This window comes from Xyrauchen texanus, chromosome 8, assembly GCF_025860055.1.
Source record: "Xyrauchen texanus isolate HMW12.3.18 chromosome 8, RBS_HiC_50CHRs, whole genome shotgun sequence".
Lineage (NCBI taxonomy): Eukaryota > Metazoa > Chordata > Actinopteri > Cypriniformes > Catostomidae > Xyrauchen > Xyrauchen texanus.
The window spans coordinates 37,936,375-38,080,553 of NC_068283.1; the positions used below are offsets into that span (position 1 = coordinate 37,936,375).

At 38.1% G+C, this 144,179-nt stretch overlaps 5 protein-coding genes and 1 long non-coding RNA gene across 20 annotated transcripts in view; 1 reads left to right on the top strand and 5 right to left on the bottom strand.

The window, feature by feature from the left end:
* Window positions 1–4,269, bottom strand: part of LOC127647490 (beta-1,4-mannosyl-glycoprotein 4-beta-N-acetylglucosaminyltransferase-like) — a 25,091-nt gene extending 20,822 nt beyond the window's left edge. The window contains exon 1 of the mRNA XM_052131756.1: window positions 4,117–4,269. Within this exon, the coding sequence (XP_051987716.1) occupies window positions 4,117–4,142 (26 nt within the window). The 5' untranslated portion in view covers window positions 4,143–4,269. The remainder of the gene's footprint in view (window positions 1–4,116) is intronic.
* An 11,571-nt stretch (window positions 4,270–15,840) lies between these two features.
* On the bottom strand, window positions 15,841–22,995 carry LOC127647486 (probable ATP-dependent RNA helicase DDX5). 3 transcript variants are annotated; one of them, XM_052131750.1, is made up of 13 exons: window positions 22,830–22,995; window positions 21,860–22,034; window positions 20,350–20,446; window positions 20,131–20,264; window positions 19,628–19,693; window positions 19,400–19,541; window positions 19,144–19,304; window positions 18,841–19,013; window positions 18,625–18,735; window positions 18,470–18,531; window positions 18,300–18,359; window positions 16,825–17,046; window positions 15,841–16,538 (listed from the first exon to the last, which is right to left on the bottom strand). In XM_052131750.1, exons 1-13 carry the CDS (start codon window positions 22,868–22,870, stop codon window positions 16,141–16,143), a joined length of 1,842 nt encoding a protein of 613 aa, XP_051987710.1. In that variant the 5' UTR covers window positions 22,871–22,995; the 3' UTR covers window positions 15,841–16,140. The 3 variants fall into 3 exon arrangements, with proteins under 3 accessions (XP_051987710.1, XP_051987711.1, XP_051987712.1); XM_052131751.1 differs by having other exon boundaries at window positions 21,860–22,031; window positions 22,830–22,993; XM_052131752.1 differs by having other exon boundaries at window positions 16,368–16,538; window positions 16,812–17,046.
* A 4,933-nt stretch (window positions 22,996–27,928) lies between these two features.
* LOC127647485 (E3 ubiquitin-protein ligase SMURF2) lies at window positions 27,929–92,934 on the bottom strand. 2 transcript variants are annotated; one of them, XM_052131748.1, is made up of 20 exons: window positions 92,522–92,932; window positions 62,319–62,357; window positions 61,195–61,303; window positions 56,716–56,849; window positions 52,796–52,861; window positions 50,481–50,565; window positions 50,203–50,286; window positions 47,439–47,641; window positions 45,997–46,081; window positions 44,544–44,702; window positions 42,722–42,766; window positions 39,213–39,411; window positions 37,649–37,752; window positions 36,805–36,919; window positions 36,406–36,584; window positions 34,654–34,791; window positions 34,390–34,510; window positions 32,297–32,498; window positions 31,433–31,508; window positions 27,933–30,315 (listed from the first exon to the last, which is right to left on the bottom strand). In XM_052131748.1, exons 1-20 carry the CDS (start codon window positions 92,571–92,573, stop codon window positions 30,216–30,218), a joined length of 2,295 nt encoding a protein of 764 aa, XP_051987708.1. In that variant the 5' UTR covers window positions 92,574–92,932; the 3' UTR covers window positions 27,933–30,215. The 2 variants fall into 2 exon arrangements, with proteins under 2 accessions (XP_051987709.1, XP_051987708.1); XM_052131749.1 differs by lacking the exon at window positions 42,722–42,766 and having other exon boundaries at window positions 27,929–30,315; window positions 92,522–92,934.
* On the top strand, window positions 65,540–71,232 carry LOC127647501 (uncharacterized). Its single transcript, XR_007971069.1, has 3 exons — window positions 65,540–65,746; window positions 69,386–69,547; window positions 69,875–71,232. It is a non-coding gene; the product is annotated as an uncharacterized LOC127647501 (long non-coding RNA).
* A 1,741-nt stretch (window positions 92,935–94,675) lies between the features above and the next one.
* On the bottom strand, window positions 94,676–99,507 carry LOC127647707 (importin subunit alpha-1-like). Its single transcript, XM_052132128.1, has 11 exons — window positions 99,483–99,507; window positions 99,191–99,302; window positions 98,935–99,075; window positions 98,739–98,824; window positions 98,363–98,631; window positions 98,179–98,273; window positions 96,388–96,651; window positions 96,011–96,244; window positions 95,670–95,852; window positions 95,413–95,562; window positions 94,676–94,907 (listed from the first exon to the last, which is right to left on the bottom strand). The coding sequence occupies exons 2-11, from the start codon at window positions 99,254–99,256 to the stop codon at window positions 94,818–94,820; spliced, it is 1,578 nt and encodes a 525-aa protein (XP_051988088.1). The 5' UTR covers window positions 99,257–99,302; window positions 99,483–99,507; the 3' UTR covers window positions 94,676–94,817.
* Window positions 99,508–104,604: 5,097 nt separating this feature from the next.
* LOC127647538 (nucleosome-remodeling factor subunit BPTF-like) overlaps window positions 104,605–144,179 on the bottom strand; it is a 56,413-nt gene continuing 16,838 nt past the window's right edge. For 2 of the 12 annotated variants that reach the window (XM_052131828.1, XM_052131823.1), the window contains exons 6-33: window positions 143,948–144,133; window positions 143,678–143,826; window positions 142,071–142,408; window positions 141,830–141,961; window positions 139,341–139,470; window positions 137,798–137,933; window positions 137,353–137,703; window positions 134,182–136,000; window positions 129,736–129,860; window positions 129,510–129,638; window positions 129,234–129,384; window positions 128,219–128,258; window positions 125,758–125,998; window positions 124,687–124,857; window positions 123,266–123,402; window positions 122,981–123,095; window positions 122,257–122,432; window positions 121,709–121,997; window positions 121,140–121,540; window positions 120,645–120,929; window positions 118,873–118,955; window positions 118,293–118,518; window positions 113,843–114,135; window positions 112,022–112,195; window positions 111,714–111,906; window positions 111,308–111,392; window positions 107,662–107,848; window positions 104,605–105,222 (exon numbers count right to left, since the gene is read on the bottom strand). In XM_052131828.1, coding sequence (XP_051987788.1) covers window positions 105,186–105,222; window positions 107,662–107,848; window positions 111,308–111,392; window positions 111,714–111,906; window positions 112,022–112,195; window positions 113,843–114,135; window positions 118,293–118,518; window positions 118,873–118,955; window positions 120,645–120,929; window positions 121,140–121,540; window positions 121,709–121,997; window positions 122,257–122,432; window positions 122,981–123,095; window positions 123,266–123,402; window positions 124,687–124,857; window positions 125,758–125,998; window positions 128,219–128,258; window positions 129,234–129,384; window positions 129,510–129,638; window positions 129,736–129,860; window positions 134,182–136,000; window positions 137,353–137,703; window positions 137,798–137,933; window positions 139,341–139,470; window positions 141,830–141,961; window positions 142,071–142,408; window positions 143,678–143,826; window positions 143,948–144,133 — 6,779 coding nt within the window. In that variant the 3' untranslated portion in view covers window positions 104,605–105,185. Of the gene's footprint in view, window positions 106,100–107,661; window positions 107,849–111,307; window positions 111,393–111,713; window positions 111,907–112,021; window positions 112,196–113,842; window positions 114,136–118,292; window positions 118,519–118,872; window positions 118,956–120,644; window positions 120,930–121,139; window positions 121,541–121,708; window positions 121,998–122,256; window positions 122,433–122,980; window positions 123,096–123,265; window positions 123,403–124,686; window positions 124,858–125,757; window positions 125,999–128,137; window positions 128,259–129,233; window positions 129,385–129,509; window positions 129,639–129,735; window positions 129,861–134,181; window positions 136,001–137,352; window positions 137,704–137,797; window positions 137,934–139,340; window positions 139,471–141,829; window positions 141,962–142,070; window positions 142,409–143,677; window positions 143,827–143,947; window positions 144,134–144,179 lie in introns of all 12 variants that reach the window. The other 10 variants (XM_052131829.1, XM_052131821.1, XM_052131819.1 and 7 more) reach the window with 7 other exon arrangements.

A 144,179-nucleotide genomic window follows, 5' to 3' on the forward strand; every position in this document is an offset into this window, starting at 1 on the left:
TTGGCAGACTCTGGTCAAGGTACAATTCAATCTGGACCACGTCTAATTTTTGTGCTTGTTATCTAGCACCTGGCTAAGTGATTGTGTAATCATACGTGCATATGCTCACGGAGCGGGAAAAGCTTTATTCCTGCTTTCTGTGTGTTGTCTCTCTCCCCGCTATAGTCATGAGGCGCTGCATAATGCCTGAGTTACCGTAGGTTGGAGGCGTAGGCGCATTTATTTAACAATAGTTGTGGAGACACCACTACAGATACTGCCATTGATCACTTAAACACAGCAGAAAACAAAAATGAAGCAAAGTGAAACTATCTTCACCTGTCTGATGTGTGATTCAGACGATTCAGCAGGTTTGTGTTAACGTGCTGCCTTTAGACTATATCTACATTTAGCTTTATTTATTAGCATTTTAGGAGCCTTTCATAATAAACAAACAGATTCTTGTTCTAATTTTGTGAAAATTAGCATGGCATGGGTGGCAAGGAAACCCTATTGTACTTAGATTAAGCAAACAGTATTTGAATGCTTCAATGTTGTTATGTAAATGGTTTGTTTGTTAGTAGATTCTCACTTTAAGGAAAATATAAAAATGGTCCAACCAGACTTTTAAATTTTTATTAGGGCTGACAACTGATCAAATTACATGATATGCCATTTAATTAATCAAATTATATTAATCGCGTATATAAATATTTGCTAAGAAAGCCCCTCAAATAACAATAATTCAATATATAATGATTAAATACTTATAAATAGTAATTTATATATATATATATACACACACAAACACACTGATGGCCAAAAGTCTGGATTAATGTGCAGATTTTGCTCTTATGGAATGAAATTGGTACTTTTATTCACCAAAGTGGCATTCAACTGATCACAATGACAGCTTTGGAGATTCTTGGTATTCTAGCCGTCACTTTGCCCCGCCCCCCCTGTTTCAGAAGTGGCTTTTTATTTGCAATTCTTCCCATAAGGCTGCACCCCTGAGTCTTCTCTTTACTGTTGTACATGAAACTGGTTTTGAGCGGGTAGAATTCAATGAAGCTGTCAGCGGAGGACATGTGAGGTGTCTATTTCTCAAACTAGAGACTCTGATGTACTTATCCTCTTGTTTAGTTGTACATCTGAACTTCCACATCTCTTTCTGTCCTTGATAGAGCAGTTCTCCTTTCTCTTTGAAGACTGTAGTGTACATCTTTATATGACATCTTCAGTTTTTCAACCATTGTATAGCCTTCATTCCTCAAAACAATGATTGACTGATGTGTTTCTAAAGAAAGCTGTTTCTTTTTTGCCATTTTTGACCCAATATTGACATGTAAATTTGAACCTGTTGATACGCCCCCTTTTTGAGCACAAACCATGAAAAAGACAAACCTGAAAGGGTTGTATTTACTGACCCTTTGGAGTATGGACACAGTTGTAGTATCTTTTGAAAGAAGACACTTTGGGCTTTGGGCAAGTTTCAGAATTAATATATGTTGTTATTTTTTAAAGTTAGAGAAGCTGAAGTTTATAGTAATGGAAATATTTTGTGCTGAACATGTTTTTATAATCTAAAAAAACAATAATAAATGTGCCAAGACAACTCAGACATCAACGTTCTCAAAGCCACAAGTCTAAAGAAGTTATGCTTCAAATTTGAAGATGATCTAACAAAAAATGAGGTTCCTGCAAGCATTTTTCTCTGTTAAACTGCTGGAAGTGTACAGAGTAAAATGAAGGCTCCACCTTTCAAGATGGCACAATATCTGACTGAACTGCTTGGCTATTATGAATAAAACTACACCACATTTAAAAAAATAGACTTTGGAGATGGGCTCGTTTTGTTTACGAGACGCTAATATATAAGATAATATACAGTTTTACAACATGAATGCTGCTCAGATTGCATAGTTTGTTGAAGAACAATGACGAAGGGTAATTCTTTCAGGCGAGATCTCATGTAAACAATGGAGAATATATCAATATTTCTCATATTTATCACTTTTATGTACAAAAAGTGCTATTGGATGTTTTTCAATGAACGCTTGTCATAGACATTTGACCCAAGAGTGGCGAACTGGATTCATCTGGCGATCGCGTTTTCATAATAAAGGTATGAAGTCCCGTTTTGATATTGCATGTTTTCATTTGTACTCCTGGCATAAATAACTAAATTGCTGTTTCTGGAGCATTACTATCATGAAAGATCGTATATCAATGTTGAACCCTTAGACCTTTGACAAGATGTATAATTTGTTAACATTCATTACATTTATAGACAGTAAATTATATAATAAAACTAAGAAATGTGACGACACCACCGCATGTGGGGAAATGCGTATCAACAGGTTAAGACAAGCCAGTCTATTGCATACTGTGGCATCTCAAACACAAAGACAATATTAAGCTTCATTTATCAAACAAAATAGCTTTCGACTAGCTATTTTTCAACAAGCTTTCATTTTCTAGTACCAAATGATCAATTTAGCATGATTACTCAAGGATAAGGTGTTGGAGTGATGCTGCTGGAAATCTAGATTTGATCAAAAATGACTTTTTTCCAATAGTGATGGTGCCGTTTTTTACATCAGTAATGTCCTGACTATACTTTGCGATCAGTTTGAATGCGACTTTGGTGAAGAAAAGTACCAATTTCTTTTAATAAGAGCAAAATCTGTACATTATTCCAAACTTTTGGCCGCCAGTATATAAAAATATTTAAACACAAAAAGCTGGACTGCTGTGATTCAGCTTCTTTCACTTTTTACAAAAGTACAATTGCTGCCAATGTGTCAAGTTACAAAAAAATATTCAGAAATATATACATTATATATTATAATTTCATAGCCATATGGCACTATGTAAGCTACGTATTATTATCCGGACCTTTGCTGGGAAGGAAATGTATAGACCGGACCTCTTGAATCTTTAATCGAATACCCCCTGCTGTATATCTTTCCATTGAAGTCTCTTGGCACGATCATGATTTCAAGCTCGATTACACTTCCTAGTGCTTAACGCATGTGTAGATGTCAACATGTATAGGGGACAATTTCCATCTGTTCTCACCCAAAACCATTTGTATCACTTATGAAGATATGGATTAAACCAATAGAGTCACATGGATAACTTTCATGCTTCCTTTACATGCTTTTTGGGTTTCAAAGTTATGGTCACCATTCACTTGCATTGAATGGACCTACAAATCTGAAATGTTCTTCTAAAAATCTCTCTTTGTGTTTCAGCAGAAGAAAGAAAGTCAAACACATCTGGGATATCATGAGGGGGAGTAAATGAGGAGAAAAACCACAATGTCTGTCTTTCGGTTCCTTCACAAGTGTTTGAAACTTCCTGTGTACATGTCACTTATTTCAGTTCACATCTGTGAACAGATACCACACCCTCCACCCCTCCACCACCAAACGTCTTTGAATTCTGACATTTGTAGATCACTAGGTGGGTAATGTACTCAAGTCAGTCCGCAAGGTCTTTTAAGTTCATGGAAGCCGCCATTAGGGTTTATTTTCCTAATTTGTTTGCATTATATTTGCGTGATTTAAAAAAAAAAACTAACTGTGGTTTGATGAGTTTTTCTTGCTACTGAGGGACTGTTATACAAATGTGACTGGTTCATCTTCCATTTTAACTGCTTGAGATCCAATCAAATGATCATTAATCCTGACTCCCACGTAAAGTATGAAGAATATGAAACATGGAATAAGATAAAACATGATTACTTTACTAAACAGCATTTTAAAAATATTTTCTTTTCCTCACTTCTGGATTAAACACCTCACAGTGTTCATGGGTGGTACAAGGCATGTATTCATGTTACATTTTAATGACAGCAGTATTGAAAGAGAGAGTTTTTTTCACACTAAAATAAAATAAATTATGTGCCTTGTGGGTTATACTTTTGAAACAGTGCGTATTATAATGTTTATATACTGTACCCACACTTCTATTGTATGTGCCTCCATGCAAACTTGATTTTATTGCCAACATGCCACAAATGCCGCTGATTGAGCATAACTTGTACTGAACCCGGAGCATTCGTGTCAGATTTCCCCCCCTGGTCAACACAGAAACAAGCAGAAATTGCAACAGAAACTTCTGATCTCTTACCTGGCAGACATGCGCGACCTCCCCATGCTGCTTCTGCTGCATGTATCCGTTAGTTCGGATATCTCCTGTTGCGTTTCTCTGTCTGTTTATACACTTGACTTTCAATCGCGCAGGAAACTAGCTTCACACTAGACGCGCGCGCGAGACATGACAACAGGTCGCGTGACTTCTTTACAGGGATATGATTATTTTATACACACACACACAAACATACGCTCTCTCTCTCTCTCTCTCTCTCTCTCTCTCTCTCTCTCTCTCTCTCTCTCTCTCTCTCTCTTCTTTATTCTCTTTGTATTAGTGTATTAGACAGTTAACTTTACTAACTTTAACTAACAGTTAAACTAAAGAGCAAGAAGAAAGGGAAGTCAGTCAAGACAAACTTTTATGTTGACTGCTGTCCTTGTCAGATAGATACAGTACAGTTAGATAAGTTTACATACACTTAGGTTGAAGTCATTAAAACTAATTTTGTAACCACTCCATAGATTTTTATATTAGCAAACTGTAGTTTTGGCAAGTCAATTAGGACATCTAATTTGTGCATGACAGGAGTAATCTTTCCAACAATTGTTCACAGACTGATTGTTTCACTTTTAATTGACTATATCGCAATTCCAGTGGGTCAGAAGTTTACATACAATAAGTTAACTGTGTCTTAGTTTGTAAAATTCCAGAAAATTATAACAAGCCTTTTAGACAATTAGCCAGTTAGTGTCTGATAGGAGTTGTACTGAATTGGAGGTGTACCTGTGGATGTATTTTAAGGCCTACCTTCAAACTAGGTGCCTCTTTGCTTGACATCATGGGAAAATCAAGACCTCAGAAAAACAATTGTGGACCTCCACAAGTCTGGTTCATTCTTGGGAGCAATTTCCAAATGCCTGAAGGTACCACGTTCATCTGTACAAACAATAGTACACAAGTATAAACATCATGGGACCACACAGCCATCATACCGCTCAGGAAGGAGACACATTCTGTCTCATAGAGATGAACGTGGTTTGGTGCGAAAAGTGCAAATCAATCCCAGAACAACAGCAAAGGACCTTGTGAAGATGCTGGAGGACACAGGTAGACAAGTATCTATATCCACAGTAAAATGAGTCCTATATCAACATTAAGGCTGCCCCCTGATGATCAACCAAAGGTTAGTCGATGAGAAGAGTCTTGGTCGACCAACATTTGATTGGTCGGTTGGTCGCAGAAAAAAGTCCACATAAAAACAACGAACAAGATTACCGCTGGTTGGAAGGTGGTACTATGGGGTAATTTTTGTTAAGCAGGGTTAGGGTTAAGCCTACACAATAAAGCAAGACACCTTGATTTCAAACGTAGAACTTTATTTTTTATTGATTTTAACAAAAAATATCAAATGAAACTTGAAAAGTGCAAATAAAATGTGTGTTGTTACAACAGTTGTCAACATCTCTCTGGCAAAAAACATACTTCAGCTGTGCATTCTCTACTTTTTTCTCTATTTCGCTATCCGGGAAAATACATCATGCGTGTGAATAAATTTGTTTTGTTACCTCCTTCACAATATATTATATATATAATATTTATATATATATATATATATATATATATATATATATATATATATATAAAACACTAATTTATTCACACACATGATGTATTTTGTATGAATTGTATGGTTACATTTTACGTTACAGAAATATATACAAACACGTCATTATTTTGCATCAAATGTATGCTGTTAAATGTTGAACAAAACAGGGCAAGCGCATAAACACAGCGCGCAAGTGAATTACAACAGTGTGAGCACCATGACACAGCACGCACGTAAAATGTAAATCTGCAGAACTTGCAAATCACAAACCAAAAAAATATGATTGTAAACACAAATTAACAAGTCGCAAGCAGAAATAACAAAAAAGATCTGCACACGCGCGCAGCTGAAATCTTTACGCACACAAGTCGGTTTTGACACTCAGGGGCGGGGCCCAATCCTTTCTGTTAACAAATGCTATTGGCTGCTGACCAAATCCTGTATTGATTGGCTGCATCTCTTCAAATCTCTTGTGATTGGCTGTTGTTGGATGAGGACAGACAGAAAGCGGGACGATTGGGAAGCGGATGATGGCAGACAGTAAAGAGGCAAGGCCGGATTTACCACCGGGCCGATTGGGCCTGTGCCCGGGGGCCTCCGACCTGTAGGGGGCCTCCAAGACCCATCTAACTGTGTGGCCTCATCCTTTTTTATTTAAATTAAATTAAAATAAAATTAATGAGTGTGTGTGTGTTTGTGGGAGTCATTCTCTAGTTCAGGGTACTTTCACGTAATATTTCACATAATATTTTAAAAGTAGCCTATATCTTACGTCTTTTTCCGTCAGTTCACTGCAGAGAAGAATCGCTTTGTTGTTTTTAATATTTTAAGACCTTCCGCTGATTAACCCTCTGGGGTCGACGGACGCGCCGGCGCCTCCTACTGGATATTTCCGTCATTACAGCGGAAACAACATAAAATTATTTTTCATTTTGGGGCATACAGATAGGTGTAAGACATCATTAGAGACTATAAAGGGTCTACTTTTATTTGTGCGCCTCCAAGATTTTTTGCCCAGGGGCCTCTGTAGAATTTTGAGGAAAATAATGAATTTAATCCATTTTGGAATAAGGCTGTAACATAACAAAATGTGGAAAAAGTGAAGCGCTGTGAATAATTTCCAGATGCACAATATATATATATATATATGAGAGGCAAGATGACACTAGCTGTGTTTGAATAAAACGAGAGCGCGTCCATCCGAAGTGTGATAAGAGACATGAAAGAAGGGCCGGATGAGCGGTCATTATAAAGCCTTGCTACTGACGACAGTTATTATCGGTCATATAATGTTGCGACTGACAAATCAGAATCAAACATTTCAGAGAGCCGTGTAATAAGAATTTTAATGTACACTTGATTTCCTAACCTGGCCATATTCTGCTGCACCTGCTGTGCTTTCCCAGCCCCAAGGGTCCCAGGACCTGACTGGCTTCCTCTCTGAGCCGCATTTCATCTACATAATGAATTCATGTAGAGGCTGAAGAGTAATGGATGGCCCTTGCAGTACCACACTAACAAGCTGGGAACTATCTGACATCTAGCTATCTACACTTACCATTTTGTGAAACACTAACATTGCCTTCAACATTAACGTTAGATGGACCTGCGTTCAGGATACCTCTCAACAGGTTCACTAAACGCCTTGCTGTGTTCTGTATTTCCACCTATTTTCAGTTATTATCAAAGACAGAAAACACACACACACACACATATATATATATATATATATATATATATATATATATATATATATATATATATATATATATATATATATACACACACATGCTTACAGCTACAAGAAATTAAGAAGAAATTTAGAAAGAAACCATAACCTCTTTACTGTCTGCCATCATCCAATTCCCAATCTTCCTTGTTTCCTCTTTTGGAAAAATAAAACCCATTATATTAGGAAATCATGTTAATGATATGTTAGTGAAAGAGTATGATAAGGGTGGTATCAACGCCTTGGACTTTGAAGCAATGTTTGGGGCATTTAAGGTTAAATGGTTGAAATCATACTTATCACAACCTTACTCTGTGTGGTTTCACATACCTAGATCTCTATTTAATAAAATAGGTGGGCTTGAATTTCTTTTAAAATGTGATTTTGAGGTAACTAAAATTACTATTAACTTATCAAATGTCCACAAACAACTTCTCCAATCCTTTAAAATTATATTTACCCACAACTTTTCTCCCCATGGATTCACCCTATGGAATAACAGGGTCATTACAATTAATAGGAAATCATTGTTTAAAGTGATTGGTATGAGACGGGTATTGTGTTTGTGAAGGATATATTAGATGATAATGATAACTTCTTGGGACATATTGCCTTTTTGCTCAAGTATAATCTTAACCGCACTTATAGAGAATATAATAAAATGTGTAAATCAATACCATTATTACAGTTAATCCAAAACACATTGATGTATGTGAGAATAAGATTTTCACCACCCTTACCAAATCTAGTAATTAATGGATGTAATTTACATGACAGTAAATGTAATAACAAATGTATTAATTTTTTGGATTATTATAGAGGATTGTGTGTACAAGTCCCAAATATGAATGCCTTAAACCACATTTCTAATTCATCAAATGGCCTCTTTCCCCTAAAATCAAAGAGACTCACTTTAAAATAATTAATAAAATATATCCGGTTGCTGACTTTTTTAGAAAGAGGTTTAAATTGGAAGTAGATCCCTGTGTGTGTTTTGTGAGGCAGCTGATGAGACTCTGGAACACTTGTTCTTGTTATGTCCTAAGGGCAAAAGCTTCTGGTCTGATTTACATAATTGGCTGTCATTTAAGATTGATGACATCCTGGTGTTTGACTTATCACATCCGCTTCTTGAGTGTCAAAACCGGCTTGTGTGCGTAAAGATTTCATCTGCGCATGTGCAGAAAATATCTCGCGCGTGTGCAGATCTTTTTTTGTTATTTTTGCTTGCGACTTGTTAATTTGTGTGCACAATCATATTTTTTTGGTGCTCGAGTTTGGGATTTGCAAATTCTGCAGGTTTACCTTTTACGTGCGATCTGTGTCTTGGTGCTCACGCTGTTGTAATTCGCTGTGTTTATGCGCTTGTGCTGTTTTGTATGAGGTGCCCCTAGGGACATTATTCAGAATTACCATGCACATACATGTACTTTTCCTCTCACATACACAAACACAACTGAAACGCTCTCATACATACAACTGAAAATATTACGCTCACACACACAACTGAAATGCTCTCACACACACAACTGAAACGCGCTCTCACACACACAACTGAAATGCTCACACACACACAACTGAAACGCGCTCTCACACACACAAGTGAAATGCTCTCATACATACAACTAAAATGATTACACTCTCACACACACAACTGAAAAGCATTTCAGTATGTTGTATGAAAGCATTTCAGTATGTTGTATGAAAGCATTTCAGTTGTGTGTGTGAGAGCATTTCAGTTGTGTGTGTGTGTGAGTATTTCAGTTGTGTGTGTGTGTGAGCATTTCAGTTGTGTGTGTGTGAGAGCATTTCAGTTGTGTGTGTGTGTGAGCATTTCAGTTGTGTGTGTGAGAGCATTTCAGTTGTGTGTGTGAGAGCATTTCAGTTGTGTGTGTGTGTGTGAGCATTTCAGTTGTGTGTGTGTGTGAGCATTTCAGTTGTGTGTGTGTGTGAGCATTTCAGTTGTGTGTGTGTGTGAGCATTTCAGTTGTGTGTGTGAGAGCATTTCAGTTGTGTGTGTGAGAGCATTTCAGTTGTGTGTGTGTGTGTGAGCATTTCAGTTGTGTGTGTGTGTGAGCATTTCAGTTGTGTGTGTGAGAGCATTTCAGTTGAAACGGAAGGTGGTTAAAGTACCCACTCCACTCCAGTTGGTGGCAGTAGTGCACCTCAAGACGAATAACTAGAAGCTGTTGAAAGAAAGCATAGTAGAAAACCGCACCTTCCACAACATAAGCGACTGTTGACCGTTAGTTCGCCCGCCAATTGCGCTACACCAATGTCTTCCCAACAACAGCAAAGAACATTAGTCGATGCAGCGGGCTTAACAAGGTAAGTTAGCTAGAAACCAGCTTGCTTCAGCTTGTCATTTTTAAAACTAGGAAGACCACTAATCACAGCACCTAACTTAAGTTAGCTGTAGATAACGTGATGTATCCTCCAAACACCCATTTTCGTCATTAGGAAATAAAAATGACAAGCTGAAGCAAGCTGGTTTCTAGCTAACTTACCTTGTTCTCCTTTTGCCTGACGTCCATGGGCTGAAACATTGCTGTGCTTGATAACGTGGTGGCGCACGTTCTCTCCTGACTGGACCTGCAGTTGACAATGCAACGCTGCTACGCTGGCGGGAAGGGAAGAGCGACGCTAGGTGATCGTCCATCGACGTGTCCACACTTGGAGTTGCAACGGTCGGCTGCTGCCCGATTGTTGTGGCATTTGACAGTGTTCTGATGGTCTCCGCTGAAGCCAATATGGTGTTCAGCAAGCCCGCTGCATCGACTAATGTTCTTTGCTGTTGTTGGGAAGACATTGGTGTAGCGCAATTGGCGGGCGAACTAACGGTCAACAGTCGCTTATGTTGTGGAAGGCGCGGTTTTCTACTATTAGGCGATGGGCCGGACCTCGAAATTATGAATTTAATACTTACCTCACAGCTGTGTAAGTCTTTTTTTGCTGAGGTCATGTAATAAAATCGTATAAGTACTACAGACATTGTTTCCAACTTTGTTGTTTGGACATTTGACGCAAAATGTCCTTACAAACTCTTACTTTTTTAAACCTGCAAATAAGCAGGAGTACTAATCATAACGTTAGAAAACCTCCCGTTTCCTTGACAACCAATGTATATAATGAACACAGATGACCAGGAAGCTGCGTTCTTGAAATTACAATTTTGCTGTAAATCATTAAAAATGTAAATTTAGTTCTGTAGTTCAGTAATACTGAGGTAAAAATGAGGTGTTTTATCCATTTAGCCTCAAATGGATAAAACAAATTTATGGGTGAACCTGCAAACCACAGAGAGTACAGTATAGCTGAAAATCCGTATTGGCATTTAACTTAAATTCCGAAGACGTTCAAGACGTGCCGGCTAATGTTGGATTTCACAGAGAATGCTACATGCTCTTCACCAACAAAGAACACATAAGAAGAGCACGTAAGAAGATAGAAAATGCAGCTAACAACAGTGAAGGTTTGTATCAAATGTATAATTTTTATATAAAACGTTTCATTTATATACGTTTAACCCCTTACTAGTCAGCCCCAATTTTGGCAAGTGATGTATTCATGACATCCCCAAAATAAAAAGGTTGCTGCTCAGAAGTCATTCTGAATGTACACATAACCAACATATATTTAGAAAGCCAACCCTTGAGTTTACATTTCAAGACTCAAAATTAACCAGACTGTTATTAATATTGAGATATATAAGCTCAAACATAGAAACAAAAACAACAAATATTAAGAATATATTTATAAAATGTATAAAAATATTATGTGAATTTAGGATTGCAACTTATAACCACAACTAAAACATGGGGATTTTTTAAAAGACAATCATCCCGCACATCCTATTCAATATTCTATAATAAAATCAACTAATGGAATATTCGAAAATACGTGACTCATCCCTAATTAATATAGTATTTCAGTGCAAGTGGATGACATGACAAGTAGCAAGAGGCAGTGCAATATGTGTGTAAGTGGGGTCAAATGTTCATAGCAAATTTAAAAATAAAAAAAATAAACCAATGTAGCAGCATCATAGTGTAAACTACCAGTGTATTTGTGCAAGAGTCAATCAGCTGCCCTTAGGTTATTGGAGGGTGGGGGTGGAAGGAAGAGGTTCTCTATGATTCCCCTATAGAAAGTTAAGGGGATGGATTTGTGGGAGATGAGCCTTCCTCAACTGTGGGAGGAAGTGCAGAGGTTTTTGGACTTTCTTGGCCAGGTTCTGTTGGTGGTGTCGATAGATCAAGATGGGTCATCTGTGATGTGGATACTAAGCAACTCCGTGATCTTGACCTGCTCCATTCATGGTGCTGTTGATGTGATGATTGTCAACGATCACCTCTGTAGTCATTTGGGTGTGGAGAGATATGATGTTGTCCTGTCCGTGTCTGTGTGTTAGATAAACAAATTATTTCCTACTGTCTTCCCGTTTAAATATTTACCCGTAATTATCCCGTATTTGAATACTCGTTGCTTAGTTTTTGCTTAGGAGGGGGGGCGGTGGTGGGGGTGGGGTTAATGAATTTAAAAATCTGGTCAAAATTATTTATTGAGGAATTCTGAATGAAATGACTGTCTGTCATGTAAACACGGAAATACAAATAAAAAAACCGTTGAACTGCAAGTGTCATCATGAAACAAATAAAACAAACACTGCGCTTTAACATCAGCAATATCCAATCAAATCACTCCTTGTGACGTTTTTGAGCATGAAATTCCGCCTTGCCGCCTACGTAGTCTACGTAGCCTACTGCAGCTCTCTACGTTCTTTTACTGTCTATGGTTGCAATGAGCAGCCGACAGGAGCTGGCTGCAGGACGGCAATGAGCAATTTTTAATATTCTATCACACTATAACTACTCGAGAGTCTGCTCTTGAGACTTTGTTCTAATTTTCGGGACAACTGCTTGGATTTCGGGACTGTCCCGAATTTTTCGGGACGTGTAGACTCATTTGGCTTCAGACTGACGCGAGTCACGCGACGCCGGTTCAACGAATAACGTGATTGGCCAAATCAATTCAACAAGGTAACAACACAAGCGTTGATTGGATCTCACTCCGGCCAACGTTTGTGATCAGCTAGCGAAATTACATCTATTTTTATACTTTAATGTGCAACAATTGGCGTTGGAAACAATCGGTAATCTTTTTGTGAATTATTCATACAGACAAATAAAAAAAATGAGCCAGACAGCTGCTGGGTAACTATCAAATCAAAAACTAAACGAGATAGACGGACTCGGCCCACCGCCTATAAGCTTTCTTTCAACAGCTTCTAGTTATTCGTCTTGAGGTGCACTACTGCCACCAACTGGAGTGGAGTGGGTACTTTAACCACCTTCCGTTTCAACTGAAATGCTCACACACACACACAACTGAAATGCTCACACACACACACACACACACACAACTGAAATGCTTTTCAGTTGTGTGTGTGAGAGTGTAATCATTTTAGTTGTATGTATGAGAGCATTTCACTTGTGTGTGTGTGAGAGCGCGTTTCAGTTGTGTGTGTGTGTGTGTGTGAGCGTTTCAGTTGTGTTTGTAAAAGCATTTCACTTGTATGTGTGTGAGCATTTCACTATAGTATGTGAATGAATTTGGTTTCATATGTGTATGTGAGAGGAAAAGTACATGTATGTGCATGGTAATACTGAATAATGTCCCTAGGGGCACCTCATAGTTTTGTTCATCATTTAACGCCATACAAATGCGTCATGTACACTGGGGAATGTCTAAATAGGGCAACATTGTATGTGGCCTAAACGGCTGAGGCCTGTACCATGAAGCCGGTTTCGGTGGCTAGCAAGGTAAGTTATAGATTAGTTTGCCTCAACACCAGGTTTTAGGTACCATGAAATTTGGTCGGCTGCACGATTAACCTGCTCCATAGCAGTCCTGGATTACAGATCACTAACAGATGCTGAACCAATCAGCTGGGAGTAAAATGACATCTCTGAAACGTGTCTCTTAAAGCACACTTTACAACTACAATCTAAAAAAATCCACAAAATTGACTCTTCATGATAAATAATTTATTGGAGAATCTAAATGTAGATTTTCAGTAGATAGTGTTGTATTTTATCTTATTTACTTTAAAATGTAATTGCTTTTCATTTACCCTCTTTAGCAAAAACAAAAAAAAATATATATATATATATATATATATATATATATATATATATACATATAATATATTAGGCAATCTCTAAAATAGCCAGTAAGAAGGATTAATGTGATATCTGCCAAAAAATAATCGTTTTAAAAATATTAAGATCTCAAGATTGCTATGGAAAGGGGTGAATGCCACCCAAACCCCTTCTTTCTTTCATGCACTCGAGATGAACATACAGTATTTTACTTGAAGTTATAATAATATAAGCAGTACATAAAATACATCTTATTATTGCATACCAATGATCTGCATACAGTACCAAAGTGTTCACTTTAATTAATCAATAGTAGCATTTTTTATGCTTTTTATTTTTGCTTTTTTTTTTTTTACTAAAGACAATGTACAAATTGTACATCAAGAAAGTGAAATAAAAAGAAACATGTTATATTGTGAATAACCACATCAAATAAAATTCGCAACATAACATGTATTATTCATTAATTTACATATTATATTTCATAAAAAGTGGAAAGTTAAGGCATCACCTCCTTTAAAATATATATCTTTTTTTAAATCAGATAGCACATCATACCTATTTTAACTAATTATATTCAAGAATCTGAAGAAAACAACCTATCTAAATTAATTTATAATATTTGTAAGCAAATCCCATTTATGTTCACATTCCAGACTTTTATTATTCATTTTACATTTTACTTTCTCCATTTGGTATATTTCCGAAATCGTTTCTCTCCATCTTTGGCATTGTGGGGGTTCTGGTGGTTTAAGCCATATTTTGTAATCTGTTTCAAAGCTGCATTCTGATAATATTTTGTTCAGCTTTATTTCTTAAGGACAATGGCATTTTAACCAAAAATATGGTTTTCTGGATGTATTTCTATTGTTCAGTTAAGTATTAAATTAACCATCACTTCATTCCAATAAGTTGTCAGTTTAGAGCACTGTAATGAGCCTTTTCTCTAGTTTATCCAACAATCCCCTTTTACCAGCTATTGCATTTACTTTGAATAACATGTGATATATATTAAAAAAAATCTCATTTGTATCTTCCAATTATATTCCTATAAAGTATATCTTTTTCAAGTGCACTCTTTAAAATACCTTACATTTGTACTGGATTAGTTGTATTGTATCAATTATATAATTGATTGATGCATTTCCTTTATTTACCTGTTAATAAATATCTTTCCTGTAAGTAACTAGTGAATTTGGAAGCCCATGTTTTGCCAGGTTTGAAAAGGTATCAATTCCTTTATCAGTGAACAGTTGATATCTTTTCAGACCTCTATCTGCCCAAAATTTAAATGTATTATCTAATCTATTTGGCATGAAATCAGGATCTTTAGCAATTTCTTGTAAATTAACCATCTTTATTACTATTTTTCTAACCAAATTCTAAAAGTACTCAATACAATTAACTATAAAATGTGTTTTAACAGGGATATACTAATGGGTTCTCCCATTTGATAAATTTCCATCTTCCTCCATTTCACTTTAAATTCTTTGTTCATCAAAATCAATATAGGTGGAATTTTATCAGCTTTATAATTTAAATTTGGGAATTCTAGTCCTCAAAGCCTTTAACTGAATTTTAAGACTAATTCTGAGTTTCCCATTATCCCATATATACAGTTTATTCCATAGTCTAAAAACACTTACCCATAGATTTTGAATAAGGAAAATTAACTTGGGGGAGAATATTCATCTTTGAAGGCCGTTTAGAAATTAGTAGCAGCCTATTTATTTGGAATAGTTTTGAATATGGTGTATGGTTTAATAAAAATACATTTAAGCTTTTAAAATTAATAAGCATGTGTGTTCTTAAGGGCCTATATGAATTCACTTACATTGATAAACCAGCTTTATTTTTTTAAATCATTATTTGATGCAGCAATCCTCTTGAGCTCTTAGCAGCTGCTGTTTCTGGTGTAAATGGCTTTCATTTTTCAGTTATCCTCTGTAAGGAAACACCTAAGTTTGAGAAAGTTGATGTGCTGCATCTTGGTACCAATTAAGCCTGATTGGATGTCAACCTGAAACCGTTTGTTCAGTGACTTTCATTGTACAGGCCTCAGGGGTTCTCTCAGTAATGGCCCCACGTCCTGGTCATAATTTTCTTGAAGCTTGAAATTTGCATGCATGTTACAAAACATGTTGTCCTTTCAAATAAGACTTGTGATATGAGAGCAATAAAATGAATGCAGTAGCAATACATGTGTCATGTCTTAATCACATGAGTACATGTCATAAAACTTAGAACGAAGACACAGACAAGAGTCAATTTTAATATTTTTATTTGAGGAATCAGGACCATGCAATGGCCTTAACTGGCCCTTGACATTTAACAGGTGTAAATCCTTCTGGGTTACCTCTACATAGTACAAAATAACTTTTAACTTACTGAAAACAAAATACCACTAACAAAAGAATTAAAAAATAAAATAAAAAAAAAACCCTGCACAGCAGACTCCGGGACAGAGGAATGCATGTTCACTTTAAATCCTGTTAAATAGAAAGTTACATAAACTTTAATAAACAGAACAATCATAAAGATTAGGGAGGCAATTGAGATTGCATTTACTGTGGGAAGGCAGGAGGGGGCATGGGAAAGGATACAGACTGGGGCATCTGTTGGGGGTTAAAGGGGAACTGTGGGGGATGGCTCATGCCATTCTGAACACCCCCTTGGTTGGCACCAAATTGCTGGTTCGGATAACTTTGGTTTCCGTAGCCACCAGATTGGTTGCCACTGAAGTTAGACGGTCCATTATTGCTGTATCCGCTGTTATAGCTGTTACCGCCGCTATTGTAGCCGCTTGATCCATTTTGAGTCTTGTTTCCAAATACCTTCTTTTGTCCGTAAGAGTCCCCGTTGCGGTTGTCCTGACCGTAGCTATTGAAGTCCCGTCTGCCACCAGAATGGCGGTCCCGACGGTCATCCCTATACCCTCCACCGCGTCCACCCCTGAAACGACCTGCAAGTGGAAAACCGATTAAAATGGACCAAAGTCATATTTTAAAATCAGACAAGCGGGGGAAATATTCTACAACCTCAAAAGTATAGATACGAAAAATAAAAATGTAAATTTTTTTTGCTGTCCAGACTACAAACCACTAAACAACTTGGCCAATACAAAACTAGCATCTGTCTATTAATTAATTGGTCTAGAATAAGGTGTACCCCTTGCGGTTAAGAGATTATGAAAGACAAAACTGGCTGCAAATAAAGCTCAGTTCTTGTATCTCACCAATTGGATTTACCTCCTCTGTCTTCAGCCATCTGGATGAGTTTGGGGTTGATGGCTTGATTCGCCTCACGGAGGACTGAGACCAGGTCGTGTGCTTGTTTCATGTTGTTTGGTGTAAAGAAAGTGTATGCCGTTCCAGTTTTCTGACTGCGAGCCGTACGGCCAATACGGTGAATGTAGTCCTCAGAATTGTTGGGGTAGTCATAGTTAATGACAAATTTGACGTCTTCAACATCTGTTTAAAAAAAATGGACGTGCCATGGCAGGAATAGTGCGGGGATGCACGCCACACCATAGCAGCAAGGACATGAACAAAAGTTAGAAAGGGAAGCAATCAATTGTGGAAAATCTACTTACCAAGCTGAGGAAAAGATGGTTAAATCAAGATGTTTAGGATAATTAAATCAGCAGGAATGATCCAAACATTGTGGTCTATAAACCAATCAAAATGTGATGACCATCTATGGACTTCCTCAATTAACATTGGTCACAACAAACTGCTGCATCTTGCCAAGATAAAACAAGATCAACATGCTCTCAAAAAAATTGAGCATATCAAATGTCTTAAATTTGATGTACAGTGGTGGCAAGATTTCCAACCAACCAGTGCTCACTTGAGAAAAAAATATAAAAAAATTCTCTTTGGCAGGACTCGACATGACTGAAGCCAGCAAAGGAGGGAACACATCGACCAGCCGGGTAATCGCATTCAGTGCGGAGCCATGGAGATTAAAGCAACTGCTCTTGTCGAAAATCGCCAATTTTTAAAAAGCACTTCCCCATTACAGGGTTCCCATCATTTTTGTCTAATGTATATCCATGACTTCTCCTGGGGAGTTTTTCCTCTTCCTATTTCTATCATCAGTAAAGCTGCTTTGGAACAATATCTGCTGTTAAAGCGCTATACAAATTGAAATCACAACAGAGATTGCACTCACAAAATAAAAGCAATTTCTAGTTGACGAAATTATAGAGCAAAGCATTACTAAAAATAATAAAAATGACTTCAATATTTACACTTTCCTGACATTTTCACGTATTTCATGACAGTGGCAACCCCACATTAGGAAACCTCAGCCAACCAATGACAGCCTTATACCATCACCGTAGACGTCAAAAACTCTGGGCTGGGAAAAGCAAATTCAACCATTCGAGTTGTTGCGCGAGAGCAGAAGCGAGCAGGACGTAGTGCAACCACCCTGTAGTGCCACACCCCTCCTTGGTATGCAGTCACACTAGGTGCCTCTCAGACTCGGCCCAATCACCTCTGAATGCAATTTGATTGGCTGGCAGACAGGCAGAACTCCACAGAGGAGCTCCTTACCCCCTCCGGTGAAACCTGGACGTGTCATGCCAAGCTCCTGCCTCCAAGACTGCACCTTCAGGTGAGGAGGAGCTCAGAAAGCACAGCAGTTAAAACAACAATACTTTATAAAACACCACTATTTACAGTAATGATAAACCTCAGAATAAAAAGGAATAACAAACCTAGTCCTCTGGAGGCAACGTCTGTGGCAATGAGAATGGGGGCTTTGCCAAATTTAAATTCTGTTAGGAAAGCAAACAAAAGTCTTAAATCAGTGTGAAGGATACATCGAGGTATAAACTGTATTATGATGCCCAGCCCTAATCAAAACACCCTTATGATGAACACGTACCGTTTAGGACCCAGTCTCTCTCTTGCTGGCTCTTGTCTCCATGGATACCCATAGCAGGCCAACTGTAAGGCAAGGAAATTCTAATTAAGTTCTCTGCATTTGCTATCCACACATTGAGCAATCATGACTTTGGACAGAGCAAAAGGTCATCTTACCCATCCCTGCGCAACCGCCTGGTCAGATCATCACACCTTCTTTTGGTCTCTACAAAGATGATGGTCTTGTTCTCCTTCTCGCTCATTATTTCCTCCAACAGGCGCAACAGTCTGGAAAGGTTAAACCGGTTTTATTACACAAGCATCTCACCAGAAGTCAATTCAATATTGTGAAATGGCACATTTAGTAAGACATGAATTAAAGACTCCAAGTACTTGTCCTCTTTCTCTCCATCATTGCAGACATCCACAATCTGCAGGATATTGTGGTTGGCGCTGAGCTGCAGAGCTCCAACGTTGATCTGTACGTACTCTTTCAGAAAGTCCTCGGCGAGCTGCCGGACCTCTTTAGGCCAGGTAGCACTCCACATCAGAGTCTGCCGGTCAGGCTACGGAGGAGCAAATAAGACAATTTTAGACAAAAGCCAGCTAGAGCTACAGGATTATACATAATACATGACCAAAGCAAACATATTCAAGAACTTATATGCTTTCATTCATATGACAAGGAGCACATACTCTAATTTGGTCCAGAATTTTTCGAATCTGGGGTTCAAACCCCATATCCAGCATCCGGTCAGCCTCATCTAGCACTAGGTATGTGCATCTGCACAAATTGGTCTTTCCAACCTCCAGGAAATCAATAAGTCTACCAGGGGTGGCGATGCAGATCTCGACTCCTAAGAACAGTTATAGGAAAGTAAGGTTAGATGTCCCAATATGGTTACACAGAAGAGATGCAAAAGTATTCTGAAGTTTTATATTTCCTACATACCCCTTTCCAGGTCTCGGATCTGTGGTCCCTTGGGAGCTCCTCCATAGATACAAGTGGTCTTGAGACGAGACGCTTTCCCGTACTCTGCCGCCACCTGCTGGACCTGCTGTGCAAGTTCACGGGTGGGAGCCAGCACTAAACACTAAAGAGAGAGAAACGCCCAATTACCACACCGATTTAATACAAACTATTGCCTTGCTACTCATAATTTATAATGTTTGGACTTACAATGGGGCCGTCGCCATGTTCCAGGAATGGTTGGTGGTTTATGTGAACGATAGCGGGTAGCAAATACTGTAGACAAAGAAAATGCCAATTAAAACCAGTTCAAAATCAGCAACAACAAAAAAAAAAAAAACTTCATACATTACTTGAACAAAAATGTACTTTATATAGGGCACTATTTGCCCCCAATTTGATTTTTAGGGGCATTTTGTTAATACCTTTAAAAAGGTAAAATGTAATAAAATCTTATATACATTTTGTACATCAAATAAAAAAAAAAAAGATCCAAGGAAATTAAAGTTAGGTTGAGACCAATCAATTTAAAGCAGCATTAAAAAAAAAAAAAAAAAAAAAAAAACATGATAATGTATCTGTGTAGAATAAAATAAACATTAATAATTAGTCAACCTCTACATCTTGCATTTTTGGGAATACAGTCACTTTAAGGTGCAATTTTCCCCCGAATTCACATTAATTTCAGAACCTGGTTCATACGCATAGCATACCGCAAGGGTTTTCCCAGATCCCGTCTGTGCAATGCCGACCATATCCTTGCCACTTAGTGCCACTGGCCACCCCTGAGACTGAATGGGAGTTGGATCAGTCCAGTTCTGTTTACTGATCACATCCATCACGTAGTCTGTAAAAAAGATCAAATGGCTACTTTATAAAACTCACTCATTTTCAAACACTGTCCATTATTTGAACGATTTGTATGAACTTACTTGGGAAGTTTGCTTCATGAAACTTCATAATTGGTTTGGGACAGTCTCTTCCCTTCACTGTAATCTCTTTATTTCTTCTGTAGTGCTCAACGTCTTGCTGAAATACAGAAAAACATGTTATAAATTCTTGATAGGCAAAATTCTTATCCTTTCCACCACTACTGTATTTTTTAGAATTAGTTGCACGGTCAAATTTGCACTGTTAAGAGAAGAAAAAAAAACACATCTGTGTACAAGGCATACTGCCAGGGGCTGAATGTGCATTAGCACCCATGGAAGCAGCAGCACAACTTCCATTCAGCAACTCATGGAATGTCAACATTCCCTCAGTGAAGATTCTTTAGATCTGTGCATTGCGTCATGGTGTTTCTGGCTTATTTTAATTGTGAGCATCTGCTTTCAGGAAGTCTAAAACCGTTCTTCATGTGTCTGAGTAAATCAATATGTCTGTTGTATTCTATTAATTTATTAAAGTTAGCGATTGTCGGTGGACATTTCTGATATTTGTAACTTCGATATACACAAAGTATTTCAATGACCGAATATTTTTACTACAAGTGTGATGAAACGTAATTTTGAGGGCATGCAAGGTGCGTTTGACAGCGGTTTGTTAGAATAGTAATGTTATGATGGGACAGAATATTTAAAGCAAAAGCTGCCAATTGACTAAAATGTATTATCAAATTTACACATTATGATGATCGATCAAATAAAAAAAAATTACACATACATGCGTTGAGAAAGCTCTTCAAATAATAATTCAATAAATCTAATAATTTAAAGCACTAAGACAAATTGGCTTTAGATTTTTATTCTTTTAATGTATTATTGATTTCCATATTTTGAATAGAAGCCTATCATTGGTCAACGGTCAGACTGTCAGATAGATAGATAGATATATATATATTTTTTAAGGGCTTTTCTAAAAGGACACATCCATGTTTTAAGTTAAACGTAGTTTGAAAAGTAGAAAAACACGTGTCGAGATCCATGCATGCGGAATTGCGCTCCGTCCAGCTGCGTTTGAACGCAAGAACACGGTTGCTGCTGTTAAGCAAGCCCAAGTGTTTTTTGTTGTCTGTACAGCTGCGTGTAGTCAATACAGCTGGAGTTTCACTTACTGCCCCCTGTGGAAAACTGGTGGCACTTAAAGCTTGAACTACCCAGGTGGTAGGAATACTCCGTTACAGTACGGAGACGATTAAATCGCAATAATTTATGAATGATGTTATTTTTTATATTAATTAAAAATCACATTGAATTAAGTTAAATCTGCTACCCCAATTCACAATTCAAAATACCTTCTCTATAAAGGATGTTTTCGTCGGTTTACGTGCAAGCATACAAGGTATGCCGTTCAATAGTTTCACTGGCCAAATCAATTATGTTTAAATGATGCATCTAAGCCGCTTCAGACAACAAGTCGCAGGACCTTTCAGATGATGAAAAAAAACTAAATGCAACTTGTATTCTGGAAAATATTACAACAAACCCTTGCACATTTACTTACAGTTGACCTCCGAGAAACCTCAGGGTGCTCTTGATAAAAGTTCTTCTCAAATTTGGGCAGCTCGTCCATGTTCCAGTGTTTTTTCCGCAGCCGGTCACCAGGATTCCCAAACTTCTTTCCTTGGGGAGGTCCATTTCGGTTCCCTCCAAAACGTGGGGGGCCACTGCTGTAACTGCTAGGATATTCAAAAAAAAAAAAAAATCATACTTTAATGAATGCATTAGAATAAAAGTACTCTGTATATGTTGGGAGTAACAACATCATAAAAGTATTAGCACGGTAGCTCTGCTGATATTATTCAGAAACACCACTGTAAAAACACAGGAACTTGATTACCACAATGTCATTCGTACTTTTGGTTTCATTTCTAGTACTTCAGCACAATACTACGATACACGTCCGAAGTAAATATATTAATTGTAATGCCATGGTACTTTCGTAGAAGTATTTCATCAACAGACAAATGTAGGCAATGAAAAGGCCTTGAATAAAGATCGGGGAAGCTCAGATTTCAGCTCGCGTCGTGTTGAGTTTACTGCGCCACGTTTTAAACCCGCTGCCATTTTATTTCTTACCGACAGGAGACAAAGAGGAAAAAACGTCCGGCATTTTACAACACCAGAGCCACATGTTCAGCTGGGGCCTTTATGCGTCAAAAATACACTAAATCCATATACAAATAGTGACACTGCGACTTTTCAACGTTAAGAAGATTTTTTAAAACGCTAACAAAACAAGAGACGTCATTAGTTTCTATTTCGATCGGTGAAAAACAGATGACATTTCCCGTATCCAAGCGACTAACCAGAAAAACGCGAATAAACACGACCCAATTCGACGCTACAACGAAGTACGTCATCTACTGTGATCAATACTCCACGAATGCGTTAAAAGTAAACGCGATATTTTTAATAAAATCTGCGTATGGGATTAAGCGTTTAATTACTCGACGATAAACAAAGCTGCTTACCCTCTGTCGCGACCGCGGTCTCTGTCTGTGTATCCTGGCATCTTGTGTTCGACGATTATGACTTAAAAAATAAATTAATCGGACGTTACTCGTTGACGTGGTGTGATGGTGCTCAAGAACGCCGGTCACAACAAGTTCTCACCGGGTTTTATAGCAGGAGGAAGCGGTTTCCGGAAAAACCATTGACGTCATCCAGATGGCTGCTGTACTCGGGGGGAGGGGGGGGGGGGGTAACGCCCCGGCAGCCAAAGTCTCGCGAGAGTCCTATTCGCTAAAACTAAGATTATGTTTAGGGTTAGATTTAGAGGTAGGGTTATGATAAGGTTTAGCGATCGCAGTTAGGTGGTGGGTTTCTGTGGGACTCCAAATAAACACAATAATCAGAGTGCGTGGACGTCAAATGCGGTTCTCGCGAGACTTCCGGTTACCGGGATGTTTTCCATCTAGACACGAGATGTTCAGAGGGCACTTCATTCCCACCGAGCATGCGCGCACGCTTGAAAGCTACACTTCAATACATCATAAGGGAACATTTAGCTTTGCCATGTAGTTTAAAAGGAAAGGGTAGTTTTAAAGGAAAAGTTTGCAGTTATCTTTCAATATAGGCATGAAGTACCAAATCTATAGCCTGACGTATATAACATAACATCTTACATTAAATATATATAGCAGTAAGATACACTTCAGTTATTGTTGGATACCATGTAAATACCAGTGTCAGAAATTAATGTTTCCATAACTGGGCAAATGGGCTTTTTTACTAAACAAATTCGTTAGATTACTCAAGGTCATTAACATATTCTAAATACTTTGGATTACTTCTTTAGCACTGGTAGATTTTTTTTTTCATTTGTTTTGACTATAAAAACTCTGTCAGTACAGTAAGACAAAATACATATGTTATAAATACATTCTCTGAAAAACCTAAATATCTTAATGCAGAGTTGTTTCTAAAACAAGATAAATCAAACTGATCTTGTTTGAAGGATTTTTAGATATTTTACAGGAAAACCATACAAACATTATTATAAAGAATATTATTTTTGCTCTAATATCAAAGATCATACTAGAAAACCAGAAATGATGATCTAACGTGAATTTTCTTGATAAATAATATGACCGTGGCTGGTAACATGTGCATGTAAAATGGCTAGAAATAGCATTTTAACTTAGCATAAAGCTGACAATTTACACAAGGTTTATTTCTATTTCTTCTGCACCAAACTTACTTCAAACGTACTTTTCTGTCTGCTCGTATGAATGTAACACATCACGAGAAAGTGTTTCACTGCTCATTTATATGTATAAATGTTTTCCATCTGAAACTAAATATTAAATGAAACAAATGACAATAAAATGCAAAGTAATCTCATCAGTAATCAAAATACTTTTTGAATGTAACTGTATTCTAATTACCAATTAATTGTAACTGTAGTGGAATACAGTTACTTATATTTTGTATTTTAAATATGTAATCCTGTTACATGTATTCCGTTACTCCCCAACCCTGTGTGTATATATATATACATATATGTAGGGAACAATGGGGCTAAAGGCTCCTTTGATTTGATTTTCTCCCAAAACACTAAATAGCATCACAAACTTCCACAGGACTTTCCTAAACACCTGTTTGAATTGAGGCAATCTGATATAATATTTAATACATTTTTAATTGTTGTACATTTATGTAGCAAATTAATATCCTGGAAATTATCACATTTATTTTGAAACAAATTCATTATTTGTCATTTTCAATTTTGTTCAACAATCATGCCACTGTCCAAATCACTGAGATCACACTTGTTCCTCATTCTGATGGTTGATGTGAACATTAACTGAAGCTCCTGACCCGTGTCTGCATGATTTTATGGATTTTATTAGATAATGGCATGGATGATTGTTGGTGCCAGATGGGCTGGTTTGAGTGTTTCTGTAACTGCTGATCTCCTGGGATTTTCATACACAACAGTCTCTAGAGTTGACTCAGAATGGTGCCCAAAAAACAAAAACACAGTGAGCGGCAGTTCAGTGTACGGAAACGCCTTGTTGATGAGAGAGGTCAACAGAGAATGGCCAGACTGGTTCAAACTGACAAAGTCTACAGTAACTCAAATAACCACTCTGTACAATTGTGGTGAGATGGATAGTATATAAATGCTATTCTGAGATGCGGGTTGGCGTAGTTTTGGCGGCATGAGGGGTACCTACATAGGCAGGTGGTTTTAATGTTGTAGCTGATCTCTGTATATATATATATATATATATATATGTGTGTGTGTGTGTGTGTGTGTGTGTGTGTGTGTGTGTGTGTGTGTAAATAATGAAAAAATCATAACGGGGGAACTTTTGCCCAACATTTTGAATTTCAGGGGCATTTTTGTAACTTTTACTGGCATTTTTGTCCTGAGTCCCCCTTAATTTCTGATCCTTATGTGAATAAAAGTATAAAAAAAAGTTATAAAAAATAAAAAGACTGATATTACCATCTGATGCTAACGTTGTATGATATACTGCCACAGTACTTTTCTTACTTATTATATAACTGCAAAACTCCCATTTCCTAACCTCTAAAAACCTTTAGATTTTAAAGGATTATTCCATGCAAAACAAGTTAAGCTCAATCGACAGCATTTGTGGCATAATGTTGATTACAAAAAATTATTTCCTCCCTAATTTTGTTTAAAAAAGCAAAACTCTGGGTGACAGTGAGGCACTTACAGTGGATTTGAATCGGGCCGATTTTTTAATGTTAAAATACTCACTGTTTCAAAAGTATAGCCACAAAACATAAAGGATATGCGTATAAAAACGATTGTAGTGGGATAAAATCACTCACTAAACTTTTCTGTGTAAAGTTATAGACAATTTTATAACTTCGTTGCCATCATTACCGAGACCCTAAAATGATTGTAAAACTCCAATAATACACAAGTTTTAATAGAAGAATGTAAGTGCTTTTATAAAAATAATAACCTTTAAACCCTCCAAAAATTGGCCCCATTCACTTCCATTGTAAGTGCCTCACTGTAACCTCCATTTATGCTTTCTTTAAAGTAAAGGAGGGGCATGTCAAAATGTATTTTTGTGGTGATCAACATTAGGCCACAAATGCTGTTGATTGAGCTTAACTTGTATTGAACCCAGAATATTGATTTAAGGCTATATGCCTAAATGCTTGAAATTTGATTTGAAGACAAATATGAACAGTGCAAAAGTATTAATATATTTACAAAATTAAAACAGAAATGCCAAAAAAATCTTCAATACTGTCTAACTATTTTACTGTTGAATACTTGAGTTTTATAAAATAAAAATCCTTCCTTTTGTGTCATTTCATTGTTTTAATCACTATTATTGTGATGTGAGGATAATAGTTATAACAAAGTTAAAAGTTATAACAAAGAATGAGTGTATCCAAACCTTTAATTGGTAGCGGGCCAGTGGTGGCTCAGCGGTTAAGGCTCTGGGTTACTGACCGAAAGGTCGCCCCCAGCACTGCCATGTTACCACTGTTGGGCCCTTGAGCAAGGCCCTTGACCCTATCTGCTACAGGGGTGCTGTTTCATGGCTGACCCTGTGCTTTGACCCCAGCTTAGTTTGGATATGCAAAAACAACTGCATTTCATTGGCTCTGTACCTGTACTCTGCACAATGACAATAAAGTTGAATCTTAATCTTAATTTAATAGAGTTCAACATATGTGCAGTAAACAGTCTATTGATAACACTAACTTTATTCATATCAGTTTTGAGACCTAGTCAAACCAAGTCTGACACCTAGAACACTTGCTAAAATGGGAATATTTACACCTCCCTCCACCGTTCAATATGGCTTACAGTTTCTTTCTTATTCCAGTAGGGATATCTTTCCGCTTTCTTCCAAAAGGATGCTCAACTGCCCACCTTGTCATCACAATAAGACTGTAAAGTACTGTGTTACTCATTGAGCCTCTACTTTGAGACATGCAGCTGACAAGAAATGCCTTAGGAAACTCTTAAAGGGGCAGTTCACCCAAAAATAAAAGATCTCTCATCATTTACTCACTCATGCCATAACAAATGTGTTTTAATTTCTTCTGCATACAAATGAAGATTTTTAGAAGAACATTGAATAAGGCAGAATAAAAGTAATCCATAAGACTCCAGTGGTTAAGTTCTGTAGGTCCATACAATGTAAGTGAAAGGTGACCAGATCTTTGAAACTCCAAAAATCACATAAATGCAGCATACATAAAACTTCAGTGGTTTAATCCATATGATAGGTGTGGGTGGAGAATCAGATCAATATTTAAGTTATTTTATACAAGAAACCTCCATCTTTTGACAAGTAGGGGGTGATGTGCATGAAGAATGTGAATTGCCAAAAAAGCAATAGAGGTGGAAGTTAAAGTGATATTTAGAGTAAAAATGGCTTAAATATTGATCTGATTCTCCACCCACACCTATCATATGGCTTCAGAAGACATGGATTAAACCACTGAAGTTTTATGGATTACTTTTATGCTGCATTTATGTGATTTTTGGAGTTTCAAAGATCTGGTCACCATTCACTTGCATTGTATGGACCTACAGAACTGAGATATTCTTCTAAAAATCTTCATTAGTGTTCTGCAGAAGAAGGTGGGGTGAGCATGAGGGTGAGTAAACGATGATAGATTTTAAATTTGTGGGTGAAATAGCCCTTTAAATGCACTTAATCACAATGAAAGGCCAAAACATAGCGTATCAAGGATGTTCTCCCACCTTTTATCACCTGCAAAGCATTTCAAGGCCTACGTACTGTACAGCGATTATATATGTCGCAATATGGCCTGCCATAAATATCTCATACCCCAGGAATTTTCTTTTTCTATATCAACTGCAATGAAAAGATACTAAAATGAATGACAAATTAAAACAATTTATTACACGGCTCTCTGGAATACTGGATTGTAAATTGGTCATGTTTTTGTTCAACTATAATTGACAATCATTGTCCCAGGCAACCAATTTCCTAAAGAGCTGTGCTGGTTTCATTTCTCTTCTCACATAATAAAACCATTTCAACTCAAATCAATATTTCATGTCCATTAGTTTATTTGGTAAGTAGCCGTGTAATAAGTAGGGTCATGTACAGTCCTCTTGGGATGATGTAAAAACCCATAAGACTCCGGATCACCTTGTTGTGGTTTGTGTTGCATGAAGTACATTATCCCTTGCGTATTCTATGCAATCGTTTAAACAAAGTCATACAGAGCCAGACGGCCACTGTTATCTCATCATGAAGGCAAGTTTAATCAGATCTAAATACACACAAAAATAAAACACTCTTACAAAAATGATAATGCGTCTTACATTTAGCAAATTGCACCGGTCAGCTATGAAAGTTAAAAGTGTTGCTAGTAAATCATGCTGAAAAGGAATAACCCTTTAAAATCCTAAAACTCATTAAGGCATCCGGTCCATCTGGAAGCCTTTTTAACAACACAATAAAACAAGTTAAAAAGAAGAGAAGACAAAGAGATCTTTATGTGTGCACCAGAATTCAAATGAAATGTATAATCATTCAGAACATAATCCAGAAAGTGTGTGGTAAATAGATTTTGTTGTCTATTATATACAGCCATTATAGTGTATTTTTTCCTCTTTCAAATCGAATTAAATTACAGAAAAGTGACAGTCAGTGATCCACATAGATGAACTATATTTTATAACCATACAAACACCATCTCAGAATACTTAATTGATCCATCCAGTGGCTTTTTTTATTTATTTGTATTTTTTTTTTCACCTTCTTCACACTCAATTTGTAAAAAAAAAGTAACAAAAAGATGTGAGATATATAAATATATGTGTGTATTTATATAAACTGCATTAGTTTCTTTATGCAGCTTATTTTAATAACCCTGAAGGAAATGGTTAATCAATGTTTCAAGCTGTGCATTGGAGACAACAAAGAGCACATTCAACATGCTTTTTGTTCTGTTCTAAGAGTTTTACACTTTAAAAACAATTTCTGAATGATAAAATATAGACTTTTCTTCTTCTTTCTTCAGTACAGCCATCCTCCTGCAGTTCATTTGTAATGCTCACTGGAGGCCAGTGAAAATGCAGCATGGTAAAATGTGTCCATGGTATATTGGTACTACAATGAGTTAATAATAAATTACAAAAATAGCAAGTGAACACTACTCTCCCTTAATTTCCATGAGGGGTAAACAATTGCATTTCTTGTTTTATGACTCTGAAAATGAATGATATGGAAGACACTTCACGTCTCATTAACATGCTCATACATATGCACCATATTTAATTCTTAAAGGGTTCAATTGACATCAGAGACAGATCAGAATCCCATTATAAGAAAAAAGGAGACACTGATTGAACAACATATTCAAATGTTTTTCTTCACAATATTTCTTTATTCCTAAAAAAACTAAACAAAACAAAAAATTCAAAAGCTAAATGTAAATCCAACTGAATCTCAGATACTGTATCATCTCGACGCGTCCATCCTTTTTTAAACTTCATTTTTTGGAATCATCGGCAACGGTTTCCATCACGTTGCCAATATATTATATCTTCTGTATATCTTTTTTTCTTTTTAACCCCATCCTCTTACACCATATAAAAATAAAGCTAGACCTACCTACCTAACAGTTTGTTTATTCAATCATTCACTTTTAACAAGTTTATGAGTCCGACAGTCTTGGGGAATGGTGCACAGGTAGTTAGATAATATCTAGTGTAGGACAGCCCAGAAGAGCCCAGCAGGGCCTTTAATCGTGTTCCCTGACTGCAAGGAAATTCAAATGCGCGGCTCGTGGATGTCCAAGCTTGCTGCACTAATGTAGCAAGAATCAACACCCTGCACAACAAGACAAGATTTGCAGGTGTCCCAAAGGCATACGCAAATGGTTTGCAGTACTTTGTTGACATTGGCATCTTCCTCTCTTGTCTTCGGTAAGGACAGTAGTGCGTCTATGTTAGCTTATGCCGGAGCGTGCTTTCTTTGTTCCCCGCAAAAGTTCAGCTTCTGCTAGAGTCTAGTTGGTAAAAATGCTACATGAAATACGGTTAATATCGTTGGTCTTAATGCAAACAATAAATCAACATACGGACAACAAAAAAGAAGAAGAGGAGGATCCAAAAAATATTAAGTAAATAGTCAGAGAGTTACTAGCAGCTGAAAAGACAAAAGTTGTTTTCTTCTTTTCAAATAATGCAGAAAATTCCATATAGCAGCATTCGGCTTCGAGTGCTGTGGCTTGATCCAAGCGTCATCAGCCGCTCCGTCTGAGTCTCATCTTCCGTGAGGGGAAAAGGTGAGGCCCGCGGTTCGGTCGGCTGTGTGACAGGACAGATCCGCCTGGAGAAAGGTTCCTCTGCGGCCGCTAGTGACACACTATCATTCCACAGCAAAGCCGCAGGTCTCCTCGATGGCCGTCAGCAGTTTGTCGTAGAGTTTATCGTAGCTCTCGTATGGAGGAATGTCGATGCGATTGAAGCTGAGATGAAATTGAACACAGTGGTGAATTAAAATTGTGCTGGAGTAAAATTGGCAAAGAAATTGGTAGTCTGGCTATCGATAGGCCGATATATTGGCCAATATTTGGAATTTTGGTATATACATTATAATCATACAGTGAAGACCAGTAATTTAAGTATGGGTAGTATTTTGGGGGGGATTTTCTCCCCAATTTGGAATGCCCAATTCCCAATGCGCTCTAAGTCCTCGTGGTGGCGTAGTGACACGGAGGCGAAGGACGAATCTCAGTTGCCTCCACGTCTGAGAACGTCAATCCGCGCATCTCATCACGTGGCTTGTTGAGCACGTTACCGCGGAGGCATAGTGCGTGTGAAGGTTTCACGCTATACTCCGCGGCATCCACGCACACACCACGCGCCCCACCGAGAACGAGAAACACATTATAGTGACCACGAGGAGGTTACCGCATGTGAATCTACCCTCCCTAGCAACCGGGCCAATTTGGTTGCTTAGGAGACCTGGCTGGAGTCACTCAGCACACCCTGGATTCGAGCGTGCGACTCACGGTGTGGTAGTCAGCGTCTTGACAAGCCGAGTTACCCAGGCACCCAAACATTTTTTTAAACATTTTAAAACAAAGTTATGATGTAAAATTATAAAGAAATATTTAATATTTCACACAGAAGTTGACCAAATGAAGGTAAAAAGATGTAAAATAACTATTCTGACAGTATATTTTGAATGACAAAAATTGAATTCAGTTCAGGGATGCAAACTCGTTGAAAAAGGTGAGAAAATCATAGAAAGTGTTCCAGATGTACAGTTCACTTGATTTGTTTGTTGTACATTAAGCCTTTTTGTTGCATTTAAATCTTTAAGTGTTAAGCTAAAAGTAAGCTTAAAGTTTCAAGAGATTTAAACAGGGAAAATGTAGAACTGTTTCTAAAAAATGTGGCCAAATTAGCTTCAGAAAAGATGACTTTGAAGATGAAGCCGAGTATTTTGCATCCATGTAAATTTGAAAAACGCAAAACAGAAGCATTTTCACTTGTGAGCTTCGATTTTTCTCTATCAGCATTAGCCAATAAAAAAAAAACAATATTGGTTGAGTCTAATCTTCATACAATAGTGCTTACCAAGTGTGCGCTTTGGGCAGGTTGTTGGCACTGGCGTCGATCATGTGGATGGTGAAAAGACGTGGTCCGGCAGCACCTGGATCCCACATACAGAGTTTCATACACACACACTTTAACATAACTACATGTCAACTATCAAATACATGTGAATAGTTCGCTTTTCAAATTATTCACATGTATTTTTCAAAGTCTAGTTTGAAACTATTGGGATTTAAACAATTTTTATGATACAAATCCCTGAAAAGCAAAGTATATAAACAAATAAAAGGGATAGTTCACCCAAAAATGAACATTCTCTCATGCTATCCCAGTTGTGTATGACTTACTTTCTTCTGCAGAACAAAAATTAAGATTTTAAGAAGAATATTTCAGCTCTGTTGGTTCATACAATGCAAGTGGATGGTGACCAGTACTTTGAAGCTCCAAAAAGCATATAAAGGCAGCATAAAAGTAATAAAAGTAATCAAATAAATATTGCAACGTTTCTCAACCACACCTATAACATTGGTTCTGAAGTCATGGATTAAACCACTGGAGTCCTATGGATTACTTTTATGCTGCCTTCATGTGCTTTTTGGAGCTTCAAAATTTTGGTCACCATTCACTTGCATTGTGCAGACAAACAGAGCTGAAATATTCTTCTATATTTCTTGGTTTGTGTTCAGCAGAAGAATGAAAGTCATACACATCTGTGATGGCATGAGTAAAGATTTTGGGTGAACTATTTTTTGCACATAATTAAGTACATCTTAACATGGCCTACGTTTTTCTGTATCAGAGGGACTGTGTGCAGCGTATAGCCTGAGATTTCTTTCCAAATCCTGAAAGAAAACTCTGAAGACTTAAGGAAATGACATCACGTACCTTGCAGGGCTTTAAATCCTTGCAGGGGAACTCTTGAGGAGCCGGTGACAAACTGCAGCAGCCTGGCTCTCCGCTCCTCATCGTACGACTCAATGGCCCGCCAGAACCACTTGACTACGTTACTGTCAGCCGTGCAGTGCTTCAGACGAGTGTTTGACTTCCAGTCGTTGATGTCGATCTTACCGAGGCCACACACAATAAGCTGAAAACAACAGAACACTTGAATCATTTACATGTAGTCATTTGGCAGATGCTTTTATTCAAAGCAATACATCGTGCATTCAAGCTAAACAGTTTTTAAAACTGCAAGGGATCTGTTTTCTGGAGTGTGCAAAGTGCAGCGCTATGCGCAATGACCGTGCGCTACGTCTTATCCAATTTTCATAAGTGTGCTAATTCTAAGCACAATTTTCATGCCACCCAAGTGGGCATGGGTAGGAGTGTTGGCGCTATCTGTGGATGTAAGCACACAAACTGTGGGTGTATTGTATTTTAATTAATTGGTGCAAAGTGCAATTTGATATTTTCCTTAGAAATAGGTCACTGCATTAAGAAGTTTCAAAGTCTAAATTCACTTCCTGCATTTGCAGTTTGGAGATTGCACCAGCAGGTGGTGATAAAGTTCATGTCCAAACTCTGAAAATGAAGTGGAAGGACAAATAAAGTCCCTGACAATAGCCGTTTTATGAAACCAAAATGTTTTAGATATGAAGCAATGATTTGTAAGTAGATGAAAATGATTAATAATTCGAACATTTAAGGGAGCGTACATCCAAATCCTGACGAGAATAACTTTAATATTTTAAAGCTTATAAAAGGAGCGTGTCCATATTTCTATTCTTTAATTCATTGGATACATTCCATTTACACTTCCATCTTCTTATGAATGTGCGGTCTTTGTTTATATAGTTGTGCTTGAAGGAATAAACAATATAATAGCATGAAAAATAACCGGAAGAACCTCCGAATTCAAATGGCACTTGACCCAGCCCATTAGTGCGTTGCGCACGTGATTTCGCCAAACTTAGTTGCACGAAAATACCAAAACTTCATGGCCAAGTTCACTGACTTTGTGCTTATGACTAATGGCATAGCACTGTGCTTAGCACTCTTAATCTAGTCTCTCAATTAATATGAGGTCATAACACTGCATGCATAATAATTGCAAGTAGACCGAAATAACCCGACACCGATGGTTGCTTTTTGAAACTATCGGAAATCGACAGCAATGGTTGCCGATAGATTTTGCATGCCTGTCGACAAGAGGAGGCGGCTAACATTGGCTGTTCCAATGGTTTGAACAATGGCACAAAGTGATGGAGGGAAACTGTTCACCTTTAGTCTTAATTGGTAGTTTTGAGGAAAAAAAAGAAATCATGTTTGATGTGTGCAGATCTAATGAATGGGGGGGGGGTCCAATTTACTACCATTTGGTTATAAAAATGAGCCCTCCTGAAGAGGTTTTGTTGTTAAATAGATATACGTTGAATTCATTCATGTCAATGTTCATGTTGATTTTGACTGACGATTTTGTATATAATACTGGATTCCCAGAATGCAAGACAACTATGAAAGCGATCGCTAATTATCTACTATTGATGAATGATGATCTAGTGATGGTGAATAACTGCTCTTACAGTATTTATTAGCCTATATGACAAAGTTCATAGCGTTTATATTGTAACATTATATTGTATAAAATCTATAAATTGTACGTCTTTGGTTATTATTGGGATTTTGTTTGCACAATAAAATGCATCTGGGATTTGATTCATATTGGACAAATTAGTTTGGCCTCTATTTCCGTGCACGTCACAGTAAGGAAAGACTAAGATATTCTTTTAACATTGGATTTAAACCTATCAGATAACGGCCTTATCCACCAGCTTAGTTATCGTATTGGCAGAATCCACTATCGTTCAACCTCTAATAGTAATTCTAAAATGATTTTCAAGGCAGTTTTAGATTGAGTTCAGCACGTCACACTGCACTTCATGTCAACAAGTTTTGTGTAGCAAGCACATGCGATGGACAACGTTGCAAGTTAGCAGGATTCCTTTCTTAGACCTCTAAACGGCTTGATGTTTTCATACCTCCAACTCTTTCTCATCAAATGACTTGAGAAGATGTTGTGGGATGACCTCGTTGAATCCTTTCTGCAGGGCCAGAAACTGAGCCTCGATACCCCTCAAGAAACGCCAGTTCACATACAGCCTGCACAAGTACAGGAAGAGAGACAACATGCCTAATAAGAGCAGGTCAGATGCACTCAAAACACAGTGTAGATTAAGCAGTTCAAATGCAGAACAGATTAAGACCCAAAGGCAACAAATGTTTGCGGTTAATAGCATGCTCACCTGACATATTCTTTCTTGGTATCCTGGGTGACGGGCATGCTCTTGCCATTGGGTTTTAATTCGTGTTGAATGATCTCTCCGTATGCATTGTGTTCTACACAAAACGTGTGGTCCAACACCCCAGTGATGTCATTATCGCTAAACACATACAGAAAATAAATGTAAAACATTTTGCATTTGAATCATACAAACCATTGCATTTTTCAAAAACCATTCTTGTATAATTAATCATACACTTGCTTTTTAAGATCTCATATTAATTGACAAATGACTTGTAATAAAAAAATGAAATAATGTTTAATGTATTTGTCATGCCACACGCAGGGCAAATTTAAGAGAACTAGTCAAGACAGAAAGGTGCTTAAAATGCTTATAAGAAATTGTTAAATCTAAAAACATACATTTCGCCTATAAAACTTTTGACACAAAATGTAGGAACTTATGCTACTTATCAACTGCATAGGCAACTTATCATACAGTCTCCATTAAAAGATGGATTTAAAAGTCTGTGAATATTTCTGAACATTAAATAACTGTATTTTTAAGCATTAAATCAAAAAGCATAGACATCTCATTATTAGCATCCATCATTCAAGACCATTTTTATACACTCACTGAGCATTTTATTAGGAACACCTGTACACCTTATTCATGTGGTTATCTAATCAGCAGTGCAATGCATAAAATCATGCAGATACAGGTCAGGTGCTTCAGTTAAGGCTCACATCAACAATCAGAATGGGGATAAAATGTGATCTCAGTGATTTGGACTGTGACATGCTCACTGCAATACAATTGTAGTGAGCAGAACAGCATCTCAGAATGCACAACATGTCAAACCTGGAGGCGGATGGGCTATGACAGCAGAAGACCATGTTGGTTCCACTTCTGTCAGCCAAGAACAGGAAGCTGAGGCTGCAGTGGGCCAACCATTTGTGTACCTCAGCAGAAATGTAGGCCCTGTTTTTCCAGTCTTTAACTGTCCAGCTTTGGTGAGCCTGTTCCCACTGCAGCCTCAACTTCTGTTCTTGGCTGACAGAAGTGGAACCAACATGGTATTCTGCGGTCATAGCCCATCCGCCTCCAGGTTTGACATGTTGTGCATTCGGAGATGCTGTTCTGCTCACTACAATTGTACAGAGGGGTCCCTTCTGTCGTAGCCCTTCTGTCAGCTCAAACCAGTCTGGCCATTCTCCGTTGACCTCTCTCATTAACAAGGTGTTTCCGTCCGCAGAACTGCCGCTTACTGGACGTTTTTTGTTTTTGCCACCATTCAGAATAAATTCTAGAGACTATTGTGTGTGAAACTCCCAGGAGATCAGCAGTTACAGAAATAATCAAACCAGCCCATCTGACACCAACAATCATGCCACGGTTGAAATCACAGAGAACAAAATATTTCCCCATTCTGATGGTTGATGTGAACATTAACTGAATGTGAAGTTCCTGACCTGTATCTGCATGATTTTATGCATTGCACTGCTGCCACATGATTGGCTGATTAGATAATTGCATGAATAAGTAGGTGTTCAGGTGTTCCTAATAACACTCACTTTATTAGGAACACTTGTACACCTACTTATTCATGCAATAATCTAATCAGCCAAGTTTACATTGTTAAAATAATTGCAGTGTATTTTACTACAGTACAATGAAAACTATGTATAAAGTACTCTCTTCTATAACATGCAGTGCATTACAGTATTTAATCGGAGTTTGATATTAAATTATAATTATATAAAGTACACTGACAGGATCCAGACGAGGCTGTTATGGAGATCCGGGTCTACTGACTCCATGTCATCGAGAGTGATGGGTTTCCCTAGCAACTGCTTATAGAAGGGTAGAGTAAAGCCACCATCTATATAGTGGCCATGGAAAACTGCCATTCCCATGATCCTCCCCACAAAGTGGAAATAGGATAAGTGCTCCTAAAAAAAACAAAGCAAATGGATGAAATGTTTTTGAGTTGTTACACCAACAGGTTAACCAATTAGCAATAAGCTAAAGGGGTGATTAATTTAGGGATAAGTAGTACATTTCTAAACTATTTAAATTTGAATCAGATAAACATTATTGAAGGATCATACTGCATGTCTCGTTTATGTCTCAGACAGCTTGTGAGTCAGCTTGGTAACTAGGTTGAATTACCGGATTAACAGCAGAGTCAGGGTTGATCTGTAGCGTATAGATGTCATCTCGTGAATACTGGAAGAGCCCGTAGTACGGATTCAACATCTCATGTGAAAGCAAGTATAACCACTCCCTAAAAACACACAAACAAGCAAGAATTACAGACGTTGTATTGTTCCTCATGCCCTTCTCATTTTAACACAGCAAAACATTTTAAGTGTTGCACTTTAATTCTACCACTAGATGGACACACAGGCTTTAAGCTTGACCCACATTGGAACAGATTATTCAATTGACTGTCTTCAGATCTGTGAAATGCATTGTGGAATGAAGACATTATTTCTTCATCATGCAAAAGTGGCAGTAATTCACTGATGCCTTATGTTTGGAATGTAGTTATCTCAGAATGCGTGTTTCGGTTAAATTAACATACTTTCATTATTTACTCTCATTCAAGCGTTCCAAATAATTTTTGTTTTTAAAGAATGTGACATGCGGGGAGGGTAGCGTCTTATGAGGAGGTGTCACTGGGAAGACGGGGTGATTTAGATTTGTTTGTCCAGAAATGGGGCAGGTAATTTGGTAATTTTTGTGGGAGCTCTCAGGTGGGGTGTGGAGAGAGTACTGTAGTATAGTTTTAAGGGAGTATGATTATTATTATTATTGTGTGTGTGTGTATATATATATATATATATATATATATAATTAAATTTGTGAGCTCCAGTGGAGGGGAAGGTATCATAGAAAAAAGTTGCATTTCAGTCGGTTCCTCACACAAAGCTGTTGCATGGCTTCAGGAGACTTGGAATATACTGTAAGGGCTTTTGTTATAGTGTATATTTGTTAAGCGTTCACAACATACCTAGCAACTCCTCCATAGTCGAGACCCTCCTCGCCTCTAAACTTCACCATCAACCTCTTCCACAGGTCCTTCGGCCTCATTTTCATCACCTGCCGGTATGATTCCTGAGAGACAAGGAGGTGAAATCAGTGTTATTATTGTTCACAAAAAAACAAAACACTAACATAAACATTAGTGTTAACACAATTGAAAAAACTGTAACGAAAACTACACATAAATAAAAAACGAATAAAATTAAAGTAACAAAAAAAACACAGAAATACAAATAAAAATGAACTAAATAAAAAAAAAAAAAAAAAAAAAACTGAAAATGAACTTAAAATAGAAATACATTTTCATGACTCCAAAACTGGTTGCAATTTTCAAATTACGACTTGTTAATTTGAAAAATTTTTGCTACACCCATTTTTGTTTGTTTTGCAATTTAGTGTGCGGTTAGCAACGTTTGATTTATGACTCAAACTGAAATGAAAGAAAAATTACCACAAATGCATTTTAATTTTTTATATTTAGATTTTAGTGACAAAATGCCACTAGATAGCGATACATTAACATACTCATAACACTCATAACATACTACAACTAAACATTTGGAAAACACAAAACAAACTAAGAGTCATAAAGTGAAAAAACTATGAAACTAAATTGAAAAGGACAGATAAGAAAAAGCACAAAATATAAAAAACTCTACACTATAATGACCCTGGTTAAAATGTAAGAAGCGCCACAGAAAGGTGTCCAATACATTATAAAGATATAATGTTAATGCTCAGGTGAGTAATGACAATGCTGCGCCGAGAAGACTACTGGTATATCAGTAACAGGAAAACTGTTCCAATGTGATGACCTATTACAATCTTTCATTTTACAAGCTGGCCAATAATCTCAAAGAACGAAACAAACTCAAGAATCCACGCAAAGGTCTCATGCAATCCAAATGTTTAAGGCCAGACTCGTCCATGGGGAGAGAGCACAGTCTCCATGAATGCTTCATCCAGAAATGCCTGTGTGCATTCAGCGCAACACCCATAAACACCCCGAAACAGATGACCAAACAGGCGCCCAAGCCAAAAATCCCTTCAGGCTGAGCGAAGAGAGAATGGGGGGGGGGCACTGATTAAACTCAGAAACATGTGTGCAGTGAGAGTCATTCGCATTCTCTCCATAGCCGAGGTGATCGCAGCACGCTATTACAGTTTAACAGGGTGTCTGATGCATTATGGCTTTTTCCATTCATAAATAGATTTGTGAGTAACATCAAGCAGAACTCAAAGGCTGTTATGGTAAATGTTAACCAGGCCTTTAGGCTTTCCAAGTGCTATTAAAGGTCTGATCCTTGGTGGTCATGTTCATAGTAGTGCAACTAACTATCTGAGCACATCAGTGAAATGTAATCATATTATCAGTAAAGCAGTTTGAAAAGTTGCTGTATACAATTTAATATTATACAAATATTTTACTAAATTCATTATTAGAAGCTTTACTGTTTGAGTTTAAAGTAGCAAATTAATGGTTCCCTCTGAACTGCTTGTTTTTATGTTTTAATATGAGTTGAGGGTCTCACCTCAAAGATCTCCTCGCGGGAGACCTCGATACGGCAGTGTCCCGCCTGAGGCTGCTGTTGGGACAGCTCCTGTCTCAAGATCTTCAGCTTCTGCACCAGATCTCGCTTGTACTTGGGCACCGTGAGACATTCTGGGTCTTCTGGGAGATTTCCGGGAGACACGACAGTCTGGGCCTGCTCCTTCAGCTGCCCGGGACGACTGCAGAGAGGTGAACAAAATGAGACAAGGCATCTCTTGCAAATCATCTGCATTCTGTCATGCACACATCAGATCATAGGCGGAAATTGCAGGGGTTGGGGGTCAGGACTCCCCATCTGAGGGTTGCCCCCTCCTAAAATATCATTAAAATATGTGTATTGTAAATAATATAAATGATATATTCTTAAAATAACTGTTTAAGAAATAAAAATAATACAAAATGCAAACGGGGCAACAACAAAAAAAACCTTGGTGTCCCCTTCAAAAATTGCTCTTGAGAATTGTTATGTTTATTGTCCCCCCCAACATTTTGATGAAATTTTCACCCCTGCATCAGATTGACCCTATCTTCACCCGTGCAGGCTTCAACAAAGGCCAAATTTACAGATATGTGACATGCCAGTGCCAGACGTGACCAAAGTCTACCAGAGATAAAATAAACAACTTTCCAAAAATAGATGGTTCCCACAATCTTCAATGTGGACAGGTGGACAAAGTGACTGATATGGATATGGCTGAGACCTAGAGAGCAGGATGGCTAACAGTCGATATAATGCCCATATTATCATCTAATATATTTCTATTGTGCTTTCTCTATGATGTCCAGCAGCTATACGTTGTCGCGTGTGTGTGTGTGTGTGTGTGTGTGTGTGTGTGTGTGTGTGTGTGTGTGTGTGTGTGTGTGTGTGTGTGTGTGTGTGTGTGTGTGTGTTCGTGCACTGTGGTCTGCATTCCTGAAGGTCTGTGGCCTCTACAGAGCCACACCGAGCTGAAATGTCACATCCTGCTGTTCGGCAAATCTCCTGTATGCATGTGTTGCAAGTGTGCAAGACATTACAGCTTAATAATACATATACACAATTAATTTCACATAAGATTAAATGTGTTTGAGATTAAGGAAAATGGACAGTAATGGTTTGCAATGACGTAGCATGCAAAAGGAATCTGTGAGTACAGAACTCTGCCGAAAGCTATGAAGATTTTTTTGCAGAATTGCATCATCTATCATTAACAAAAGTAATACAAATTTCCCCCCATTAAATGTATGTTCATTATAGTTCGGCTGATAAAAAAGGTGGAATAAAAAGGCAGAGTAAGACAGGTAAAGAGATGGATGAATGAGTCCAAGGAAGAAATGTGCATTCATTCATACATGAACGATACATTCCTCAACCTGAAAATACATGCTCCGAGCAAACAACTAAACTAACATTTGTCTTACTTCACAACCACTCTCACATTCTCATTTATCCATGTGACACGGACCCTGACACTCATTCACTCACTCTACGTGACCCCACATTCCTCACATATTCCCTCCCCCTCTTTCCTATTCCGACATGAATGGACCCTATAATGGACACAGATGTTAAATAAAGAGTTTCACTAATTATTAATAATTATCAGACTTTATATATTTATAGTCATTTTGCAACAGCTTCAATTCAGAAATTTGAGTCACAACTATCTATTTTATAATTCTGAATTTACAGTATGTTGTACCACACTGGACTGATTTAAGATCTGGTTTGCATTTAAATCAATGATCTGAATACGCCCTAAATCAGTTCTTACACTAAAACAGCCTGTTGTGAATGACGATATGCAAACATAAATGTCTCTTGTTGCACATGCTCTTAGAAAGAAGATTTTTGGATCACTTGTCTGACTTTAAAATCAACGAACCATGAAATCCTGGATATGCAACAACAGGGAGGATTCATCAAAACAGTAACTCATGCATGCACACACGCACAACCATACGAATACATACACGTGTGTGCCAACCATACATACAACGTTCCCATCATGCACTTAAAATGGTTAATGATTATGAGATCATAAACCAATTAGGAGAACATAAACTGATCAATGCTGAAATAAACATGCAAAGCAAAGTGGATTTTTGCTGGATGACGGGGAGGCGCAGCACGAGAGGTGAGATTTTCTACTCTGATATATGGCAGATGTCCTGACAGATACTCTATCCACATAATCTATCTGATGTCTTTTCCAAAGTATAACTGAATCACCAGGGACATTTAGTTTAGAGCAGTCTGTCTGCTTGATGAATAAGGAGCAGTTTACACAAAACGTGCTTTTTGCAATTGGACGCTCTGGACTATTGCGCAACATCTCGAACAGGATGTTGCGCAATTTTTTAAATGCCGGTGAGTTAAAGTTTAAGGTCAAGTTATAAAGTACGCAGACTTTTAAAAATGCGTCTCAAGCTATGTTAGGTGTCATCTGATTACAAAGTCATTTGTTACTCTAATCGAATTATTTTCAGTCAGTAAATTCTCGTAATCAGATTACAGTTACTGACATTCAATGAAGTTACTTAAAAGTACTCGAGTCCCATACATTTCTAAAATTATTTACATAGAATACATTAAAACATGAATTCATTTGTAAGCCTGTTTGGGTTTCAGCGATAGCTGAAGGGCGTGCGTCCTTAAACGAATCATTTTGTTGAACGTATGACCTGCGTGCCACAATGAACGAGGAGGAAATAGACATTATGTGAAAAGTATCTTAGAAAGTAACTTAAAAGTAAGGTAATTAGTAATGTGATTACATTTTTACAAAGTAATCAGTAAAATAATCTTATTACAATTTTAGATAAGTAATTAGAAATTTGTAGCGAGTTACTTGTAGGTTATCTAACATTGGTCTTGGGACACTTGTGTTCAGTTTTACTGTTTTTTTTTGTTTTTTTTAGCAAAAACATGTTTGTTTTGAACAGGCCATTAATCAAAACGATCAGTTCATAACTAGAGATAGACCTATGTATCAGTAAGGCTGAGGATTTAGACATACTTGGCACTTCAATGGGCACATAGAATTCATATACTTAAAACGAATTTGAAAACAGAGTAAATGCTTTGTAAAATAAATCTGCGTTGCTCATTGAAAATCTTGGGTCGACCTATAAATAACACTCAGTCAACACATCCAAGTGGACATTTTACATCGCTTTGGCTGGGTTCCTCTTATTTTTGTCCGAGTTGTGGTGCATGTATGTGAAGAAAAGATGCTAGGCGAGATTTATTTACGGAATATTATGAGGATTTGTAATATATGTCCTGATAATATGCCGTACCCCTCTGCATTTTCTTGTTACTGCAAAAAAAAAAAGTGGGAAGACGGAATGTGGGACACGTCCTTTGATCTGTCAGAACAGGAAAAGGGAAACTAAATCGCTTCCCATTAATGCATTCCACTGGCTCACACAACACGCAAGCATGCACGGTCACACACATTCACGCATACAGATGAAAAATTGAGGAAATGGTCAATCTAGTCTCACCTGCTCTGAGCCTCAACGGCACTTCGGGAACCATTTGGACTGGGACTGTGAGAACAAATATGAGAAACCAGGAAAGATTTGCAAGAGTTTTGAATATATATACAGTGAGGAAAATAAGTATTTGAACACCCTGCTATTTTGCAAGTTCTCCCACTTAGAAATCATGGAGGGGTCTGAAATTGTCATCGTAGGTGCATGTCCACTGTGAGAGACATAATCTAAAAAAAAAAATCCAGAAATCACAATGTATGATTTTTTTAACTATTTATTTGTATGATACAGCTTCAAATAAGTATTTGAACACCTGAGAAAATCAATGTTAATATTTGGTACAGTAGCCTTTGTTTGCAATTACAGAGGTCAAACGTTTCCTGTAGTTTTTCACCAGGTTTGCGCACACTGCAGGAGGGATTTTGGCCCACTCCTCCACACAGATCTTCTCTAGATCAGTCAGGTTTCTGGGCTGTCGCTGAGAAACACAGAGTTTGAGCTCCCTCCAAAGATTCTCTATTGGGTATAGGTCTGGAGACTGGCTAGGCCACGCCAGAACCTTGATATGCTTCTTACAGAGCCACTCCTTGGTTATCCTGGCTGTGTGCTTCGGGTCATTGTCATGTTGGAAGACCCAGCCTCGACCCATCTTCAATGCTCTAACTGAGGGAAGGAGGTTGTTCCCCAAAATCTCGCAATACATGGCCCCGGTCATCCTCTCCTTAATACAGTGCAGTCAGCCCTGTCCCATGTGCAGAAAAACACCCCCAAAGCATGATGCTACCACCCCCATGCTTCACAGTAGGGATGGTGTTCTTGGGATGGTACTCATCATTCTTCTTCCTCCAAACACGGTTAGTGGAATTATGACCAAAAAGTTATATTTTGGTCTCATCTGACCACATGACTTTCTCCCATGACTCCTCTGGATCATCCAAATGGTCATTGGCAAACTTAAGACGGGCCTTGACATGTGCTGGTTTAAGCAGGGGAACCTTCCGTGCCATGCATGATTTCAAACCATGACGTCTTAGTGTATTACCAACAGTAACCTTGGAAACAGTGGTCCCAGCTCTTTTCAGGTCATTGACCAGCTCCTCCCGTGTAGTTCTGGGCTGATTTCTCACCTTTCTTAGGATCATTGAGACCCCACGAGGTGAGATCTTGCATGGAGCCCCAGTCCGAGGGAGATTGACAGTCATGTTTAGCTTCTTCCATTTTCTAATGATTGCTCCAACAGTGGACCTTTTTTCACCAAGCTGCTTGGCAATTTCCCCGTAGCCCTTTCCAGCCTTGTGGAGGTGTACAATTTTGTCTCTAGTGTCTTTGGACAGCTCTTTGGTCTTGGTCATGTTAGTAGTTGGATTCTTACTGATTGTATGGGGTGGACAGGTGTCTTTATGCACCTAATGACCTCAAATAGGTGCATCTAATTTAGGATAATAAATGGAGTGGAGGTGGACATTTTAAAGGCAGACTAACAGGTCTTTGAGGGTCAGAATTCTAGCTGATAGACAGGTGTTCAAATACTTATTTGCAGCTGTATCATACAAATAAATAGTTAAAAAATCATACATTGTGATTTCTGGATTTTTTTTTTAGATTATGTCTCTCACAGTGGACATGCACCTACGATGACAATTTCAGACCCCTCCATGATTTCTAAGTGGGAGAACTTGCAAAATAGCAGGGTGTTCAAATACTTATTTTCCTCACTGTATATATATATATATATATCAGAGCTGGCCTTAATCTTGGCTAAATAGCAACTTAATTTTTCTTTTCTTGTTTTGAATGATGTTGAGTTGAAAACACAAGGGAGAAAACTAACTTTAGGACAAGGTGCAGGTTAGCAGAGAGACGTGGGTCTGTGAACTGAGTGGTTCGGTTGTTGTGGTCTACAAAGTAAACCCGCCCAGTGGCCGTGTTCCTAATCTCCCAGCCTGGAGGCAACGGACCCAACTCCTCACAATTCACGTTACTAAGATCCCTGTAGGGTGAGAGAGATATAGAGAGACATTTTTATTAGTTCAATTTAAGACATTAATGGGCTCTGCTGCACAAACTATGGAGGACAAAACCTGCTAAAATAATAAATAAATACATAAATAAATGTAATTATTGATGGTTTAGGAGAGCTGTAGGCCGGTATGAATGTCGAAGCACATCCTGGATTGTTAAACTCTCTGTAAAATTCTAAATCTGTGCGAGTCAGAGGGTGCTGAGGTGGGACGTCCATCTTATTTGCTTCCGATATAAATACTATTGAGCTCTCAACCAATGATGCACTGGAGCTACGCAAGGACCGCCTCCCTCATTTCCATGTTGCACAAAGTACAAATAAATACATGTATAAATACATAAATATATATGGGAATATATAAATATATGTGGGAATAAATAAAATTTAAAAATAAATGAACACATAAATAAAAAAATAAAATCAATGCAAAATAAATGAATAAAAATAAAGTTACAAATAAATATAGAAAATAATAAAAGGAATAAAGTCATACAATAATAAATATAATTAAAAACGAATGATATTTGTTTTATAAAAGACATTTATTCCTTTATTATTATTACATTTATTTATTTATTATTTTTGCAGGTTTGGGCCTCTATAAAGAACAGTCGTTTTCTTCTCTATGTCGAGCTGCAAAACAAATGAAATATGACTGCATTACGATTTTGAAACTTTATTCTGCACCAAGGATTTTGGCTTGTACATAAGCGCACACAGAACAAGCTAATGTCCTACTTCTTTAGTTAGAGGATCCTTCAACATCAAATAAATACTTTACTCTTACTAATTAACCCATAAGTGCTTCAAAAGCACTTTGGGTTATAATTTAATTCTGATAACAAGCCTAACAATGCTTTTGAAGCTACCTAGTCTAACATCCATGTCACATTATAAAGCAAAAAGAGAATGTAGAGGAGTACAAAATAGGAAAGATCAAAGCAAGATACCTAAAGAGAGACAAAACAGAGAGAGCGAGAGGACAAACGTGAGAAAGTGAAAAAACGATTGGGACAAAACAAACTTTAGTGTTGATTCTTTGAGCCTAATGCCAAACATCATCAAAGTAACAGACCATGGGTTTTCAAAGTCTCAGACATTAAACAATGCATGCATCACTCATAGTTAGAAAGAGGTGTATTGCTTACACGCACAACACTAGTAGTACTATGGTCACTAGTACAAGGCGCCACAGCTAGACTAACAGCACATAAACAGAGTTGTATTAAATGCATTAAATATTTGAAAGTAAAGGAAGTACCTGGGCACTCTGGGGTCATGCCACGTGCTGACGCCAGTCTGTGTGTGGAGAAAGTAGACCTGGCCCTGCTGTGTGGTCCGTTGCTCTGTGGATAAACACCAGGGGGCGCCATAATTCATTAGCAAGATGATAAAAAGATGAGTGGCAGAATATAATAATTTTTTGTAAGTATATATGTGTGTGTGTGTGTGTGTGTGTGTGTGTGTGTGTGTGTGTGTGTCTGCGCAGTGGTACAGTGGCATGATAGTTTCAGATTTAGATTCACCACATGCGTACCTGATCCATCTCTGGAAACCATGACCATCACATTATCACAAACAAATCTTAGAGCAAGTAAAACCGAGTACAGATATTTCAACTCAGATATTTTTACTCAAAAATCAAGACACACATATAAGAAATTATATTGTGCATATAGAAAAAGAAGCCTATTTTTAGGCCATCATGAGTTTTTTTTACATTGTTCTCATTACTGAAATGTAAAAATAATTATACAGAATATAATTTCAATATTAACATATTTAAACATCGTAGTAGTGCTCCTTTGGTACCGCATTTAATTTCCACTTATAATGAAAGAATCATTGTACAACGGCATTGTTTTTGTTACTATAATACAGAACAAAATCTGATGTAGTAATATGATTCATCAATGAAAACAATAGGAATAAATAATTCAAAAATCACATAAATCAATAAATTACGGACACATATTTGTGTGCAGGATCAAAGTGACCACATCACTAATTAAATTCAGCGGGAGGTGGGCAGTGTTGGTTCTCCAAGGGTTTTTGGCCATACCCTAGGTTTTTGTAAATCGCCGCTACTGGATGAATGGATATAATTTAATGCACAACTAAATAAATACTGCCAAAGTCTTTAAATTAAATGCAAAACAATTAAATATCCATGCCATTATTGCTGCTTGATCCCCTCTGGCCCTAGCACATTTCTGACACTGAGTCTACAGGACTCAGTGTCAGAAATGTGCTACTTCAACAGAGAAAAGCACACAGAGCTCCATTTAACTTGTGTCTATAACCTCTGGCCTCTGAATCTCTCCACACACACACACACACACACACACACACACACACACACACACACACACACACACACACACACACACACACACACACACACACACACACACACACACACACACACACTTACTTCCAGGTCACTCGTCTGACCCTGCAGCTGGTGCTGACGACACAGAGGTATTTCAGACAAGTTCCTTTTTCTACAGAGCTCAAGAGACATTTTAATTACTTCTGCTGCAGTGCAAACTTCACTTTTCCAGAGCACGACTGTGTGTGTGTGTGTGTGTGCGTGCGTTCGTGAAACTCAGTGTCACATGTATGTTGCAGAGTGTATTTTTGACCTTTGCAAGATGCACATTTTTTGTGGAAGAACTGGTGTGTGTGTGTCTTTGAACGAACCATATCCTTCGGGCAGGTCGGGTGGTGTGTGTAGGTGAGTTCTGCTCATGTAATTTCTGTGTCTCTGAGAGCGAACCCTGCGCTCTTGCATGCGTGGGTCATCTGCAGGTACACCCGCCGCCCCGTTGGGCGTCATGATGGGTGTGTTCTCATCCACCAGGCAGCTGAGGGGCCGGCCGGGGCTCGAGTACTCTGACGCAGGCCTGTGTGAGTGAAAGAGAGAAGGAGAGTGTTAGGAATATTTAGGTGCTTATTCCCTTATCCCCCTTTAATATTTTAGGGGATAAAATGGACAACATTTAAAACTCAGAATAGCATCTGGTTCAGAGAGCATTCGCTACAGTTATATTGTAAAAATGTATGCAAAACCTCATAAGTCTTAAACATGTTATATCTTTAATAGGAGGAGAATGAGGAACAGTTTGGGAAACTATTTCCCGTAGCGCTAATGACCATGCAATGCACATCAAGATATTTGCTGAAAAATTACTTACATTCCGGGTTATCACCAAAAACGAAAATCGCATGCTTTCAGAAGATATGGAATATAACGCACGAATCGCATGGACTACTTTTATGATACTTTTGGATCCTTTTTATGCTTAAAGCAAAACCCAAAGCCATTGTATTGACAAGACAGGATGCAAGACTGTAAAACAAAGAGGTGTGTAGAGATAGACCGATAGTGGATTTTGCTGATAATTGATTAATCGGCCCATAGTTTTTTAAAATATAAAAATGTATAGAATGTAGAAATATAAATCTTTCCTTACTATGAAGGGCACAAACGTTAAGGCTTCAAGAGTCCAACATGAATAAAAACATTGATTTTTTTGATTGATTGATGGCGGCTGTGGTTCAGGTTGGTAAAGCGAGTTGGCCGCTAATCGCAGGACAGTTCGATTCCCTGCCCACATGACTCCACATGCCGAAGTGTCCTTGGGCAAGACACTGAACCCCAAGTTGCTCCCAATGGCAGGTTAGCACCTTGCATGGCAGCTCTGCCACCATTGGTGTATGAGTGTGAATGTGACACAGTGTAAAGTGCTTTGGTAACCTCTAAGGTTAAAAAAGGTACTATATAAAAGTGCAGACCATTTACCATGTTGTTTATTGTTCAACCATAATCCTAATAGCAATCAGAAAAAAATTCAGATTTGGTGTATAACATGGGACTTTAAAACTATAAACAAGCACGAAACTCACCAGAAACTATTATTTTGAATGTATTAGTGAAAATAGCATCTCTCTTTGCATGCCTTCGCGTCAATGTAAATCACTTGATTATATGAAACAAAATATGCACTGACGCAAGGATAAAAATATGGATGACTATTGTTAATGAGGAACGATTTAGTTGCAGCAAACCCCTACACCATTATATCAGTCTACATCCACAAAGCTCGACTTGGTGGTTAGAAATCTGGGCTGGAAACCCAGTGGTTTTAAGTTCAACCACCCTCCACTAAGCAAAGCACTTAACACCAGGTAGCTCCACTGGGATTGTCTCTGCAGTTAAAACATCCTGTAAGTTGTTAAATGAATAATGTAATGATGTCAAAGCTATGCATTGGAGCACACTGAGCAGCTAAGCAACTTGACATAGTGTGGCAAATCATATAGTGAAAACTCTCCAACAAGGCAGCAAAATATGTGTCCTTTTCCAGCTGCCCCGTTCGACTTCAAGTGCTGTTATTGTGATGTGGAACCATCTAAGAACAACAGAGGCTCAGAAAACGAGAACAGCGGGCTAAATCATTTTGAGAAAAAACATTGTCTGCCCTCGGTTTCAACATTCCCTACGTTCCAGTCCAAGAGTGATATTTAAAGACCATGAAATAAGTCAGAATGTGTAACTTACATTGTGTATATGATGTTTCCGTAAAAACGAGCTACACAAAATGCAAAATCTGGATAAAGAAAATCTAAAAAATTAGCTACACTTCAGCATATTCCTTATATGCTATTATTTCAATAACTTAGGCTATCAGGACAGTTTTTTTCCCACATTTAATTTTACATCTTAAACATACAATATGTATTCAAATAATACGTTAAATAATCAAAATAATAGGTTTATAAATTTGTCCAAATTTAGGAATATTTGGTTTGCATGTAGCCCTAAGAGGACAGGGTGGGAATATTTTTTCTGAAATAGTTTTGCGCTCCCTCGCGATAAGTGTGGCGCGGTAGCAACAGCTTTGCGTTCCCTCGCAATAAGTCATGCGGAGGTAGACGAATATGCATGTGACCACTTTGCATTTGCAGTGTAACTGCAATAAGAAATACATTTTTTATCCAGGCAAATCAGGGCAGATTAGCAAACCATTTGTATTGAAATGACTAACGATCAAAACAAGACATATTTTATGTTGAGTTTTTGGTATAATTTCTGTTTTACCAAAAAGTGGCATACTTGGCTATCGATGTAAAAATGCGATATTCGAAGTCGGTCAAGATTTATTCTGTAAATGCAAGGGTCCAATTACAGGATTTAGTAAGATAAAGCGAGTAATATGTGCCTGGTCACATGACCTCTATATGGCAGCGCTCATGAATGTGCGCCCAGCACCATATGTAGAACAAAGCAGCTTTTTCTTTAAGACTCTCATGTGAGTGTACATCATTTTAAAAATACTATTTTCAGCATTACCATTTCTTTCAGTTTAAAAGTCTAGCAATAAGCAAAAAAATTAATAATGAAGTATTAGAGTACACGTCTGAAATACATTAAATGTAGCGTACAAGTGAAACCTGATCCCACCTTGTAGGCCTCTCCCATTGGGTGCTGCGTGTGATATGATTCAGATATTGGATCCGGCCAGAAGCAGTTCTTCTCTCCTCCCAGCTGCAGACGAAAAACAAGAGAGACGTTCATACAGTCAGACAGCTGGGCATGGGCACATTTGCGCAGGGACACACAAAAAAGGGCCCGATAAGAACTGTGGTTGTTATTAATGAGCATCTGCTAAAATTTAAACATTGTTTTATATGGAAATACTGATTTCATTATTTAGAAACGTAAAGAGCTATTTCACTTACCCGTCAGGCAAATCATTGTCGAATAGACGACTGCAGTCTACGACTGGCCCTCCACTGCCTATTCTGTCCCTGGACTGAAGACTTACTGTTGACATGAACACACAAACAGAAAGAAATGACAACCACAAAAACGAGTTATTAGATGTTCTGTGTCACAAACTGGCTGAAACCATGTGACAGCAATGCCAAGAATAAAGCAGCACGCAGCAATTAGTACAACCCAGAGTATAGGAAGATGATAAAAAACATGAGTAGATAAAATGGACCTCTGTGCTCATGATTGTAAATTTGACTCTTTTGATAGGGCTTGGGTATGTTTAGTTGTTTACTTCAGTCTAAACTTCTGCAGCTCAATATTGATGCCTGTCAGTTTATTTTCCTTGCCGATTACTCATGTACCAGGGTTGGGCAAAACTTGTTCAATTCATGCATTGGAATTTTAATTTAATTGTCCATGCCCTGCAGAATGCTTAATTGTAATTTAAATGGGAACAATAGAAAATGGAATTTCACGAACTGTAATTAAAAAATATATAACAGTCATCTATTCTATTTATTCACTGACAGATAGAATTACATTTGTTCACTTATAAGAGATAATATTTCTCTAATATTAATATTATTTTTAAATGATCTAACATTTCTCTAATATCGAATGTCTTCAAACAGATTTTTTCATTTTCCAGAAATGGTCCAATACATTGTTTTTAAATAACTTTATACATCAGGGTAGGGTTGTAAAAAAAAAGGGATTAAAATTTTGTATCTATTACTTGTGTAATATCCTGAGTAAATTAAGAGCATTTGGGGAAATTAGGTGTTTTTCCCACCATGGTCCATAAAATTAAAATACAGTATATTAAATACAGCAAAATAAGTGTATTAAAAATGTCTATAAATGGCATCTTAATTATTTATTATACTGTATTATGTACATAATATTAATTTTAAGTGAATGAACTGAAAACTTAGAAATGTTAACTTAAATTAAAAACCATAACTTGAAATCTGCCATCATTGCAACAATTACCTATTTAGATTAAATATTCAAGTATTCCTATATTATGCCAATTTAAAGAGTCCTATGACAATGACACCCGTTCAATTCAAAATCAAGTCAAATTAAATTGAAATATGATTTCTTTCAAATTCATCTTACATCCTTGTTGTTACTTCAATTCAAATTCAAGCATTGAATTGGACTGAAATTGGCATTGTTAATTCGGTTCTGAAAGGTGCACAACCCTGATGTGAACAAAAGAATGATAAACCACAACACTTTTACCACTGCTATGAAAAATCAGATCTTTAAATGGATCTTTAATGTGTCCAGGATTGCACAAAAACTGCAAAGATTTCTCTCTTTTGCAAACTGCCAAGAATACTAAATGACAAAGCATACTTCAGTTTTCCGCGTGCCACTGTGTCTCAAGCGCAGTACACATGACGCAAATTTGGAATGGCACGCAAACAAAAGGAGTATACCCCAGTCTTATATTTGCAAGCACTCTTCTTTCATATTGGCAACAGCAACACATAATGAAACATGTATGCGTCACAAAAGTAAAGTCATTTATGTTAAACGTGGTATTGTTTAATGTTAGGGATATGTTAGAGGTATTTTGAAAACACACAACCATGTGAGTACATTCATGATCAGATTGCGTGGCCATAGATTGTGTGCAATCTAGCGCACAAATACATCAGCACCCCACTCAACTCCACATTGATGAAGGAACAATGCAGCTTTTCGAGAGCTCTGGGGCCGGTTGCACCAGCTGTGTGCAAGTTAAAACGTAGCCTATTTGTGGCGTTGTACCATTAAACTTAGGTAGGACGTAACCCAACGTATAAACTAAATATTTACGGAAGCCTCCGTCCAGACTTAACGGATGGAATAAATAAGCAGACTGAAATTTATGACATCAATGAGCTCGTGTTTTGCGTGACATCAATCATTTCAACATACATTATGATGTTGACATTTACACCAAGTTACTAAGGCCTTAGTGACTTTACGTCCTAACTTACGTGAGAACTTACGCACAGCTGGTGCAACCCGACCCTGATGTATAAAGAAGAAAATCGCTGTGGACTATCAAAGTAGAATTTATAAATCATACAAGAATGAGAGTATTTTTCCTCCTTTGCTCCCAACTGAGGGACAATTTGAAGGCGTTGATGTGTGGGTTTAACCATAATTTAAAAAAATGAAAAGCTTTAAAGCTCTCCAGTGCTGGTGTGACTCACTGGATAAAATGACAGATGTGGAAAAGAGAGGAAATGTAGAGGCCGAACAAAGACTTGTGACTCACCTACTATCTGTCCCCTCACTGTGTCACTGTCATTGGGTCCCAACTTGTTGAGGTCCAAACGCTGATCTGTGAACAAACCAGAGAAACAAATATAGGAAGAGAAAAAGAGTTAATTTATAAGAAACCAAAGAACGTTGGGGAAGCTACCTTGAAACTGTAGTCCCCAAGCTGGTTAAATGAATGCACATGCAAGTAAACAAGACTAAACAAACAATGAAAAAGGCAAATGGCTCTTTTAACTGAAAAGCAAGGCCTTGCATTTCTCCAGCTGCCATACTGAGAGTTCGGATTTCTTCCATTATTTTGCATACGATTGGTCATACCCTCTCCCTTATAATGTCTCTGGTTAAACTACAAGATACTGACCAAAAGTAGCTAACTGCAATGAAGCTATTTAAAAGGAGCAATATATCAAGTTTATGTAACAAAAAACAATCCGATTTCCCAATAAGTCTCAAGATGTCTTCTTTTTAAAAGTTGAACTATTTTAACTAGAAATGCATCGCTCATGGCAGGATGCTCAAACAGCACAAGATGCGATACAACGACCAACAATGGCCATCAACGTGTGAATGGCTGAAGTGGCGGTTCTTTATATGGGATGAATTTCAAGATGCATCATTTCCAAGAGGATTTTACCATACAAACTCACAGTACAATTATTAAAGCACCACCACTAGAAACATCCAACAAAGAAGAAGATTCCAGACAAACTAGACTAGTGTAGTGGACCATTGTGACCCTTCCTTACGGAAATGTAAATACTATACTGCTTCAAAACCAGTTGCGCTACTGAAAAATGTAGCCAAGTTAGTAACGTCACTACTATTTAGTTAGTTGAATCCAAATAGCCGGTGTAATGTCTGCATCATAAGCTTCTTCACTCTGTGGGCCATCTCAGACTTAAAAACAGCCTAAAAAAACTCGACATTTCACGCATAAGTTCACCCACACTGCAGCGCTCTGTGAGTGAGTGTGTGTGTACACAGAGGCAGCATTATTCCTCTCAGACTGTAGATGTGCTGATAGGAGTGAGACGCTTCCAGAATCATGCTGAGGCTCTCTGTCATTGCCGGAAAGAGAGACAGGAATAACAAGTAGCCTGCAGACATTAGAGAGGCCACTATCTGTTCTCACTAACTCTCCCACGCATGCGCGCACACGCACACGCACACACACACACACACAAGGATGCTAGACTAAACAGAGCTGGAGGTGCATTCGCCAACCCAAATAAATTCAACAAACATTTAAACCTTTTAAACGTGGTCAAACTCCGGCAACCAATTATGATGACAACAAAAAGGGCAAAATAAAACCATTTGGGTTTAATGTGAATTATTTTAAATTTTAATGACTAACCTACACTGATATATTGGGCGATACTGATTGCTAGTGTTATGTCATGGCTAACAATCTATATGGTGGACAGTTTTTAAACTCTTTACTATTTTCCCATAAAAAAATACAAAATTGCAACTTAAATTATCACAATTTCCATTGATCATATAATTTGTGTAAACAAATTTCACAAATGTTGTGGAATACGAATATCGCTTCAGCAATATTTAATACACTTTTCGTTCGTAATTGCTTACACGCAGTAATATCTGTAAAATCTCGATCTGTGCTCATCGATCCATCATAAATGTTTTATTCGTCAGCCCCCCACCCCCTACGGAATCTACGCCCCTGGATATAGGCCTAGAAATAGAGAGACAGAATAAGTAAAGAGAGTAAAAGAGTGAGATAATTGCAGCGAGACAGAGGGGTGCAACAGGAAATGATGAAGTGAATCACTTCCAGCTGTGGGAGCAGCTGTGGGTTTCCTGTGCTTCTCCAGGACAGTGGTCACACTGGAGGCTTTCTAGGAAAGCCTGCGTTTAAAATCGTCTTAACACAACCGTGGGGCTGGAATGCAGCCCAATCGACAATGACAGGGACCCTGGTACCCTAAACAAGCTCACTTAGTGAAAAACATGGACTCTTATGTGGCTGATGGCAGTCATACCAGAGACATTATAAGGAAGAGATGAATCACCTGTACTGTGTATGAATGGGAGAAATCATACGGTTATATATGATAGCGGTGATCCTGCTTCACAGTTTAAAGAGCCAAATGCCCGTTTGTTGCTTTGAGCTACAGAAATACAATTTAAGATTACATTTTTTCTGCGTTGATGTATTTTCTATAATACAGATGAAGTCAGATGTTTACATACACCTTAACAAAATACATTTAAACTCAGTTGTTCACAATTCCTGACATTTATTCATAGAAAACATTCCCTGTTTTAGGTCAATTAGGATCACTACTTTATTTTAAGGATGTGAAATGTCAGAATAATAGTAGAGAGAATTATTTATTTCAGCTTTTATTACTTTCATCACATTCCCAGTGGGTCAGAAGTTTACATACACTTTGTTAGTATTTGGTAGCATTGCCTTTAAATTGTTTAACTAGCATCAAATGTTTTGGGTAGCCTTCCACAAGCTTCTCACAATAAGTTGCTGGAATTTTGTCCTATTCCTCCAGACAGAACTGGTGTAACTGAGTCAGGTTTGTGGGCCTCCTTGTTGGCACAAGCTTTTTCAGTTCTGCCCGGATTGATGTCTTTGTGATGGCCACTCCAATACCTTGACTTTGTTATCTTTAAGCCATTTTGCCACAACTTTAGAGGTATGCTTGGGGTCATTGTCCATTTGGAAGACCCATTTGCGACAGAGCTTTAACTTCCTGGCTGATGTCTTGAGATGTTGCTTCAATATATCCACATAATTTTCCTTTCTCATGATGTCATCTATTTTGTGAAGTGTACCAGTCCCTCCTGCAACAAAGCACCCCCCACAACATCCTCCAACATAACGATGGTCATTATGGCCAAAATGTTACATTTTTGTTTCAACAGACCAGAGGACATTTCGATATAGGACTCGTTTTACTGTGGATATAGATACTTGTCAACCGGTTTACTCCAGCATCTTCACAAGGTCCTTTGCTGTTGTTCCAGGATTGATTTGCACTTTTCTTACCAAACCACGTTCATCTCTATGAGACAGAATACATCTCATTCCTGAGCAGTATGATGGCTGCGTGGTCAAATGTTATTTATACTTGTGTACTATTGTTTGTACAGATTAATGTGGTACCTTCAGGCATTTGGAAATTGTTCCCAAGTATGAACCAGACTTGGCTGATTTCTTTTGATTTTTCCATGATGTTAAAGAGGCACAGAGTTTGAAAGGTAGGCCTTAAAATACATCCACAGGTACACCTCAAATTTAACTCTAATTAGACTATCAGAATCTAATTGGCAAATTGTCTAAAGGCTTGACATCATTTTCTGGAATTGTCTAAGCCGCTTATTGGCACAGTTATCTTATTGTATGTAAACTTTTGACTGACTGGAATTGTGATACAGTCAATTAAAAGTGAATCAATCTGTCTGTGAACAATTGTTGGAAAAATTACTCATGTCTTGCAAAGTCCTAAACAACTTGCCAAAACTATAGTTTGCCAATATGAAATCTGTGGAGTGGTTAAAAATTAGTTTTAATGACTTCAACCAAAGTGTATGCAAACTTCTGACTTCAAGTGCATGCCTTTATTTGCTAAGATTTTGTCATCATTTAGGAGTACACTTGCATACAGATCATCACAAAGCTAACACATATGAAATAAAAGCAAAGACAATCCAAAATTCGATTTCATGCCAAAGGTTGCGCACTTAACTCTCAAAGCCCTTCTAATACACTTTTACAACCTCTCTGAGCCAATTACACAGATAAACACACTTGTGCCGGTTACACACACTTTGACCTGTGCTTTCTGAGCTAATTATACACACCCTAACAGGCTGTGTTTTAAGCCAATCACTACACAAATATACACACACACAATCATAAAAAAAAACACTTACAGCCCGTGTCTTTAAGTCGGATAATCGAGTTGGAGAGGAGTCGTACACAGCCCAGAAATCCTGCCCCCTGTTTTTTATGGATCTTCTTATGGTTCCACACGCTGATGGTGATGGAGTCAGACTTCCCAATATACCTGGAAAAAGAAAGAAAGTTGCATCAGCACACTTTAAACTAGGACTGTACCAATACATATCAATATATTGCTACTCTTTTTAGTTCTTGGTCTTGCAGTTATACATTTTTATTTTTATTTCTTTCCTTGTTACGAGAACTTTCAACAAATTGCACGCTATTTTCTTGTTCTCGCATCACCGTCTGCATTTCATCAGGTCGTACTAAAACGCTTTGCTGGTTCATCTGAATGTTTTGGCATGGCGTTAGACAAAGCAAATGATTCACTTAAAATCAGGGAACAGAAACATCTCCAAAAGTGGACATCAAAAGGAGCGAGTCTGACAAGAAACGTATAAGCAAAGTCTGAAATTTCTACTAGCCAATGGGATGGAATCCCAGGGCAATGTATCATGTTTGGACTGAAAACGAATGGAAGAGCGAGAGGAAGGAAGAAAGAGAGAAGCCTGCAGAAGGGGTCAGATAAAAAAAAAAAAGAATGAGAACACAAAACTCCAGAACATCACTGGATGTTTGACCAGAGGGGGCCCAACCAAACCCAAACAATAAAAGTCCTTCTCTCTGATCTAAAGAGCGTTTATCAAACGTCTAGAGAAACCAGAGACAAGCTGAAGTCTGAGCTCATAAAGGTCCTTATCCAAAACATATTGGAGAGTCTTCATGCCAAATGTTACTTTAACAGGACCAGACATGAACTTGTAGATGACTAGCAACAAGAAGTTACCCAACCAGACCAGAGTGAAAGAGAACAAGCAGCAAGACAATAAAGCTGAAACCCGGTCTTCTCAAGATTACATTGCGTGCACAGTTATTAAGCAAGTGAGTATTCTGATCTCATCATTATTTCCATGCAAATTTTCCAACTCCAAACCATATAAACTTGAATGCTTATTGGATTCATCATTTTCAGGTGGTATATATTTGTGTAATGAGGGAGGGTGTGGCAAAAGTGACTTAACATTTTATATCAAAGTGTGCATTATTATTAGGCAGCTTCATTACCTCAGGTAAAATGGGCCAAAAAAAGAGATTTAACTGGCACTGAAAGGTAAAAATTTTTAAAATGCCTTTCAGATGGATGGAACACACGAAAGACTTGAGATGAATTAAATGTGAAGCTACCAGGAACCCATTATCCTCAAATGCCACCATATTCTAGAACTGCAACCTACCTGGAGTGTCATGAAGACAGATTGTTCAAAGGTTTTATGGACCGATGAAATGAGTGACTCTTGATGGACCAGATGGATGGGCCCGTGACTGGATCATTAAATGGACACAGGGCGCCACTTCGAGTCAGGGGCCAGCAAGGTGGAGGAGGGGTACTGGTGTGGGCTGCTATCATTGAGGAGGAGGTAGTTTGAATGGATGAAGCTTTTCAAGTTTAAGATGGACTGAAACTCCCAAACCTACTTCCAGTTTATGGAAAGTACTTTCTTCAAGCAGTGGTACAGGAAGAAGTCCTCAGATTTCAAGAAGGCCATGATCTTTATGTGGGACAATGCTCCATCACATGCATGCAAGTACTCCACTGCTTGGCTAGCCAGTAAGGGGCTTAAAGATGCCCAAATAATGGCTTGGCCCCCTTCCTCACCTGACTTAAATCCTATTGAGAACTTGTGGACCCTTCTCAAATGTGAGATTTACAGTGAGGGAAGACAACACACCTCTTTGAACAGCATTTGGGAGGCTGTGGTTGCTGCTTCAGTGAAAGCTGATTGTGAACAGACCCAGAAACTGACGGACTCCATGGATGGACGGCTCATGGCAGTTTTTGAAAAGGGTGGCTACATGTAGGTCACTGAATATTTTTGAAAGGCCAAAAAGTATATTTAATTGTCATTTTGTGTTAATTATTTGTTGCACTTAATCTAAAAATTGAGAATAAACAACTGAGTTGGGATAAATACTTTTTGTAATTTAGTTGCCTAATTGTGCACACAGCCTAAAAAAGTTCTAAGTTTTGGACAAATTTGAAAAAAATGTTTCAGTCTTTTTGATCCCACTACATGTTGAGTTTCAAAGTGATGAAGAAAAATCCCAGTACACTTATTAAGGATTTAAGTGGCTTTCCTTTCCCCACCCATTATTCCAGGTTGTGGGGATGCTATTTTCAGCTTGAAGACGTGACATGTTTGACTCGACAGCCATCCTGGGGGGTGTGATGGTTAGCGTTACAGTTGCATGGCAACCAAATAAAACGGAGACGTGTACTTCCTCTCATTGCTGGCTGTCGGGACGACACGAGAATGGGACAAGTGTTGGGAAATAGCTGGCTCCTTTTGCATTGACCTTCCTCACATCTCGCTTTCATTTCTTTTCAGACTGTGGGAAAAGTGACAGGCCTGCATCGAGGGAAAGTCTCTATTTTTACTCCACTCTGTGAAACAGTCAATACTCGTAGTTCTAGATAAAGCCTCTGTAAAATATTTTAGTAGAACTAGAAGCATACAGCATGATTAGATTTGTGAGTTTTCAACCATGCCAAACTCCATGAAAATCCTTTCTGTGATCTCCACAGATAAAGCGAGGAGACTTCAGAGGAGGTGACCTAATTCCTCAAAGCCTAAAGGATGCTGGGAGCTTTACTGATGGGCTCCACTGATCAAGAGATTGGAAGAAATCGTACTCCACTGGTTCAAGAAAATCCCCTGGGCTTTCTTGAAAATGCTTTAAAATCACATGTTAACGGAACAGTTCACCCACCAAAAAAAAAAAAAAGACATTTTGAATAATGTTCACATTTTACATACAATGACAGCGGTGATGTTCATTGCAAAGCTTTAAAATAATATAAATACACCATAAAGTAGCATGCAACTCCTGAAGCCATAAAATAGCCCTTTTATTAAATATACATTTTTTCCAATAACTTTTAGTAGGGGTGTTTACATTAGGGCAGGGGTTTTCAAACTTTCTGATGCCAAGAACCCCAAACATAATGGTTGCCTTATGAGGGTTCCCCTTCCTAAAATATAGGAAGTATAAAAGACATATCATAATTTTTTATTTATGAACACTTTTTTTATTCTCCATGGGCCCCCTTGCTCCCCCTTGTAATCATCAGTGGGTGAACCCCAGTTTGAAAAACCCTTCATTAGGGGAAGTATTTTAAGATTCCTATAAATTCATAAAAAAAAAATGCTGAATAAACCATGTTAAATGAATTAAAGGTGCACTCAGTATTTATTTTCCCCAGTACAAATGTTTTACACCTAAAGAAATGAATTGTAATTTTGAAAGATGAGTAACATTATAAAAGATGTTTTATACTACATGGGGCAGGGGCATCCTCATGGGGGCTGCCATTTTAGAATCACATGACCAACTGAATACTACTCGCTTAAATCTCAGTAACAGACTTGTTATTGGACACTGTCACTCTTGGATTAAATTAATCATGGCTGATTGTGAAGAGTGAATTCTACAATGACGTCTGTAACTGAAAACTATTGATTTTGAATGACGCATCATCCACACCACTAGGTGTCACTGTAAGTCCAAAATGACACCAACAAAAATGTACAGCGTGCACCTTTAAATGGGGTTTAGAATCAAATTGAATTCCTCTTAATTAGCATAAATCGCTTTTTAATTGAAAACCAGGGAATTGTCAATTGAATCAATTTGCTGTGATCCTTTAAAGATTCAAACCCCTAGTTTTAAGATTTAAAATTTCAGTCTCTCACACAAAGTTACTGCATGACTTCAGAAGACTTGGAATACATCTCACAAGTTGTATGGACTTTTATGGTGCGTTTGGTCATTTTTGTTTTCTTCACTACAGAATCAAGTCAGTCGTATGGGTTTGGAACAAGTTATGCCGCATTAACCAAAACGCATATGTTCACCTTTGCGTTTTGTTTTTTAATCCATCGGAAATGTTTACTTCAACCAATTTTCAAAGCGACCCATCCTTATAATGACTTAATAAACTTACCTCCACCATAAAGTGATCCATACACACAGGAAAGTAACAACAGGCGTCATGGACGATATGTGATATCAAAAACAGACTTGATTTCTCAACGGCGGCTCAGACAGAACAACGACTAAAATTAAACCACACAAGGCATCTAATGACACTGTCTGACACTCTTAAGCTCTAACAGGAAAGAACCAAAGCCCTGAAGGCTGAATCTATGACTCAAGTCAAAACAACTGGACGTATGATCACGTGGTTCAAAATGAGATCCGTTTCAGTGTCGTCTTTCTTCCTGGATTCGGTTTCCCAAACACAACATTATTGTCTTCAGGTTTAAATTTAAAACTAAACTGAGCTTGGATCAAGTGTTGTGAGAAAGGGTGTGCGTGATTGAGAAAGAGCTTGGAGGAAGAACACTTACAGGTCATAGTGTTGGTTCCATTTGGGGTCCAGAGTGTTTCTCACGGTGTCTGTTGAGTGGCACTGTCCTGAACCATCCACCACCACCTTAGCGAAGGGGTCTGGCAGCCCTGCAAAATACAGAAACCGTAATTAGTGAGAATTGCATTCGTTTTTTTTATTATAATTAAATAAATATATAAGTAACATGTTAGGCTGCTTATTTAAAAAAAAAAAGTAGTACTTTACTCTTTACTTCCGAAAAGTGTGTAACTTGTTACTTATGAGACAAATATCGGTCAATATTATAATTTAAGTAACTGGACTGGATTAGGCAGATTTTGGATGCAGCCAATTTTAGACGTGTTTTTTCTTTTCTTTTCAACAGAATACGTTTTTTTCTATGCCAGGTTTCAATAGTACTAAGTGGCTATCCATTTGTTTTACTATAACATACATTGACGTCTAATTTTATTTGATGCATTGGAACTTCAGCATAGTAGCAATGTGTGTTTTCTATAAAAAAATTTAAAAAAATTAAAAAAAGACAAAACGGAATATTGAAAGTACTGTAGATTATTCGATTTGTAATATCAGCCATTGGTTGAGGGACATAACGTAAAAATTATTACTGTCTATTCGTATTTGGCAAAATTTAATTTCAGAGAAATTCGCTGCACAAACCCATTTATGTTTCTATCCATTTTTATTGTTTTACTTTCTCCTCTTTTTCATCAGTCATCCCAGCCCTCAGTCTCTCCTCCAACCCCCCACCAGCGTCTGGATGGCTGTCTGTCTGAGGGGATATCTGATCAGCGTTTCAGATGTGGACTTGTTTGCTTGTGTTTGACAGGGTAGAAAGAGACAGGCAGAAAGAAACTGTTGTGTGTATATGTATGCATGTATGTATGTATATATGTGTGTGTGTGTGTGTGTGTGTCATCCAGCGGTTGCTTTGTCTGCTTGAACTGACCCACATTTTTGTCTCTCGGGGAAGAGCACTAATCTATCACGTTGCTCACTTTTAACAGATCAATCCCAGCTAAAAAAACAGGATGAGATACAGCGACAAAAATAGAGCGCTCTCGCTGTTAACATGCATTCAGACACACACTCTCTCAGTATTTATGAAGGTCGGATACTTACGGAAGAAGTCTTTCTTCACCAGGTTTTTTGCGCAAAGCACTGCAGGAAAAGAGAGAAGAAAACAAGCATTGTTTATTTGGTACTTTACGGCATCACATTAGATTCAGAACACTGTCTGCCAAACTCATGTTATATCAAGTATACTCAGATTTGTATTTGCATCTTTATTTGTTGTTAAATACATTTTATATCTGTTTGCAACACCTGTCAATAAGATAGCAGCAGTAAATGTCTGATTTTGTGCTTGCTGAGACTTAAAAAATCTACCCTTAAGATCGGCCAATTTGGATCTGTGGCCGATCGATTGGTGCATCCGTACTTAAACCTTTATGACCTTACCCTGAGAATTGAAAAACATTGTAAAACCAGTCAGCACATTTACATGCAAGTTCTTCTGATTATGTTTAATAGGCTGACACAGTGTGTGGACATGTAAACAACTTAATCGTTTATGGCCTTAGATGGATAAAGAAAAACTACTTAAGCAAAACCTTTGATAGCTATCAGCATATCAATCTGATGCAATGCATTTCCAGTAACAAACAATTTGTCTGTTCACAATTAATGCAAAAGTGTGGGGCAACATATCTCTGTCACATCCAATTAGAACATATTTGATGTTTAATGTAGTTATGAGGAACAGGATTTGAACCATAGAGATTTTATAGTGGGCAGGGCTGCACAGCAGACAAAATGTCCCATCCCTAGACATAACTGTGATTTAAATTTTTTAACACAGCTTTGACGCAAAACTCTGTTACAAAGAATTGAGGTCTTGCAGTGATGCATCAATATCTTTTGTAATCTCTGAACTCTGTATTTTTAGCATCTCAGCGTGTTAAAAAGCACGAACATTTTTAAATCCATAGCAAGGCTCTTACTGCGCTCAGCAATCCCTGATCACACTCACAATGTATTAAAGATGCAAAGCAAAAAAAAAAAGCTCTCTGATCCACATCCCACTGTTGGCCTACATTCAGCTTAATAACTCAAAACAAAAAAACAAGCCAAAGTGCTGTAGATTTCAAACTGGCCCAAGCTGTCAGCTAACCCATGCATGTTGTTTTAAGCTTCCAAAATGACACAAGATCTTTCTTCTACCTTAAACTGTGAGAATGTCAGAAGGTTAAGAAACACTTGAGTGCTATTAAAGGTATGGTGAAGAACAAAGCTGGAGAGGTTTCACCATTAAGAAGATCAGTTCTTGTATGGAGTTATATATGTGCCACAATACTGCACACAAGATGACATTTTCAGTGCGCATGAATTTTTTAAACCACAGTATATGTAAAGTGTGTACTGATCTAGAAGCATTGTCCCTGTTGGCACTTCTGCTACATTTATACTGGAATGTTCATGGTTTGGGTCACTACCTCAACTTTCCAATCAGAGTGCTTGTAAGCAGCTCCTAAAAGCCAATCCTGACGAAGGAGGCGGGACAAGGCAGAATCTGGGTGCAAAAGCAAGCAAGCTGTCTAAAGTTCTGAGCGCTCGCGGAGCATATACGAGGAAAAAGAGCGAGTGAGACCTTGCACGCAAAAAAACAATGGAGTAACAAAAATGTCAATTCTGTCCAAATGTTGATCAGCACACATTCAAATGTTATTAAAGCACAAGTTAGAATTTTATTGGCTGAAAATGAATTCATCTTTGCAAGAAGAAACATTTCACAAGCCACCTACATACTGATTATTGGGTTGTTCAAGTATAAGACACAATCACAGGGACAAACTACCATTGTCTTGGATATTTTTTTCAATGGCTGATACCGAAGATGATATCTAAACAGAAGGGATCCTGATAGTCAATATAATGTTATTATAATGTCATGCCAACAAGTGGCACTGTATCATTAAAATTTTGTAGCACAATGATAAAGTTACACTTAAAGGGATAGTTCACTCAAAAATTTAGACTCTCTCATGATCTTATGCCATCCCAGATGTTTATGACTTTATTTTGCAGAACACAAATTAAGAGTTAAAAATTACCTCAGCTCTGTAGGACCTCAAAATGGAAGTGAATGGGTGCCAAAATTTGGAAGCTCCAAAATCCACATAAAGAGCATAAAAGTAATCCATAAAACTCCAATTGTTAAATCCATGTGTTCAGACACAATATGATAGGAGTGTGTGAGTAACGGATCAATATTTAAGTCATTTTTATCATAAATTCTCCTCTCTGCCCAGTAGGGTGTGATATGCATTAAAGGAGACCTATTATGCCCCTTTTTACAAGATGTAATACAAGTCTCAGGTGTCCCCAGAAAGTGTCTGTGAAGTTTCAGCTCAAAGTAACCCACGGATCATTTAATATACCATGTTATATATGCTTCTTTTTGGGTGGAATCAAAAACACGCTGATATTGCGTGTGTCTCTTTAAATGCAAATGAGCTGCTTCTCCCCGCCCCCTTTCCAGAAGTGGGCTGTGCCTTTAGAGCTCGTGCTTTGGTTACTAGAGCAACAACAAATCATAACCAATATGACAGCGTAAATACTGGAGTTCAGCCAGGGCTGGACTGGGAAGAGAAATCGGCCTGGGATTTTACATAGCAACTGGCCCAACTGGAGGGTGTTCGCAGTCCTTTTCTGCACGTTGCGGCGCCATTTTGTGGTCCGTTCTGCATAACGCGGCGGCTCATTTTAGCTTATCGTGGCCCATAAACGGTGTGGATGTTTCAGATGATCCACACCTATTATATCACTTTCAGAAGACATTGATTTAACCACTGGAGTCGTATGGAGACCTTTATGTTGCCCATATGTGGCTTTTGGAGCTTCAAAATGTAGGCACCCATTCACTTGCATTTTATGGACCAAAAGAGCTGAGATATTCTTCTAAAAATCGTCATTTTTCTTAAAATTAATTGATACACATCTGGGATGGCATGAAGGTAAATGATGAGAGAATTTACATTTTTAGGTGAACTATTCCTTTAAGATTAGGCCTTTGTTAAAATCCATAACTCACATCATCAATACAATTTAAAAATCTACTCAATAATATAAACAATATGCAAGTTCAGACTTCTTTTAAACATCCATGGGCGCATAGTGAAACGATAATCTCTCAATGGGCAAATATCAGCAGATAAATATATTAATCTACCACTCATAAAAACATAAAAGGGACAGACAGAGAGACTGAGATAAAGTATGTGCTGTTTAGGGAGACGAAAGAAATGCAAAACGTGGCCAGACAGATATTTGAGGGGAAAAAAGAAAACCTAAAAAAAGGAGGACAGACTGCAAAAAAAAAAAAAAGTGATGACAGGAATGAAGGGAAACTAGAGACCCAGCAGACCACATTCAAGGTATTCAAACTAAACCAAAACAGTTCACCCCACCAGATGTAGGGAAGCGGAGACGCTCAAGAATAACTGGAATGTGTGGAGGAGGTTAAAGGGCCGAAAACTGTTCACGTGCAGGTGAGTTGCAGACTTTACTTAGCAAATCTAAACAGAAACGGAAACACCCGTACTGAGACTGGTATTGATTCAGTCTGCGGCTATCCATCAGCACAAGCACAGTGAGACTCCTGCAAGCTCTACAAATATTCTAATAGCTTTAGAAATAAAATGTTAAAAACTTGAAATGGTCAGATTTAATGTGACTCTTTAGGCCAAAACAAGCCAAACGAGTCCAATAATCCACACTGGGAATTTAAAGAGTATACGGGGATAAAATAAAAAAAATAAAATAAACAAATAATTGGTCATTTCAATGTATTGCAATATTTTACTACACTACAGCGTTGACTTTAACACCAAAAATCGATGTTTTTTTTTTTTTCATATTTCAGAGAAAAAGAGATTAAAAGCTTTGATGTGATTTATTAGGCATAATCAAGAGTTTAAAGAGTCAAAGAAAAAGCAAAGTGACTCTTCTGCAGGGTTTGAAGAGTTGCAGCAGGTGATGATAATGTCGAAAAAGCTTGACGAGACTGGATCTGAATCCTCCAGAGACAGAGAACAGGAGGGAACGGATAAAAAGGAAACATTCTCGCTTCACAGTCGAGGAAGAATGTCTCTCTACAAACATCCCTGGGAATGTTTAACGTTCCAGTAAAACCCACCTCATCATTCCACCATCTGGAATGTATCTCTCTCACACACACACACACACACACACACACACACACATCTACGCTTAACTCCCTCCACTAATTATTGACATGAGACAACAGTGTCTGTATCAGAGACTAATTTAAAGAACCGATGACAGAACATTTGGGAGCAAGAATGAACAACATTTTAAAAATAAGCAAATACTGTAAGAAAAAGCAATTCGGTTCATGAAGAACGCATAAACATTACATTTATATTGAGCATTTAAAGAAACTACCGTACCCTCCAAAGCGTCCAAAGGATGTTTTCTAGCATACATTTGCTCTGTTTTTTAATTGTTTGTCTTTATAAATGAAGTAAACAATGTCTTTGACCACATCTTGTCTTTGACCACAAGTGACGCATCTGCTTTTTTCTTTGTGTCTCGTAAGGCTGCGTTCAATTCTGTTGTGCTGCACCTAGCTGTCTGTTAACGCAAGAACGCATCCTGAGTGAACAGCTCCTTTTAGATCTTACAGAAGATGCTAGATACTTAATTTAACATCTATGAAATTGACATGACAAAAAGAAGTATTGTCCGTTCAACGTGTCAGCGTCGTAACTTTTAGGTTGTATATAATTTTCAAACACTGTGTTTTTCCTTGTTTTAGTTTTTATCAAAGGTGTTTGTCCACTGAAAATGTGTGGAAAGAAATTGATCAAAGTTTTGTTTTACTTATTTAACGATCAACACCAAAGTTACAAAAGAGTATGACACGAGCAGAAATAATCTCAATATTACCAATATTTCGTAAAACCATATTTAAAAATGGTCGCATTCAAAATGGCAATTTACACAAGAATATAGAATCGAAACACCGGGATCCTATGAAGCCATTCACACCAGATCAAACATTTGTGTGCCAACAAAGCAAATACTTTTTTAGGCAGAGTACATTTCTTTAATTTGCCGAGTGATGAAATGCCTTGATCAATAAACAATAAGCTTTAGATCACGTGTCAGAAGCCGTTGCAGTAACCAAAACTAGAGGTGGACCGATATATCGGTTTTACTGATTAATCGGTGCCGATAGTTGCTTTTTAGAACTATCGTTATCGGCTAAAAATCTATGTAGATAGTTACTGATAGTTTTTCATCATTTTGTAATTTCAAAATGAGGTGTTTCGGGCTTGTTTATATGTAAAAGTCCTGCGTTATGCACCAGATGTTAATTTTTTCTGGTTATTTTAGTTGAACAATAAACTGCATCTGGGATTTTATTTATTTAGGACTCTTTGTCTGTGCCCATCATAGTAAGGAATTAATAAATTATTTTTTTTATAGATTTAATAACTGATTCTATAGATCAGTTTTAAAAACTATGAGCAGATTAATCGGTTATCGGCCTTTACTACCACCACCTCAGTTATCGTATGTGCAAAATCCACTATCGGTCAACCTCCAACCAAAACCACTGCAACTGCTGACGCTAAAGAACAGAAAGCTGTTTTGACCATCGACATCAAATGCTGAAGTACATCGAGAGAGAATTCCTGAAACAGCAGTGAGGATGTATTATATACCGCAGCATTTTTCCTCTTTAAAACCGCTTTTAATAAACAACTTCATAATAAACAAAACATGAAATAAAAATATAGCTGAGAATTGCTCAGTGCCGCTGTAGTGATTAATAAATAAAACCCTGTTGTTTGAGGACTGCAGAGCCAAATCTATATTTCCGTGAAATGTAGGCCTATAAAACTGGAAATAGCAGCGTGTAATGCAGCCAATCTTCATTCCAATGTATGATTGTCATCTGACGATATGAATGTGTTTGAGCTTGACTGTGAATTACTCGTGAAGTGGAATGTCTACACAAGACATTCATTTATGAATGGGGTGATTCACGGACACAAAACATCTATGCGTGAGCTCGTATAAATAGACACTTGCGTACAACTTATTGTCCTCGAACCACAATAGACCAAAAACAAATAAAACCTGGTTTAGATTGTGTGCCATTATCTATTCCTCGGTCTCAAAGAAAACAAAAAAAAAGGTTGGACTACTTTCTGTGGTGCTCTTGAAAGGTGCTACACTAGTTTAGTACACCAGATAACATCAGTTATTTGAAACCAAGAACGCGTCACACGACAGCAATGCTGGATTTTCCCAACTGAGAGCGTAAAAAACACATGTAGAAATGTACACTATTGATGCCAGTGTAGCTGTAATGCAATGCTTTGAATTAAAACCGATTATGAAAAAATGTCAAACCAATAACTTCATTAAATACTACAAATGTAGGAGGAAAATATAAATATTGCAACTGTTATAATTTAGCATTTAGAAAGTCAAATGTTATATAACAAAATGTGTGGTTTCTAAATTACATTACATTAAATTTTCACAAACCCACCCACCCAAAGTGAGCATTTGATTTAAGGGATGTTTACATTTTCTGAAGAAAATGTGTAGTGCTTTATAAACTATAATCACTGGCTTCCGGTAATGGTTGAGTTCCAGCATATGACGTAGGTGTAGCGTAAGCCCCGGTGAGAAGTGATGAAAGCGGAAGCGCAGAGGATAGAGGAATCCAGTGATTATGGTTTATAAAGTTATAAATATGGATATTTTTCTTACAAAAACGCATTGCTTCGCTTTAAAAGGCCTTTATTAACTCCCTGGAGACGTATAGATTACAATTATGATGGATGGATGCGCATTTTTGTGCTTCGAAATCTAAGGTACCATTCACTCCCATTATAAAGCTTGGTAGAGCCAGGATATTTTTTATAGAACTCCGATTGTGTTTGGCTGAAAGTAGAAAGTCATGTACAACTAGGATGGCTTGAGGGTGAGTCAATTATGGAATAATTTTCATTTTTGGGTGAACTAACCCTTTAAGAGTGTCTGGAGAAGAGCGCATATTAACGAGAGAAGACTCGAATGGATTTATCTCATCTGTGCTATGCATGATTAGAATTAAATATTTATTTTTTATTGTTTTTGATCAACAGCAGACTTTAAAAGAACAGAGAGGGTATTAAAAAGAGACATTATTCAATGACAAATGGGTCGAGTGGATCTCGTCTTTGGAAACACGTTACATGGAACAACTTTCTCTCAACACTGTGAAAGGATCTCGCTGAATACTCCACCGCTATACTACACAATCACTGGTGAGTGAAAAGTAAACATTTACCAGACAGTTGCCAAATATATACATTTTAGTCCAATAGCACGAAATTTGGTTGCAAATGCGACCAAAGATTAATCAAAAAATCTTTACTTTTTACCAACCCCTAACCACTATACTTGAATTGAAGAGCTAATTTGTAATGATAATATCATGTTCCAGTCACTGGTACTCAATGTAACCGCCTCGCTGAAAAAGACAAGAAAGCCATTTTCAGATGCATTTTCAACTTGGCAGGAATCAGATGGCTCTGTTTATTCTTTTTGGTCCAACTGTGTGTGGCTGTGTGTGTGTGTGTTCTTCTCCCAAGGGCAAGAAAGTAGCTAATTCAGGCCATGGAGCCAGAGAGCAGCAATCTCAGATCGGTTTAGAGGGTAACCATGAGCAGTCCAATGCCAGGAAAGGAAGTGACATGGTCAGGACAAGCATCGGAGCATCTTATCAGGATGACTGGAAGAGCCAGACAAAGCGCCTGCGGCATGTCTGTTTCAATCAGAAACACCTCTTTCACATCACGAGCGGAAGGAAGACAAAGACGTGATGTGAGCCGCAGAGTTCTGTGGGGTTAGACATTGTGGATGTGCCAAAGTACATATTTTCAAAATCGACTAGTTGGTGGATTGCCTGAATGTTTAATTAACTAAATGGTATTGAGAAAGACTTGTACAATTAGGCTGGTTCACCTGAACCTGATCGGACATGTTCGTTAAGGGGGGGCTCGCACACATGACATGGACAGACGGGTGTCCTAAAATTCAAAAGCAGTGTTGAATGTGCATAGAAAATGTTTGCCACTCAATTCTCAATTACATTTAATTCAACCCAATATGTTAGCAAGGGTCATACATTACTTTGGACCAGTAATGTAGTCTAGGGCATACGCTGTATACCCACCTATCTTTCTTAGGATTTTGCGTATGCACACTTGAAATAATTGATGATACGCATGGCTTCCAGAACAACGAGAAGCCTTTAGACCCGGAACTTTTTTAATCTACTACCGTGATGCCGCCAGCACCATTGAGTGAATTGTGTGCATATATACACATATATATACACACACTCAAAACGGTTTTAAAAGCATCCCAGGGTGATAAATAAAGAAGAAAACTTCGAGAACATGTCTAATATGACTACTTTGAAGATGCTAAAATATAACAGTTTTGATTTATTTTGGATTTTGTTTAGTCATCATAATTCCCATTCATGTTCTTCCATAGTTTTGATTACTATTATTCTAAAATGTGAAAACATAATAATAATAATAATAATAAAGAATGAGTAAGTGTTTCAAAACATTGTGTGTGTGTGTGTGTGTGTGTACACATTTAGCATTTTAGAAAGTGTCATCTTTTTGCACATGTTTGCACGTGCACTTAATGTAGAAATGTTATTTAGTTTGTGTAGTCTCATGTGGTTCTGTGTTTGTCCTATGTTGTTTTATGTAGCACCATGGTCCTGGAGGAACGTTGTCTCGTTTTGCTGTGTACTGTACTAACTGTATATGATTGAACAACAATAAAAACCACTTGACTTGTGTGTGTGTGTGTGTGAGAATGATGAAAAACTGCATGCTATTGCACCCCTGCTTTTTTTTTGCTGTCTGTGGTGCCTTTTTCTTGTGATATCAAATCATTTCAATGTACATTTGTAAATATGAAAATAATTTAAGACAACTGTACCGAGAGGGTTTCATCGTAAAAACAGCTAAAGCACAACACACACTAATCAAAGCACCATTGTTGAAAATATTTTAAAAAATTAAAATTAAAATCGAACTATGCTAGTTGGTCTTACTAATCAACTAGCTATTGGTCAATTAGTAGGTTAGTCGACCATCATGATCCATACCTTAAACTAATGACAGAATGGAAAAAGGGAAGTTGGAACGTAAAATGAATGGATGCTGAGAATCATAAATAGAAGGCAAGGGATAAAAACATGCACAGTATACAGCCTGACATTGAGAAATGGTGTGAAAAATAGCTGAAGATGTTCAAAGGCTTACACTTTGTTAAGTCTCCAAGGACTTTTGGAAAAGTACCGACTTTCTAAAGGGCTTCTTTCCCACAGAAAACAAGCTCTAAACACTACAGGATGCATAAATTATCATTTCTAACATTTCCATGACACGTAGTCCCTTTCTTTCATTCTAATTTTTCTGAATAATGCAAGTTAATTATTTTTTCCTGAAAAACAAATAGACTGTCAATGAAATAAGAGCTACTTTTTGCTCTTTTATCTTACAACAAGTCTTAAAATGAGACAAGTCAATTTGAGAAGGAATGTGAATAAAAAAAAAAAAAAGGCTAATGTTTCACTCCGCAGGGACGTTCGTTCTGAGCAAAAACTGTATTTTTACAGAAGTTCTGAAAAGAAAAGAATACTTAATAATGTTCTTTTAAAATGACATTTCTCTGCAATTGGTTCCCCCACCTCTTAGCGCAGAATTGCCAAATCTCGTAAGATAAATAAACAACCTGGTCTGGAAATACAAGCCCAAAATAAGCCACTTGCCTCACCAGAATAAGTGCAAATAAGCAATTAATTTTTTCCTATGTGGTGGATTTATTAGCATAGAAATCACAAGCATACATTTATTTCAAGTATCATTTTTACTTGAACCCAGCAGCATCAAATCTGTATTAATGCATCATATTTAACAATAATTCAGTGAGGTATGATGCAGCAGTTTCCTTCAGGATAATAGCAAATATATTTATTTTTTCGGCAACATGAAGTGGTGCCAAGTGGTGAAGTGGTTTTTAGTCCCTGTCACTCAGACCAACTCGTGAACCGGTTTGACTGATTCATTGAAAAGAAACGACTAAGAAGAACAATTCACTCACAAACTCCCTTAGCATCGAACCCATTACCTTAATAGTGCCATGCTCTACCAGTTGAGACATACAAACACTGTTTGCTACCCAAGTGTAGGGTTCATGTTAAAATTAGGTTTGGGGTGAGAGTTTCACAACACAATGGTAACCATCTAGAGACGATCATGCTCAAATGCCCCACTTTCGAAACTTAAACACAGCTTAAGAACAGTATGTACATTTTAACGATAACCTAGATTCCATAAATTGTCATCACACCCTCTGGCAAAAAGGGAGCTCAAAATACTATGGAAGTTTAGAAGTTATCACTCTTAATATCTGGTGCAGCGAACCACTTGTGAATGACTCGACAATATTCTGAGAAATGGATCACGACTTTCCTCGGAAGAAGGAAACAGTCGTTTGCAGCTACAGTGCACATTCATGCTGTCTCTGAATAGACAAATGAAGCACCTAAAAAAAAAAAATGTGGCGTGAGGCGGACATGGTTGGACTAGTTTGTTGAACAATGCCAAAAGTTTTCAAAAGAAAAATACTAGCCAAGTTGCACCTGTCCTTCCACTGTCAAAACCATCCCTGTTCATTGTCAAAACACATCAGTTACATCAATCTCTGCTAATCCCAATTCTCTTAACAAAACAGTTGGGAATTCTGTATATTGCAATACACCGAGACTTGTTTCATCACCAGTGTTTCATTGCCAAGGCATTTATTGCCTGGTATAAGCTAGGACAGATGAGGCCTAATGTTATGACATAAAAAATTAGCAAAACGACATGTAGATCTATCAAGGACCGATGACACTTTATTTTGGTCGAAATAAGAAACAGTGGAAAAGACCAATGACGCCTACAGATGCAAAAAGATTGACAGTGGAATATTTTAATTTAAGTGTTAATAACCCACTAACTAGACCATATGCATGAAAATAAAGGGAGTAACCTATTTTTGCTATGATATACTTTTCTCCTAGTACTGTGAAATAACACTTAAAATTAGAGGTTGCCCACAACTGGATTAACACCAATAACTCCAATAACAGATTTATATGTTGATAGTTTTTCAAATAGATGTTTTTCATGCGTTTTCTCTCTCGGAAAATGTTCTTTACTGTGACAGGCAGAGACATGGAGGCTGCACGAGTCCAAATTGAATTAAATTCCAGATTCAGTTTATCGTGCTACCAAAATCCCAATAATAACCAGATCATTCGGTTTACCTAAAATCATTAAACTATTGGAATAAAAATATAATTCCCCATCCATGTAGCTTTCAAACAATAATTAAACCACTGGTGCCAACAAATGACAAATTTGTCAACCACCAATAGACTCCCTAAATCAGTGGTTCTCAAATTGATTTGGTCACGCCCCACTTTGAAATAACAAAAACTTTTGCACCCCCCAATCGATCAAAACGTGATCACACAGACATGTACAAATACAGTATGTACATATACTGTGTCTGTATGTCTTACGTCTTAGTTGCTGCATTGTGTCTCGTTGTTTTAATGTCTATTCATTAACATAGGCTGTTATAATTTAGTCTGTTACAATAAGTACAAAATATAATGCATAATATTTCATAATGTAAAGACTCGCTGGTCAATTCAATGAAAACATGCTCAGAACGTGTGCTCTGTTGGAGTGTGTTGCTGTGATGATTCATGCTTCCTCTTAACTTGGAATTTTAAACTTCATACTGGGAAAACAAAGGAACGGCGCTTCATGTTGGAATTACAACTTGTGCGGAAATTCTCAGCTCTGATTTCGCTCAACAAAATAAAAGTTACAGGTATCACGTGTCAGAGACAAGACTGAGGGATGAGAGGTTGGTGATAGGCTGTCCAAGTTCAAAAAGCACCATACAAGTCATCCTTAAATCTTCTGAAGCCATTTGATGGTGTTGTGTGAGGGGCCGATCGAATCGTTTCCCCATTTGAAACTGGCAGTTCACATAAGTAGAGGTCGACCAATATTGGTTTTTTCAGGCCGATGCCGATCTTTTGAAATCCGGGTCGGCCGATTAATGCTGCCGATTTATTTTGGCCGATATTTGGCCGATATGTGCTTGTTTTTAACCTCTTATTTGAACCTTTTATTTGAAAGATAAAATGTAACACAAATAATTACTTAAGATAGACAAAATTTCTCAACAAATACATTTATTGAACACTTGACCAATCTGCACTTGTACGCTTAAAATTAAAAATGTATAATGTAAAAACATATTGTATAAATAATGTATAACAAATATATTAAATAAACAAAGCAGGTGTTACGAACTGCTCCGAGACACGAAGGATGAGATCCAAATGCAGCTTTAATTAAGGGGCAATCCAGACACGTAATCCAATATTCAGAGCATCCAAGAGAAGCACAGGCATAACTAGGGATGGGTATCGTTAAGGTTTTAATGGTATTACTATCTTACCGCTACTGCTTATCGACCCGGTACTTTAACGGTATTCTTAACGGTTCTTTTTGTTATATAAATATATATATTACAGAAATATAAACGTTATATAGGCACAGTGATTTAATTTCAGGAAGGTCTACTAACATTACTGTTCAGGTGTGGTCTAAAAAGAAATCTAATTAAGTAATCAATTGTAAAATAACACTGCATAGTTTATCATAGATAGATTAATGCTTATTAATGCAGAAGTTATTCATTCAAGAGCTGTAAGTGATTTTCTCTTTGCCTTTTGTTGTTTGATTCGCAGTAATGGCTCAATCGTCAGCATGTTTAATAGACAGCTTCCCCTTTAAGACCGAGTGTAGCTCTAATAGGCTCCTGATGCAGCATATTTTCTCCCAACTATTTCCTTAAACTGTGTTTAAGTGAATCTCCAAGCCGGTCGTTTTGACATATTTGTGTGTATATTTGATCGTTTAGACGCATGAAACCCAAAGTAGCCTATAGTTTGCTTGTCTCTTTGCCGCCCTGTGAACGGTATCTCTTGCGCTCTTTTTATTATTAAACGCGTCCCGCAATTTAGCAATAGTAGCTAGACTGCATTTTACAACAATCACCGATCGTGCTGATTCTGACGTTAAGTTTGAGTTTTAGGGAGAAATGTCAGTTTGAATATTTAGTTCTGTCACTCATTAAGCAGGGCTCGTTTTGTGCTCGCTGTGGCACCGCGTGAGCGAGTTCTCTCTCTCTCTCTGACTGCGAATAGCTAAATTGCATCACAGACAAATGGTTTCATATTATTATACATAGAAATGGCTGGCGAGATAAAATAACTTTCTCTTTATAGCAATAAAGCATGTATTTTCTTAATTTCTCCAGTACCGACAGCAGAACCGATAACGTCCGAGCTTACCAAAGCCAGTCCTTCAATAGCCTATACTGTGTTGGTATATTTTTATTACTTATTTATCTGCATTGAGTGACAACCCTCTCAAATATAAGACACACAAACAGAACAAATAAAAGTCTCAGATTCACTGTCCGTAATTGCAAAATTCTTGCTTCCTTATTGTGACATGATAGCAACCCTTCTGCTGTGATAATGCAACTTCAACTACGCTATCAATATCCAAAGTAGCTGAACGTCATGTCAGCTATCGCGTTTGTCACGTTTTTTCTTGAAGTTGGCAGTAACATATCAAAAGTTTTTAATTAAATCTAAAGAAGTTATACAAATTTAACCCTTACTGTTTTCTCCAAGGAACTTAGCTCCTTCCTTAGGCACTGGATGAGGTGTGTTCACTCTGCTGGAAAATGACTCTAGGGGCAGTGTGCGTCGAACACGTGTTCCACAACAACACTAGGCTGCCCACAGATGCGCCTGCCTAATAATCGGCTTGATATGCGTGGATATTGGCCAATGCCGATTATGTAAAAAATGCAAAGAAAATCGGCCGATTAATCGGTCGACCTCTACACATAAGCGCAGTTAAGAGTGCACCTGACACTGTTGCATGACGTGTGCAGTTCACGCTGCAGTGCCTTCTGAAAGTTGAAACAAGGCAGGAGAAAAGGCAGAGCTGAAGAAATTGTGCACATTGGTCCTTGCATGTATGGTCACTATTTTTGCTGAATGTGTGGAAGTGATTTGAGAACAGGTCAGTCTTCCATGAACCCCTTATAGGGGGCTCAACCCAAACTTTAAAAACCACTGCCCTAAAAGGGCCAAACGGAGATGCTATTCCCAATGCTTGGGAAAGGAGACATGGAATCTTGGGAACATGGAGGTTTATACTGTATAATGGGGTCAGTGGTTAAATGACATGATATCTGCTTCATGGTACATAACTCTGGAGAGGAAATGGGGGTGTGAGAGAGCCGCACTGTGAAACCCAATGTTTTTCATATCAATAATACTTTGGGATACAATGTGTCTGAGACAGAACAGCATTCCTTATGATTGCTCAAAATAAGGATGAACTACTGCTCTGTGGTTAAAGCATCAGACACCATAGTTTCCAATTCATGCCAATACAAGGTTAGCAAAGTAGTGGCATGGCCTAGTGGTTAAATATCCAGGCTGACAACTTGTTAGTTGTAGGCTCAAACCCCACAAAGTTGATCCATAATCTATTGTCACTGTACCCTATTGAAAGAGGAAGTTGGTGTGGGACATTTCAAAGGGTCTACTTAATGCCACAGCCATGAACCATGATTGATATTTGCTATTGCTAGTCATTTTATTAGACAAAACTATGGCTATAACTGGGAGTACAAGATCAGTCATCAATATTTTTGGTCAGTTTTTCTGGAAGAGACTGTACTTTTAAATGTGTGTACCTCATGTAATCTGTCAATGTTTAGGAATACATTAGCATACGGATGGTCTCAAAGCTAACAAACATGGACTAAAAGCAATTACTTTTTCATGATTTTCCAGTCATTTCTGATTACCGATTAAGGATAAAATAAATGATCAAAATTCAGACTGATTTGTGAACCACCACAATTTAAAACTCACTGATAGGCTACGTATTTCCAGGTTTTCCACAACCATGGGAATCCTGAAAATACGGAGGAAAATTAAAAGCTGCCAGACGTTTGATTGGACGTTGTTGTGAAACTGTGCCATTTATCAGCCTGTGAGAGTGCATTCATGAATTTTCTGAATGTGTGATCCTGTGAAACCAGGATGACCATCTCACTGGAACGCAGACCTCTTTCTTCCTCCACTCCCTTTCGCTTACACTGTCTGAGGAGTGGACTGGCCCAGCCTTGCCTGTCTGCCACCATGTTTTGACTCCAGATATAGGGCAGCACGCTCTTGTTCACAGCATTGTTTTTCTGTTAACAAAAGGCTTCCTTTCTCTCCGCCACACCTTCCTACTTTGCTTCTTAAAACAATACAGGAAAGACGATGGAGGAAAGGAGAGAAGGGTGGAGGGGGTTGACTCTGTGTTAGTGGAGAGGTAGGCATTATCTCAAATTCACTCCCTGCTACCACACTCTCCGATTTCCCCTCTTTGAGGAGTTTTGTAATTTTGGTGAGCACGGAAGGATCTAGGAGTTTCTCACACACTTAATTGGCCTCTCAGTCATTAGGCCAGTTCTTGGCATCCTGTTTGGCTGAGCTATAACTGAGTCAAGGTGTGTGTTTATCTGTAGCAGGGAGTGACACAACGACATAGAACTGAATGACCGACACGCTACATCTCGTGCACAGTGGGCATGAGTCAAATTTCATCATCAGCACCGTCATGCACATAACGAACATCTTTGATCATTGTCGAACCGGTGCATGCACCTGCCATTGTCTGTGCTAAAAGAGTATCACAAAGCAGTCGTAGTTTGTATTTGTCAAACGCGTCTGTATGGGCTCACGGTAAAGAGAGGGAAGCTGCTTCCACAGGGTACAAGCAACTCTGAACTTAGTTATTCAACTACCGTCATGCCATCCCAGATGTGTATGACTTTCTTGCTTTCTTTTGCTGAACACAAATGAAGATTTTTAGAAGAATATCTGGTCCATACAAAGCAAGTAAATGGGTACAACATTTTAAAGCTCCAAATTCCACATAAGGTCAAGATAAAGTACTCCAGGTTACTCTGGTGGTTAAATCCGTGTCTTCTGAGGTGATGTGATAGGAGTGGGTGAGAAACAGATCAATATTATGTATTTTTCCCCCTTCAATTTCACTTTCTACTTCTGTTTTAGGTGATTCACATACTTTGTGTAAATCGCATTTCAAATACACATTGATGTTCTCTCACGCACACCTATCACATAATGTCTGAAGACATGGATTTAACCACTGGAGTCATATGGATTACAATTATGCTCCCCTTTATGTTGATTTTGGAGCTTTAAAATTTTGGCACCCATTCGCTTGCAATGCATGGACCAGATATTCTTCTAAAAATCTTAATTTGTGTTCAGCAGAAGAAAGAAATTCTTATACATCTGGGATGGCATGAGGGTGAGTAAATTATGAGAGAATTTCCATTTTTGGGTGAACTGTCCCTTTAATAAATGCTATAATAGTACTGTTCATTGTTAATTAGTAGGAGTTAACTCAATACAAGTTAAGCTCAATTGACAGCATGTGTGGCCTAATGTTGATTACTACAAAAATGTATTTGTACTCATCCCTCAGATTTTGAGTCGAAATCTGGGTTCCAGTGAGGCACTTACAATAGAAGTGAATGGGGCCAATCCGTAAACGTTAAAATACAGTAAACTGACATTTCTCTATGCAGTCAGTGCTGTCTTTGAATTGCGTCAAGTGACCAGGGAAGAGATCGAATCTTCTCCTGGCTGATGCACACTCTGGTGCGGGACGCTCATCACCCGCACGCATTTGCTGCAGCTAGATTATAACGTGATGGCTCGTGATGTAGTGAATAATAATAATAATAATAATGTCACATTCACTGTATCTTATAAAGAAGAAAATTGCTGCAATAGGCAGCTCTATTAAGACGAGAAAGTTTCTTTTTTTGAGAGTTAAAGATGGATCGATGTGAACAAAGTATAGAGTGTGTAGTCTTGGCCCATTATACATGGCAACAAAATAAGTTTTAATTAGTTATTTTTGGCTCATTTTCCAAAATAATATCTAAAACTCCTTTAAAACAATGTACATTTACTTTAGGAGCTATACTGCAGAAGACAACGGAGAATGTTGAAATCAATATTTAATCAGGGCTCGACATTAATGCTGGTCCGGGACAAGTGGATTTTTGAAGGTGCAAATGAAAGAGAATTGTACTTGCCCAACTGGAGCCTATAAGCAGGCTGAATAAAATGTCAATAACGAAAAAATAATTAGCTATACTGTATTTGTGATAGCCTAGGTCTGTGTCACTTATTCATTATTTCAGACTACGAATCATATCTTTTTGGCCACAAATCAAAGATAAGCTTTAAATGTTGAGCCTGAGAATAATAGTAATGGTTTGGAACAGCATAAAGGTGGGTAAATTGATGAATTTTCATTTTTGGGTGAACTCTTTTTATCTAAATGACAAAGGCAGGTCAGTGTTCTGCCCTTTTACTCAAGAAATTATAGCTGACAAGCATTTAGATGCTTTCAGCAAAAACAGACCACAGAAATGGTCTTGGAAAAAGGCTTTGTTGCTGGTAACAACCCTGTTCTGCCAACAATAAACAGTTGATTTCACAGTTTATGTGCGATTTAGTTTTTTACATTTTAGGTGAAGTGGAAAACCAGAACAGGATTTCACTAAACAATCCATTTGGGAGTATACAACTTTTGAAAAACAAATATTCCTGTGACTGTCCCTCTCAGGTTTATTGTAAGTTTACATGCAGGCCTAATAATGAACATATGATTACTTGGTGGTCATAATTGATAAAAGAATAATTGACTTCAACAGATATGCATCATCTAATCATACTGGTTTGGATTGTCAAATTGAATGGTTAAATCAACCCCACCCTCGACAATGACACCCTCCTTTCACTGCAATGACATGCAGTATTAATAGAAATATGGATGATTCTTCTAGTACAAAAGTTACATGCTTTACTTTCATAATGCCATCATGGCAAAAAAACTGAAAATACAACATTAACCACCACAAAAGGCACTTTCCATAAAATGGGTGCAAATATGGGCTTTAACATTTTAAATAAAATTTGAAATGCATAAAATTAAAAAACAAAATTGGCTAAAAAATATTTTTATTTTTTTGGAGTGACCAATGAATTCCCATGACTCGAAGACTTTTCCAGTCAGTATTTTGATAGAAAATTGCATTAAAAAAAAAAAGCAGTTTCTATCCAATTAAATATTTTTGAATTGATATAGAAACAAGTATATCCACTTATAAAAGTCCCCCAAATTTCCAATTTTCCAAGATCACGGGAACCTTGTATATTGCTATATAAAAAAGCCAAACTGAAATACCAATTCAAACCCTATTCATGGAAAATGCCAACAAGGCAATCCTTTATGTGTGGTGACAATAAATATTTTTACGTTTAACCCGATTTGGTTTCAACAAGTGGTGGGGAAACCCAAAGATCCGGGCCATATAAGCCAGACTTTCAACACTTAAAGAAATAGGAAGAGCTTCTACAAGCAGCCGTTCTGCACTGCTGGTGGAAGGTCTGGTGTAGTGAGTTCAGACTAAACATCACAGACCTCAGGAAGCCTGGACAACTGCCTATGTGCACTTGGAGCAGCTGCAGGTAAACATTAAGATCTGTTCCCAAACGAGACCACCACTGCTTGTGGTTCTCCAGAGGAGCCAGACTTCACCTGAGATCGTAAAGTTCACGTCTGATCTGTTCTGGCTCCAGAAACTGAAGTGAGACGTTTAGGAGGGCAGAGAAATTAAATTAACATGAGGTTTGCTATCTTACAGGTGAGACTCAGTCAGTACGTTTACATGCCCTTTAAGGTGGTTTTCATATTGGGCACATTTACTGGTTCCCCTGCCACACATGGTGCATGTGTGTTTTTGTGCAACTGGTGATGTCATCATGCTTACGCAAGATATTTTACTTCCTGAACAAGTGTGGACCCGAGTACAGTTCCATTGCTACAGGTAGTCTCAGGTTTGGTACCACAGCCCGGTCCCCAGTCTGCTAAACAGCTTTCATATTACCAATTATTCATGCGAACTGTGCTCGGTTTTGGACCAAAATGCCAGTGTGAAAGCACTGCAATAGCAAATTAAGCCAACATGTTACATGACCATACAAATCACTAATAAGATGTCAAACACAGCAGTGTTTCTGAATAAGAGATGAGAAACAGGGGAGCAAGTTAAGATATCAGACAGAGATCAGAACTTTGCTGTCAAACAAACACAATTAGATTAAGTGTGCTTATACTAGTTGGCATGGCATATCATGATGTCATGCTTTAAAGGCAGGGAGGAAGAGATACAGACGGGAAGGACAGTAACATAAGGGAACATGACTTTGAATTGAGAACAAAAGTGGAGAATCTATCTAATCTATCTACCCAAGAATACAAAGCAGTGACAGCATTGTTTACCCACATTTATTTTTACGAAAACATTTTAAAGCATATTAAATGTCACATGTGTGGTGACAAATATATAATTGAGAAACTGGAACTGCATTGGAAAATTGGAATTGCAAAAATGAAACAAGCTTGCCATTTTAATGGAATATTTTGGGTTCCATACAAGTTTTGTATTATATTGTTCAATACAAAACAATACAAGCTCTTTAAAAAAAAAAAAAATAAAGCAAAATTTAGGTTACAGTGTGGCACTTACAATGGAAATGAATGGGGCCAATTTTTGGAGGGTTTAAAAAGGCAGAAATTTGAAGCTAATAATTATATAAAAGCACTTCTGTTAAACCTCATGTATTCTTTGCACTGTAAAGTTGTTTAAATGGACATTTTTACAGTCATTTTAGGTTTTTATAGTTGGTTTACATTACATCATCATGGCAATGAAGTTGTACAATTGGCTATAACTTTACACACATATTATTTATACCTTGTGACTATACTTTTTGCTAAAATGTGTATTTTTAACATTTAAAAATGGGTCCTAATCACTTCCATTGCAAGTGCCACACTGGAAACTTTATTTTTGCTTTTTTTAAAGACAAGGAGGGATGACAAAATAGTTTATGGTAATCAACATTATACCACAAATGCTGTCGATTGAGCTTCACTTGTATTGAACCTGGAATAAGGTTTAAATCAGCAGCCGGAAATCTCTCTCGCTCTCTCGGTCGCACTGCCGTCTCCAGTCGGCCCTTACCCCTCTCGGGCTAATCAGCCCAATTAGGGGCCTGGTGTGCGGAATCACGACCCGTTCCCGCCCTGCTACCATCAGAAACTGCATTAAAATATCACATTTTTCTGAGTCGTGACACATGGAGCGCCAATCTGTGACTTACTGCCACATTCTTTAGAAAATAAATACAAATCTAAATATTTTAGACAAATCCTGTCAATCTTAATATTTACGATGTTAGTTAATTTCACTTGTGGTACTTGACCTCAAAACCATCAGAAATATCTTGAAAGCTTCCTTTGATCTACCAAATTAAAGAGTGCTAATGAGGAATGTCTGGCCAAATGTTTTCGTTTTTACCCAGACATGGGGTGGAAGTTATATGCAGAGTTGTCTCAGCTGGCATTGGACCACAACCCAGCTCCTGCTCTCTCATTTCCCTCCGTCCAATCTGGTCTGTCAGTGTTGAAAGACACAGTCCACTCAAAAATTGACACAACTGTCCTTTTTTGGTGAATTATTCCTTTAAAAAAGGAAAGCCGACAGCATTAGTGAAACTGTTCTAACATCTTCACACCTGGTCTGAACTATTGCACAGCACAGCGATCAGTGCAGCCCTCTTCGCAGATTCCTGTTAAAAAAGGTCTCTTGTCTGCATTTCTATCGCAGCTGTCTTGCTTATCTGGCTGTTGAAGTTCAGATGCAGCGGTTTGTAAGCAGAACAGTCTCAGCCACTGCCTTCCAGCAGAGCAGCTGAACCAACAGGAAATCCAGTCTAAGTCTATTAATTGGTGGAACAATTTCAACCATTCTAGGGGCTCTCAGTTGGAGAAGAAAAGCGTTTACAAATGGTGTGCAATTATTGCACTTTTCGACCTGCTTTTGATTTGTTTTGTTTTTTCCCCTGCCCCTTTAAACTCTTCGCTAGAATGCAATTCTGAAATTTGGCAGCTGAATCGGCAGCCATATGTAGCTAAACATATGTTTGTACCAGCCACTCCATCTGGAGCCCCACACTGCTGCAATGACTTTCAAACTCTTGCAGCATTCCATTAACTATTACATCACAATTAGACAATGATAATAGTCTCATACGGCAAAATAAACACTTCCCTTCAAACTAAGTCAATGACTGAAATCCAGCTGTAGATGATAAATCATACATTGGATGAAATAATTGTTGCATTGCTTGATTAAAGTCAACATGAATAAGTGTTTACACATTACACCCATAATGAGAAAAAAAAAAAAATTCACTGAATATCCCGTTTCTGAAATATAAGGGCAGGACTTGATTTTATCCATTAGCAAATTTACGTTTTCACTTATGAGTCTGGAACCATATGGGCAAGAATTGGAATCTCGGAATCCTTTGGTGCCCCCCAAAATAAAATGGATTTCTGCAAGAAACATGTTGTTCCATTCTGATTTTGCTATGATGGTGCTAAAGTCCTAATAGACCTACACATCTCTGGGCTAAACCAAGGAGCTCTGACCGCCCAACAGTCAATGGATGTTGAAAGGAAGTCCTGCTTTACAGATAAAAGAGCCAAACACCTTTTAGATACAGACATCACCTGACATCAACTCTAGAAAGCGAATGCGCATTAGCTATACAAGCCAAGAAAAATGCATTTTTTTTTTAGCAGAATACGAGGTAAAGAATCACAATTTATGACACCAGTATTGTCAGATTTAATTGCTTATTTGAAACATGTTCTTTGATTGTAAACTTGACCAACTGTTTTTGGGATTTCGGTCTTTCCCCATTTAAATAGATAGGAGCTGCATTGGCACGACTAGAAATAGCCTCATGAGAGCTTTCCAAAGATGGCCGACATTGGACTGATCAGATAGAAAGACTTTGTCCAAAATGGTGAAAATTGTCATTTTGACCCCCCTGTACAAAATAATGTTGATCCATGGCATTTAATATTTTGGCTTTCATTGTCATTTATGTTTATCTTTCACCAGTATTTTTATTTTTTTGACAAAATTTTGAGCCAGGGACCACTCATTGAGTTGACAAGGAATGACCCAAAACATTTTAATCCAAGAAAGCCCCTTTTTATTTTAAAACATGACCAGACAGCTGCAATTGCAATAAAAGACTGAATAACAGCATAAAGAGAAACAGAGAGGAAAAGATCGAGGGGATGCCAAACCACAGGTTGACTCACAGAAAACCTCTGCATGACAACAGTTCTCACAGCAAGATGAAGGGCATTTTCTCGGCAGAAAATGATGCCCAAGTAAGTCATACTGAAAGTGAGAGAAGACTGATGGATACTGGTGAACTGGGGAATTCTGCAACCATTATTAGGGCCATGTAGATAAAATAACGTTCCATCCTTTTTACCATAAAGTCCTTGCCTACTGCAACTAGTGTATCTTTTTGATGAACAAAAAGAAATCTGTTTAAATGTATGGAAAGCGTTATGTATAGAAACTGTCAGTTGATTTGTTAAATGGTAAACAGAGGAGTACAATTTGACATTTCATGATGAAAATGCATGCCTTAGAAAGCACTGCTAACTTTGCAAATGCAAATGTTACAAGTTAAATCACAACTAGAGGTTACCAAAGAACTGAAGAGATCCTGAGATCACAATCCTGCTCAACCACTACAGAGCAAGACACTAACCCAAGGTTTAGAAGCCATAGGAACATGTGTAGTTGATCAACAATCCATACCACAGGTTTTGGTATGGCATTGGACATTTTCATTGAAGAAAAAAAAAGGGGCAGTTCACCCCCAAAAATTAGAATTCCGTCATCATTTACTCTAGGGATGTCCCAATATACCAATACCACGTTCATGTACTCGCACTCATGAAACTGCTGCAATACCAAAAACATTTGACACATATTTAATTTCATTAACATTCAGCAGCCAAATTAAAACCACATTATGACATAGTGTGATTATTCAACCACAAAGGCTGCAATCTATTCAGATCAATGTATATTTCCATGTGCTGCACGCTTCAAATGTGAGCACTTATGTATGTGAAGCTGCTGTTGTGCTGACACCAGCTACTCATACACTGAAAACAAAATCAGAGCATTTTTCGCTCTGCTTGTAGCACATAAAAGAGAGCGGAGCAATAATTTACTTTGTAGTGTGTGGCGCAAACACACTACATATTTATTTAAATAATAGCTTTCTGCCTTTCAATAATCACATTGGGTCACGTAGCAACCTGCTTTTCCGAAAGTGAGAAGTTGCCACCAAAAACGCACAGAAACACTACAATTAATAATAAAAAAATCAATAGTAATCGTATTATATTTAAGCAATCTCTCACATCTATGATGCATTAATTTATCTGACCAAAAAAGCTTCGATGTTGAATTTTGGATCAAATAAATATTGTATCAGAAAAAATAAAACTGGTATCGTATCGGCAAGTACCGAAAAGGAATTATCAGTACTCACTCGTACGCAAAAGAAAAATGGTATCGGGACACCCCTAATTTACTCACCCTCGTGTTGTTCCAACCCCTACAATTTTATATCTCCGTGGAACACAAAATAATGTATTCTGCAGAATCTCAGAGCTGCTCTTTTCCCTCCATTTGTGTCCAAATATAGAAAGAAAGCAAACCATATGTGTTTGGAACAACTTTAAAAATGTCATCTTTTTGGTGAACTAAAGGTGATTCCTTTTGATTAGTTAATTTGCATTCCACAGATGCCATCAGTGCCACAAAACATAATTGAGAACTTTGCTTGATCCTTGCAAATACAGCCAGACGGTCCCGGGTTCGAGTCCCGGCTCAACTGTGTGGAGTTTGCATGTTCTCCCCGTGCTAGCCCAGGTTTCCTCTGGGTGCTCGGGTTTCCCCCACAAGTCCAAAAACATGCAGGTTAAATGTATTGGAGACTCTATATGTAAAATTGCCCCACAGGTGTGTCACTTTTGACACTGGGGGTTGTGTCAGTAAGGGTAAATCAATGTAAAACCTGTGCCAAATCAAATATGCAGATCACAGATGGTCCGCTGTGGCGACCCCTAACGGGAGCAGCCAAAAGATGATGATATCAGCTTATTAACATTAAAAACACATACATTGAACAGTAGCTACAGACATCAGAATGCAGCCCTAATCGTCCTCTTCGTCATTCCATCAGACAGTGCAAGCATAAATATTTAATTTGGCTGCTCTTGACGAGTGGAAAGACTTGGCATTTGTCGGCGCACTGAGCCTTGTGGTACATCAAACAAGGATTCTGTCATCTCCTTTGCTCATTCAAAACAACGTCCACTCGTGTTTGTTTAGTGGTTTGTATTGAAACCATACAAACCAAATAAATGTGACCTAGAGCATTACAGCAGAAAGGTTGCAATATACAGTATTAGCAGTAGTGGTCGACCGATATGGGATTTTTAATGGCCGATGCCGATATTGAGAAATCAATCTGGCCGATATGAGGCCGATACAATACATGTGAATACAGTAAATGAGAGAAAAACAATACCAATCTAAACAATATTCATAAATTAATGACAAAATAGTATGTGCAATTCCAATTCCATCTCATAAATATACATTTATTTACACTATTAAGTTTAAACAGGTTGTTTACTTTAAGTGTATTTAAATGCTGCTGTTCCGAGAATCTTTAGTTTCAGTTTCTGTGTTAGCACCCCCCCACCTACACAATGGTTGTCTATGTGCACTGGAACAATCATTCATAAAACACATTAAACTTTAGTTTACAAAGACGTGAAACTCACTGAGTGGTCTGGGGTGTTCACTGATATGCTCACACAAAAATCGCTGCAAAAGATGCTTTCCAACGGGTTTTAACATAGTTTTTGTACAAAGTCAAGTCAATGGAGTCGGACAAAAACTACGATAAAACCTGTTGGAAAGCATCTTTTGCAGCGATTTTTGTGTGCGCATGTCAGTGAACACCCCAGACCACTCGGTGAGTTTCACGTCTTTGTAAACTAAAGTAACACCGAAACCGAAAATTCTCGGAACAGCAGCATTTGTCCAAATTTCAATCTTAACCGTTCTATTTCATCAGAAACGATCTTAAAACAGGGCTTTAAGTGTAAAATACCGTACTAACCCTTTAAATAATAATGATTTATGTCTGTTTAGTTTTGCTTGTTTGTTTCTTTGAAACTTTGTAAGCCGTCACATGTATTTGCATGCTCGATTAGCATCAAATCCGACCGGATTTGATGAATATTACGCCAATCATGGATAATTAAATACAGCAGACAGAGATAGTGAATAACTTAATTCAGATTAAGGAATATTTTTTTTCTCAAACGTATTATTACTTACCAGACAGTGTTCTCTTCTCATCCACCTCACGCGATCACTGATCCGTAGTGCACGCGACCCAGCTTTTCAGTCCGTGGGAAAACAGCGTCTAGTTTAAACGTAATCGAGAACAGCGCGCGCGCATCTGAGGAACAGCCAGTCACGGGATTTTTGACTGTTTGTGAGGTTAAATTTTTCTGTTTTGTTTAAATTTATTTGTCACATCTGTGACCCCCACTGGAGCTACCGCTGGGCTGCGGATCTGACATATCACAGTACTGTTTGAATAGACTACGCTGCACACCGGAGTGTTTTTGTGTGTAACACAATGTAGCGTCAAGTTAGAAAGCGAATGCTGATTGGTCATTTACTGTGTCAGATGTCTGCTTCACTTCTGAGTGGCTTGTCTTACGGTGCTGGGCGGAGCAGAGCGAGCATATTCAGTTCATTCATGCTTGCTCTGCTCGCGCCAGTGGAAAAAAGCGCTAATGCACTGTCACAAACTGTTTTGAAATATATCGGCCAAACGGAAATATTTATCGGCCGATGCCGATATCTAAAAAATTCCCAATATCGGCCGATATATCGGTCGACCACTAATTAGCAGTAACAAGACCAAGATGGGTTCAGAAAAATGCAAAACTATGGTTCTAGACAAATTGGTTTTACTGTTCGCAAAACCTTCCTCTTCAAACTTTAATTCAGGAAACAAAAGTTGCTGGCTATTATATACTCAACAATGTTTCAACTAGAAAAAGTTTAAACTGCAACAACGCAGGTAAGATCATTAGAAAGTGGTAGTCTTGTGCTTCTAATTTAATGGTAACATCGTATGATGTCCATACTTAGGCTGAAGTCCCTATGACACATAATCCCTGTGAAGTGACATGGAATATGGATCATATATCACAGTGCTTTGGAACTGATTTATGTTTCATTAAAGCAATTAGCCATGAAAGCCTGTGCGTTGCAATGATTGTACCTTGGATAAGGGGTGTCCTTAGGCACAACGTGGACTCTTGCAGTAAACCATCGGAAAATCACTATAATAGCAGACCTCAAGTGACTTACTGCTTTTATAAAATGACAGACTGACGACTTAATTTGCCAAATGGATTGCTGTGGACTGTACGTCAATGATAAGCTTATGTTCAATGTTATGGAAATATATTGCCTTCTAAAGCCACTTTTTGTCTCATCAGTGCTTTACTCATCTGCCACAATCATACAATGCATTTCAATGATCTGAAATTTAATTTTTATAATACATTTATAATTATTTAAATATAACTTTGATCATTATATATATATAATTTTGTTATTTGAGGGGCTTTCTCCTTAAATATTTATCCATTTGATTAATTTAATGAATCGGTATATCTACAAAAATTGCAATTGATTAATTTACATTTAGGTTTGTTTTATGCATTCATTTCTGTGATTAATAATTTTGTTTAATGCATAATTATAACATTTTTTACACAATTAATGCATTACACAATTAACCCCGATTAGGGTGGGGGCAGTGTTAGGCCTGCCTTCCAGGAACAAATCCAGGCACCTCTGTACCATGGGCAAAACTTCACTAATGTTTTTCTTCACTTTCCATGGCTACAATTGCATATACAGTATACATTTTCAGGAGGTACACACTCAACTCAACTGCACATCTTAGCACAGAAACTGATTGTGTGGAGCAGTGCACACTTATTCATTGAACTCAACGCATGTCCCAGGCATAATAAACACAAGAGCGTATTTACTGTATGGAGAATGAAGACTTCACCTTAACGGGCAATCTATCGTATCTTTTCGAATCGCTTGAAAATGCTCACTTTCATCTGAACCACTTTTAAATCCGAAACCACCAGAGCGAGACCCAGAATGTGCGTGACAGAGACTGAGAAGGCTCTGTCTGTTCAGCATGCTGCAGCCAGGTATACTTATAATAATGATTAGAATTAAATGTTTTTTGTAGTTTTTTTGATCAACAACTGACTGTAAAGAACAGAAAGGGTATCAAAAGAGACAGTATTCAATGACAAATGGGTTGCATGGATCTCGTTTTGGACACACATTACACGGAACAACTTTTACTCTCAATACACTGTGAAAGGTGTGAAAACTTTACGCCTAACTACACATTTACTTGTGAGCGAAATGTAAACATTTACCAACCAATTGCCAAATATATTCACTTCAGTCCAATGGCGTGAAATTTGTTTGCAAATGCAAATGATTTTCTTCTTATTGTAGTGGAGTGTTGCGAATTGAGTGAAATATCGATCTTGGGATTGGAGAATCTATATCAAGTTTGTTCAAATGAAGACTGCGATTAATCTGAAAAACTATATTTTTTTACCCACCACTAGTTTTAAATTATTGTCTCTTTGCATTTACATTTATGCATTTGGCAGACGCTTTTATCCAAAGTGACTTACAGTGCACTTATTACAGGGACAATCCCTCCAGAGCAACCCGGAGTTAAGTGCCTTGCTCAAGGACACAATGATGGTGACTGTGGGGATCGAACCAGTGACCTTCTGATTACCAGATTACCAGTTATGTGCTTTAGACCACTACACCACCACCACTCTTTGGAGGGTCCTTTAGTGTGTTGAGAATCAGGTACAGGAGGAACAAAAATCTATTTGAAATACAGTGGCCACTGTACAGTTTTCTTTACACTAAAAATGTCACATAGACAAAAATAAAGGCTTTCTACCAAAGGGAAGTCTTCATCCAGTGAAGGAAAATAAGAGAGAAAAAGGTTAATTATGTTGTAATGCATCTAGGTTAATCTTGAATAGTACAGCGCAGGAACTAGTGGGAAGCTATGAAAATACCACAGGCCAGTTATCATTGTAGAGTTTAATCCTTACTTCAACACAAGCTGCAGTGAAAACAGCTAATTTAAGGGCCCAACAGCAACCAGGGACCAAAATTAGCGCTTTCTATTTGCGAGAGCCAGACATCTCCAGAGTCCCACATACTTCTGTTTCCTCCCACCACCAGCCACACTGATGGGCCATTATCAAATCTACAACATCACGATCCTAGTGCATACTTGGAGGCTGATTCCACGGCAAAATATGCTTCATTTTAAAAATATAACAAAGATTAGTGGTCGACAGATATAGGTTTTTCAATGGCCGATGCCAATATCTAAACAAGACAGCAGGATGGCCAATAAACATAATACAATTTGGGGGCCTGGGTAGCTCAGAGAGTATTGACGCTGACTAACACCCCTGGAGTCACAAGTTTGAATCCAGGGTGTGCTGAGTGACTCCAGCCAGGTCTCCGAAGCAACCAAATTGGCCCGGTTGCTAGGGAGGGTGGAGTCACATGGGGTAACCTCCTCGTGGTCACCATTAGTGGTTCTCGCTCTCAGTGGGGCACGTTAAGTTGTGCATTGATCGCAGAGAGTAGCATGAGCCTCCACATGCTGTGAGTCTCTGCGGTGTCATGCACAACGAGCCTCGCGATAAGATGCGCGGATTGATGGTCTCAGAAGCGGAAGCAACTGAGAATTGTCCTCCGCCACCCGGATTGAGGTGAGTAACCGCGCCACCACGAGGACCTACTAAGTAGTGGGAATTGGGAGAAAAGGAAAAATAAAATAAAATAACTATTTAATAAAAGCAAATCAGATGTGCACAAACGTTCTAAAGTAAAACAAACATTTATTTTTGCAACATTTACTCATATGTTAAAAATGTTAAGGTAAAAACCTTGAAAACAGAAAGACTTGACTATCTATTAGTGGAGTTTGGAAATGACACAAGGGAAAATTAACACTTCTGCTAATCAGCCAAGCGAACACAGTTTATGGCCGCTACCAATAATCCCATAATACCCAAATATCATCCGATATATCGGTCTATCAGATTGACAGTGGTCATGAACAGAAACTTCGAAGCATATACGATTTTCCCATAAGAGAAAACTGTCCTTAAGGAGTTCAGTAGTAAATCCTGTAATTGTTTTTTATATCAAAAACAAATCTAGAAATATGTATTAACACAAAATAAACCGGGGCCAAACCTTTATTCTAACAGTGCAATCTATTCATGTTTTGTGTAAACGATCCTGCACAGTCATTTTAGAAACAAATCTATTTTCAACAATTCTCCACTAATATAAAAATTAATGGTTTTATTGGCACATAGTGCAAACGTTTAATAAATAATACGATTTTAACCCATATAGTTTACCATTTCATGCCTATATTTAATTTGGAGTTACATATAAAACATTAGGAAATTATAAGGCTATACAATTTCAACAAGCAGGCGGTTAGGAAACCATAGTTAGGGAAGCCATTCGTATTTCAAGTACTTTTGCTGAGCATTATGTAACAGGGTTCCTAGATTTAATTACTTTAACGATACTCGCAACGCAACTTAGCAGAAACTATAGAAACAATTAACGCAAAATAAATTGTATTGTTGCGCTCGCGCTTATATGTTGCTCCATTATGACGCTGCCTTGTAATGTTGCTACAATGTTCCAACGAGCCGCCAGTTACATTCTGCGCGTCATAAGTATAAATACAAATTAATAATTCCAAAACCGTTAATTCAACAGAATCTTTTAAATAGCAATAGCTAGTTAGCCAGCTAGCCAGTTTCGGCTGAAACTGCATGATATCGTACATGTCTTACCTGTTAAACGCAATTTCACGGGTCCATTTCTTCTAACTCCTTGATTAGACATGTCCTTTTTCCTTTACCCAGGGTTACGATGTCAGATAAACGAGTTGAGCGTGTTGCCTTTTCGTTGCAGTTTCACAGTGAACAGAAAATAATGGAGTCACGGTACTGTGGCCCGGATGTGCACAGCCCTGCCATGTCTTCATACACGCACTCCGCGTGTTTCCATCGTCTGCGAAAGTAAAAATCCAAGAGCTCTGCACGAGGTTCCCTCAGTAGACGCGCTTATAAAGCCCGCGTGAAGTTCTCCGCATGTTCAACGTAGGAGCGGCGCTCGCCTGCTGCTACCATTCCTTGGAGACAAGTCGTCTAGCTACAGCCGACTCAATCGAGTAAATGTGGTTTGTAAAGGTGTCTGGCATCTGCCAAGCCACCAAACCAGTGACATCAGACCCACTTTCTATCTGAGAAGCTTCATATGAGCCCTTATCTGCACTAATAGACAACATATGTTATGGGGAACTCTCATTTGCTCAGTTTATTACAGTGCATCCGGAAAGTATTCACTGCGCTTCACTTTTTCCACATTTTGTTCTGTTACAGCCTTATTCCAAAATTGATTCAATTCATTATTTTGCTCAACATTCTACAAACAATTCCCCATAATGACAATGTGAAAGGAGTTTGTTTGAAATCTTTGCAAATTTATTATAAATAAAAAAAAATCACATGTACATAAGTATTCACAGCCTTTGCTCAATACTTTGTTGAAGCACCTTTGGCACCAATTACATCCTCAAATATTTGTGTATGATGCTACAAGCTTGGCACACCTATTTTGGGCAGTTTCCCCCATTCTTCTTTGCAGGACCTCTCAAACTCCATCAGGTTGGATGGGGAAAGTCAGTGCACAGCCATTTTCAGATCTCTCCAGAGATGTTAAATCCGGTTCAAGTCTGGGCTCTGGCTGGGCCACTCAAGGACATCACAGAATTGTCCTGTAGCCACTCCTTTGTTATCTTGGCTGTGTGTTTGGGGTCATTGTCCTGTTGGAAGATGAACCTTCACCCCAGTCTGAGGTCCTGAGTGCTCTGGAGCAGGTTTTCATCAAGGATGTCTCTGTACATTGCTGCATTCATCATTCCCTTGATCCTGACTAGTCTCCCAGTTCCTGCCGCTGAAAAACATCCCCACAGCATGATGCTGCCACCACCATGCTTCACTGTAGGGATGGTATTGGCCAGGGGATGAGCGGTGCTTGGTTTCCTCCAGACATGACCCTTGCCATTCAGGACAGAGTTCAATGTTTCATCAGACCAGAAAATTTTGTTTCTCATGGACTGGGAGTCCTTCAGGTGCCTTTTGGCAAACTCCAGGTGGGCTGTCATGTGTCTTTTACTGAAGAGTGGCTTCCGTCTGGCCACTCTACCATATAGGCCTGATTGGTGGAGTGCTGCAGAGATTGCTGCTCTTCTGGAAGGTTCTCCTCTCTCCCCCAGAGTGACCATTGGGTTCTTGGTCACCTCCCTGACAAAGGCCCTTCTGCCCTGATTGCTCAGTTTGGCCTGGCGGCCAGCTCTAGGAAGAGTCCTGGTGGTTCAAAGCTTCTTCCATTTACGGATGACGGAGGCCACTGTGCTCATTGGGAGCTTCAATGCTGCAGAACGTTTTCTGTACCCTTCCCCAGAACTGTGACTCGATACAATCCTGTCTCTGAGGTCTACAGACAATTCCTTGGACTTCTTGGCTTGTGCTCTGACAACTGTGGGACCTTATACAGACAGGTGTGTGCCTTTCCAAATCATGTCCCATCAACTGAATTTACCACAAGTGGACTCCAATTAAGTTGTAGAAACATCAAGGATGATCAGTGGAAACAGGATTCACCGGAGCTCAATTTTGTGTCATGGCAAAGGCTGTGAATACTTATGTACATGTGATCTCATTTTTAATAAATATGCAAATATTTCAAACAAACTTCTTTCACATTGTCATTATGGGGTATTGTTTGAAGAATTTTTAGCAAAATAATGAATTTAATCCATTTTGGAATAAGGCTGTAACATAACAATGTGAAAAAAGTAAAGCGCTGTGAATACTTTCCAGATGCACTGTATATTACAGTGGTGCTTAGAGAAGGACACGCATGAAAATCAAAAGTGTGTTTTACCATTTTTATTTTAAATTTACAACAAATAAAATGGGAACAGTTTAGTATGTACAAATCGGACCATGAGGTCCATTATAAGACAAACAAGACAAGTGGTAGACAGGAACATTCATAGGAGGAAGATGACAGATCAAACATTCAGAAATTGAAAGTGCTTTGGTTTTCATTAATCTGGAACGCATAGCCATCAACTGTAGCTTCAGGGGCGACGCATTCATCCTCTTCCTCCTGCACGTTAGAGAAATAAAAATGATACATTTAGTAAAACGTACAGTATAGGAAACCTAGAATGCATAACAGGCAGCCTAATACTGCAAAACATGTTAGAGGCTCATCTTCACAAACTTGTAATACCACAATTAATATGGAAATAATTTCACAAAATGCGGGATATCAAATCAATACATTTTAAATGTAACTTCATGATATGCCGATTAGTCAATTGAATTAAAAATCGCAACATACAGTACTGTGCAGAAGTCATGTTTCACAAAAACAGTTCTTAAGATGATTACTTATATCTTCAACTTTAGTGCGCCAATAAGAAACCAATGTTGACTCCCAAACATTCCTTTTGCAAATAGAAACGGATAGAACAGAAGAACAGGGAGCCCTGCAACAGTTGGCATGGCCCCCACAAACCCCCCTACTGAATATGGAGTCAGTCTGGGATTACATAAAGAGACGGCACTATCAAAATGGGGATTTCCAGTTTTGAATGAATTAAACTGACCTCTCCAGAGAAGTACTTTTCAATAAGGTTGAGAGAGGCTTTGTAGACCATTTCATTTTCATGGCTCTGCAGAGCTTCGATTTTGTCCAGCCCACCACATTCCTCGATCATCAGCGCCAGCTTATCAACCTCACCAATCTTCTCACCAGCCTAAAAATAATATGCATAAAAGAGTCTCAACACAGTACTTCAAAATATCAGCTTTCGAAATGAAAATCCAGACTAAAAACCCCTCAGAAATGTACAAGGAATCGTACCAAAAAGATATTGCTGATTGCATCCAATATGACAAGAATGATCTTGCTGTCCTTAGTAGAGAGCAGATTTAACAAGGGCTCCAGTACGTTGGCTTGAACAAGATAAATCACTTGCTCTATTGTGCCTCCACTGGTGTAGTTAGTCACTGCCCAAACAGCTTCCTTCTGGGTCTTGTAGTCACCCTGCATAGAAGTAGGAGCAAAGATCAGTTTCATGGATATCTTTAAGCCTTATACTGTCCAATGAACAATAAAGTAAATGGATATTCATAGAATGACTAAATGAAACCTATAACCCATTATACATGTGCAATTTACAAGGTTTACTTGTGGCTACGTACCCGCCTGAGAACTTCCACCAAGCAAGGCACAAGGCCAGCATTGATGACCTCCTGAATTTGAAAATCCCTGCCAGCTGTAATGTTGGACAGGGTCCAGGAGGCCTCCTTTTGAATGTTGTTCTTGTGGTGGCGCAGGAGAGCAGGGAACATGGAGAGCGCGCCAGAGTTGAGCACCGCCTGTGTCTGTTCATCTGTACCGGTTACAATGTTACCGATGGAACGCAGCGAAGGAGTCTGAAATGCGGAAAACATAACATTTTTATGTCATTATTTTGTGACAATTTCATCTTGTAGCTCAACCGCCCACCAAATGCATACACATCATTGTGAACAAGACTGAGACTTTTGACCACTCCTGCGAAAAATCGTGTTCTTACCACAATGGACAGTTCTCCTGATCCGAGTAGCTTCACGAGTCGAGAAACCATGCCAGTCTCCACCACTACCTCAATTCTTTCATTGGGTCCATCGGTCAGGTATGAGATGGCCCAGCAGGTGTCTGCCAGCACCTCCTTGTCATCATGATGCAGGAGGCGGATAAGAGTTGGCATGATCTGTTTCACCGCATCTAGAGGTGGTGCAGGGTTCTTATTGCGACACAGGTTTGACAGAGTCCAGGTAACATTCCTCAGGTAACCAGGCTGCAGAAGAAGCGGACTGGTCAGACCAAATTGTTTTAAAGCTGTGATGCCACCTACTGGTACAGCATGCTCACTACAGTTTAACAATTGAAAACAAATAGTATGGAAAACAAATTATATTGACTTAGTTTGCAATGGATTTAAGAAATGGAATTGTTAAGAGCCAAAAAGAGAAGCAGACAAATCACAAAAATTTAGACTGAGGATTCATGGATTAAGGTTGAAAAGAATTAGAATTTCTCAGTCCTTGTGATCTCCAAAATATTGTTAATTTGAGAGAGATATATATATATATATATATATACACACACACACTTAAAAGAAACAATAATTTATTTAACTTTTGGCCGATTTAGTTGCTTCTTTTGAGAATAAAACGACATAAATCTCAATGTTGGACATTACAGTGACCCAGAGAGTCCAGGACATGGCTAAGAACATAAAGGAAGCTAACTGACAGTATTATATGTACAATTTAAAAAAATAATAATATTATGGGCTCCCTTGGTTGGCAGAGTCTGGGAGGAGTCCTGGATAAGAAAAGTTTGACAACCCCACACTTAAGTGCATGCAGTATTTTAACTTCTAAAGAAATGATTTTGAAACATGCATTAAATCATGACCACTCAAGTGAGAAGAAGAGTTCAGACATCTCAGTAACCTTATAAAAGTGGCTTTATTCTACATGCAGCAGGGGCGGCACCATGGGGGCAGCCATGTTAGCATCAACAGATTACTACTCTCTCTTAATCTGTTACTGCCCTATTATTGGACATTTTCATTCATGGATTAAAATAATCCTGTCTTCATGTGCATAGTGATCTTCTACAATGTCATTGGTAACTGAAAACTATAGTGTTCGAATTATGCAACATCCAGGCCACTAGGTGCCAGTGTAAACCAAAGTCAGTCACTTTGACATACTTAAATTAACAGAGTGCACAGGTTTAAAAGCACAGTTCACCCAAAAAGGTAATTTTCTCATAATTTACTCACCCGTATATCATCTCAAACTCTTATGACTTAGTTCTTTTGTGGAACACAAATGAAGATATGCGTTTATTGCAATATAATGCAAGTAAATTGGCTCCAACAACAACAAAACTAAAAAAAGCACATAAAGGCTGTATAAAGGTAATCCATACAATTTGAGTGGTTTAATCCACGTCTTCTGAAGCATTCCGTGTTGGGTGAGAGTGGACCAATATGTAAAACAAAAGTGACAGGGTGTCCAGCACTCTGTAGATGCGTCAAGCATGAGAAAGTGTAATCGAGCTTCAAAACATGATTGTGCCAAGGACACGACAGATGTCAAGATTTATAGTGAAAAAGGGGTTACAATTTGGACACTTTTCACTCAACCCATCATTTCACTTTAGAAGACATGGTTTAAACGACTGGAGCTGTATGGATTAATTTTATGCTGCCTTTATGTCCTTTGTAGGAGCTTGAAAACTGATCATTTTTGGGTAAACTTTTCCTTTAAAAGAACTAAAGATTTCATTGGGAGTTCCAATTCTAACTTACGGTAAACACGGAGAAGTCAGGAACAGCAAGCAGAGCTAAAAGGGGTGCAATAGCGCCGTTCTTAATGACTTTATCTCTGTATGCAGAGCCATCACCTAAAATCACAAGGACAAAAAATAAATTTCAATTAATTTCACAAATTCGATGAAATAATTGCATGACATCCATATCAATAGATGCTCACCAGCAATGTTTCCAAGGGCCCAGACTGCCTGCTCACTGATATGAGTGTGTGGGGAAGAGATGAGGCTGATGAACGCTGGGATAGCCCCTCCCTGCACCACAGCGCTGGTCTGGTCAGATGTTCCAGATGCAATATTAGTCAAAGCCCAAGAGGCCTCGAACTGTATAGTCGGAGAATCTGCCAGGCCCAGGAAGCTAACAAACTTGGGGATCAGACCAGCACTGATGATGCGGTCAATCGGTGGATGCCTCTCTCTTGACAGCAGCTTCCTGTATTAGAATTGCATGAAATCACTATATGCAAAAATTGTAAAGCTGATTTTATACATGTGATCATATACCATTAAATGCATTCTGTGCATGAATACGGTCATTACCTAGCAGCTTGAGTCGCCTGGACTTGAGTATCTATATTGTTACTGCTCACACCATTTACAATCTCTTCCACAGTCCATTGCTGGGCCTGATTCGACAAAGCAATGCCATTTTATAAAGTGCAATACCTCAACATCTCACACTTCTTAAACAATAGCTATTACTTCTTAAATCAAGCACTAAAAAAATGGACCATACCTGGCAATTCTGGCTTTTCTCTTGAAGGGGAGATGTGACGTCATCCGGTAAACTGCTCACATTCCTCCTCTTCAAAATCTGCTCATCCTTCTTAGCTTTACGAAGTTCAACGTTGACTTCGATTCTTCGACGTCTGAGCTCCTACACAGACAACGACACATTCCTATGTTATATTTATCATACATAAATTGCACATGCGCAAAGTCGACACTTTTTGATATATGCATTTTTGTGCTGGCACGTGCATGCCACTTACAGTCGTGTCTTTTCCTTTGTTTTTGAACTGAGTGAGGCGTGCGCCGTTCTCGTTTGCAGCAGACATTTTAATTAAAAAAAAAGTATTAAATCACAGTATCGAAATCAATAACCTGGAATACAGAGAAAAACAACATAATGGTGAGAAGACCGACAGCTGTATGACAATGTTGTTAGTAATCATATACCAACGTACCACAATCAATTAATATTAAAATAAAAATATATATATTACATTTAATTTTAATAAAACTTCGAAAATGATCTTGTAAATCACAAAAGACGGAACTCACCGCTTCTAACCAAAGCACTTATGGCGGCCGGTGAGGAACGAGACAGGCCTTTAAACTCCCGGTTTGAAGACTCTCATTGGTCCGTTCGAGCAAAAACAGTCTCTCATTGGCCTGATTTGAAAAATCACACCGCCTGGAACGCGGCGCGTGCTACACGTGTTCACGCGAGATTTGACGAGGGTGCGACATTCTTTTTTTTAAAATTGTTTTTACTTTATTAAATATCACAAAGCATAAAAGCAATACAGATAAACATAGAAAAAAGAAAACAAAAAAGACAAAGATACACAAATACAACTAATTTGCCAGGGTAAGGAAAAAACAATAAGGAACATTGCAATGCATTTACTCTAAGAGGACACAAAGGATGAATATAGAGATACATTTTTCAATGCTTTGGGATTAACAGAGCTTTGGATAGTTTCCATGTAATTGTCTAGATCATTTTTGAATAGAGAAAAGAGAGGTTTAGAGCCGGTACATTTTTGTTTATGTACGTGAAATTTAGCTAGAAGGAAACACAAATGAATTATGTATTGTCCTGTTTTCTCTTTTGAGTAGTCAAATAAACCAAAGAAAACATCTTTAAAGCAGTCACTTACAAAATAAGATTGGATAAACATGAACAAATCTGACCAAAATGTCTCTGTGTGGGTACATTGCCAAAACAAGTGAATGACATCTTCCTCAGGAGCGTGACAAAAACAGCAATTCACTTCAATGTCTGACTTAAATCTCCTAAGAAAGATTTTGGTTGGGTAACATTTGTGAATTAATTTAAATGTTATTTATTTTACTTTATGGGTAAGCAGATACTTATGAGACAAAGAGTAAGTACATGGCCATGGAAATGTAGAGCGTTGCAACAGAAAGACACTCCAGAGGGAATTGCATTAAAAACAATTGCATATTCATTAGCAGTTATAGGAATTTGATATTTATGTAAAAAATGTAAATAGTTGTAAAGTCTACCTTGTGAATTAAAAAGCTGACCAACTAAAAGAAGGAACCAGAAGGAACCAGTTGTCAAAAAAAAAAAAAGAGATTTATTCTTGTAGAGAATATCCTTATTGTTCCATAAGTAATATCTGTGTGGGGAAAAGTTGTGTTTGTATATTAGGGACCATGCCAAGAGCATCTGCTTATGAAAATGAGAGAGTTTGATAGGGATCTTTGTAACATTATAGTTACAAAGTAGGAGAAAATTCAGGCCACCTACTTTTGAGAAAATATAATTAGGGATAATATTCCAAAGTGAAGATGGATTATTAAGGGAATTGATTTTAAAAGTGTTGTTTAACGAGGGTGCAACATGAATCTGGTCTTGGAATTGTTAGAATCAATTCCAAGAGTCGACTCCAGACACATTGAACCGATTCTTTTTCGATTCCGAAAAAATGGGAGTTAAATCTCATAATAAACAGCTACTGTTTATAAGAACATGAATGAAATGTACTATTAATAGGTCCATTATAAGATTAAACCAGGGACTGTATGCACTTACCAAAGTGCGATGCTTCAGTCCCATCAGGTAAATTTGAGTTTGAGAAGACATTGTTCACTTTAACATACAGATTTATTGACGTGAACTAGGAAGCTGACTCAACTCTGCCATCTTGTTATTGCAGACTTCTGTTGTAACATCGGGGAAGTTATTACTGTGTGCCAATTTAATGTCACAAATTTGGCATTACTTGATTATTAGTTTAATCCAAAGTAAAATACCGGCAGACTGTCCGGGTGGTGTTGAAGGGCTTCTGTGATAACTTCATACAGATTATCAAACGGAGCGGATTTGACTCTGAGTCAGATTGATGATCGTTAAGATGCATTCATTACAATTATTTTGTAAATTGTAATAGCGCTGTTAGGTTTCTAAAATGTGTTGTAGTTTAGTGGTCGAGGAAATGAACACCGAAAGTATCAACCGGTTTCACCGGAAGGAATCGACTCGAGCTTTGGAGTCGATTCCAACGTTTTGAATCAATTCTACATTCCTTTTTGGAATCGATTCCCAGCCTTGGCAAAATGGAGCTGTAAGGGATGCAACGAGTGAAATGGTACTGCAGGTACACGTTATCACTTTGGGGAACATAATAATTTTTTATTATACTTTTAAACGTTTTACAAATTTTTGCAAATATATATCGTAATGAATCGTGACAGTATGTAAGCTTTATAAACGATAAGCAAAAATATAGTATTTATAAGATGTTTATGATCACTTACTGCACATGTTGTATGCAAATGTATAGTATTGACTATGGACAGGGTTGGGAGGGTTACTTTTGAAATGTATTCCACTACAGATTACAGAATACATGCTGTAAAATGTAATTTGTAATGTATTCCGTTAGATTACTCAAGGTCAGTAACGTATTGTAATTACTTTGGATTACTTCTTCAGCACTGGGAGATTTTTTTTAACTTGTTTTGACTATAAAAACTCCAGAACGCCAGTACAGTGAGACAAAATACACATGTTAAAAATACATTCTCTGAAAAACCCAAATATCTGATGCAGAGTTGTTTCTAAAACAAGATACATCTAATTAATCTTGTTTTAAGGATTTTTTAGATATTTTTACAGGAAAACAATACAAAAATTATCATCAGGAATATGATTTTTGCCATAATATCAAAGGAATTTTCTTGATAAAATAATTATGATTGTGCCTGGTAACATGTGCATGTAAAATGGCTAGAAATAGCATTTTAGCTTAGCGTAAAGCTGACAATTTACACAAGGTTTATTTCTATTTCTTCTGCTCCAAACTTCAAACGTACTTCTCTGTCTGCTCGTATGAATGTAACACATCATGAGAAAGTGTTTCACCGCTGTTCAAATGCACTTTGCATCATTTATGTGTCATTAAAGGGTAACTAAACCCTAAACTAACTTTTTTTAGTTAATGATCTGTAAGCATGGGGCTTTATTAGTACTGGTCATTGATTCAAGTAATTTTTTTGACATTTGTGTATAAAGTGTTTTAATTCTACAATATATGGTGTAAAAACGTCTGAGTGCTGCCCTCTTCAGGTTGAACGGTGGCTACTGCAGTTGCATTTTCCTATTGGCTGTTTGCGGTACTTCGTGACGTAAGCGGTGACAGCTGACGTAAGCAGGTTCCAGCTCACCACGCCAGATTCATGTACATGTCGTCTTGCGACCGTGTGAGGAATAATAATAACATAGAGTCTGACAGCAGCTGTCAATTAATCCGTCACTACGAGTCTCAGGTGCCCCCCGCACTCGGTTCGTTCCTCTATCCCCGCCGGGGTCTGCCCACTTTTCCAGCATTTTCAAATATTTCTAGTGGGTGGAGTCAGACTCTGAGCAGGTGTTTAGTTACCCTTTAAATGTTTTCCATCTGAAAGGACTAAATATTAAATTAAACAAATGACAATAAAATGCAAAGTAATCTGTTCAGTAATCAAAATACTTTTTGAATGTAACTGTATTCTAAATACCAATGATTTAAATTGTAACTGTAGTGGAATACAGTTACTAATATTTTGTATTTTAAATATGTAATCCTGTTACATGTATTTCGTTACTCTCAACCCTGACTATGGATTACTGGTTAAATGCACTGAAGCATAAAACACAAGTTGTATTTCTTATTTAGGATTTATTCAGTACAAAGGGAATGTACGCGTCATCAAAGGGACGGGGCGAAGTAGCGAGGAGGTTCAATCCTTGTCTTTGTGACCTTTAAATTCCATGCCGGAAAGGACCCAAGGACATGTAAAATAAATAATTTATATAGATAGATAGATACTGTATATATATATATATATATATATATATATATATATATATATATATATATATATATATATATCAGTATCTCACAAAAGTGAGTACACCCCTCACATTTTTGTATAACAGTGTAAATTTGCTGTCCCCTCAAAATAACTCCACACACAGCCATTAATGTCTAAATGCAAAAATGTGAGGGGTGTACTCACTTTGTGAGACACTGAATATATATATATATAGAGAGAGAGAGAGAGATTTACTGTATGTATAATGTATATTCAGTGCATATTGAAAGATGAACTTTTACAGTCAAAGGTATATTTATCTCTTCCAAGTTCTGGAAATTGTTCTTAGTTCCTTATTTTCCCCACAAAAGTCAAAAACAATTCAATAATGAAGAAATTACTATAAACAATTAAACCTTTCTTTGTAAACTGAGATCCTTAACAGATATCGGAAAGTGATTAAATATATATATAAATGTAACTCATCTTGCGTAGTGTTTATGAAGAATGTGCAGCATTCCCAGAGGCTCCTCATCAGCTAATGGGATAGTTCACCCAGAAATGAAAATTCTCCCATCATTTACTCATCCTCATGCCATCCCAGATGTGTGTGACTTTCTTTCAACTGCAGAACACAAAAGAAGATTTTTAGTAGAATATTTCAGCTCTGTAGGTCCATACAATGCAAGTGAATAGTGACCAGAACTTTGAAGCTCCATTAAGCACATAAATATGTGTGAGTAAGGAACAGATTTAAGTCCTTTTTTTTTTTTTACTATAAAAATACACTTTCACTTCCACATTCTTTTTGCATTTTTCACGCATATCGCCACCTACTGGGCATGGTGTAAAATGTATAGTAAACAATAACTTAAATGTTGCCCTGTTTCTCACCCACATGCATCACATTGCTTGTAAAGACAATATATTATACACTAGACTCTTATGGATTACTTTTATGCTGCCTTTATGTGATTTTTGGTGCTTCAAAGTTCTGGCCACCATTCACTTGCATTGTATGGCCCTACAGAGCTGAGATATTCCTCTAAAAATCTTAGTTTGAGTCCTGCAGAAGAACAAAAATGTCATACACATCTGGGAAAGTGCCCTTAACACAAAGTTTAACTGATGAATTGGTAAATCAACTACTATAATAATGGGAAAATATATGTGAGGTTTATTGTGCTGTTTCATTACACAACCATCTAGACCAAATATAGCTTTGGCGAGTACATCATTTTAAAGAGAAATCCAATGCAAGTCCTTTCCTCGCATTTGCTTAGAATCCTACTCCGGGTTATTAACTCAGAGCTACAAATAACTTTCAAATGAAGAGAATATAGAGACATATTAATCAATGTAGAAGAGAGAATCCTGTCCTCTCCATTTATTTGTTTCATATACATCAATATTTCTTCAGTTGTAATACAAAAAAGAAAAAAAAGACAAGTTATACAAACAGGATACTTTCTCGATTTTAGCTTGTTTCCATCAGTCTTTAATGCGTTCTTACAGCAACTCTTCCTTACTTTAGGTAACCATTCCTCCCCATTGCTTAAAAACCAATTAGCTGACTGCGTTACCATTCCACTTTGTAAGTAGTATGCTGAATCATAAGTATCAAGGGAAAAAACAATGGTTGCACCCATGGTAGACTCCTGTTGTCCTGGATAATGCAAAACATGATTCTGGAGGGATTAAAAAACTCACAAAAACAGGCATTTAATCCATAAAGAAACACAGGACAAGGAGATCCCAGTCAAAACCTATTGGTTTAACAATCAAAAATGTAAACAGTCCATTCTTGATCCAAGCCACAGCTTCTATGTCCAATATTTCAACAAACACTGTGGCTGTGCGATGCTGGTTGACTGGGATAAAGTTCCATCTTGACTAAAATGTTCAACGTTTATTAGAACAGCATGTGGTTGTATTCTATGAGGCTGATGACTGTAGTTTGTTGTTATGTGACCTACAGGACACAGAAAAAATGACGTTAAGAGCCCTTTGGTTTTATTGAACATTTGCAAATAAAACAAGACAAGTGAAAAGAAAATTCAAACAGAATAAAAAAAAAAAAAAAAAAAAAAAAATTTAAAAAAAGGTAAAGCCTCCCGGGTCATAGGAATGGCAGCCATGCTGGCATAATGCAAAGGGAATGCATTTCAGTCATTTTAATTGGTTCTTGTAAAAATGCCAGACTTTATTTATCAAAGAAGGAATAACAAAGTAAAAAAATAAAACATACAATTTTAATTATTGTTTTGAAACATGGTCCTTTATTTTAACATTGAAATCCTAATAAAAGGATTTTAAGCTATTCGTTTACCTTGACAAAAGGCATTAAATGTCTTTTTTCTTCAAGCTAACTGAAACTGAAACAGTTATAAAATCACACTATGCGTTTTCCAAAAACAATGCTCGATTAATCAGCAAGTTCACCAGTTTTATCAATGAAAACCTGGAAAGGTCAACCAACCAATTGAAACAAGCAGTTGTTAAGCACATTACAATAAAACTGAACAGCAAAATCTTTAAAATGTCTTTAATCAGCCAATCGAACAAAACCTTTGTATGATAAATCTTCATGCATCAGTGTATACATTATAAATAACATCACATAACCAGGAAAGAGAATTCACAAAGCATGTCCCTCTCTTACGGTGTTCCTAGTGCATGGCTGCCGCTGTCAGATTGTCAAGGAGTTTTTTTGACTGATTTTTGTATTTTCCAAACATGTGACAAATTTCATTTAAATATACATCGGTTTCCACTATTTATAAAACAGCAAGTTCCATGATTTTCTTAAAAAAAAGTCTCCGCCCCTTCAGCCACTATGACATCACAATCTGCAAGAAAGGATAATGGGAATGAATGACATGCATGGAGCACAAACACAAATGGTTATGTCATCAGAACACAGCAGTTGACAAAGATAAGAGTAAAGGCGGGATGAAACGCCAGTCTGAAATAAGAGGTTAGTTGACTACTAGATTTGAATTGATTAGATTTGAACTAGATTTGAACAGACATAAAATGTGAATGAGATTACAGACCAAGATAAGCAGGCACAAAACAAAACTGGATGTATGGAACTCAATGCAATGCAATAGAAATCAATGGGAAAGACAACGCAAAGTATGAAATCAAAACTAGTCTAAAATAGAATTACTATGCGTGTAGAGGAGTGACACATTTAGTAAGGCTAAACTAATGCTCTGTCATGGCCTTCCAGCAGATCAAATGCCAAAGTGGACATACGTGAGAACGAGAAAATAAAATGATACCTCTGACTCGGAATTCTAATTGGAAGTGCCACATTCAAAGTAACCGCAAACCAGTTGAGTTCTATTTTAATGCGGCAAGTTGCTTCATTGCTTGGCAACAGTAACAAGCCAACAGTTAGGCTAATGAACTGTATTACTTGGCAAAAGAACAGTTTAATGAGTAAAAATGTGCTGCTTCTATTTACTGAACAATAGTGTAAAACATCCTACGTTTGCTTTAAGGATGCACCGTTCCTCTGAAACTGACCGCTTTAACCATATCAGGAATTGGTCCAACGTACCCGGTCCAAATCTGCTACTGTGTTAATAATGGTTGTTATTGTCAAGCTCCAAAAATAGCATAAAAGCACCATCAAAGTAGTCCATATGACTTATGCATTTCATTTAGTCTCTTGAAGACATACGATAGCTTTGTGAATCTCAAAAGGCTGCGTTTAAAAAATAAATATCTAGTCTGCATGCGCAGCACGCTTCAGTAAATGAGCGATGCTCTGTTGTGTCTCACACACACATATAGCACGTGCGCATGCTGGCTGATGAGGTGCTATCGATTTAGCTCTCGGGTGGCTCGCAGTATGCGAGCGCTCCACACGAACTACATCTCAGATGTAGATGCTCGACAGTTCGGTGAAATCGGAAGTGGAGAAGCAATTCCCCAGATCGATGAAAAGCATATTAAACTACTGTAAACTAGCCCAAACACAGACTGGTCACAGTCTTTCTGGAGTGTCAAAATAAAAGCCCCAGGCTTATAAAGTTAAGAAATTACAACTGAAATATACATTACTACTGTATAATAAAATAATAACTAGTTCTTTTTATTATTATTGTTGTTATTATTATTATTTATAATAATAATACTTTTATTAAATTGCAACAATATTTAGGTTGACTGGGTTCCAAAAAAAAACTAATTAGAAAGTGGATTGATATCCTATTACAATTCAAGAAGAGATCTGAATCCTGAAGTCCTTTCAATGGAATTACCGTTCATTTGCTGATATCGGATCGGCCGACACTGGTATTGGATCGGCCGATACGGAGAGGTCAGCGAATCGGAAGAGAAAAAATGGTATCGGTGCATCCCAAATTTGCCTTATGGTATGTGTGGAAGCAGATGTTACCTGCTTGCTTTGAAAGCTTTGAGTTTCTGTACAAAGAAGGATTCCAGGAACTCCGCACACTGGTAAAAAGTTGAGTCGCTGGGATTGTAATAGCGGCAGTTGTCAAAGATTTTGGTCATGTCCGCTACGAACTCTGTAAGTTTGCTGTAAAAGCGTTTCTGTATCCTTTCCTCCATCGTAGACAGGTCTGTAGAGGTAAACGGGAGATAAAAAGATAGCTTAAGCATCTTTTGTGATGACCTGAAATTCAACAATTTTGTCTGCAAGGCTCCAAGGAGCCACTTTAAATATATAAAAAAATTATATGTGCATTCTTTAAATGTAAAAAGGGGAAAAGGGAATGCTTGGCAAGTAAAAAAAGGACCACTGATCATATGTTTGAAGGGATAGTTTACACAAAAATTTAAATTCATTATATACCCTCATGCCATCCCAGATGTGTATGACTTTTTCAAATTCAGATTTTAGAATATCTCAGCTCTGTAGGTCCATACAATGCAAGTGAATGGGTGCCAACATGTTGACGCTCCAAGAAGCACATAAAGGCAGCATAAAAGTAATTCATACGACTCCAGTGGTTTCAACCTTATCTTCAGAAGAGATAGGGGGGGGGTTACTTTACACATAATTTATTTACACAAGTTTCTGCGGATGACATTGGTCAATATCCATCGTAAACTGAGACACGGAGCAATTGCTCCATCCACTAAAAATGAGTGGTGTAACAAGGTGTATTTTAAGATATTTCGACCACAATGAGGGTGAATATTCACAAGCCAACATTTATCTAATAGTGGTCAATATTAGTTTATTGTCTTGTATATATGCAGTATAATATAATTTTCACTCAGTATAAATTACGTTAATTGACGCAGTAATTTCACACAATAGCCTAAATATAGAATACATTGTGTATTAACACTTTACAATAACGTTCAATTCGTAAACATGCATTGTATTAGGGGTCATGATCAAACAATTAACAATATATTTTTACAATGTTTATTAATCTTTGCCATTGTTAGTTTATAGTGCATTAACTAATGTTAACATGCAAATCTATTAATATGTTGAAATTAACATTTACTAAGATGTAATAAATGCTGTAAAATCTTCATTGTTAATTCATGCTACCTAATGTTTTTAACTAATGTTAACAAATAACCTTATATTAAAGTGTTAACAATTGTGTAACTGTAACATTACTTTTATTAATGAATATTGTGATGTGGTTTTACAGATTATATCAATAAAAACAAATTAATCCACAACTGTTAGTCGCCCCCCCTTCTCAGTAGTGCTTTATTCATGTGTAAACTCATGCTTTAACTAAGATATAAAAATATAATAATTTACACAAAAAAAAAAAATCAGTACTGTGTGTCGTGTTTTCAGTGATGTTTTGTCACCCTGCATGGCGCCTTAAAACCTCAGCTGAGCAACGGAGCAACTGTCCCACATCGTTGACTTCAGGTGATAGTTTGTGCTCTTGAATCGATTGTGTTGCTGTATTACTCACTTGTAAATCACAGTACAATCGCTGGATGTAAATACTTTGCACACAGAGGAAGCCTTACACAACGGTGTAGCAGTGCTCAGCCATTCTGCAAGGTTCAATACGTATGCAATTACACTTTTGGAGCTCATTACGGAGATTATTTTATACTTTTAATAAATAAAAAATCACATTCGTTGTGATAAAATCGCTTTATTTTAGAAAGAAAAGTAGTTTGCTATAACTCTTGACGCTTTCGCGTTAGCTGGATACGATACCGGAAGATTGTTATCCGCTTGTGATATGACCGAAAATATGTAGGCTTGTCCATTGACTGAGCATGGAGGAGAATGTTTAGTAAAAAAGGACTTAAACATTGATCTGTTTCTAAACCACATCTATTATATCACTTCAGAATACATTAATTAAGGAGTATTATGGATTACTTTTATGCTGATTTATGTGAATTTTGGCACCCATTCACTTGCATTTTATGGACCAGCTGGGAAATTCTACAAAAAAAATCTTCATTTGAGTTCAACAGATTAAAGAAAGTGGTGCCTGATCGATATATTGGTCGGCCGATATTATAGTAGTCTTTCACCGATATATCGGTATCGGCGCATATGTTTACCGATATGAAAACTTTTTTTCAGAACATATAATGCAGAAAACAATGCTTTAGAATTGGAGTTAAGCGATGCAGAGTTAAGCGATGCAGAGTTAAGCGATGCAGAGTTAAGCGATGCAGAGTTAAGCGATGCAGAGTTAAGCGGTGTCTTCTCGGTAAGCTGCAAACTAGTTTGTGAAATACATACTGGAAAGTTATAAACAATGACCCCATCTTTTTTCCTTTTTAATATAACTAATATAGTATTAACCATGTCCCTGACAACCATGTCACTCATGTCGGTTTGCTGTTAGCCAGCTATAGTTTGTCAGAGCAGTCAGTAATGTAGCAGATTGAAAGGTAAACATCAGAGCTTCTTTTTGCAGCTCAGCAGACAACGGTGCGGTGGTGGATTGTGTCTGTTGAGTGTTGATTTCATGCCATGTTGTTACCTACTTGGTGAGACACAATGCTGGAAAGTACATAAATCCATCTTTTGCTCTCTGTGGCAACAAGCTTATTGCTAACTAGCTAACTACATAGCAATTTTAATACCTTGTCAGCGTGTAAACATGTATTCAACAAACTGTTTTGTTCGGGACTCACAGTTTGGTACCTCCTTCAACCGGACCATTCCAGTCGTTGCATTTATAAAACGTAATATTTAAAAGTCTGGTTTTCCAAACATTAAAATAGGATACGTAATGAAAGTAGATTTAATAAATGGTACATTTGCCCTGTGTAAATAACAATATATAGGAACTGTATCTAAATAAATACTAATACAACAGACTGGAAAAATAGACATTTATTCATTTTAGTATCCTAAATATATATTTTTGGAATATGTTGAAACTTGACAATGGGCAACGCATCCTAAAAACGTCACTGTTAGATCGGTTTCATACTGAAGAGCCGTTTAAAAGTATGTTTTTTTTCCTCGCTCTCGTAAATGTAAATGAGTGTAAATGCCAACACCATCATGTACGTCAAAACATTTTTTATTCCATCAGTCGCTCCTGGTCGGAGGCTTCCGTACATATTTAGTTTATACGTAGGGTTACGTCCTACATAAATGTAATGTTGCAACGCTCAAATATTTAGTAGTGCATAAATTTGGACTTGGTGCCCATTTACGCCACAACTAAGCTAGCAGGTTCAACCGGCCCTTGATTTAAATTAAATGTATTCTTTATTTTCTCAGTGTTAATTTCTAGACAATATATAATAATAATAATAATGTAAAATATTCATAGATAAAAATATTTGTTTAAGAAAGCAGCCTCGGAGTAACTCTGCATTGTCATATCAGTGCAAAATCGGTGAACAATCCACATAGAAAAGGTCTGTTTCATTCCAGCTCAAAAATTAACTATATCGGCCACCATATCGGTAATCGGTCTCAAAAATCCCATATCGTTGAGCTCTAAAAGAAAGTCAAACACATCTGGGATGACACAAGGGTGAGTAAATGATGAGAGATTTTAAATGTTTGGGTGAACTATCTCTTTAAGAACTGAAGTGGAAAAAGACACTCATACCCATTGGTTCCTTAATGATCCCATAATAATCTGGAGCATCATTCGAATCCACTGGTTCCAGGAATGGCCAGGCCATTTTATGGGCCTAACAGAGAAAACATTCACACAACTCTTCTATTAAAAGCCATTTTTGATTATTGTCACACTGGAAGCTAGGGCTAAAAATGACAAAAACAGACACTTTCTGTAAGTAATATTAGATTGGTTCTGTACCAAATACACAAACTAACTATATCTGACAAATCAACAGAAATCAGATTTGAAATGTACATTTAGTCTTTGACAACGGAGCATAAAATGTATAGCATTTTATGATTAGCTCTAGCTTTTCATGTTTTATTTGTTTAATGAAAGACCAAGAACTGAGAAATGGTGATAAGTGATGAATGCATGTTTCCACACAAACCTGTAAGGAGCGCAGTATTCTCCTTAACCCCTCGTAGTCTTTATCTGTGAGCGGTGTCAGGACAGTCATGGCGTCCTCTGTAGACTGGCACTGCGGGCACACATACTCATCGATGTGTGTGGCTTCACTCTGCAGGATGCCCACGCAGCGACCGTGATACCAGTTCTGACAGCGGTCACAACCAATGTAGAACCTAAAAACAAAGTTAGGCACAATTATATGAGAAAATTTGCTTTAAGATACATCTTTTGAAGCAGTTGAAAATGCTTATTAAACCCCACATTGAAATGTTGAATGGGCCAACTTACTGTGACTCATCATACGGAGTTCTGCAGATGCAGTAGAGTTCCTCTGTGTTGCCCTCCTGTGCTCGTTTACATTCTGAACAAATGTAGTCATCCATCTTCTTGGCCTCTTTCTCTGTGATGCCCACACATTCTCCATGATACCAGTTGGAACACAGGTCACAACCAATGTAGAACCTGCAGCAAAAGTAGCACACAATATATGTATATTTGATTAAAGTGTTAGTTCACCCAAAAATGAAAATTCTCTAATCGTCATTTACTCACTCTGATGCGATCACAGATATGTTTGAAGTTCTTTGTTCTGCTGAAAACAAACAAAGATTTTTAGAAGAATATCTCAGCTCTGTAGGTCCATACAATGCAAGTGAATGGTGACTAAAACTTTGAAGGTCAAAAAAGCACCATAAAAGTAATCCAAACTCCAGTGGTTAAATCCATGTCTTCAGAAAATATATGAAAGGTGTGGGTGAGAAACAGAGGTTGGGGGGAGTTTATAGTAAAAAAAGACAAATATTCATACGTTTCTCACCCACACCTTTCATATCTTTTCTGAAGACATGGATTTAACCACTGGAGTCGTATGGATTACTTTTATGTACTTAAGCATCGAAGTTTTGGTCACCATTCACTTGCATTGTATGGACCAACAGAGCCGAGATATTCTTCTAAAAACTTTGTTCTGCAGAACATAAACATATTTGGGATGGCATGAGAAAGTAAATAACAAAATGTACAGTATTACTGAATAAATATTTTAAAAGCAGAGCATATCTATATCTATATATCTATATATCTATATATATATGAAAATAGCATGCTCATGATAGGACAATATATATATATTTTTTTATTCATTTCCATGACTTTTCCAGCCCTGGAAAACACAATTTAAAAAAATTCCCCTGATATTTTCACGTTTCCTTATCTGTGGGAACCCTATTATACATTATGTATTATTATCTTTAAGGGAAAACTTTGTAGTTTTTGTGAAGGAGCCCATAAAGGTGAATTATTTACTTTTTAAAATCTCTTAGGCATGAATTCTGTGCCAAAAGTATGAACTTCTAGTGGAAATAAAGCACAACAGTCGGCTTCGACCAGGAATTTTCAAAGTCTTGGAATTAATTGGATTACATTTTAATTGATTGACAGCCCTACTTAAAATATATTGTTTCTGTACTTATAAATCAACAACTTTAAATCATAGTTATATATTTATATATAGGGCTGTTATATAATTCGATTGAATCATTCACAATGCTTCATGGGATTATGGGTAGAGCGGTCGGCCACTAATTGCAGGGTTGGTGGTTAGATTTCCGGCCCACATGACTCCACATGCCGAAGTGTCCTTGGGCAAGACACTGAACCCAAAGTTGCTCCCAATGGCAGGCTAGCACCTTGCATGGAAGCTCTGCTGTCATTGGTGTGTGTGTGTGTGTGTGTGTGTTTATGGGTGAATGAGTCACAGCGTAATGCGCTTTGAATACTGTTAAGGTTAAACAGGCACTATATAAGTGGAGACCATTTACCATTTGTAGTTCATTTCCTCATTAAAAGATGGTAAGAACGCAGCCTAGTATCTTTGTCTTTTTTGCTTCACACACACGATTTTAATCTTGTGATTTGGATCGGGTTGGTTTGGTTCATGGCTTAGAACTCTTTTGTGAAGGATTTTATGAAATCCCTTTGGAAGAAATTAATGGGAAAAATACTTCTGGAACCAAGACGGCTGAAAAAGTGGTCAGGCACTGTTGCGCTCTATTGGCCTTGAACTTGAAAATTAAAATGTACAACTGCAGAAATGCAAAGGTCTCATACTTGGACTCATCGTAAGGTGTTTTGCAGACACAGTATAGCTTGATGTCCCTCTTATTGTCCTTTGAGGTTGTGGATATCATCTTTTTCCTCTTTGACTTGGATGCAGAGTCTCTCTCCTCCTCCCGCTTGCGTTTGTGTGCGGAGGAGGGGGATGTGACCATCGGTGTGTATGTGGAGAGAGTGGTGTGTGTGGGGGCGCTAGCGGTGGCCGCCGCCGCTGCTGCTTGTGCGGCAGCAGCCTGAGCTTTCTCCTTCTCTCTCCTCAGTTTAATAAGATCTCTCCTCAACTCCTCCTGAAACAGCAACAGAAAACAAGAGCATGCAATGCATTAAATCTTTGAACCAAAATAGAGGCATGATCATGTGTACCTCAACGCACACCCCAGCTCTCAAACATCTAAATGAGTCATTTTTACTAAGTAATACATTTATATTTCATTTTTGCATCTAGTTGAAGCTTTTATCCAAAGCAACAGTGCATACAAGGAAGCATTCTCTACATTCTTCCGGTTGATAGGGAATACTGGCGTGTCTGGCTGCCGATTCGCTCACAGTTTTGCTTGTTTTCTTTCTTTCTTTTTTTCTCTCCCCCCTTTTCTCAATAATTTGGAATGCCCAATTCCCAATGCACTCTAGGTCTTCATGGTGGCATAGTGACTCGCCTCAATCCGGGTGGGGGAGGACAAATCTCAGTTGCCTCTGCGTCGGAGACCATCAGTCCGTGCATCTTCTCATGGAGACATAGTGCGTGTGAAGGCTTCACGCTATTCTCCGCAGCATTCACGCACGACTCACCACGCGCCCCACCAAAAGCGAGAACCTCATTATATTGACCACGAGGAGATTACCCCATATGACTCTACCCTCCCTAGCAACCGAGCCAATTTGGTTGCTTAGGAGACCTGGCTGGAGTCACTCAGCACACCCTGGATTCGAACTCACGACTCCAGGGGTGGTAGTCAGTGTCTTTAATCGCTGAGCTACCCAGGCCCCCATTTTCTTGTTTTCTTAAATGTTCCGATCACTGTGGGTGGTATTGTTGTTATCTTTGAGCTCTCTCTGGTGGAGTCAACCCTGCTGTTGCCCTGCCCAGGATTTACATTACAGCGAGGTTACCGTAGACGTGGATTCCCTCCACATGGCTTTAAGGTACATCTCACGCCAGCTACTGAACCTAAAAAGGAACTGTTATTTGGTGAAAGACACTTATGACACTTATGAACTAGTCGAAATACATGAATACTGCGACCAAAGCGCCTACATGGATTGATCTTCATGGCACAGTTTTATCCACTCGCCTTCTACTGCCAACTCTGTTCCAATATTTCAGTGTAAAGCTGCAAAACTGTTTTGTACTGGCGCGGCTGTGGCTCAGTTGGTAGAGCGGGTTGGCCACTAATCGCAGGGTTTGTGGTTCGAATCCACCACGGCCCACACGACTCCACATGCCGAAGTGTCCTTGGGCAAGACACTGAACCCCAAGTTGCTCCCAATGGCAGGATAGCACCTTACATAGCAGCTCTGCCACCATTGGTGTATGAATGTGTGTGTGAATGGGTGAATGAGACGCAGTGTAAAGTGCTTTGAATACCGTTTAGACTTAAAAAGGCGCTATATAAGTGCAGACCATTTACTGCCGTTAATTTTAACAACTTGTCAGCACATCCACGTTTGGAGTTTTCCCCATTGTCTTCAGTGTCCCAGAGTCTGGTTAATACAGCGTTATTTAACACATGCACTTGTGAATAACAAGGCTCTGCTTTCATCAGACATTATCACAGAAAAAAACTGGAACCGAGTGATGGACTCCTTTTTAATCAACTTACTCCCACAGACTATGGGTTGTTTGATCTTTTGCAACTCTCTGGTAAAGGCGGAGGTTGCATTGTGTTACATAACCTAAAATACAACATAAGTCCTGTGTCTGCACCACAGTTTACTTCATTTGAATGTCTCGTTCTAAGTGTCTCTGCCACTCACACTACCATCTTTGCTACCGTCTACAGACCCCCCCCCAAAGTCTAATGAAGCCATTTTGTCTGAGCTGGCCAAACTTTTGTCTACTCTGTGCCTCAAGTTTAAGAGAATTCTTATTTTGAGTGACTTTAACATCCACATTGACTCGAAAAACAAAAGACTTTGTCTTTCTTGGAGTGTTTTGATTTGATCCAGTTTGTTGACTGTTCTACTACCTTGTTATTGCTAATGGTTCTTTTGTGTCTCCGTTTTTCTCTGTTGATTTCGGTCTTTCTGACCATCTAGCCATCTTTTTTAATATGGAATTACCACATACAAATACTTCCTCTTTTCGCACTGTAAACATTCCCAAATGAAAATCCATTGATCTACCAGATTTCACTAACTCTATCGTTTCTTCTTTAAGTTGGTTTTCTCCATCAGATCCCTTTGATGACAAAATGTCTCTGGCTTGGACTCTTTTGCTCCTCTGAAATAACGGACTATTTCCTTTTTGCATCCTGCTCCCTGGTATAACGTCAATCTGTGCTCAATGAAGGCAGTTTGTCTTAAAATGGAGCGAAGGTGCCGTCTTTCTGGATTGAACTAGGGCCGCAACAGCCAACCGATAAAATCGATAATGGAAACCATCGACAATTATTTCATTATCGTTTAGTTGGATATTTGCAGTAAGCACAGAGAAGCCCCGTCAGTGACGTCACTTCACAGTCAAGTGAAAAATGTGTTGCATGATAGCTTGTTTGAAAAACAGCGGAGACCAGTTGAAGTGGAAAAAATAGGACCCATGCTGTCCAGCGCAGGAGGCCACTTTATAAACACTTCAAAGAAGATCATAATAATCATACAGCTTAATGTGGAGTGATGCTGCATCAGGTGCTTTACAGAGTGCTAGTGCTGTTTGATGCACAAGAGTTGTTTCACGAGTCACTTACATTTTACTGCTGTTTTCTATGTTTTATAATGTAAACATGTTATGAGTTCAAAATCAGCTGCGTATTTCACAAACCGGTTTGTTCTTACCACAAGCGAGTCCCCATTAAACTTTAATGAGCAAGCGAGCGTGCGCATACACGTCACTCAAACTGATAGCAATGGAGAAAGGGAGCGCAGTCATTTTGATTAACCTCCTGCAACATCACGCCACAATTTCTGTTTCAATGCAATCACTTGTGCAGCTTTCGTTGATATCAGACTGGAGTCTCAGCAGTGAAGGTGTGCCGGTTTTTAAAGTGTTTTCTCCTGCTCATGTAAGGGCATGTAATACAGTGAGCACAGGGATGAGTCTTTTCAGCGTGAGAGTGAATCTGCACAGGGTTTACAAATGATTGAACTATATTAAACTGTATATAATGCTGAACATAATGTATAATAATGCTAAAGGTCCTGATACTTGAAAGCCCCCCTGATAATGCCACATTATGTAATGTCTGATTTCACTAGTACATTTTTTACTATGGCAAACATGATTTTACTGGATAAGCCATACACATTTAGTTTTTCTTCAAAAGAATAGTTTAGAAACATGTAATCAGTGAAAATACTACAATATTAAAATACTAAGTAATCAGTGTGTACAAGCATATGTATCTAACATAATTCTGTGTTTTTCCCAGCTGGGCAGAATTATTAATATTTCTATTCTTGTGTCACTGTTGCCCTCTGCTGGGCTGATTTTTTTGCCATATGGATCATTTTACTCTTTAATGATGAGCATTTTTTGTTAAGTTTTACAAGTAAAAGAACTGTTTCAAATAACAATAATAAAAAATCCAAACATAACTTTTTATGATTCAGGCTTTGTTCAAAGTTTTTGTTCAAAGAGAGTATAGAATTGTGCCCAACTAATGCCCAATACTACATAGGCTAATACATCCAAACTGAATAAAATCACTGATGAAATCCCAATGATAAACAAAACTATTTTGAATACATGACTTATGTAAACAAAAATGATTTTTTTTTTTAGCTTTGAACTGGGGATAAAATACGAATGAGTATTGACAATGATGACAGACAGTAGAATAATTATTAAAAAAAATATATATCGTAATTGATTTTTACCGATAGTTCTAAAAAGCAACTATCGGCACCGATTAATCGGCAAAACCGATATATCGCCTACCTCTAGTTTGTATGTTTCCTGGTAATCGAAAATATAGCAAGCAAAACTGCGCCAAACACCAGTCCAAGTTTAAAAAAAAATATTATCCAATTGTCCAGGTGCGTACACAAGAGTAAAAGGGAAGAAAATGTTGACTACGCACTCAAAATAGGAAAAAAAAAAATCTAAAATGTAAAAAATCGATTTATTCACAGAGAGAAAAAAAAAAAAAAAATATTGAACCCACGATGTTGAAATTGCTAGTGCCATGCTCTACCAGTTGATTAGTTTTTAGCATGTTGCTATGCAGTTGCTAAAGCATTCTAAGTCGTAAGAGCCCACCCCAATTGCAGTATGCATGTTCACTTGTACCTGCACTTGTAGCTGCAGCTCTTTATCAAGCAGAGCTCTCTTCTTCAGAATATCAACCTTCAGCTGCTCCTTGTGTTTGAAGAGCAGCGCTGAAAGCTTGCTGGCGTTCTGCTTACTGCGCTTCTGCTCGACCGACTCCTCCCGTTTCCTCTTTTTGGCCGCCTGCCTCTCATCCTTATCGATTTTATCCAGGATGAACTTCATCACCTGGTTACAAACAATCATCCTACCAAGGAGTTAAAAGAGGGTGCAGTGTTATTGAGTAGTGTTATCAAAGCCTTTCCATTCTTATAAAAGATCTCCAATGGGGAGCACATACATGACAAATTACCATTTAACCTATTTAATAGCTAATGCTTTCAACCATGATTTAAATAGATGGCCTGCAACATATGATAGTTCATGGAGTTCTGGGGTTTGAACCTACAATCTAGTAAATATAATTCCTCTGCATTTCTACACAAGACCAAAATGTGTCATATTTCTAATGCAATCCATTTAAATTACAATTCATGTGCCAACTGAATTTCCACTGGTAATATTCAATGTGTGCAACCAAGACAGAGAGGCGGCAGATTACCTCTGGTTCTCCTCTCTTTCAGCAGGAGTCATGGTCTTCTTCTGTTTTAATTGCTCTATGGCCACATTCTGCTTCTGAGCCACCTGAGGAAAAAGATTCTGTTATTTAACATGTTTCTATTCTCTTAACCCAACAACCAACTAATGCCCAACTTTTTGCTTCTGGCTTTTAATGGCAGTGACATCAACATGATAAAGCCACCATTGTTCAATAAACAGTCACATTTATTATTACTAATAATATCTAGACAGAACAATCAGTTTTAAATAATTGATTTTCTCTGCCCACGCTGCCTGGTTTACATCAGCACAGGCGGAGAAAATTAATACATTTCAACACAAAATTTTAAAAAGAAACTGTATTCTTTATAAAACATACTATGATGATGAGGACATTTGTTAAGAAATAGGGTCAATTTTGACTTCATGTCGTCTTTAAATTTTCATTTAGCAAAAAAAGCATCAAAATTGCTATCATATCACTACTGATGTCTTGGATTAAACCACTGAAGTTGTATGGATTATTTTATTGCTGCCTTTGTGCTTTTTGAAACTTCAAAGTTTTTGGCACAATTCACGTGCATTGTATGGACCTACAGAGCAGAAATAATCTTCTAAAAACCTCCATGTGTGTTCCGGTGAAAGTCACACACATCTGGGATGGCATGAGGTTGAGTCAATTATCAGAATTTGCATTTCATTCAGCAATTTCCAAATGCTTGAAGGTACCACATTCATCTGTCCAAACAATAGTACTAAAGTATAAACACCATGGGACCACGTAGGCATCATACCGCTCAGGAAGCAGACGCATTCTGTCTTCTAAAGATGAACGTAGTTTGGTGCAAAAAGTGCAAATCAATCCCGGAACAACAGCAAAGGACGTTGTGAAGATGTTGGAGGACACAGGTAGACAAGTATCTATATCCACAGTAAAACGTTGGATTTTAAAACGTTGTCTTATATCCACATAACCTGAAAGGCTGCTCAGCAAGGAAGATGCCACTGCCCCAAAACCGGCATTAAAAAGCCAGACTACAGTTTGCAAGTGCACATGAGGACAAAGAAATTTCCTCTGGTCTGATGAAACAAAAATCGAACTTTTTGGCCATAATGACCATCATTATGTTTGGTGGAAAAATGGTGAGGCTTGCAAGCCGAAGAACATCCCAGCTGTGAAGCTTGGGGGTGGCAGCATCATGTTGTGGGGGTGCTTTGCGGCAGGAAAGACTGGTGCACTTCACAAAATAAATGGCATCACGAGGAAGGAAAATTAAGTGGATATTTTTAAGCAACATCTCAAGACATCAGTCATGAAATCATAGCTTGGTGTAAATTGGATCTTCCAAATGGAGAATGACCCCAAGCATACCTCAAGCATACCTCCAAAGTTGTGGCAAAATGGCTTTAGGACAACAAAGTCAAGGTATTGGAGCGTCCAGAACTGAAAATGTGTGTGCGAGCAAGAAGGCCTACAAACCTGACTCAGTTACACCAGTTCGGTCTGGAGGAATGACCCAAAATTCCAGCAACTTTTGTGTGGAGCTTGTGGAAGCATTCCCAAAATGTTTGACACAAGTTAAACAATTTAAAGGCAATGCTACCAAATACTAACAAAGTGTATGTAAACTTCTGACCCACTGAGAATGTGATGAAAATGTAAATCATTCTCTCTAGTATCCTCCTGACATTTCACATTTTTAAAATAAAGTAGTGATCCTAACTGACCTAAGCGCAACTCTGGACTAACTTGAGTCATATCAGAGTTCACACCTGTTTCTGCAGCAGGTCACTCTGACTGGGGTTCTGCTGGGTTTGCTCTCTCTTTGCCTCCAGCTGTTTCTTCTTTTGCTGTTGTTGTTCACAGAGCTGTTGTATGCGCTGGAGCTGTTCCTGTACACTGGCTGTCTGGATCGTTACCAAGTTCTGAATCTGGTGGGTTTGGACCTGACCTCCACCCTGTTGCTGAATCTGAATGGGAAGCTGCAGTTTAATCTGCTGGGGAATCCCAGATGCGGACCCTACCTGCTGGACCTGAGCCTGAATATGGGCCGCTACCTGCATAACATTAGGTTGTAGAGAGCATACAAATATCATCTAACTGGACATGGAAATAGTTATGTATAAATAAATAATGGTTAAGTATAATGACAAATGAGGTAAGAATAGTGCAGAAATACAAGTTTAATTTGTGATTTAAATGGCAGGAGGGCAGGAGTGATACCGTGTACTGTTTGCAATAGTCACGATTGCAGTATTTTTGTTCACCTGACTCTGGATGTGAGAGATGACCTGCTGTTGCAGCCCGGGAACACTGAGGAGCTGCGGGGGAAGCTGGATCTGCGGCTGGACTTTGGTTATGGTGGTCTGAGTGACTTGTGGGGCGACGGAGATGGTGGTGACCTGTGGTGCAGTGGCTGTGGGGGTCACCTGTGCTATCTGAGAGCCAGGGGCAGGTGCAGGTGTGTGGGGCAGGATGGAGGTTTGAGGAGGGGCCTGCAGTTGAGGCAGGAGCTGTACGGGTGGGCGGGGTTGTGGAGTGGGAGTCGGTTTGGTAATGGTGGTGGTTGTGACTGGAGTGGGTGCGAGTTGAGGTGGTTGTGATGGGGGAATAGATGAGGTGGGTGGATGTGCAGTTGGAGGTTGGGGCTGTGGAGCAGGTTGAATTGCTAGAGGAGAGAAAGGAAATATTACAAATTATACATTCAGAAGAGCATTATACACAGAAATGCAGAAATAATAAAAATGCTCATCATTTCTACAAGAATGGTTTTAATGATAATTTATGCCCACGCGCTCTCCTCGTAGTTTTCATGAAATCACATCTTTCATTTCACCTGGTTGTATGGGTGTTGCTGGGGTGGTAATAGGGTTGCTGGTAGCAGCTGGGACAGCAGTGGCTGGGGTGCCCATTGAGGTTGTTGTGGAAGGGGCAGTGGGCACAGACACAGCTGCAGGGGCCATGGGCGTAAACAAAAACCGCTGAACTTGACCATTGGGCATGGCTGCTTGCATGAGCTGTTGACCGGGGCCCGGAATGACTGTCACACCCTGAGGGATGACCTGCAGCTGACCTGTGGTCTGACCCTGCCCTTGGATCACTACAGTCAAGCCCTGGTTGCCACCCTGAAGAGTGAAAGGGCAAGTTTATTTCAGTAAACTCCATAGAACTATACAGTAGAATCCTAAATCAATGTCAACATGAAACAGTATTCGCAACTCATTTACACTCATAATTTGATGAATTTCAGAGTGAAACACAACAAGAGAGTTAAAAAAGTTAAAACATGCCCTGATGAATTGTGCACAATAAGAACAGGAATATGTATGAAGTAAATAAATAGGTCAATTTTGACTTCATGCTGACTTTAGAACCGATACAGACCTGAGCCCCCTGGGTAAGCTGTGTGAGCTGAGCCAGGGTGAGTTTGACCTGACCCTGTTGCGGTCGGGGAGCGGAGGGTGTCTGTGGGGTCTGGGGCTGGTTTGGTGTGGAGAGGCGAGGGGGGGTGCCTACCACCTGTGCTCCGGTACTACTTAGCACTGCCTGTTGCCCTTGACCTGTGCAATACAAAGACAGAAATCACATTTACATCCTAACAGAGATAAAACATCAACATTGTGTGTTAACGAGGTGGTGCAAATCTCAATTAGCTAATTTCCTGAGAAATAGGTCATTGCGCAAAAACGTTTGAGAACCACATCTATTCTAGGCGCAAAGTCTAAACTCAGTTCCTGCATTTGAAGTTTGAGGATTTCACCCGTAGATGATACCAAAGAGCTAAGAATCACTTATAATACTAACCATGATTTGTGTCATTAAATCTATTTGATTATTAATCATTATAATAATCAGTTTATTTTGTATAATGCATTTCATAAGCTCAAGGACACTGTAAAGAAATTAAATATTAATCAGAGTAACAATAGAATATGACAAATCTACATTAAAATAGGAGACATTGCAATAGGAGAGATGCAAAGTTTATTTCAAGCAGGTGAGACACGGGTGAGCAGGACGGGAGCCAACAGTCCCAGACAGGCCGAAAGAGAACATTCATATAAAAAATTATACTTTTGGGAGGGTGGCACCAAAAATGTAAGATTACCTTGTTGAACCATCAGGGGAGCGCGAATGATAGTCTTGCCAAGGGTGGTGGTCTGTTGCAGTGGAGAACGTATCATTGCCATCCCTGGACGGATAGGAGTTCCAGTAGTAACAACCTGGACATTGAAAATGACTAAAAATGTAATTTCGAACAAATACACGTAAGAACCTAAAAAATGGTTAAGCTCTACAAGAGGGATGACAGTGATGACTGGTAATGTTTAAAACCCAAAAGGTGCTTATTTTAGTGAGAATGCTGGATAATAAATCTAAGGTCCATCCATACCTGCTGTGTGGAGGTGGTAGTGTTGGGTCTGATGTTAATGGTGGCAGTACGGGGCTGGAATGAGGGGAAGGACTGTGCGCTGACAGCTGTGCTTGATGGAATGATGCCCACCACCTTCTGCTGTACCTGCACCAACCCTGTAGAGATAAAAGACTGCCTTAAATCATGTCTATTCATCTTAGATTGACAGATAGAAGTAAATAACAAAAAAAAAAGCAACTGAACAATAGATCTTAAATTACTAACACACTGCAACTGAATCATGTGTACTGAATGAAGGCACTAAAGGGCGAATAGCTTAACATATTTGGGTTGCTTCTACCAAGCTTCAGACTTTCATAGAATTTATTATTTTATTTATTTACTTAAAGCACAATCACATTTTTATCATTTAGCACAAAGATGACAAAGACATTACAGCTTAATTTTCTGTTATAAAAACCGTTTCTGTTATTTGAAAAAGGTACAATTCTCATTGGCTGCTACGGATGACGATAACATTCGAATGCTAAAATTAACATTCAAACAATTTTGGGGTAAAACAGGCACTGTGCCACAAATAAAACAGAATGCGGATATCTTGAGACATGTTTTAAAAGCAGAATTTCCTTTTAATTTGACACCGCGTCTACAGATGTTTTGTGAAAATGCATCGCTCCAGAATGAGACACTGAAAAAACAACAAAAACAAAACAGCGCAACAGTCAAAGACGTCCGCCTAATGCATGCTTGCAAAGACAAAGCTGGATGCGTTCGGAGTGAATGGCCCCTTAGGTGGAAATCTTTGTTGGTTGTGTCTTGACCATATGGTCTTGATGAGGGTCTTGCTGCATAAGCATAAGACACGTACTTTCAACTATTTTTAAGTAGTAGTGGTAGAAGTATGGCACTTGTATAGGCTTCATGCAAACACTAAGTTAACGTAAAACCATCAATTGAAGCGTTTCTTTTCTAGTTTTACTTATTTTTAGACAAATCTTTAGACTATAATGTCACACACTTTGTTAAAAGCCAGATTTGTTCTTTGCAACACGATGCTGATTGGTTTATATTGATTCGTTCTGCCCTCTTGTGGACCTAGGAGACAAAGTCGATTTAAAAATCAGATGTCTTGAAGATTTTCCCTCTACCTGAAATAATGTCTTTAAAATCTGAATATATTTTGAATTTTGGGAATATTTAAGTGAAAAATTCAATTTTAGTTTCTCAGCCCTTAACTAACACATACCCAAGGTATGTTGTTCCTCATTTTAGACACAAAGTAGGCTAACCAAAAACCACAAATACTTATCAGAAATCAGAAATAATCTAAAACAAACATTTCAGTCATATCGCTTAAACTCTGATACTGTGCCTCTATGCGTGCAGGAAGGGCTAACGTATAAAAGCCACATGCCAGTGATGCCGGAGGCCTGCCATACCTCCTTGCGTGGTTGGCACGTTCACTGTGACTATCTTGCTGTTGGCTGGAACGGGCAGTTTAGCGGCGATGACACTGCCGGCCATCGACCCTGCAGCAGCTGCGATGTGGAACGTTTGTCCGGACGTGGTGGCGCTACTCGCCGCCACAGTCACAACAGAACTGGTGGAGACTGCAAGACACAGGTCTAGTCACCACCCTAACACATACTTTACATGTCAACCAGGGAATTCAGCAGTGGTGCCCAGAAATATTCATGCTGACTATGGACCATGTGACTATGTAAAGAAATTTGAAAGCATTGAAAGATGTTGTAGGACTCAAATTGTGCATACAAAATCACCTCCCTTTCGGGGATATTTCCTGCTGGGTAAACTTCCGAAGATGAGCTCAAATGACCAAACTCCTTTGTAATTTTTGGGTGAACTATCCCTATGATCATTTACTCACCCATATGCCATCCCAGAGGTGTTTGAATGGATTCTTGTGTTACTTGGGTGGTAACAAACCCCAGTACTCAAGGGGATGATAGCATTAGTCAAATGACTTTATCAGAATTGTTTTGTGTTATTATTCAGGTAGCTAGCAATAAACATGTCGACAAGTATTAGCTACAAGCATTTGCGTTCATGTAGGGAATGTTTCAGGCCTAAAAAAGAAAGAAGTAGGTTTGGAAAGATTCATTTATAAATGGCAATAAACAGCATACTGACATTCCTCCGTTTCTGATGTCCTGCACCAGCAAAATAAAACTGTAGACTTTTCGCAGTTTATCTTTTTCAGAATATAAGCTAGGCACCACTGACTTTTCTTATTTCAATGCATTCCATAATCATTGCACTGCTTGCATCCACTTACGCCATTTAGACTATACATTTATATCGTGCATAGAAAACAGGCCACAAAACACCACAAATTAGAAAGCGAAAAAAGACACTGCAACAAACTGGTAATTAAGCTTCTGTCCAACCAAATACACCAAAGTGCAAGAAACCACACAACAACACCTGAAATAAAAATGGTCAAACTAAATCTTTGACCATGCCTCCATTTAACCATTGGAAAGACTGACCTGAATTACCTTGGCCCTGCTTGACCCAGGAAGCAAAAGACTGCTGGAAGTTTTGGTTTTGCTGGAATGTCACCGGAGCGCCCAGCTTGGTAGTGGTCATCACCACTTTTGGCACTGTAGTTACCTGACCGCCAACAGACCCCACTACCACCTTCTGAGTGGTGGTTCCAGGGGTCAAAGGTGTGCTGGTTAGGGTGCATGTGCTGCTGGTACCTGCAGGTTTCTGCTGCTCCAACCGTTTCTACAATATAATAAATATAGTATAATATTACATTACCACCATTTTCAAATTACATATAAATATAATAAACATTATAAGTTTCAAGTAGACATTATGATGCATTTTCAATATGGTTGGTCTTAACGGAGAGTTAAAATAAATGCCAGATGTGTATGTGACTTTTTCTTCTGCTGAACTCGTTTTAGAAGAATATCTCAGCTCTGTAGGTCCGTACAATGCAAGTAAATGGTGATCTGACCTTTGTTGCTCCAAAACCCACATACAGGAAACATAAAAGTAATCAATATGACTCCAGTGGTTTAATCCATGTCTCCAGAAACTATATGATAGGTGTGGGTGAGAAACAAATAAAAATGTAAGTCCTTTTTTATTCTAAATATCCACTTTCAGCTTCACATCTAAAAAGTGATTTCGAATAAAAAAAAAAAAAAAAGACGACTTCTTGTTTCTCACGCACACCTTTCATATTGCTTCAGAAGATATGGATTTACCACTGGATTCGTATTAATTTTTGGAGTTACAAAAGGTCTGATCACCATTCACTTGCATTGCATGCACCAACAGAGCTGAGATTTACTTCTACTCTTTGTTTGTGTTCAGCAGAAGAAAGTCATACACATCTGGGATGACATGGGGGTGAGTAAATGACGAGATCATTTACATTTTTGGGTGAACTGTCCCTTTACTTACATTTAAACCATTTACTTTGTGTATTATAAAGGCATTTTTACATTATATATATTTTACAATACATATATTGCCAGATGCTGTCAATATCAGTGTACCAGTTGACAACATTAGCCATATTTTCTACAATCGGGCCAAACAGTTCTAATCGCAAAACCATACTGTTCTGTGTTGATCCAGGCCAGATGGCTAGGTTACACTTTGTTTTTCCACTGTGGGGCAGTGAAATCAGGAGAATGCACGTAACAGATATGTAATTTGCCGATGGTGGGAGAGGTAAACATTGGAGCGGGTGCGGTGCGCTATGGAGGATGATCGTATATTCCAGTGTTTAGGACTGCTTTTTCCCTGGTTTTACTCTGCTAACAAACAGTAAAGACACGGACCAAGTTGCAAAAGGGATAGAAAAGAGAAAAAGGCAAAAGGTTTACCATTATTTGCTGATGGCTTGTGTATGCCAATGGATATGAGCATGCAGAAAGGTAAAAGTTCCCAGACTAGCTAAAAAGGATATTTATAGACAAAATATTATATAAGCATTATGTGAAAAAAGCATATGGGATTATATTGATGCATTCAGAGTTTAAATGAGCATTCAGAGTTTTCTACATCCCTGACAAAAAAGGCAAGTAGAAAAATAAATGTAGGCTACAATACTAGTTAAACTATCATAAAGATACACTAAACGAGTCACCTCGTACTAAAGCCATTCAACCAGCAAGGTTCAGAACAGTTGAGAACAGTTTACAACCGTGCCTTGCCTGAGTGGTGGTGGCGTAGTGGGCTAAAGCACATAACTAGTAATCAGAAGGTTGCTGGTTCAATCCCCACAGCCACCACCATTGTGTCCTTGAGCAAGGCACTTAACTCCAGGTTGCTCCGGGGGGATTGTCCCTGTAATAAGTGCACTGTAAGTCGCTTTGGATAAAAGCATCTGCCAAATGCATAAATGTAAATGTAAATGTGCTCAAGTGGAAATGCTAATGTAACCGTTCCGTACTATGCTCAGAACCGTTGGCCTGATGGTGGAAAAGCACTCAATGTTGTTTCAATACAAAGGATAACAATGGAAATACGTTTTTAATTATATTGTGTTGTCCTTGATTGTTATTATTGGCTTTTGTCAAACTGAAACGGAATGAAAAAGCACAGTCAACAGAAAACTCAATTAAATTGCCAGGGGTATTAGGAGAAATGGATGTGACAAATCAGCCATGGTGATTATAAATAACTGCGATTATTTTAAGCATGTCAATTTTACTCTTAAACACACCTTCTGGTTTTTGTGTAACTACAATTAGTAGTTAGTTAAAACAAAAGTGTTAAAAGCTATCAGGTTCAAGACACAACCAATCCAACAGGCCCATTGGGAAGAATATCCATTTCATTCAATATTGTGCCCCTGGTTAGTAAAGAGGGGCGCCCCAGGTGGGCACATGTCTACATTCCCACCTGCTGGGCTGCCAATCTCTGCTGCTTAAGCTGAGCTTCCAATTGGGCCTTGACCTCCTCTGCTTTCTTCTGCACACTAACCTTAGTCGGGTCAGCCACCTGTGCCTTCTCCCTCTCAACCCTGTGAAAACAAGCAAGTCGGAAGAATTTAAAAGAAAAAGTAAACAAAAACATACAACAGTATGACCTTTTGAGAAAAGGTAAACTGAAAAGTTAGTGAAACAAGGCATCACTTCCTAAAACAGCACAGCGTATTACAATCTTGATGTAAGTGTACTAAACTGAAACTTAGTAAACAAACTTAGATTCAAATAATAATAAATGAATGAATAAAGAAATATACTTTGCGCTCTTTAAAGAGGGCGTGCACAGTACAATTTTAGCCTGTCATGCACGTTGCTGACAGTTATCCCCCCGCCCCCATAAGGAAAAATCATGTCAATCATTGATACCTGTACGGTCATGTCTCGCATTGTGTCAAAGGTATTGCAAACGCAGCTGAGCGGTTTAAAAATCTGGGCAATGTTGGCTTGAGTTCTTCATATGGTTAATTAAGCCGAAATGGTTTGACCAATTGGGAAGCGGTGACATGACTTTAATTGGTAACACATTTAGTCAAGCAAGCTTGATGATATTCCGATGACTTGCAGGGACACTGGAAGAATCAACTTAACATTGGTGTTTGTAGAATGCATGAAGATTGTTGTTAATAATTTGAGTTCAATAAAACAAGTTGTGTGACATTTGGAAGGACCTGGTGGTAGATGATACCAATCTATGTGTCTACCAAATGGCGGCAATTCCCCGAATTGGGAATTTCTCATTAACATCCCTCTTTACAGGTCTCTCACTGCAGAAATACTGCAAGCCTTTCCAAATTCCACAAAGGTCTTTTTTTGTGACCTGCTGAGATTTTCGTTTTTGGTTGTGTTTTTCCCCCAGCCAATTTGCCTTATTAAATGTCAAATTGTGGACCTCAATTGTTTCCTGATTCCTCCCACTTTGGCGACACAAACATCCAGAACATTTTGGATTTGTGTCACAGTTGCATTGGTCGCATACAACATGAAAAAGACGGCAAAGAAGCATTTCCCACCTTTCAGTAAAGGCTCGAATCTCCCATAGTTCCAGATCTTCCTCAGCCACCCAGGTTTCGATCACAACAGGCCCTGTCTGTTTCGCTGGTTCAGGTTTCTTTGGTCTCAGAGCACTAGATCTTAAGCCTTTTCTTTGAGGTGTGGGAGTCTCTGTTCAAAGAAATGATGGACAAGCCAAATACTGACATTATTGAGCTTAGCATGATAGAGAACGTATGCCAAGCAGAAGATCAGGGGTTTATTTTTAGCCATAAGGACTCTTGAGCCACCATTACCTTTGGGAGTATCAGGCACACCGAGGGGGCAGATTATCTTCCTGATGCAATACTCTGAACGAATCCCATAAGGCCCAACATCTCGTCGCTTGATGATCTCAGTGGTGGTGATATCAGTGTCAGATGTTTCTAGGAAGTACCAGAGAAAAAGTTACTGAGCCTGCAACGAAGACTTCAAAGGTTCTGCGTGAACATTAAAGTGAGGGTACAGCTAATGAGTCCTAACCTGTTCGTGTTGTCCCGACAGCGGGTGAAGGCTTCACAGACATGTCGTCCCATCTGAGGCAGGCCCAGAGCAGCCGTAACATCAGGCTTACTCCAGCCAAAGACCTCACAGTCTGGAGTCGGTATCTGCCAAGACAACCTCCATCTCATTAGAATTTGCTGTCCATCATGTAGATGGATTAAAAGAATTAGCATCACAGTTTTTCACACAAATCTTATTAGCCTATATGGTCTGTTTGTGACAGCTTTGCTCTGACTAGTCCTGTTCTTAAAAGATTCAGAAAAAGGGAGCTTGCATCAATATTCCTCTCTCTCCTCCTGACAAAACCGTAACCTCGAGAAATGACCTGAACACGAATTGTGACCAAGAACAAGGAAATAAAGTGATGAGCTACACCAACCCTTATAGAGATAGTTCACCCAAAAATGAAAATTCTCTCATCAATTACTCAACCTCATGCCATCCCAGATGTGTATGACTTTATTTCTTCTGCAGAACAAAAATTATATTATAATGCAATGCAAGCATGATACTAAAGTATCGCAAGTGGCCGCCTAAGCATAGCTTAGGTGTTCTGTGAGGTTTTTAGCAACTTGCTTCGGCTGCTAGGGTGTTCTAGGTGTCCAAAAAACAAAACAAAAAAAAACAAAAAACAGACTGCACTTGAGACAGTCCGCACGTAAAGCGCTGATGATGCAATGTGCATCACCTGCACTGTGTGCAAGACATACAAGCAAACTGAAGTAGACTTTGGCCTGTACTAGGGATGTCCTGATACCATTTACTTTTGAGAATAAGTCAGATAGCCGATACAATCTATAAATCTAATTTATAGATTGTAATTGTTACCAACCAGTGGTCAACATCATTTCAAGACTCACATGTGCTTGGCAAGCCAAGGACTAAAGGATTTATTTATATAAATGATTGCCGTTATAAACTAGCAAGTGAAAAGTTCTGCACCAATTACAGTATAATTATTGTATTTCACTTTTGTGATTACACAACTATACATAAACCATATCAATAAAATATCTTACATGTTGAGTAAGATTAAAAGCTGGGTTGCTTTTAAATCCTTTCAGATCTCAGAGTTGTCGCCACCTCTGAAAAGCCAAGCCGATGTTGATTCTGGTTTTATTACGCACTCGCTTTCCCTTTTTGTAGACTCTGCTCTGGGTTTCTTTGTTTTTACAACCGGTGACTCCCCGGAGGTTTGCTGTTTTGAATGATCCATGGTCAGTTTCTCATTCGTTGGGGCAACAAACTTTCAGCTTCAACTACTCCCACACACACACGCTACAGTAGCCGGAATCTTATTAGGATATAAAGTCAACACGTACGGGTGAATGACGCATGTATGCAATTTCCCGTGAAATCCGTCCCAAAAGCTCTAAAATATATATAATATAATATATTATTATAGCTTTATCAAAGTGTATTTGGGTAAAGACATGGTTTGGAACATTTATTTTGGTTGCATTCTCTCATTAATAAAAAAAATAAATATTTTAACAAAAAAAAAAGTTGCCAATTCATTAAAAATGTAATCAAATAAAAGATAGAATCATTTTCAACAGTGTATTATTTAGCAAATTAAGTGCTTATATACAGACCCTCACAGCACAATCCAAAATACAACGCTGGAGTTATATTTTGTCAAATAAAGTGCTGCATAACAGAGCATCACAGATGTTAGTATCTGATAGTCGACCAAATGTTAGTCGATGAGAAGAGCCTTTGTCGACCAAGCTTTGATTGGTCAGTTGGTTGCAGAAAAAAAATTATAAATAAATAAATATATATTCAAGTAATTAAATTAATATTATAAACATGAGACTAGTCGACTAAGGGCTTAAATTAACACCTAGTCGACCAGGAAAATCTTTGGTTGGGGCAGCCCTATTAAGTATAATACAATTACTACTGATTTATAATAATAATAATAATTATTATTATTATTATTATTATTAGCAGCAATAGAAGTAGTAAAATAGTGAATATTACATAACTTTACAGTAGTGATATATTTGTCATAATTTTGTCCTTCAAATGTAGCTTTTATTTTGAAGTGCTTCAGTGTTGTTTTACCCAAGGAGATCTGACGTTATGACGGAAGATTCACACTCTGGAAAATCTGGTCGCTACAGGACTAAAAGTGATTATTAAACTGCAAAAGGCTGCTATTAATTAAATAAGTATGTACTCTGTATGTGCCTCACACTACAACGTGAAGTTGTACTCTGCTTAAGGTCATCTGCTACAAACGGAGTGTGCAATGCTCATGACAATGTTTTCCCTGTATGAGCCTTTGAAGACAGTGTTACCCACATATGGATTCAGCATCGGCGCAACTGAAGGAGTGCCACTGTTGAAATTTCACATGGTCATCATTAATATTATTTATGCAACAAAACACTTGCTAGGCCCAGTCAGTTGCATGCTTTCTACACCACGCACAAAGCACGCTGTTGAATGGTGATATGAAATGAAACACACAAAAATACATCCAATTACTCCGTGATGTCACCGTTTAACTGAGAATCGGTAAACCAATCCATACAGATGAACAATTTAAATCAATAGTCTTGTCTTTGTTTCAAACTGTAATTCCAGAATGTGCACAAATAAATCAGCTCTACCGCATCCATCTTAACCTCTCTTGTGCAGATCACTAAACGCTTGTTGAGTTTAGTGTAAGCGTCCACAGAGAGAAAGTCTCAAGTAAGGTCTGTCGCATATTTACTGAACTTGATTCAACATGCGAATGCCATTGTACTACATCTTGATAAGTAAGCGATGCACTCCTGTTTATAATCACCAAAGCAAAGCTGTTAACATATAAGCGTGCAACATCAGAGTTATCTAGTTTTTCCACCTTTCATATCACCCCCACATATTACAGGACCTTTGACCTGAAAAGGCAGAAACAGCAAAAACGCATCGTGTAAAATGCTACCAGAACTACTCTGGGTGAAGAGAACCTACAGCAGGGAGAAGAGAGACACACTCTGTCATCTCCATCTTATTAAGGCCCCATCTGACCTGTACAGGTATTTTCTCTGCCCTGTGAATCAGTCAGTATTGGTCAATATAAATATTCAAGATAGATTATCTAGTTTTTCCACCTTTCATATCACCCCCACATATTACAGATTATGCATATACAAATATGCATAAATAATACAGTAATTTAAATACTATAATATTAATAATATACATAATATGAAAATATATGATCTATAATGTATATATGGACTATATATGATATGTATAATTATATTTTATAAGAAAGTTCTCTCTCAGGATTTCATCTGTTAACATTTTCATTGCATTTAGTCAACATTAAAAGGCCATTTAATGCAACTGGTGAGTATTGACTTCCTGCTAAAACCTTTGACTTTCATTCTTCCATAGAGCACAAAAGGAGATGTTAGGAAGACAAGTGTATGTTTCAGTTACCATTCACTTTAATTTTATAGAAAATAAATAAATATGCAGTGCCAGTGAATGCTGACTGGAACATTCTTTATACAAGAGATTGAGGTTGAGCAATGACAGACATTTCATTTTTTTGGGTGAACAGCCCTTTAACGTATTTGTTAAAAGTATCTGCTAAAACGAACAACATAAATGTAATTCAGCACATGTTGCATCACATCTTTCTGAGAAACAAGTGACTGAAGAGAAGGACCATAATTAGACTATATACTTTAAAGATCATTCCATCTGAATAAAACTAGATGTCAAAATTGAGAAAGTAGCCCCCAGTAAGATTGTTATACATTTTCATTTGTTTTAATACATTTTATTTACTCCCCTCCAGTAAATAAACTCACACATGACAAGGAGAACATGAATAACCTATCTATAATAATTGTCATTTTATGCTATTGCTCCACCGACGTGCATTAATACGGGTCCGGCATTACAGACTCACTGACGTGCGCACAACAGCACTGCTTCTGAAACAAATCCTAAGAGAAACACTGGAGGATCCTGAAAATGTATGAGCAGCGGCATCAGCACAACACTGTCTCCACACCTTCACAATCCCTCGCATTTGAATTGCATGCAAACTATATATTTATCTCCTTAAATCGTAGCTTTTACAGTTACATCTCACATAGGACATAATGTGATTTTAATTTCTGGGCTGAATGTTTACGCAATGACATTTGTACATCGAAAGGTTTCGTTTTTTTGTATTGGAGCATTTTTACCAGTACATGAGCGCGGTATCGGACATGATACCATTATTGGTATTGGGACATCCCTAGCCTTAACGGTGTGGGAACAAACCCTAACCCAAAGTAGGAGTACTAATAACAGTGACGACTCAGCAAGCACCACTAATAATACGACAAGTTCATGTGTTCAGAAAGATGGAGACGAAAACATCCAACAAGGACGAACAAGATCAGGAATAAATGAATAGATACAGACCTCCATGTGATCCCAAATGTTGGTCGTGGAGATGGGTAGGGCCAGATATCCAAGGCTGGCTTGGCATTATAGTTAAAGATAGGAACTTCACGAATGCCACCGCGCCTTGCAAGCTTCTTTAGCTCGTCGTTGGGAAGCACAAAGATGCTCTTCTTGCTACTCTTGGTTACAAACTTGCGGTACGAGGGCAAGGCTGTCCCGGAACGCGTTTTCTTAGTGCGAGAGAACTTTAATAGTTGTACTCTGTCCTTGGTGGAATATTCTTGGCTCAATGTCATGGAGGTCACAGAGGAACCACTAGGACCAGACTTGGTGTCAGTCAGGGTTTCCGTCACAATGGTATTGGACTCTTTTGTTAACATGGCATCCTGGGATGAGTTTGTGACCTTTGTAACAGAAGTAGTAGTTTTAGTAAAGAGTGTTGAAACAGAGCTGGTTGACTCAACCTTAGAATCAGGCATGGTTGTACGTATTCCATTATCGGAAGCAAGGCTTGATGTCAACACCGTGCGGGCCATAGTGGATACCGTTGTTGTAGTTGTGCTGACTTGAGTAATTACAGTTGTTATCTCGCCAACGTTGCTACTGTTTTCGGTGAGGTCACTGCTTAGGCTGGACTCTTCCGCTGATGGGACGGGAGAAGGTACAAGAGGCTTTGACTCCTCGACTTGCATCAGGTCCACCTTTGAGCTATTATTAGGCACCTCGGATCTAATGTTTGGCTTGGAAGCTACTGAAGAAGGTTCAGGTACAGAGGAGCTAACCGAGGAGTCTACAGTTCCTTCTGTGTTGTTTTCCAACTTAGCCACTTTCGGAGGTGGTATATAATCAGGGTCAGACTTGGTAACTCCCTTCTCTCCTTCAGATTTCACTTCAGGAATCGAGCTATTAGTCCATTCTTTTAGACACTCTTGAGTGGAATCACCATTCAATAGTGACTTCACTGGTTCCTTTGGCGGTATTGCTTTGATTTCCTCCCCAAGGCTATTGGTTAGCTCCTTTGTTTTAACTTCAGTCAAATTCTTACATGGCGAATCCACAGGACCATCTTTCCCATTTAGTTGCACACACACAGCTTTTTGTACATCAAGATTATTCTCGTTGTTTTCAACAACAGTCTTTTTCTCAGCATCGTCGGGAGTAAGTCCTTCTGAGATGGTTTTATCAGGTATGGCATTTTGTTGATCGCTTGAATCCAGATTTTGAGAGTTTCCATTGAGCTCAGACATCGCAACTCGACTGGGTGCTTTGGATTCTGGTTCTGGCGATTTTTGTTGATGTTCTTTAGGAGCCGAGTCAAAGAAATCATTTAACCTGACATCCAGGTTATTTTTCTGTCCTGAAGTATTTGTACTCGCTTGCTCTTCCTCTTGGTTAAAATCCAGCTTTTTGACCACATGGTCTTTTTGATGTACTGCTGGGTCTACAACCCCATCAGCCTGGGTATTTTTAGGAGTTTCAGAGATACTTCCTTCAGTCTTAACCTTTTGGTCTTCAGCAGCAATGGTTGTCTCCTTGATTTCTTTGAACTTTTGAGTTGAGGGTTGAGAAACTGTAGTCTGCTTGAGTTTCTCCAATCTTTGCTTCTCTTCAATGGCAAACTGTTTAACTCGCCTCTCCAGAAGGCAATCAAGTTTTGAAGCCTTGACCACCTTCTTGTATGCAATGCGTTGCAGGAAGCCCTCACTGACGTTCACAACATCATAGCAGAAGGACAGTTGAGTTTGACTCTGAGCACTATCCTTTGTTACCTCGCCATCAAAAGACTCTCCTTTGAAAGGGGAGTCGTTTGATGAAGGTGAATTGTTTGTAATGTTATCTGCAAACATGAAAAACAGAAACACATTGGAAACTATAACCTAAAATGTTTAAATGCTTTTTTGTTTTTTAAAGGAACAGTTTGCCAAAAAATGAAAATTAATTCATCATTTACTCACCCTCACACCATCCCAGATGTGTATGAATTTCTTTCTTCTGCAGAACAAAAATTAAGATTTTTAGAAGAATATCTCAGACCTATAGGTCCATACAATGCAGGTGAATGGTGGCCAGAACTCTGAAAGTACACATATCACATAAGGGCAGCATTAAAGTAATCCCTACCACTCCAGTGGTTTAAATCAATGTAATCTGAAGCGATCCAATCGGTTTTGGGTGAGAACAAACCAAAACATTACTCCTTTTTCACTGTAAATCTTGCCATTGCAGTCTCTAGGAGCGATCATGATTTCATGCATGATTAAACTTCCTAGTACTTGACGTATGTGCACAGTATGTCTAGAAGTGTAACCAATTTTGAAATCACGATCGCCAAGGAGACTGCTGTCAAGATTTATAATGGTAAATGGTCTGCACTTATATAGCGCCTTCTTTCACATAACGGTATTCAAAGTGCTTTTACACTGCGTCTCATTCACACACCAATGATGGTAGAGAATCGACATGGCAGCCTGCCAATGGGAGCAACTTGGGGACCAAGGACACTTTGGCATGTGGAGTCGTGTGGGCCCGGAATCGAACCACAAACCCTGCGATTAGTGGACAACCTGCTCTACCACCTGAGCCACAGCCACACCATTATAGTGAAAAATGTATTAAAATTTGGTCTGTTCTCAACCAAAACCAATCAGATCGCTTCAGAATACACTGGTTAAACCACTGGAGTGGTGTGAATTACGTTTATGCTGCCTTTGTGATATTTGGACCTTCAAAGTTTTGCATTGTATAGACCAACAGAGCTGAGATATTCTTCTAAAATCTTCATTGTTCTGCAGAAGAAAGAAAAGCATACACATATGGGATGATCTGAGGGTCAGTGAATTAGAGAATTTTCATTTTTTGGGTGAACTTTCCCTTTCAGTACCATGCTGAAAAATCTCAAAAACGCTTAAACCAGCCTATAGTGATTTACTGGTGTTAGCTGGTTTAAACAGGTTTAGCAGTTCTCCTAGCATGGCCAAGCTGGTCTTTAGCTGGTCTAACAGGTCTCCCAGCCTGGACAAGCTGGTGTTTAGCTGATCGGTCAGCTGGTTTAAGCATTTTTTTTTTTTTTACAAGCAGGGTATTTACAAAAAAAGACAACAGGTATTAAGACATTCTTGAGTCATTTTCTTTGGTACAAAAGATTTTTCAGAACAAAGATATTTTTTATTTAACAAAACATTTAAATACCTTTATCATCATTTACATCGTCAGAGTTTGGAGCACTAGTGTCCATTTTTTCCACAGATTCATTTTGTTCATCACTCTTTTCTTTAACTTTTTCATCCTCTATTTCCTCCACTTTCTCAACCTCCTTTTCTTCAACCATTTCAACATCTGTTTCTTTAAACTTTTCCTTCCCTTTTTCATCTTTTAGCACATGAGCTTTCTCCACAGATAGCTTTTCTTCAGAAGCATCCAATGATGTGATCGGGACGTTATCCGTTTTAGCCACATTTTGAGTAGAGACTTCATCTGTTTTTACCAAAGTTTTAGGTGCTTCTAAAAGAGCTGCCCGATTATCCATTCCAGTTTTAGCTGCTAAAAAATACATTATATCAGACAGATTCTGCAAAAATATTATCTCTATTACAGAGAGTGGGATTATTGTAGCGTTCTCTACAAGCAAACATACCCTCTAGTGCTTTCCGGTAGTTGACATTGGTGTTTCCTGGTAGCTTTGGGACGAAGTGATGGACATGGGTCTTACTTACCCAGCTCCAGCCTCCATACCCAGTTACCCTGTACTCCTCTCCCTTCTGTTTCCACACCTTTAAAAAGGACATTTAAACAAAGTTACTGGATGCCTACAGCTGAAATGTTGCAGTTGCCTCTAGGGCTGGGACGGTTACCGCATTACCGCAATACCGCGGTCACGTGACTCCAACCGCGGGTCTGAGCTTGTCACCGTCGTCACCGCAAAAAAACAAAAACATTGGCCTGCACATGTGTGCACGTTGTGTCTAATGACATGGATTCGTTGTGTCTAATGACATGGATTCATTGATTCTAATGATATGGATTATGTCTAATGATATTAGCCTACATGGATTCAAGGTTTTCTAAACAAAACTTATCAAAATATGGAGCAAATCCGACCTTTCGCGAGTTGGGGAGCGCAATGTTCCATGACACATAATAACATTCCATTTGTATTAGAGATGCGCGGATGGGCTATTATTATTTAATCACGAACCGCATCACAAAACTCATCTGTCCGCACCAACGTTTTTTGATACATTTTCAAAACCGCATCCACGGCGCTGACTGTTTTAAGGTCTGAGCGATGCAAGGCTGCTGCCGCGAGGCTAGAAAGCTCTTGGCTGTTCTAGAAAGGAGACTGATCCAATGCAGCAAAGATATTTTAAAGGCTAAAGTCCCTAGTAGGCTATAGCCTATTGGCTATGTTGTATCCCCAGAATATCAGCAGTGAAGTCCGTTTCGATTGGCGCACAGGGATAAAAATAAATAAATAAATAGTAACGCACATCGGCAAACCTGACTACTAGGCTACTGTAGCCTAAAATTTTATCATTTTGTTTTGAATTTTGTTTAAAATGCATTTTAAGATTTCTATTTATTTCTCATGTCTGTGAGGCAGTAGGCCTAGCCGCGAGTTTCGGTTCATTTATGAGAGAGCTCACGCGCAAGAGATCGCATCGGCGCTTCCACGTCCTGCTGCTGATTATATGTCTGCTATATTTGCTTCTTATTTATTAATTCCAGGCAATTAGTTAATGAAACAGTGATTAAAATTAAGATACAATTTATACAAAACGAAATTTTAAGTTAAAGAAAGGCTTTCTACAAAACAAAACTTAATAAAGTGGACAAAATCATGTCTGACCCATCTTCAATGCGAATGTATCTGAGAATAATCTTAAATAAGGAAATCTATACAGTGATTAGTTCATGCCAAATTACTGCTTGATGAAAATTTGACTATTTAAAATTGTGCTCGTTTTTTTTCTTGGATGTCGCTCAAAAGCGACTTCTGATGTGTGCGCCAAAGTCTGTCGGGGGGGGTAGACTTCTCTGATCCAATGTAATGTATTTAATGCGGTTTACCGCTATACCGCGGTAATATATTGCTTTTCAACCGCGGTTAGAAAAAATCCATACCGCCCCAGCCCTAGTTGCCTCTTATAATGTTCAATGAAGCAGATATTGTGCAGTACCTGGTGTTTGATGGGGAAAGTGTACTTCACCCATGTGGCTTGCTGCATTGTCTCTTCATCCTCCAGTTTTTTCTCCCTCTTTTTCACCTTCTCTTTCTCTTCCCGCTCCACAGAGGTCATACGATGAAGCCTGCAGTAAGATGCAGCAGAATAAACACTAAAATTGGGACATAAAGGTGACTCACAGTACATTTTTGGAAAGCCTCCAGCAATGGCATTAGGTGAAGTACACCGAATGTTGATATTTGTTTAGATGCGATGAAGTGGAGTATAATATTAGGATGTCTTGTTGGAAAAGCATACATGCAAATGAGCATTTCATTGCTCTAACAATAAACTGCATATGACACTTAATTGAAACAGATTTATTACATATAATAACCTCTGAATTGTCCCACAACAGGGTGGAGAAAGAGAAGATTTGGAGAGAAATTGACAATTGACAATCAGGTGAGCAAATAGGTCGATTTTTAAGTTGGAGCTACTTTTTCATATTGTAACCAATAAAATATATGATAACTTGAGGTGATTTAAAACATACACTTCATATTCTGAAATGCATAACATATGATCATGCATTTGTTTTCATATCTCGTATCACTTCTCGTGCATACTCTGTTGTTAAACGTAATTTGGAGTCCAGGCAGAGTTGTCGGGGATTGGTCAATAGTGAAATGTCTTGTAATGTGTTCACCCCTGTCGCCAATTCCTCATGTAATTTGAAAACACTACGACTTCAATGACAAGACAAACAGTTGTGTAATATGAACGGTACCACAATCCGACATCTTTGAAAGTCATGTAGTGTGTAGGAGCCATAAGAGGTTGTAATCAACTCAACTGGAAGGGTTCCAAACTGAATGAAGTTTCTTGCTTTGCCATGAAAATGACATACCTGAGCTTAAATGGTTGCATTTACTGACCCTTTGGAGTATGGACACAGTTGCAGTATCTTTTGAAAGAAGACTCTTTGGGCTTTATTTCCCAAGTTTCAGAATGAATATATGTTGTTATTTTTTTAAAGTTAGAGAAGCTGAAGTTTATGGTAATGGAAATATTTTGTGCTGAAAATGTTTTTATAATCTAAAAAAAAACAATAATAGAAGTGCCAAGACAACTCAGAAATAAAATGTGCACAAGTCTAAAGAAGTCACGTTTCAAATTTGAAGATGATCTAACACAAATTTGGTTCCTGCAAGCTTTTGTCGCTGTAAAATTGCTGCCTGTATACGGAGTAAAATTAAGGCTCCGCCTTTCAAGACGACACAAAATCTGACTGCACTGCTTGGCTATTCTGAATAAAACTACACCGCATTTTTAAAAATAGACTTGAGACAGGCTCACTTTGTTTATGAGACTCTAATATATAATATCATATACAGTTTTTAGGTCTGTCAATCGATTACAATTTTTAATAGAATTAATTACATGGTGTCCCGATTAATTAATCGCAATTAAACGCATATACAAATATTTGCTGAGAAAGCCCCCTCATATAACAATAATTCAATATATAATGATAATACATATTTATATCAATATATAATTATACATAGTTATCTTTAAATAAAAAAATAAATAAAAAATAAATAAAAAATTATATATATATATGTTTTTAAGACCCGTCAATCTACACCTTCGTCAGACATGCTTGTGTAGCGTCTCGGGTGCGTTGCGTCATAAACATAAAATGTTTAGGTCACAGTTTCAAGTTAAATATAGTTTAATACTCAATCTTTAAACACATCTTGAGATCACTTAGTTCGGATTTGCGCTCCATCAAGTGTTTTGAACGCAAGAACGTAACATGTCTGTGTTCTTCTGTCTGCTCAAGGGTGTTTTTCTTCACTGTATAAACTGCACATTGCTAACACAGCTGAAGTTTCACTTACTGCCTTCTGGAGTAAACAGGTGGTACTACAAGCTTGCATTTCTCAGGAATCTTCCTTATTATGGTCCTGGGGCATGCGATTAATTGCGTTAATTTTTTAACGCGTTAATTCAGTGCGATTAATTTGACAAAAAAATAACGTGTTAAAAAAATTAACGCAATTAATCTTTCAGATGAGATCTCATGTAAACAATGGAGAATATATCAATATTTCTCAGATTTATCACTTTTATGGACAAAAAGTGCTATTGGATGTTTTTCAATGAACGCTTGTCATGGACAATTGACCCAAGAGTGGCGAACTGGACTCATCTGGCCATCGCGTTTTCATAAAGGTACGAAATCCCGTTTTGATATTGCATGTTTTCATTTGTACTCCTGGCATAAATAACTAAATTGCTGTTTCTGGAGCATTACTATCATGAAAGATTGTATATCAATGTTGAACCCTTAGACTTTGAAAAGATGTATAATTGGTTAACATTAATTACATTTATAGACAGTAAATTGTGCAGTGACGTCACTCCCAAGTGCAAGCGATTATGTATCAACAGGTTAAGGATGGTGAAATAGTTTGTATTTATTTTTTAAAACAGACCTTGTGTGACCCAGAGAATCCTTCCATATTGGGAGCATGACCACTGGTTTTATTGCACACTCCAGAATGGCCAAAGCCAAAGCAAACTCTCTCGCTTTGCTGCACATTTGGACAGCCTTTATCCAGTTTGACCTACAGCAAGAAAAAGATCACGGGACAACATGGTTAAATGACTGAAACATTTTTGTCCAAACAGGATGGACACAAAAACAATTCCTACTGGTACATGCAAGATGTTTACCTGTGTGACGCCCAATTTGGATGCAGAAATGGAGCAGGGACATTGTTCTCCAGCTGGATGATGGTTAATCTTAGAGTGGACACGGTCAGAGCTTTAGAGCCGTATAGTGAACCATTCCACTTAAAATCACCAGCAGGGGTCATGCACAACTTGTGGGAAAGATGTCTGCGCTTGTCGTGGTCCTCACGGTGTTGATGCTTGTTTAGAGCGAGGGTGTTAGTGCTATACTGGTTGTGGTAGACACGGAATTTGCCCTCATTGCCCAGCTTGAAAAAGCCACTGCCATTCTGCTTGGATGAATCTCTCTTGAAAGAACCAAAAGATGACAGCGGAGGAGTCTGAAATAATATTCACACGATCAACAGTCAGTGCACAATAACTACAGAAGACAAATACAGACAAACAATCTCATGTTTTAAGTCAAATACACAATTGTACATAAGTGTAATTAGTATGAGTACATTATTTGTAATGTAATAGGGATGCATGATATGTTGCTTACCATACTGGCCAATATAATTTAAGATATCGGCCATTGTAAAATATTCATCAGTCCACTACATATTAGTAGCATACAGTATGTATAACAATACAGATTTAGAATAGAGGTAGACGATATATCGTCTTTTGGATCTACGGCAAAAATATATGGCGATAGTTGACGATGATATTTTCATAATTTCAAAATAAGAGTCCCCGGTATGTTTCAGGCTTGTTTATACTTAAAACTGTCCCACGTTATGCACCAAATCTGAATTTTGGTTGAACAATAAACTGCATAATTTTAAAAACCATCTGCCTATTAATCGGTTATCGGCCTTTCCCCCACTTTAGTTATTGTATCTACAAAATCCACTATCGGTCAACCTTTAATTTAGAATACCTGCCATCATATCGATTATCAGCCATTACATAAAATTTACTTTTAGCCAGTGCATCCCTAACATGTACAATTGATAGCAAAGTTGTACGAGTTATGACCCAAACAATAATATAATCACTTTTTTCAAAGCATCATCAACCTGCAAGAAAGATTTTTCTTACTTTATTCACTTAGATCTACACTCACTGAGGAGCTTATTAGGAACACCTGTACACCTACTTATTCATATGATTATCAAATCAGCCAATCATGTGGCAGCAGTGCAATGCATTAAATCATGCACTGTAGATACAGGTCAGGAACTTCAGTCAATGTTCACATCATCCATCGTAATGGGGAGAAAATGTGATCCGAGTGATTTTGACTATGGCATGATTGTTGGTGCTAGACTGGCTGGTTTGAGTATTTCTGTAATCTCCTGGGATTTTCACACACAACAGTCTCATTGCTTTGCTGCGGATGGAAACTCCTTGTTGAGGAGGTCAACGGAGAATGGCAAGACTGGTTGGAGCTGACAGAAAGGCTACAGTAACTCAGATAACCACTCTGTACAATAGCATGTGAGCAGAATAGCATCTCAGAATGCACAACACGTCGAACCTTGAGGAGGATGGGCTACAACAGCAGAAGACCATGTTGGGCACTTAATTAGGACCATAATGTTCCTTATAAAGTGCTCGGCGAGTGTATATGTTCATCTCAATTAAAAAATGTTGAGTGTTACCTCTCTAAGTGCTTTACTACCATCCTGAGAGCTGCCATCTTTGTCCTGCATGACCTTGCGCTGGCTGAGCTTGCTGTCAGGGTTCCTGAGTCGGGTAACCATGCGCGAAGATCCTGTCTTTGTGCCATCTCCATTAGCTTTACCCTCACCTAAACAATGCAGTAACAACATCAGTCATTTTGAGACTGTAATGAGCTGCAGCACAATGTTCAAAAACATTTGCAGCTTTCCTTATTTTATGAGTGTGAATGAGAGTGTGAGTAAGCACACCTGCATCATCCTGGCTGTTTAGTGAAGACTGTGAGGAGCGGTCTGCCAGGTCGGGTTCTTCCAGAGTTCGCAGACAGTCAGAGATGGAGAAATGACTGCTACAGCTGTTCTCATCTACGGTCTGCGGAGGTTCAGTTTCAAGTACAGAATCCCCATCACCCTGACCAACAGACTCTGAACTCTTACCTAAGGAATAGATTTAATGGGAATGGAGGATTAATTAGTAACAGTC

Bases quoted from the DNA above. Each gene is read 5' to 3' on its own strand.
- LOC127647486 (XM_052131750.1), bottom strand. From the start codon at position 22,870: ATGCCAGGATACACAGACAGAGACCGCGGTCGCGACAGAGG. The intron at 17,047-18,299 runs GTTTGTTATTCC...TTTTTTAAACAG, and splicing joins CGTTGCCTCCAGAGGACTAG to ATGTTGAAGACGTCAAATTT. The intron at 16,539-16,824 runs GTAAATCCAATT...TTCCACTTGCAG, and splicing joins GATGGCTGAAGACAGAGGAG to GTCGTTTCAGGGGTGGACGC.
- LOC127647485 (XM_052131748.1), bottom strand. From the start codon at position 92,573: ATGTCTAATCAAGGAGTTAGAAGAAATGGACCCGTGAAATTGCGTTTA. The intron at 52,862-56,715 runs GTAAGTGTTTTT...GTTTGTTCACAG, and splicing joins CCGACTTAAAGACACGGGCT to ATCAGCGTTTGGACCTCAAC. The intron at 50,287-50,480 runs GTAAGTGAAATA...TTTCGTCTGCAG, and splicing joins GACAATGATTTGCCTGACGG to CTGGGAGGAGAGAAGAACTG.
- LOC127647707 (XM_052132128.1), bottom strand. From the start codon at position 99,256: ATGTCTGCTGCAAACGAGAACGGCGCACGCCTCACTCAGTTCAAAAAC. The intron at 98,825-98,934 runs GTATGGTCCATT...TTGTCGAATCAG, and splicing joins AGAAAAGCCAGAATTGCCAG to GCCCAGCAATGGACTGTGGA. The intron at 95,853-96,010 runs GTACGTAGCCAC...ACTTCTATGCAG, and splicing joins TGGTGGAAGTTCTCAGGCGG to GGTGACTACAAGACCCAGAA.